This window comes from Meles meles, chromosome 14 (genome assembly GCF_922984935.1).
Source record: "Meles meles chromosome 14, mMelMel3.1 paternal haplotype, whole genome shotgun sequence".
In the NCBI taxonomy this organism is placed as follows: Eukaryota; Metazoa; Chordata; class Mammalia; order Carnivora; family Mustelidae; genus Meles; species Meles meles.
Window position 1 is genome coordinate 9,635,900 of NC_060079.1, and position 144,179 is coordinate 9,780,078.

The 144,179-nt window shown below is 48.4% G+C and overlaps 1 protein-coding gene and 1 pseudogene across 1 annotated transcript; one reads left to right on the forward strand and one right to left on the reverse strand.

Moving 5' to 3' along the window:
• The first annotated feature begins 39,331 nt into the window (after window positions 1-39,331).
• LOC123925277 (ral guanine nucleotide dissociation stimulator-like) lies at window positions 39,332-111,116 on the forward strand. Its single transcript, XM_045978531.1, has 5 exons — window positions 39,332-39,340; window positions 40,830-40,937; window positions 42,311-42,504; window positions 109,915-109,974; window positions 110,903-111,116. Exons 1-5 carry the CDS (start codon window positions 39,332-39,334, stop codon window positions 111,114-111,116), a joined length of 585 nt encoding a protein of 194 aa, XP_045834487.1.
• LOC123925016 lies at window positions 54,932-57,401 on the reverse strand (annotated as a pseudogene).
• Window positions 111,117-144,179: the final 33,063 nt, after the last annotated feature.

Below are 144,179 nucleotides of genomic sequence, written 5' to 3' on the forward strand. Positions count from 1 at the left end.
CCCACCCAACTGTCCCTACTGGGGTGTGTGTGTTTGTTGCACAAGCACACTCGCTCCCGAGTGCATACATGTGTTCATCAGTGCTCACGTTCTGGAGTCCCAGAAGATGACACCCCCACCTACAGAGGGCTGGGAAATAGCTTCCCAAGATCTTAGGCTTTGAATTTTCAATACAAACCCTAAAGAAGGGACTGGAGGCTTAGGACTGGATGGTCAGAATGTACCAGGCCCCTAGAGAACGCCAGTCCTGGGATGCAGGCCATTCCCTCCTTTCCAAAGGGTGTGTAGTAGATAGGGGTCCACCCAGTGGGTCGCCATGACCTGGGATTCTCCTCAGACAAGAAAATTTGGCAATGTCTCCTATCTAGGATCACCCTCAGCCCGATACAATTTCCATGTCAACAGCCACTTCCTTCTAGACAACCTTTTCCAGAGCCCCCAGTGAATGTCAAGGTGCATCCAGGACCCAAACGTTGAGGACTCTCAAAGAGCTGGGTTCATGCCTGCTAAGCCTCCCTACCCGTCTGATTCTGGGCAAGGCCCGGACCCTACAGGGATCTTCACAGTTTCCCCTCAGGGGCTCCATTGGTTCCCCAACTCCTCTGTATAAATCCTTGTGTGACCCCCTCCCCTGAGTGTGGTCTGGCCTTCGTGGTTCATTTCCATGTCACAGAACGTGGCATCTTGACCCAAATGCCCTTCTGAGATTGAGTTATCAAAGCTCACTGCCCAGCCCCATGTTGACTCTGACCCATGTGCTCTCAGATCCTCACACTGGAGCACAAGCCCCTAGGTTGAACCAGGACACCCACATACGCACGTGGCCCAGCCCTGTGGGTCAACAGCACACAGAAGAACTCAGGTCTTTGCGATGGGCCGTATCTGGCCCCTGCCCCTAAGTGAGCTCAGGTTCTCGGTGAAGCAGGTCCTCCCTTGGTGGTGTCAGCAGCCCCAACGGAAGGAGAGACTCTGGAAGGAGCCCCCAGCTGAGCACTGCTGGATTCCTGATCCCCTGACACCATGAGGCAGCGTTTGTGGGTTCAGCCACTGAGTGCCGGGAAGTGGGGTCACACAGCACTGGGAGAAGGATACTGATACTCTCCAGCTACCCGGGCCCTGGCCCCCCTCCCCTGCCTCTCTGCTCCTTCCTCAGCTTCCTCTGGCCACCCTGGCCCCCTTTCTAACCTCCAATCCTCTCTTCCATGGTGCCCTCTGCCAGGCGGAATGCACTCGTATTTGTGCAGGGTTGTCTCCTTCTTTTCGTCCCGCAGGAATTCTCCATGTCATCTCAGCACAGCCTTGTCATACCCCTCACCTGGTGGAGTATGGGCCTTGGTTGTCGTCCCTTGCTCTTTTCCTGTGGAGCCATCGCTCCTTTCATTCACAATTTGGTTTCTCGTTTGTCCATCTTCTCCTCTAGACCCTGAGCTCTTACAGGGAGAACCCGCTGGGCTGAGAAGCACTGGCCCCATCTGCGTGTGCAGTGCCCAGTGGCTGAATGAACGAGTGACGGGATCCATCCAGCGCAGACGAGCTCCGTTGTTTGAGCCTCACTGATTTTAGTCCCGTGCAATCCTTTTTTTTTTTTTTTAAGTTAACTGTGCCTGATGTGGGCCTCGAACTCAAAGCCCTGAGATCAAGGATCCTAGTGCCTGAGGAAGCCAGGTGCCTCTTTGGTCCTTTTTAAAGGTTTTAGGCTGATCACTATTGAAGTGAACTTGGTGATTTCAGCATGTCATAAGGAGGTACATTACATTATGCTGAATGACCAGGTAACTCCCCAAATTTGGGTAGCATATCACCACAGAGATCTCCCCATGACAGTGCTGAGTGGCTCTGCAGATTGGAGACCAAAATCCTTAATGTGATCTTCCAGGAGTCCAGAGTCCCTCCACCGTCCGTCTTCTCTCTCCCTGGGATGTCATGCACCCCTGATGCCATCAGCACGAGAGGAAGGATGACAAGGAAATACACGCAGGAAGGTGTTTCCAGCCAGGCATTGAAGACTTCAAAATACACTTTGATGCTCAATCTTTTATGTATTTTTTTAGGATTTCATTTCTTCATTAGAGGAAAATGAGCACAAGCAGGAAGGGAGGGGCCGAGGGCCGAGAACCAGAGAGATGCTGAGCTGAGGACAGGGGGTGGCTGACATAGACCTGTGCAGGGAACAGTTCAGGACACACAGCAAGCCTCCATCACCTGGTAGGCCGGGAGTAAGGAGGACTCTCAGATCCCTGTGCCCATGACCTGCCATCAGGCGAGACCCTCTAGGGATTGCTTCCTGGACTCAGAGAACATTGATCGGTGGCAACATTCTCCTTGATTTCGGAGGGACGTGAAAAGTCAATCATGGGGATGATACTTTCATCCCAGGCCCCAGAAGAAGATGCTGAAGCACCTCAGGAGCTACCTGGAGCACCCACTGTGGGGCCTGCGGCAGCTGCAGAGCCCGACTGGCCTGGGTGGGGACAAGTTGTTCGCGGGATAGGGCTGTGGGTCCAGCCAAGGGGAGGCACCTACCTGAAGGAGCCTACTGCAAAGTTTCTATCGACAACCAGGTGCATGATTGAAACACTTCGAGGTCTACCCCTGTGGGGTACATTCCTGGCTTAAAAGTGTTCAAGGGGTGAAGCGGGGTGATATCCCAGGTGTGACAGCATGATCTCAGGGTCCCGGGGGTCCCCAGAAGAACAGGTGGGGCCTGTTTTTTCTTTTTTACGACTCTCTCATTACTATTTTTCACTAAGATTTGCTATTCCCAAAACAGAAAAATAGCTATATCACCTGAGAAAAGAATCAATAATTGTTTCTGACATAGTGTAAACTCCAGAACCAGCACGAAGGTGAGGCCAATGATGCATCCAGAGCACCCGATGTCGGGAGACATTCACGCCTAGGTTTGCGCAAGCCTCACCCATGAACCTTCATGACCCTGCAAGCGAGTGGCTCCTTAAATTTTGTACCCTAGGGTCCTCCCTTGCTCATTCTGGTACCTCTGTTAACTTATCTATTATTTGTTCTTTCTATAAACTTATCCTTGGAAGCGAAAAGAGTGCATTTCCAGGCTATGTCAGCTTGCCAACAGTAGGGTCATGAATGTCCTTCTTTTCCTACACAGTTTTCTTTCCATCTCTTGACTGCCTGCCAGACCCACATAACAAAACCTCCAGGTTGGTTAAAACTGTCTCTTTCCTTTCCTCCAATCCCATCCTGCTAATTGTGACCAAGCTGCCTGGCTGCACTGAACATCTTTGTTGTCCAGCCTTAGCTGGTGTGTAATGAGACTTGTTACTCTTTTCTTCTTCATCAATCTGTGCAGGCCGGAGTTTACAAATGAGGAGCTGGGTCTCAGTGCATAGACACCTTTCTTTGCCTTCAGCATACTGAATGTTAACTACTTCCCGACATTTAAAATTGTCAATTTTCCATGAAAACCCAGACGTACAAAATCTCAAAAATGAAAAAAAACCCACATTTTTAAAAGATTGTCTTTTACGAATTTGAGAGAAAGAGAGAGGATGTGCATGTGCATGAATTGGAGGAGGGGCAGAGGCAGAGGGAGAGGAACAGACAGCTGAACAGACCCCATGCTGAGCAGGGAGCCCCCCGCTCCAGATAATAAAGGGTAACAAAAGAAACAAAAGCGATGCAGGAATGTCTGCTCTTCTTGGTTCCTGTTCACATAAGGCTTGATCTCACCAGCCTGAGATCATGACCTGAGCCAAAACCAAGAGCTGGATGCTTAGTCAACTGAGCTGCCCGGCTGCCCCAAATGACACATTTAAAAATAAAAAATAAAATCTGACAAGGTTTTTCTCAGTGTCTGTTTGTTAGGAAAACGATTTCCACCCCCCTCACAAATGAGAGAGCTGGTTCAACATGCAGCTCCTGGAGACTTTCTTTCTTCGGTTGCTGACCTTCCTTCGGGGTGAATTCCAGCACTTTGCTTCCACACAGCCTCTCTCCTGGCTGAATGCGCATCAGCAAATGCCTTCCGTGTACAGTAAGGCTATCCCCCAATACTTCCTCCCCATCTACACACAGGATACGAATGGTATATCTGACTTTGTTTGGACAGATGGGGCCATGGAATTAATTTCAGCAATGAGTGACGAATAGAATTTTTAAGTTTCTTATGGCTGAGCATTTAATTGCTAGTGTGAGCCTTTAGAGATCTCATTTTCCCTCTTTCGTGACAGGAACGTGAAAGGTACGAGAAGCTTTCCAGCCTGTGTTCCTCAGTGGCTTTAATGAACAGAATTCCCTGTCATTTTGCCATGGACATGTAGTAAGAGCAAGAAATATACTTTTGGGGACACCTGGGTGGCTCAGTCGGTTAAACCGCTGCCTTCGGCTTGGGTCATGATTCTAGGGTCCTGGGATCGAGTTCCGCATTGGGGGGCTCCTTGCTCAGTGGGGAGCCTGCTTCTCCCCCTGCCTGCTGTTCCCCCTACTTGTGTTTTCTTTCTGTCTGACAAATCAATAAAATCTTAAAAAAAAAAAAGAGAGAGAAACTTTTGTTGGAGCTGTTTGTTGTCACCGCTAAACCTAGTCTATCTTGACTGAAAGGATGTTCTTGGTCACATCTGTAGTTTTGTTTCTCCTTTCAGATTTAATCAAGCCCAATGTTTTAAGAAAATGAAAGGTAATTATGTCACAGATTGGCTTCTCAGAGTTCTAAGATCTGAGCAACAGAGAGAAAAAATAGCACTTGATGCTGCTCTGTGGTTTGAGAAAAGAATTTACGAAAATTGACTTTCCATTCCAGAATGTTCTTTGCAATGATCATTGTTTTTCCTTTTGTAGACTATTGGGCAATTGTGTGAAACATGAAAATACACTCAGAGGTTTTTGTTTATATTGTGTAAGTGATTTGCAGTATCATTATTAGGATCTTATAGAAATACTTTTGTGATATGTGTGGTTCCTCTATTTCTTCATGGAATTGTATTGAAATCCAGTGTTTTCCGGGTCACTGTTAAAGGCATACATCTATCCCAAAGGAGGGGATGCAGTTCTAGTTCACATAGCCTCAGAAGTAATTGGATACCACCACTAGTATTACTAATGCTACAACTACTAACGGGCGAAGATCAACAAACCCAGTCACACCTAGTTGAGGTGCTTTGGAATCAGAGGCAGAAGAGGGAGCAAGATTCCATGGGTCCCTGTTCTCTCTGCATCCTTCCAGAGGAAGGCCTGCTGGACAGGGGCCAAGAATGGACTCGACCATAGGGTTGGGTTCCTTCATAGAGGCTGGGTTCCCATGCCATGGGAGGGAACATGACAGCAGGCTTTCTCAAGGTCTCACGTGCCAATCAGAGCAAGCTTGGGTGCCAGGTATTCAGAGGACTGCTGGTTCCTGAGGAACTTGGGGGCCCCAGTGCAACTGGGAATTGACAGTGGGTGCAGCTTCACCCGCTGGGAGAGGGGTGGCCATGAGAGGACACTCGTGCAACAACCTGACTGCCCGGATCCACACTGCCATGTAGTAAGCACCCACCACAGGCTAGCCAGAAATCGAGGTGCTTTATACTTGCTAGCTCTTACCTTCACTATCACCCTTTCAGATGGGTATAATTATTTCTCATTTTACAGATGAGGGGGATGAGGCTCCAGGGAAGTTAGGTTACTTATCTAAAGTTAGCTGACTTGTAAATGGCAGAATCAGGATTTAAACCGGGTTGTGCTCTTTTCCTCTGTGTTTACTGATATGATATTACCTGATATGATATTGATATCATTAAATATTAAATACAATACAAATATATATGCAATAATTAAATACAAAATTAAATATAAATAAATATAATACAAACATTAAATTTATTTACATAATAAATTTGATTAACTAAATTTATAATAAATTTATATAATAAATGTGATTAATGGAATTTATTTATTTATTAAAATAATTATTTGTTATTTATATAATTAATAAATAAACTCATTTATATATTTAATTGAAATATTAATACAAATATTAAATACAAATATTATATATAATAATTAAATACAAAAATTAAATATAAATAATTAAATACAATACAAATAATAAATTTAATTACATAACAAATTTGCTTAATTAAATTTATTAATAAATTTATATAATAAATTTGATTAATGAAATTTATTTATTAAAATAATTATTTATTATTTTTATTTATATAATAAATAAATAAATTTTTTATATAATATTCATTTGAAATATTAATACGAATATTAAAGACAAATATTATATACAATAATTAAATATAAATAATTAAATACAATGCAAATATTACATTTATTTATATAATTAATTTGATTAATTAAATTTATTTATTTATTAAAATAATAATTCATTATTTTTTATTTATATAATAAATAAATAATTATTTTATATAATACTTATTTGAAACATTAATGTGAATATTAAATACAAATCTTATATACAATAATAAAATACAAAAATTAAATATAAATAAATACAATACAAATATTATATGCATTTATATAATAAATAAATTTAATTTATTTATTAATTAAATTAAGTTAATTAAATAATACTTTATTATTTATTTATTAATAATTATTTATTATGATTTATATAATAAAACAAAAATTTATTTATATATTATTGAAAATATTAGTACAAATATTAAACACAAATATTATATACAATAGTTAAATACAAAAATTAAATATAAATAAGTCAATTCAATACAAATATTAAATACAATAGGAAAAGGGCTACTGAAATACAACTCACAGTACTTTAAAGATACATAACTTTTATAATAATCACTATATTGATTAAACTACGTCTTCAAAACGGACCCTCCCTTCCTCTAGCCAAGACACCAACAATGGTGACACTCTATTCCTTTTTTGCTAAAGAGTGGCGCGTGAAACATTGGAGAGAACCTAGTGCTTGCCGGAAGTCAAGGCCTTGCACTGGTTCTGGAAAGATCTCAAAAATGTGAGAATGTGGAGGTGGGGTGTGTGTGTGTGTGTGTGTGTGTGTGTGTTGTACGGAGGGATTGCTGGAATCGTGTTTACAGTGAATAGTGAATGGTCTTGACTACTTTGGGGCCTGCGATAACTCCAAATCCAGGGGTCCCCTCAGAAAATCCAGGGCCATTCAGATGGCCTTAAATATTTTGAAATGAAGGAGAGTACCCAAGACAAAGAGAGAAATCACTGGAAGCTCCTGTACTGACCTATCAGGTCTTCTAAGACACTTGTAGCCAGTAACTACGCATAGTGTGAATTCTGACTCCCTCAGATTTTGGGGATGCTAGCTGAGGTTCAGTGACCTCTAAGAGCTGAGGCTCCAGCCAGGTGGGACATCTCCCCACCCACCACAGGCAACTGTGTTCTTTAGGAAGGAGCAAGGGGCAGGAGCTCCAGACACCTGTAAATTACATCCTGTTCTTCTCCTGCCTCAGAACTCCACACATGAGAAAAATAAACTGGGTCATTGCTGCTGGTGTAGGGACTTTGTGTCAGGTTTCAGGGGAAAAAGATAGGCTTTAATGTAGCAGGATGATCTGTCATCATTTTCTGGAAGCTAATATAAGCCTGAAACCAGAACATCGCCAATTTTGGAATCTCCTCAGAGGATAACAGAAAGCTGACAAAGGCTAGCTTTCAGCTGAACCTTGGGCAAATGGTCCAACAAGCTGTGGCCTACACTCCTCAAGTACAAAATAAGAATATCCGTCGACTTGTTTGAAACTGGGCCACAATAACATTTTGAAAGGTGCCGTATAAACACGGGGCTGTAGAATCATGGACTCTCAGAAGGCCGACAAGAGCATTTCGTTCACCCTCCATTTACAGATAAGCACATGCTTATGTGGTCCAAGCAGATGAGGGGCTATTCTCGTTTTATAGTGCTTCCTGCAGAATTCACACTGCTATTAGTCTATTTTGATAGTCCGCAGCTTAAGAAATGCCTCCCGATGTTGTCTTCATTTCCATAGACTGCATCCCTTGAACAACCTCTTCTAGCGTGCTTGGGCATCCCTGGTACCCTTGTTGGACTCACTGTGCTGAGTTAGGATATCCCTCATGTTGCTGCCCCAGGTAAGGGCCATGCCTCTGAGGCAGGAGGTCAACATCTCTGGAGAGAAGAGATAATCCCAAGATCTTCATCAGGAAAGAAGAACGTGGAGGGAGGGGAGACAGCTCTGGCTCTTGGGGCCACAATCCCTCAGGGATAGACCTCAAATTCTCTACAGATACTTAAAGGACTCCCAGAAGGTAAGAGTTATCCAAAGGCCTCTCTCACGGGGGCAGTCCAAGAGCTAGGTCAAGAGGTGTCCATGCGAAGGACCTCGGGACAAACAGGTGATGGCTGTATGTCATAAACTAGACTAGCGGTGTATATTGCTAAATGGGCTTTATTGTCCCAAGACTTTACTCCAGATCCCTCTGGGACAAGAATTCTCTTCTCTCTTCTCTTGGAAGGGAGATTTGTGGAAATGTTGGGCTGCACCCTATCATAGCATTTCTTCTGTGAGAATATTTGCTGTTTTCCCCATTGATCATGCTGGCGCAGATGCCTCCTTGTCCTTCTCTAAGCTCTTCCTTCATTCACCAAGCAGTTATTGGGCACTTACAATGGGCTAAGTGTTGAGAATGTAGCTGTGAGCACAATACACCTGGTATCTGTCCTCAGGGAGGTTACAGGGGACAGAGATCAGACGCCCCTCTTCCTGAGACTGGAATCCTACTATCTCTTCCTTGTCCCTCCGCAGATTCCACTCCGCCCTCCTGTTGGGACACTAGCTTGCCGACCAGGATAAAGTATCTTCTCGCTGGAGATTTCCTGTTGCCTACACCAGGACCTTCTCATTTTTTGTGCTCTCTTCGTACCTCTGAATGCTGGGGGACTCCCAGTAAGACAACCCTGCGCTTGCTATGTGATGTTAGGAAAGTACATGGTTCATTCAGCAAGTGCCAAACCATTGGCCAGCTGTGTGGCTGCTGGGCTGCTTCTGGACCAGGAATTAATTGCCCCTGTCAAGACTGGCCGGGTTCAAGACAGTCATAATTGATGAAGGAAGCTCACTTGGCTGCTATGAAACTAGCCAGATGCCCACTGCCGTGTCCTCAACGAAGAGTCATGGTCAGTTCCAACTTGCCAGATGCACACTGCCATGCCTCAACAATGAGTCATGGTCAACCCCCGGACGTTAATGAAATCACAAATCTGGATGACGCTCTTGACTCCATGAACGTGAATGCTAAGATAAAGGCCCTTGGTAATAGGACTAGCCTTTCCGGAACACCACTAAGCCCTCACCAGTCAGGCTCCTGCTGCCAAAACAGGGACATCATAACTGTCTTGCTGTCACTCCAGCTCCAGAGCTTAGCATCATCTGGCAGGGGCAGCATGAGAGTTAAACAGACAACATGAGATAAAACAAGGCAGGATGTTCCAGAGGCAGATAATTTACAGGTTCACTATGCACGTTTTGCCTTTTGACTTCTCCCTCTTATCTCCCTCTTGATTTTGCCACTGCTGCCAGGCTGGTTTTCTAGAAGGGAGCAAGAAGACAATTTTATTTTCGAGGAGCACCCCTGGTAAGTGTTTAGAAGAAGTTCAAAGTTAAAACTTGCCTAAATGAGGTTTTGGAACAACCTCTTTGATGATAATGACCCATATTTTCCTGGTTCAATTCCTCTGCAGCCTTTGGCGAAAGCCCTCTGCCTGTGTGAATACAGCCCTGGACAGGTGGGAGCCGGGGGCAGGCAGAGGCTTTAGGAACTCCTGCTTCATTAGAGTATCCTATGATGTAATCTGGGTGTATTCCCAGAAACCGCCCCCCACCGCCCCCGCGTATGTTGTGATACAGTAATCTAATGGAAGAGAAAAAGTACTGGGGAAATCAAACTACCTGGCGAGGAAAGCTGGTGGTTTTCTTTCCTTTGATCTGTTTCTTAGGAAAAAGAATTCTAAAAAAAAAAAAAAAAAATCCCAGAACGTCCAGTATGATAAGGCTGGTGAACTATAGTATTACACGCTCACTAACGAGCCTCAGGCAAAGTAGCAGCGTTGAGCACCTGAGACTTTCTCCCAGAACCTCTCCAATCCCAGCATCTGTTGTGTTTGCCGGCACCGCTGGGTAACTCGGCATTTTCACCTCCTCGGGTTCTGAACCCGTCCCTCCCACGTGGAGCTCCAGGCCGCTGGTAGAGTGCAAGCCAGGGCACGAGGAGCAACATTATTTCAGATGGAACAAATGTCTGCTGGAAAGCTCACACAACTGCAGAACGTCCTGGAAATCGACCTGCTCGGTTCACCCCCAGCCAGGTGGGCGTTCCCGAAGCAGCCGGCACCTTACACAGGAACCGCGCAAGGGCATGAAATTGCGTCTCCTGATTGGATTCCCACCTAAGCATCGCTTGCTCATCACACCAGTGACGGTGGACAGACCTGGTTGGTGCCTCCCACCCCACCTTCAGCTTAGTCACCCCAAGTGATTTATACATGCGAGACCACCCTTGTCTGCAGATAAAATAAGGAAGGGAATCTGAAGGGTGTTGTGGTGCCGTCTGCTCGCTGCCACACCCCTTCCTGTTCCTTTTCCCTTCACTAATGAATTGTTTGTCCTTCTTTTCCGCCCACTCAAAAGTGCTCATGCTTATGTGTGTGGGGTGTGTGTGTGTGTGTGTGTGTGTGTGTGTGTTTTATAGTTTCCAATAGAAACCATACTCATTTTCCAGGACGTTTCTCCAAAATTTTTCGGCCCTAAGGCCTGACTTTTTAATCAAGTCAGAAGTGGTTCTCGTTTTAAAAACAGAGGTTTCTGGTTTTCATGGGCATTCAAAGCTAAATCCTTCACTAGATCTTAATGAGATTCTGAATCGTAGTTTTCACTTTGCTTGTGTAACCACTTGTGTTGTTTTGTTACTGCTCTAAGAGTTTTTACATACGTTCAAAGGAGGGTAACCAGAAACAGTCCATGTAGGAGACAGTCCATGCAGGAGACAGGGTAAGTCAAGCAGAGACTATCCGAACCAAACAGCAAATAGCACTGAAGAGCCAGGCAAAAGTGCGGCTCTAGGGGTGTGTGGGTGACTCAGTTGGTTAAGCATCGGCTCTTGATTTCCACTCAGGTCCTGATCTCAGGGTCTTGGGATTGGTCTCAGGCTCTGTGGGGAGTTGGCTTGGGATTATCTCTCTCCCTCTCCTTCTGCCCCTCCCCTGCTCACAACACATAAATAAACAAACAAATAATAAAGTTTTTTTAAAGTGTGGCTACTACAAATTATTAAAATTTTTAAAAAACAAAATTAGGTAACCTGACCTCTCTGTTGTAGGTATATAGGTAATGGATATAAAAATGTGCTTAAAATGCAAAGACAGGGAGCCTGGGGAATTGCTCAGGAGTGACTGACACTAGTAAGAGATTGGAAGCCAGTGTGGGGCAGGAACAAAAAGAGAGTCATGTTCCTCTAAAAAAATAAAAATAAAATAAATATACCATATGATCCAGTAATTGCAGTATAGGGTATTTACCCAAAGAAAACAAAAATACGAATTCAAAAACATGTATGCCCCCTTATGCCTATGACAGCATTATTTACAATAGCCATAACGTGGGAGCAACCTAAGTGTCCGTTGATAGATGAACGGATAAAGAAGCAGTCGCACATTAAGTGCTATATATCAGCCATTTAAAAAATGAGATCTTGCCATTTACAACAACAGTGTCGGACCTAGAGGGCATTATGCTGAGTGCAATAAGTCAGACAGAGAAAGATAAATACCATATGATTTTATTTATGTATAGAACCTAAAAAGCAAAGCAAGTTAACAAACAAAAAGAGCAGGAACAGACCCATAAATATAGAGAATGAGCTGGTGGTTGTCTCCATGGCGGCGGGGTGGGGGGGTGAGAGGAGGGCAAAATAAGTGAAGGGGAGTGGGAGATGCAGGCTTCTAGTTACGGAGGGAGTAAGTCACGAGGATGAACTGTACAACATAGGGAATAGAGTCAACAATACTGTCATCGTGTTGTATGGGGACGGATGGGACCTCTGCTTATGGTGAGCATGGTGCGATGTACATCGAATCACTATGTTGAAACTAACATAACATTCTGCGTCAACTACACATCAGTAAAAAAGACGAAGAAGCAATAAAAAGGAGGGAACCTGCACACAGAGGCAGGCACCGAAGGTCCTGGGGGAGGGAGGTCCAGGGGAAGACACCGAAAGAGCCTGCTACAAGCCAGGAAAAGCTGAGGCCACTGAAGCCAGGAGAGAAACAAGGAGGAGATTCTCCTCCACAGCCCTCAGAAGGAACCAATCCTGCCATCACCTTGAACACAGACTTACACCTACCAAAATGGGAAGACAGTACACTTTTGTTGTTTAAGCTGGAAGAAAATAAGGTGGCGGGGAAGTGAGCGAGATTTTACTTTGATGACTGCTATGTCCCTGGATCTGTCATAAGAAGAATGCAACACTCATGTAATCTACATGTGTACCCATTCTGACACACATCGGCAAACATGTATACATATGCGTATAAAGAGAACAGTAACTTTAAACTTTATTATGCTTCCGCAAAAGTCCTATAGTAGTATAATCACCCCTAGAAGCTGAAAATTCTTAATATGCTTATATTGTGGGCTTCAGAACGCTTTGTCTTTCCTTATTGCAATGGTTCTCAGCCTTGGATGCTCGCTAGAATCAATGGGGACATTCAAATCTCAATGCCAATGTCATATCCTAGACTAATGAAGTCAGAATCTCTGTAAGGGAAACTGGCTCCAGCCTTTTTTAAAGCTCCCCAGGTGATTTCAGTATGTGACCAAAGTTGAGAACAAGTTTTACTCTGTAACCCCTCAAAGGGAGGGTCAGTGTCTGGTTTGTCTTTATGTCTTCACAGCACCTAAGTTAGTGACTTACATCAATATAATGAGGAGATCCGGAGCCTCCAATATTCTCAGAGGGAGAAAAAAGTCATAATAACCAGAAGTTAGTAATGTGTTAGGACTAATGCACCCAGATTAATAAGTCCCAACACCGCTTCTCCCTCTGTCCCTCCCTCCCCACTTGTCCTCTCTCTTGCTCTTGCCCTCTCTTGCAAAAATAAATAAAAATATGCAATGGAATATTACTCAGCCAACATTTGCATCAGCGTGAATGGAACTGGAGGAAATTATGCTCGGTGAAATAAGTCAAACAGAGAAAGACAATTATCATGTAGTTTCATTTATTTGTGGAACATAAGGCATAGCATGGAGGACATTAGGAGAAGGAAGGGGAAAATGAAAGGGGGGGGAATCAGAGGGGAAGACGAACCATGAGAGACTATGGGATCTGAGAAACAAACCAAGGGTTTTAGAGGGGAGAGGGTGGGGGGATGGGTTTGCCCAGTGATGGGTATTAAGGAGGGCACATATTGCAAGGAGCACTGGGTGTTATATGCAAACAATGAATCATGGAACACTGCATCAAAAACCGATGACATACTGTATGGTGACTAACATAACATAATTAAAAATCATAAAAAAACAAATAAATTAAATTTTAAAATAAAGCAATAAACCTTAAGTGTCTGCCTTCAGCTCAGGTCATGATCGCAGGGTCCTAAGATCAAGACACGTATCGGGCTCCCTGCTCAACGGGGAGTCTGCGTCTCCCTCTGTCCCTCCCCCAACTTGTGTGCTCTCTCACTCTTGCTCTCTCTTGCAAATATAAATAAATAAAATTATGAGTTCCAACAGACAGCATCATGCCCTTTTGATGCCTTCAGGATCTGCACCTTTTCACTCACTCTCACACACACACATACACACACACACACACACATCTGTGCACACACAGTCTTTTGCTGAGTATCTCCACAGAGTCTGAGAATTTGGTGGTGGCGGTGGGGGGCAGGGATTCTTTGGTCAAGTGAATTCCCAGTAGAGCAAGGTGAAAGCCTTCAACCAGCTGTGCCTCTCACTGATGTCAAAGAAAAGATTGTAAAATGAATTTCTAAGTCACTGTTGAGCAGAAGGTCTCTTTGGAAGGACCCTTCACCTTCCTCATGATTGCTTCCCAAAACTGATTACATTATTCCTGAGACATTTCCCAATCTTATTTGGGACAGTGAGTTCCTCCGGATTTATCAATAAGTCCTTCTGAAAAGAGAATTTGGAAATTTGAAGTTCTTCAGATATATTTTGGTTTTTTTCTTGAAAATGGTGCCAATGGTTTCCTCTATTCCCAGCACAGCTGGTGTTGATGGTTCTGGTGGCTTCGTCTAAAATTTTGTGCTGTAAATGTTATTGATCCTTGGGCATATCAAACCTGTTATAAAGGAGTTCATACTGGGAGCAGAGGGTCCATGTTCATTAAGCAGTTGGGATTACTCATGCTTAATATGGCCCTCTGAGCAGCTCAGGTGGTTATATTAATTGCTTAGCTGTTGATCTCTTGAAGACAAGATTTCAGCGTCAGAATTTCTGGTGTTTGAGTAGATTATAATTCCATTAGAAATACCCTTGTAATATATTAGTAAGGTACTTTTAAAAATAAACTACATAGCATTCTACCTTGTGTCTTTCCTTAATTGGTATGAGATCAATGCAACATTATAGCAGTTCAAATAACTTGGGGTGTTATTTTATAAATCCCATTAGGTCATAGCTTCACAACAGATTTTGTGAAATCCTATTACTTACAGAACCTCTAAAATCAACGTTCCTATGTATTTTAAAAATCAAGAAACCCCTAATTATTTGAAAGAGTATCCGCATTTTATATCACTTAGGGGCACGTATATGTTATGAATTTATAATTACAAACATAGAATAAATAATTATATTAAATCCCAGAATTTTGGAGGAAAACAACATTAATCAGCTCTATAAATTGTGGCATTATGAGTCAGATGGTTCCCTGTGTAACAGTGTAAAAGTTGCAAACTTTTCATCAAGACAGAAACAGAAGCAGAGAGAGAGAGAGAAATTGAGATGGGGGAAAAACTCTGACCTCTTTGGCATGTCTCTTTTCAGGATGACATTTCAGAGCCCATCTCTGCTGGGCTGGTGTCTGCCCACCTGGCCACACAGTCGGGTTTGTTCTTGTCAACTCTAGCCCAGATCTGCGTCATGCCATGCACACATTTTCTGCTTCATTCATCCATTTGATATGTCATTCATGGTTAGAGTGGTTCTTTCATAGTAATTGCTTATGGAGGTTGTGCTAAGCCAAGCCTTCCTTTCCCTCCTAGTTCTGTCCATTGAAGTCCAGCGCACTTGCCCCCTCCCTCCCCCCACCGCTTTCTTTCCCTGGCTTCAGACATCCTGGGACAGACTGAACGGGAATTTGCACCAGAGTCCCAGGATAGGAGAAACACCTGTGCCCAAGGATAGGTTAGGTTAGCACCACGGTCAGCAACGGACACTTGGGTTGCCTCATGAACTGCTTAGTCTCTAGCATGCTTCCTTCAATAAAGACACCATTCCACAAACACTGGATAACTAAATGAAGGAAGAATAAGCCAGCAGCGATTTGTGGCTTTGTGTTCATGGGCACAATTATGAGTATCTGAACAGCCCCGATTCTCTGTTGGCTCTGAAAGTTCAGGCAACTCCTCTTCCTGTGGCCTTACTTCTCCATCGGAACTGAAAAGATCCAAGGTAGGGATCAGTGCCTCACCCTGGGACAGAAATTTCACATATGGTACCTCTGTTCATTCTCAACATGACTCTCCCTTCAGAGAAAAGAGCCAAGGCTCAAAGAGGTTAAATCCACTCAGCAAGCAAGGGGCAGAGCCAGACTCAGCCCAGAGCCACCTGATTCCAAAGTCCATGTCCCTCCCTCCCATCACCCATGTCACTAGAGAGGGAAATGTAGTGTGTATGTGCCGGCCTTATCCCTGCACATTAAATGAACGTTTAAATGATAAGGAGCCCGACAAATGAATTACCAGTACCATTACAACACCTTGCATTAAGTCATCTTTTACGCTTTTATTACATACCCCAAAATAAAATTAATCAGGAAGAGTTTTATTTGTTCAGTATTTCACTTTCAGTTATGGTTTGTTTCCTTCCTTCCTTTACGTTTTTCCTTCTCTCCTTTCTTTCTTTCTTCCTTCCTTCCTTCCCTCCCTCCCTTCCTCCCTTCCTTCTTTCCTTCCCTCACAATCAAATTTTCCCTAATTGTAATTAAGGGTAAAGAAATCAGGGTTTACTCTGCCTGTTTAGGAGATGCAGTCCCTGGTTCATGAAAGAGAAGTCTTCTTCAAGACAACTGGGTGGCTCAGTCAGTTATGTGTCTGCGTTCAACTCAGGTCACGATCCCAGGGTCCTGGGATGGAGCCTCACATCAGGTTCCCGGAGCAGTGGGGAGCCTGCTTCCCCCCTCCCTCTACTGCACCCATGTTTATGCTCTCTCTCTCTGTGTGTGTGTGTGTGTGTCAAATAAATAAATTCCTTTTTTAAAAAACAGTCTTCTTTACCAAAGAATGACAGCTTCCAAAGATAGAAGAAATGGTAGAATTAGGAAGTCACATTTTGCAACTCCCCATGGAAAAACTGATTCAGGTAAGAGCCATCAATGAATGCTACCAGCATTGGGTAGAAGATTGCGGGGAGTGGGATCTTTGGACACTACCAAAGTATCGCCCCACTGGTGACTTGCCAATTTTAAGAGAACAATTTAACATCGCACAGGCCAGTACTGGTGGCTGACAACTCAACCAAGGAAGAAAACTCAATAGTATGCACACCCTGGTGTTGTACCCCTGACTCGAAGCAGCAGGAAGTATCCAGTATCACCCCTATTATTTTTTCCTGATATGCTTAACCTGCACTGAACCAAGGGTTTAGACCCAACGTCCAGTGTATGGGGAAGTCGATAGCTGGAATGTGGAGGGAATGACGCTACAAGGAAACAATTAGACTGTGGGACATTTGACAAGTCAAACTGGCCTCGTCTCTCCAGAAACTCAATATGATAATGGAAAGCAGATCAATGCTTGCCTGGAACAAGGGGCAGAGGGCATATGACTGCAGAGAGGCACAAAGGATCTTGCTGGGGCACCAGAAATCTGCATTTCGATTGTTTTTTTATTTGATTTGATGTGACGGCTACACTGGCGTGTACATCGTCAAAATGAATGAACAGAACACTTACGACCGAATTCCTTAGGTCAAGGGACACTTTGATGCAGCTGATTTTTAAAACAAAACAAATGATCGGTGTCACAGAAAAAAGTGAAGCCACCGGTCCATATTTAAATTGTCTAAAGACCCATTACAACCAGACATAATAAGAGAAGTTCAGTTAGATCTGGGCTTGAAGAAAAAGGGGACAACTAAGAAAGACATTTTGGGGATAATGAGGAGAATTGAAGCAAACTGGATGCTAGATCATCCTGAGACATTTAAAATTTTTTCTTCTGCTTTCTGGTAGGATAATGTTGTATAATGTTGTACTAATATTGTTAGAAGATGCTTGTTGAATTATTTAGGAGAGAAGGGTCATGATGTCTGTAATGTAATTGCTATACTCGAAGATATATGAGGACGTGTAGAGAGAGAAAGCAAAGATAGCATAAAGTTATCAATGGTTTAATTCTGCAGAAAGAAGTCACTGGTATTTATTATGCTAAGCTTTCAACAATTGTGTACTTTTGAAATTTCCAAGAATTAAAATGTGGAAAACAGTGAATGCCATGTGAGTGGTAATGGCTCTTCTGGTTTGGAGGCAGTCTTCAGAAAGTCTTCTGGCTTTATCTCTGGATAATCTCTGGGTTATCTCTTATGGCAAGGAGCCACCCCTTTCCATGGCTTCTCCTTCAGGGGAAAGGACACTTGCACATCCCTAGAGAGGCCTTTGTATCCTACTCTGTGACCTAAAGGGCTTTGGGCTCCTCCCACCATCCTTCACTTCTCCCCACCACAATGCTGTTGAGCAAATAACATGTGAATGGTTCTGTTAATGGCTTGAATGAATACTGCAGCTTGACTAAAAAGAAAAGATAAATTCACTCCTGGAATCTCTCCATGAGACAAGAGAGGATAGAAAAACATAGGTCAAGAAGCTTTTAGCACTTGCTTAACGTTGAATGGAAACCTACATAATATGTACTTTGAAGGTAGCAGTTCTTTTTCAATGTCAGCTAAATGTGGTCACTAAGGCTCTGGGTGGGGAAGATCAGACTTATTTAATGTGATGATGTCTAGGGTGTTATTGAGCTAAGGGAAGTGATAAATTCTCCTCCTCTGGAAGGTCTAGCTCAAATTGCTTCTCTTGTCCAAAATCTTTCCAAACTAATCCAACCCATAACAATCACTCCCTCTCCCAGGTTCCACCTGTTCTTGTTATCTGTTTCAGCCTGTCTGATCCTAAGTCACCTGCTAGATTATTTAAAAATAGCTTACATTTTCACATCTTCTCCCCCCAAAGCCAGGATAGGGTTTGATGGGGATACCGAGCCCTGATTCTCCCAAAATGTCTATCTTCACCAGCACATACCCACCCATACTGTGAGTGCTTGGACAGCAGGGGCCATGGCTAAGCCCCTTTGTGTTCCCAATGGCCTGCACAGGGCCTGGTCCAAAAATTCGTGAGCATTACAAATGGTTTGTTAAATGACATGGCATGCTGGAAAAATAGGTTACATAGTCACACTAAATGGAACATCCTCTTTGCTCCTTATCCTTCTCTACATCTATCTAAACATGGAAGTCGTATCCTAGGTAGGATTGTCAAATTAAATGGGATGTCCAATTAAATCTGAATTTCAGATAAATAACAAATGATTCTTTTGGCATAAGTATGTCCCCAGTATTTCATGGAACATATCCTTTAAAAATATTTATTGTAGGTGCCAACAGTGATGATATTGGGTACTGGGATGACCATAGAGCATGGAAGAGCCTGCCTACAGCCCCCCTCAAATGTCCTCTCCCAGAAGCTTCCTGCCTTGTGTCCTGCAACACACCTCACCCATGCCCTGTCTGGTGACCCGCTCTAGTCCATCCAGCCCCCCATGCTCTATCACTCAGACACTAACTGGAGCATCCAGACCCTGCTCCAGGCCAGCAGAGGGATGCAGGCCAGGCCACTCCTCTCAGCTTGCTCTCTGTCCTTCCTGGCTGAACCCCATCCTCTCAGGGAGGAACCTCTAAGGACAGTGCCGGTCAGTGGGTTACAGACAAGTGTTCATCCTGATGGAGTTTTAGCGGCAACAGCAAGAACCACTTGAACTGTGTGAGCAAGAGAGGCCTTTGCAATGCACATTGACTGCTCATGGAAGCTGCAGGATGGACAGAGCCTCCACCAGGGGCTTTGGCACTGGACAGAGCTCATCCTCTAGCTATGACCCCCTGACCCTGCCAAGCCCAACCTTGGTATCCCTCAAGTTAAGCTTGTCTGAGAGAGGGGCCGTGCTTCCTGCGGACACCCCTCTCCTCCCACATAGTCGAGTAACGGGGAGTCCACTTGATCGGACGCTCTCATAGAGGCCATTGTCAGTAACTCCTGTCTTCTCTGCCAGAAGATGGAGCGAACCAGGCACAGAAGATAGATCCTCAGAGGGAGGACAGCTGGGGCTCTCCCTGCAGGAAGAGAGAGAAACACCAGCGAGTGGGACTCAGTGAGAAAGGAGAGCTCTGAGCACTCGGGGAGGGGCTGCCATGGGCTGGGCGCTGCCATACTGCTCAGTGGCACAGGCTCTGTGCTGGCTTGCAGGGAGAGCCCAGGCTTCATCCCACCAAGAGGTCCATCAAACACCAAACTGACCTGCATTAAACACTTTCAAGTCCAGCCACGAAAAGGCTCTGGGGCCCTGGCAGCCGAGGAGGCCTAAGATGCTATGTACCAATGATTCCACGGTGGGGGAAAAGTGGGACAGGCGTGATAGAACTGGGGGCAGCTCATTTCCCTGCGTTGGGGAGAAAGACCCCCATCACAAGGCACCCCAATATTTGTTCTACAAACAGGTGGCAGTCCAGGGGGCTCCAGCCTGCCAGTCTCCACACTGAGGATTGTCCATGTCCAGGACACAAGCTCTGGGGGACATCCTGTCCCGGGGCCTGCCTGGGTCTGATGGATGAGCACCGGCATTGTGGGATCCCATCCTGGAGGGCAGGAAGGCTTTCTGGAAGGACAACTGGGTCAGGGGGATCAGGATTGGCAGGCTGAAGGGACACAGTAGGGCAGAGGCCCAGAGCCCATGACAGCAGCGTGCTCCCAGTGGGCTACTTTTAGTACGTAAAGCTGAGGATTACTGAGTATCTTTTGAGATCATGAATCACGACAGTCAATCCCGCTAGCAATTCCAGGAGGAAGGGAGAAATGCTGTCTCTGTTTGACTCCTAAGGAAACCAAGGCTTTAAGAAACTGCCCCTTTCCATGCTCCACATTGAGTCACGGGCAGGATTTGAACCCAGGGCTTCCCAGGCTTGTGGGCCCGACCTCATGAGAAGGTTGTGTCCAGATGCTCAGAAGGGACTTGTCAACTCTGAGGTTCCATGAGCCTTTGTAGCCAGGGAGAAGCCTTCTCCTGCCCAGACGCGGGCTGGCTGGGACGGCGAGAGTCCTCAGTGCCGAGGCACAGCATCGTCAGACAACAGACCCAGGCCCAGCCGCAGTCAGGGGCGGCGCCACTGCCCCTTGAGCTCAGGGAGGTCTCCAGGCCTGGGGGTTGGATGTGGAGCTTTGTTTCCAGCAAAACTGACTGCCCGACAACGGGGACGTTTTTTCCAGCTGAAAACATCTCCCTGTTGAGAGAACATTCCTGGGGAGGTGACTGGCTGTAAACGCATCCCTCCGTCGGTCCGCGTCACGGGACCTGGGGACCCGAGAAGCAGGCCCGGCAAGGCCAGGAGCAGCGCAAAACGGCACAGACTCTGTGTGTGGGTCTCACACCCCCGCCTGGGTTCAGCCCCTGGCGGGCCTTGGGTGGGCCGTGGGGCTCCTGGCGCAGACTAGACCAGAGGTGACTCTAGCAAGGGTTTGACAGCCAGCTTTCCGCGGGGGCCGCCCGGGCTCTGGTCCCACCCCCTCCCCACCGCACCCCTCTACTGGGAAGGGGCTGACCTCCAGCCGCTCCGACTTCTGGTCGCCTCCACGGTTCCTACTGGGTTTCTTGGGCCTCCCGTCACTTGTACTGAATTCCTGCCCCGAATTCAGGGTTGGAGGGGGTGATGGACGGCACGGCTGGATGCGGAATTGTGCACCTAGAGATTTTTACCTGTCTGGGTCGCCTGTGAGGACCAAGAATGCGCCAAATAGGCCACTGAGAGAAACAGACTCAGGACTGAGGCAGCAGAAGAGGATTCTTACGCTGCCACGTCAGCGGGGAGTCAACCGGAAGTGGGCAGGGGGCAGGTTCCCTGGTCTGTCTGGTTCTCTGAGCCTCTGGGCGAAGTGGCCCCAGTGGCCTGGGAGACAAACTCTCGGAAAAGAGCCAGAGACTGGAATGACACCAGATGGGTGGGAAGCTCCTAGAAACAGTCAAACGATCAGGGATCAGAAATCTGCACTCTGACCCAGCCTTTGCCTTTGTCTTCCTGTCTGACGTCTGCCTCCCCATTTGGCACATTTCCCTTGTCACCATCCAACGTCTGACATGGCTGGGCAGCAAGGAGAAGACTGAACCAGCAGCCTGGCGGGCCAGACCCTGAGGTGCCTCAGCCCGTCCCCGGACGGTTCCAGGCGCTGGAAAGAAGGTCCGATCTGTCCCAGCCACTTGACAATGAGAACTATCCTCCAGGCATGGTTATTTTCATGTAATCTCAGAGATGGGATTTCCTGCGGTCAAGAAGTAAATGTGGAAAAGGGCTTCCTAGAAACATCACGTATCGTTGACAAAAATGCCTGTTTTCCAAAAGTGCGACCGGCTGGAGCCCCCCTCCTGTGCGTCAGATGACACGGGGCGTGGGGTCCTCAGGGGCGAGGAGCAGGCACAAGTCTATCCCCCTCAAGTGTCGTGGCTATTCCGCCAGAAGCCAGCCGACCCTCTCCTTAGCCCATGTGTGTGTAAACTCCATGCGGTCACAGCGTCAGGGCCTGCCTTGGTCAAAACCTTGCCCAGGGTGGTTTGTGGACACATGGTGGGCAGTGGGGAGCCAGGAAGGACTGACAAAGCTCAGTGTAGGTAAAACCCCAAAAGAAAACAAATGGGAAACAAAACCCAAGATCATGAGAGAATCCTCAGCCACGGTTTCCTGCCTGCCGGCCCCCAGCCTTCCTGTCTCCGTTTCGTGTCCATCCCTCGTTTCCTTCACTTTGGTCCTTGCATTCTTGGCTGTTTCTTTTTTGCTTCCCCAGCCTGAAAACGACCTGGAACCATGCCTTCTTCCTATCTTGGATCTCCTTCCCACAACTCTTTTCTGCTGCATTTTGGCCAGAGTTGCAAGGTGTCCGTGGCTGAATTTCAAAGGTCTGATTGCGTACTTCCCCCCCAGGGGGGCAGGGGAGCCCCTGGTCCTTCATTTCCATCCTTCTCTCTTCCCTTTCATATCTGAGCCCCCCAACACCAGCCCCGTGGGGCCGCTCACTTTACCCCCAATGCTCCTCTTACTCCTCCCCCAGCGCCCCTGCCCAGATCTCGGGCTCCTCAGAACCCCCCCAACATACCCCAGGGAAGGTCCACATTAGTCCCACCTGAGCTTTGTTCTCTTTTAATGTTTGTTTGCTTGTTTGTTTGTTTGTTTTTATACCTTCTCACCTGGGTGAAAGTTCTCTGGGTAATTTGAGGCCAGGCACCAGGACTTTGTTGTTTGGAAGGTGGAGATCAGGGCTCAGCCTCCGTGGGGGTCGCACCCCCTGAGAGCGGCTCACGGTCCAGGTCCCCATCTGCAGCCTCTGCCTTCCTGCCCTTCCAGCACCTGCTCCCATGGGCTCCACCCATCTTTCTCTGATGGGCTGAATGCCGGACTGGTCCCTCAGGCTCATCCTTCGGTGCCCTGTGTATCCCACTCAACTTCACGCCTCTTCCCGGTCCATCTTTATGCCCAGGACAGCCCTCTCCGTTCTAAGATTTCCACGAGCCTCCCCAGCTGAGAGCCCTCCTCACTGACCCCATGCAGGCACCCAGGGTTCTTCCCACCAAGAACACAAGGAGGGAAGGCGGGGCGGCGGGCAGGAGTGGCCATGCCCTGGGGGATCGGGTGGGCCTGCCAGGGGAGAGATGAGAAGGGACGCAGACCACGCTTCCTCATCAAGGCAGGTCTCTTCAGACTTTTAAGATCGTGTACCCCTCAATAAAGAATTAGGAGCACTCGCCCCTCAATACCTATACATAAATCTATAAATTACACATATGACTCAACAAATGTAGAGATTCATTATAAGACAAAATGTGCAAATAGAAGAAAAAGATTAAATAAATAGCGACATGGTTTTAGTTTATTAAAAGTTTTAATTGTTTTTCTCTCTAATGTATTTATTTTTTAATTTAATTATTTTTAAGTCCTCTCTACGCCCAGCGTGGGGCTCAAACTCACGACCCCAAGATCGAGAGTCACAGGCTCCACCGACTGAGCCAAAGTATTTATTAATAAGTCTCAGTGAAAGCAATCTGACTGGCTATACACCATTCTTTGTACAAACCCCACTTTTGTGTCTGGTGACACAGTGTCTAGAAGTGGCTCTGGAATCTCGTTGTGCTGGTACTTGGCTGTCACGCGTCCCTGTGTCACTTCCGCGTCCGTCCACCAGCTACAGTTTGTTGTTTGGGCTCAGCTACGGGAATTCCATCTCCTCTGACGCCCGTCTATCTTTCATGCCGATTCAAAGCTCTTGCAATTTTACCTGTTGGACACATGGTTTCAAAACACTGTGCCGGAGATTGCCTTGTAATAAGAAACTGTTTCAACCTGAAGGGTGCACGCATGCGAGTACTGAAGGGCTGCAACTACAAACCCAACCTTTTCGACAACAACAATGCCATAATGGGAAGACATTTCCAAGCATCTCATTTCCCAGATGCTATCCCATATGTTTTCTCTAGGGGAAAAGTTAAAAAAGAAAGAAAGAAAGAAAGAAAGAAAGAAAGAAAGAAAGAAAGAAAGAAAGAAAGAAGGAAAGAAGGAAAGAATTTGCTTCCACTTACCATCAAAGCACCTTTTTCTGCAAATGACGGATTCGTTGGCTTTTTTAAAATAAACACTGGTGTCCTGAGCCAGCCGGATGGGCTGAGGCCCTCCCTGCTTTCCTTGCCGGGTGGTTGACGAGGGCTCTTGTGGGCAAAGCACACAGAATGAGACATCTGACCATGTCGCTCTCTGGAACCACTGCCGGTTTCTCGTGGCTAAATGAACAGAACCTGGAGTCCTCAGTCTGTCTTACGACTTACAGGACCCGCCACCCACTGTCCCCACCTGCCTCTGAGGCTTCACCCCACCCACCTGCCCCACCCCCAGACTTGTCCTCCTTCTTCCCTTTGTTCCTGCCCTTCCCTGAAGCCCTGCACCCCGTACCTCTTCTCTGCCAGAGCGAGTTCAAGTTCTCACTGCCTCCCGCGACCTTTCCTGATGGCCTGTGTCCCTCATCCCTGTTTCTGCAACACATTAAACATCAGTCCATGAAGATGTCCGTGAAGACCTGAAACAGGGCTCATGTGCCTCCCTCTTTTCTGCACTCCCCTTACTGAGCTGAGCAGCGTGGGCTGGCGGGTGTGTCTGTAAACGGACTTCGGTTTTGAATGAAAGGGACATCTCTCCTGCACCTGCTCTCCCAGACTTCTGGCGCCTGTCATGGTGGTGAGGATGTTTAAGCTGCCTGCGGGGGAGGGGGTGAGGTGGCTCGGGTTGGCTGCTTGGGGTCACTCCCCTTCCTTCTGTTACTGTCCCTCTCCTTTGGGGTGGGGAGGAGGACGAGGACGAGGAAGAGGTGCGGGGCTCCATCCTTATGGGATTTCGACCCATGGGATGACAGCCCTGACCCAAAGCTTGTGACTTCTGAGTAGTCTGGAGGAAGGCAGCAAGCAGAGGAACCTGTTAGCTTTTTCTGCCAACTGGAGCAGCCGAACATCAGACTCCCAGGGGCTCTGTGCATGCCAAATGCTATCCGGGGAGCCATGGTTCACTGTGTCTCCTTCTCACGCCCTCTAGCGGCTGGAGGGAGCGCCCTCTCACTTGTGCCTGGTGTTTGCAGCCCCCTGCCCTGTGCAGGCTCTCCAGAGGGGCAAACATCTTCCAGCGTGGAAGGGATATGCACCATATCCCCACCCGTGTGGTGCAGAGAGCTCGCGTAGCCTGAATAACCTGGAAAAGCAAGGTGGGCAAACATTGTCGACCTTCCCCGCGGGCATTTCTCCAAGAGTAGCTAAGACGCGAATCCGGCTTGCTCACTGCGCTGAGTTTAGCATCCATGCTATAGGGCTCTTTGAATGTCAATGTTATTGAGGTTTTCATCATTATGTACCTTCAAAAGATGTTCAATGTGATTCTGATCATACTCCTCTAAAAATGCCTCAGATTAAAAGCTTTTGCTGGCTCTTTAGACCGCGGGCCTGCAATTATAGAAAATGAACTGCATTTTAGCTTTCCACTGAAATTAGTAACAACGGTTCCCCAGTTGACTCTGTGAATAGTTAATGGAACAAACAGGATACTTCAGTACAATATGGGTTGGAAAGCCATTTGAGCAAGATTCCGGGTTTCAAATGGGAAAATAATTCATATAATGCAAACCTTTCTCATGCACACAGTGTAGAAGGTGTTTCTCCGAAATAAACACTGAACTATTTAGCGAATGATGAACTGTACCTCAGTGTGCCTGCTACTCTGATGAAAACGGAATCCAGGTAAGTCAGCTAGCACCCGGTACTGAGTACTGCCAGAGAGCTCCTCGTTTGACAAGGAAGAAACACATTCGGGCAGCCTGCTGGCGTGTTCCTTATGGACACTAAGCTGGGAAGCGGGGAGGGAAAAAAGTGGGGTCTGGCCTACTGGCCCAGAGCAAAGCAAACCCTGCCAAGTGAGTATTATCTTTCCCGTTTTATGGACGTAAAATTCAGCAAAGTATCTTGCCCAGCAGACCTCCCCCACTGGCCAGGCAGCTCCTCCCTGTTGAAGACACCTGGAGGGAGGTCAGTTTCAGGAGAGGGTGTCTCCTTCCTTTCCCCCATTAGCTGCCGCTTCCCACTCCTGCTCTTACCTCTGTGCCTGGTCTTGTATAGCTGGGAAGGGACTTGAGGGACACTTCAGCTCAGAACATTTAATTTTGACTCCTTCCCCACCAAATTCAAATTGCCTGCTTTTGTGGGTAGGGGAGGAGAAAAATGGGCACAGACCTCATCTTTGTAAGGTGTAGGCATTGGGAGAAATTCCAAAATTCGGTTGGTCAAGGCACTGGTGGTGAAAAGAAAACTAAGAAGGAGAAAGATGCAAAGAGTTTAAGTAATGCTAAGAAAGACGCCTCAGAGAAGACTTCCCGGCCTCTCCTCACGCAGGAATCCACTGTGGAAGGCACAATTCTGTCTGCGGGCCGCGTGCCATACGCCTCTGTTCACAATCACTGTCTCGGTCACCCACCAAACACCAGAGAGTGAGCGGCACAGAAACATCGCACCTAGAGCTCCAGTAGAAGATTCTGGAAAAACTACTGAGAGATGACTATGGACATCCCACATAATGAGCATTAGGTTCAGGGCAAACACTTTAGTAAGAACCACCCCCCGACCCCCCACCTGTCTGAGCTGGGGATGATACGGCCTCCAAGCCCAATCTGCATGACTAATGTGATTTTAAAAAACCCAAGTTTTCTGAGATGGGGAATAAATGTCATTGACCTCAGAGCTGTCAAGATGTGACATTCACACTTTTCAGGGCTTCAGGGTCCACTGAGAAGAGACCGTAACGTCCCGAGGGGTAATGTTTTTGGGGCAACCCCATGTGACTTATTACATCAAAATGGCACAAAGCTACGTGGGGGACCACAGAGGTTAGATGACCGAGTATCGGGACAAGAAAAAGATCCCGATAAGCTGATAGGGAAAGGATAAGCTTTTAAAAGGTAAATGGCCTCATTTCAGTTCCAATAATTAACTGAGTAAAGACAAGGTAGGGGTCAAGTTGGAAATTCTAGACAGCCACAGATCTCATGTGAATTCACGTGTCACTCGCGGCTTGTGCAGTTTTCAGCTCTATGAACCCAGCTGGAGCAGAGTCTACATAAAGGGAGGGAGGGGCCCCCGTGGTTCTAGGCACATGGCATCTCGCTCTTGTGGGATCTGGACCGTGTCCAGCAGGGAGCTCAGAGAGCCTTGTCGCCTGAGGTACGCTTGAGGAAACCGTAGATGTTTACCCTGGAATAAGCCAGACACACACCCTCTGTCTTCATAAATTGGCAAGGCTGCGGTCTGGACGAGAGCGGACATAGTCTACGTCTCTCCGGAGGGCTGAGCTGGTGTTCGTGTCGGCAATCCCAGGGAGGCGGACTGGGACTCAGGGTGAGGGGAATGCCTCACAATTCCAGGTGGGTAGCCAGGTTTCTGGAAAGTTTCGTCTGGAGACCAGCTGGATGTAGGGAAGCCGTCCCCCACTAGGGGCCAACCTGGACCAGGTGGCCTCTGAGGACCCTTTCAACTCCGAGGTTCTGGCTGGGGCCGCTGGGACTGAGCGGACTTTGTCAGGGACCGAGCCTCACGGCCCATGCTCCTTGGGTAGCATTTGGGGCTCGCAGAGGGGTTTCTGGTGGGAATATTTGAGGAAAGAGTGTGGAGTGCCATTTGTGCTTAAGGAAGGTCATATCAACGAAGGTAAAGGCAAAGGCTTCTCCTCCCACCTCCCATAGAAGGAGGGTAGCATTGTCTGAGAAAAGCATGTATAAGACTGAGTTTGTTGTTGTGGGGCCCTTCTGGCAGTCAGCTCCAAGCACTGTTACTAGGGACTGTTTTAGGGACAAGAGAATAGCTCGATTCTACAGAGCATTGTGTTGTACTGATGGTCCCTACAGTGGGGTCCCTCTGCACTTTGTGGGCTGGAGTTGCCTGGATTAGTGGAACTCGGCTAATAGTAAGGGAACCTTGGGCTGGAAGTTCTGCTCCCCAGGGAGGGAGGGCAGGCAGGATAGGAAGGAGTGGGGAGTTGTGGATCACCGAGGCATCTGAATAGGAGGTGGAGACCAACCTTGAGTTTAGAGGTGAGTGACTTCCCAGAGCTGGGCAGAGTCAGGACCAGGATCCTGTCTCCCGATCCCGATCTGATATTGTCCCCACGTCCTCACCGCACCCACCACACAGACTGACAGATAAGAAACGGGGTGCTGAGGCCTAGGGGAAGGGTGATCCCAATGAAGATGACTTAAAAAAAAAAAGAAAAGAAGAAGGGGAAGGAAGTCAAGTGCACTTCCTTCCTTCGTGGGGGGTTTTCCCTCCAGTCAGAGCCCTTATGTTGGCTGCTGCAGCCTGTGAGCACTGCTGGGCTTTCAGAGGGACAGCCACCATTCTGGTCATTCGCATCACTGTCCCCTCCCCATAGGGCTAGTTACCGCCCTCCTTTCCCAACACTGGGCTCGCTCCCATGGTGTAAGCATTGCAGCCGCTCAGGAGGGAACAGGAGCAGAAGCCGCAGCTGGGATGGACACACTGTAGAGCTGGAAAAAGGGACTCTGGAGCCAGACGTGACCCGTGGCAGCTGTTTCCTATGCTCAGCCTCAGTTTCCTTGCCTGGTAAGGGCACCTGCTTGACAGGTCCTGTGTAAGAATCCCATGAGCCAAAGCGCTTCATGGCCCAAGGCATAAAGGGATTTCCTCCTGGTAGAGGGTCACGGGCTTGGCCTCCTGACAAAGGTCAGCAAGCGACACCCACCAGCGCTCCAGGGATGCCGGGTCGTCCTGGGGAGTCTGCCTTGCTGTCTCCCCACAGCAACGCTCCCCTCCCTGGCCTGGGGCTCTGGGGAGTCCGCAGCCTGTGCCCGCACGCGTGAACAAAGAGTCTCTGGTTACAGCCTGCAAATTACCCTCCCCTTCTGAGCCAGCACGCCTTCTGTCACTTAGCTGAAACAGACACCGGGGAGAACACCGCCTTGGAGCGCGCCAAGAGCACACCTCCGTGCCCACAGCGCGCTGAGCCACACCTTGATTTAAAACACACCAAGATGTTACTTCACAACCTTGTTCTGAGAGTCACCCCACGGGTGTGCCACCAAGGGTAATTGATTTCTGACTCACGTATGCAGCTCGAATTGTCAGTGGGGTGCTGGTACCCAGCGCCTGGCGGGGGGCGCGGCCAGGAGCAGCCCTGATGGGGAGTGTCTGCTGCTGCCCAGGGGGAAATACTCCCACTGCAGGCTGTCGGGGTGTCCCCGAATGCAGAGTGGACTGTTGGGGGCCAGTAGGACCCAGCTGCAGCTCAACAGTGCTTGAGGTTAATGGCGAGGTTCAGAATGGTTTCTCAAACAAGGTGCTCTCCAAGGAACCACGCAGCTCTGACACTCTCTCCTTCTCTGATTTTAAGGCATCTTAAGCATGGTGGCTCAGCTCAGTGGTGTGCAGGAAAATGGTCCCAACGACTAGAGGGAGCTCCGAGACAACGTGCATCTTGGTGGTACCTGGGTGCGTGAACAGACAGGCGGTCCATGTGCAGGGACCTCCTTACTCACTTTGCCCGACAGTGGATGCTTTCCAAAGCTTTACAGAGCAGATCCTGGAGGAGGACATGTGGGAAAGGGCTTCTGGGTCCCTGTTTGCATTTTGTTTCTCCGCTCCATGGCCCGACAGAAACATGCCAAACCTCTTTGCTTTTGCCACTGACCGGAGAGCGTGCCCCTCCCCGAGCGGGGGTGCGTCTCAGGGCAGTGAGCAAGGAAGGTGCCAGCCGCCGGCTCAACCCGGGGAGCCCATCAGCAGTCGGTGTCAGTGAAGTTAGGACTTTCAGCCAGACCATCCCCCCACCCCGGATCCAACCTCTTAAACATATTTCAAGTTAGAAAGGGGATGGACAACCGAGGATGACGTTTTTCTAACCTTTAAAAAATGTAAACGGTAAACAGAACATTGATGAATAAAAACGTCCAGACCAGAGATGTGCGACTTGCTGGATTCCCGCAGACCACACCTGAAGGCAGTGCCGCAACCGATCTTTCTCTTGTTCTCACAGATGCTGAGTCCCAAGCTCATGTGCTTTCTGAGCACGTATGCCCTTTCCTTCCTGCGCACACACGTTTCTGAACCAGATGGGACTTGCTGTCGTGGACACGCCAGGCCTGAGTGGGCGGCGAAGGGAAAGTCTCTCTCTGGGTCGGGTATGACAGAGCGTTGCTGGAACCCAAGGTGGCCAAGGGGCCTTCCAGATTGACGCAGAGCTTCTTGCAGACTGGAAGACCCCTGGGACATGGAGACTTGGCGCTAGAAGCAGGAATAGATGGAGCATGTGTGGCAGAGGACAGCTCCCACCTTCCAGAGTCCCAGAGAGGGAGCTAGTGACCTGGGGCTGGAGAGAAAGCTCATTGCTCCCAGCACCACTGCCGCCACAGGAGATACAGCCCACCCACGGAGGACAACCTGCAGCATGGCCAAAGCTCGGTACCCGGGAGCCGATGCAAGTCACGGACATGTCCCTACATCCCACGCTATTTCCTCCTGGAAGCCCTCCACCTCCGCCCTCCGCACACCGTGACTGCTTCCTCCTCTGTGTTCTGGATGGAATGCTAGCGATAAATGCAATTAATCCAGCACACACTGATCAGCCACTGCTGGGGTCCCCACAGTGAATGAGGCTGGTGTTTCCCCCTGGAGCCGGCAGGGGCACGATGAGCCCACGGGTGCACGCTGCCATGGGTTATCGGGGTCCAGTGTTCACAGAACCCTTCTTTGAGGAGACCGTGTAAGTCAGTAGGACTCAGTGGGATAAAACAAATGGCAGGAGCCAGTCTGGACAGAGTGTGGAAAAGCCCAGGGAGGGGAGGGCGTGGGCACGTTCCAGGGACAAAGGGATTTCAGGCAGAGTCTCAGGGAGACCTGAGCGAGCGTGGCTACCCCGTCCTGGGGCTGCAGAGGGCTTGACCACAGAAGGGGGCCCTTGCCCGGAGCTGGATTGAGCTTTATCCCCAGGCCAAGGGAAAGCCCTCAGAGTCAGGTAGGCAAAGGGATGGCCCATTTGTGGGGAAGGCCCAGAGCCCCAACGGGACAGCACGCACCAAACTTTGGAGGTAGAGGTCTGCTGGGGGGCCGGGCAGCATTGCATGTGTAATCCACCCACAAACCACTCTAGACAAACTAAGGTCAGCAGGCCTTGCCCCATGTTTGGCATAAATTCCAGCTGAGAAAGCATGTGGATGCTTCCATTGTCTCTTGCAAACCTTAAAGGATTCCATTTTCCGGGGCGCCTGGGTGGCTCAGTGGATTAAGCCGCTGCCTTCGGCTCAGGTCATGATCTCAGGGTCTTGGGAGCGAGCCCCGCATCGGGCTCTCTGCTCCGCGGGGAGCCTGCTTCCTCCTCTCTCTCTCTGCCTGCCTCTCTGCTTACTTGTGATCTCTCTCTCTGTCAAATAAATAAATAAAATCTTAAAAAAAAAAAAAGGATTCCATTTTCCTCTCTAAAGATTAGAGTTAGAAAAAGAGTTCCTGTAGATTTTGGAAATGTACCAGTTCTGCCCATCACTTTTAAAAATAACTTATCTCTCAATTTTTAAAGATTCTGTAACATTTAACAGATACAAAATAACACATATAAGATTGAGGCATCATAATAAAATGAACACCATGAACCCACCACTGGGCCTCAGAACAAGAATGTCATCAAGGTCACCAAGATGGTCACCAAGGTCCAAGAACAAGAGTGTGCCTCCCTGAATCCAACCCCTTGCCCCATCCATAACCCTGGGGAAACCAGGCTCCTAAATTTTCTTGGTATCAGCTCCTTGGTTGTTTTTTTTAACTTTAGTTTTCTAACAGGAAGTCTAATTTTGAATGATTTGAACTTCATAAAATATCATACTCTATGTTGGCTTTTCTGAGACTTTTTGGATTCAATATTTCTTCTAAGATTCATCCTTACTTTTGCATGTGGTGGATAAACATCGTTTTCACCGCTGCATAATATTCCATTGGGTGGTCTCATCTTGATTTACTTCTCCATTCCCCTGTGATGGATGCATTTCAGTTGTTACTAGTTTTTGTCTCTTCCAAACAGTGCTGCTGTGAACATTCTCCCAGATGCCCCTTGGCATTTTGGTGCAAGAGCAAGAGTGACCTTAGAACATGAACCTAAGAAAAAACTTGCTGAATTTCAACCATTTAATTGTTGGGTGATATGATTAGTTCTTATTGATCTCCTATTGTTCTCTAAAATTAATCCTTTATTGATTATATATATTTTAAAAACAATTCTCAGCTTGTGGATAAATTCTCGATTTTGGAATGATATAGAATTACAAAGTTGCAAAGATAGCACAGGGAATTACTATCTACTCTTCACTTGGTTTTCCCTAATGCTTACCTCTTATATCACCAAGGGCACAACAAAGAAACCAGCATTGGTATTTGCCACTATTCATTAAACTCTAGACTTTCTTTGGATTCCACCAGTTTTCCCAGCAATGTCTTTTTGCTGCTTCAGGGGCCAGTCTGGGCGGGATGCATGTCGTGTATACTGTCTTAATTCCCTTTATGTTGTCTTTTGGTGAATGGAGGCCTTAATTTTAAAGGAGTTGCACTTTTCATTCATAATTAGTATTTTGGGGAACTTGTTTAAGTTCTTCCTTGTGCCTATGCCACGAGGGTGCTCTCCGATATTTAGGTTTTGTCTTTCACATTACAGCCTTTCTTCCACGAGGACTGAACTTTGTGCCTGGTGTCGGGTGGAGATCCGGTTTCATTTTTCACTTGTAATAATAGCTGCATAATGAGACCTTAGATTTCATAGGAAAGTCCCTCTGCTTTTTTTCTTCAAGAATTCTTTGTCTGCCCTTGGTTCTTAACCCTTATGTAAGATTTTAGATTCAACTTGCTAAATTGCTTGAAGAAGCCTGCTGGGATTCGGCTTGCCACTGCCTGGAGATTCTTCATGAGAATTCTTCACGCTCATGAAGAGCATGAAGAGAACTGACATCTTCACAGTATTGCATGCACAATGTCAATATCTGTTATCCATGAACTTCACGTTCTCTACATTGATTGTGGTCTTTTAAAATACGTCTCAAGTCTTCCATTTTGCTACCACTGCTAAAGCACCCGTGGCCAAAATGAAGTTCAATTCCTTTGTGACTTCCGACCAGTGTAAGAACCATAAAGGGCATTGTAATGCCCCTTCCACATTTGCAGCAAGATTATGTCTCTCCTCTGCCCAAAGATCTGAAACAGAAGCGCAGTGTTCATCCACGCCCATCCGAAAGGATGATGACATTCTAGTTCTTGCAGGACAGCACAAAGGTCAGCAAATTGGTAACACAGTCCGGGCTTGAAAGAGCTCCGCCGTCTACACTGAACAGGTGCAACTGGTGCAGGCTAATGGCACGCCGTCTGCGCAGCATGCACCCTCGCAAGGCTGTTAACGCTAGACCAGAACCGGACAGAGATCCCCCCAAAGAGCCTTGAACATCAAGTCAAATCTCGTCAAGAGGAAATGAAAAGAGCAGATATAAGGAAGAAAAAAATGGAGAAGATGCATGGATAAAGTAATCCTCAATTTCATTAAAAATCGCTGACGTGGAGGCACCTGGGTGGCTCAGTGGTTCAGCGTCTGCCTTCGGCTCAGGTCATGACCCAAGGGTCCTGAGATCGAGCCCCACATGGGCTCCCTGCTCGGCGGGAAGCCTGCGTCCCTCTCTTCCACTTCCCCTGCTTGTGTTCCCTCTCTCACTATGTTTCTCTGTCAAATAAATAAATAAAATATTTTGAGAAAAATTGCTCATATGAGGGCTGCCTGGGTGACTCAGCCGGTTAAGTGTCCGACTCTTGGTTTCGGCTCAGGTCGAGATTCCAGGGTCATGAGATGGAGACCCAAGACAGGCACCCTGCTCAGAAGGGAGTCTGCTTCTCTCCCCCTTTGCCCCTTCCCCCACTTGCACATACTCTTTCTATATATAATAAATAAATCTAAAAAAATCGCTGAAATGAATAAATAAAATAAATGTTTCAATGCCTTTTAATTTTTTCTCTAAAGAGAAAAAATTTTGTTTTTGTTAGAGTTATTCTGACGTATTAGATGTTTTTGCTGATATTGTAAATAACATACATTTTTAAAGATTTTATTTATTTGAGAGAGAGAGAGGATGAGAGAGAGAGAGAGAGCATGAGCAGGGGGAGGAGCATGGAGAGGGGCAGAGGGAGAAGCAGACCCCTGCTGAGCAGGGAGTCCAGTGCGGGACGCTATCCCAGGACTCCAGGATCATGACCTGAGCTGAAGGTCATTGCTCAACCAACTGAGCCACCCAATATTATATTTTCTTATTTCGTTGACGGCTAATGCATAGAAATCCAATTGGCTTTTTAAATTCTTTAAGTTGGGAAAATTCACAAATCACAGAAGTTGTTCTTTTAAACTGTACGATCTCGTGCGTTCACACAGTTGTGTGACCATCGGCATCTCTAATTCCAGAACCTTTCATCCCCCCAGAAAGCACCCCTGTACCTGTTAACAATCAATCCTCAGTTCTCCTTCCCTAGATAACAGCTAAGTTATTTTTTTCTATGTGGACGTGCCGATCCTGGACACTCTGTATAAATAGAACCATACGATGGGGAGTCTCCTATGACTGTCTCCTTGCACTTCATATAATATTTTCAAGGTTCATCTCCATGCAGCACGTATCATTCCTTTTACAGCTGAATGATATTCCATTGTATGGGTGTCCCACGCTTCGTTTATCCATTCCTCAGCTGATGCGCATGTAGATGGTTTCCCTTCGGCTATCACGGATAACGCTGTTGTGAATTTTCACGAACAGATTTTTGGGTAGACACGTGTATTCAGTTCTTCTGGATGAATACTCAGGAATGAAACTGTCGGGTCATATGGTAACTCCACATTTAACTCTTAGAGGAACTGTCAAACTGGTTTTCAAAACAGTGGCACCATTTTGCATTCCCACAAGCAACGTAGGACGGTTCCAATTTCTCCCATCTTTGCCAACATTTGTTGTTGTCTGTCTCTTTTGTTAGAGCCATTCTAGTGGGACGTGCTCTCGTTGTAGTTTTGATCCACATTGCTCTAATGACTAGGAACGTTGGGCACCTTTTCACGTGTTTATTGGCCATTTGTATCTCCTTTCCAGAAAAATGTGTATACATATCCTTCGCCCATTTTTAAATTAGGTTAGGCGTCTTTTTATTGTTGTGTTGTGAGAGTTCTTTATATATTCTGGGTATAAGTCTCTTGTCAGATGTACAATTTGCAAATATCTGTCTTCTAGTCTGTGGGTTGTCTTTTTTCTTTTTTAATAGCAAGGCACAGAAGTTTCCAATCGTGATGTAGTTCAGTTTATCTGTTTTTTTTTCTTTTGTCCCCTGAGCTTTTTAATGGTGATAGAACAGACGCATCTCCCTTAAAATCAGGAACAAAACAACAGTGTGTGTGTTTGATTTAAGGGTTTCCTCTCTCACTGAACCAATCAATCATATTGCTCCCCTTCCACGGACTGTAGTCATCGCTTCAGGAAAGGACAGGTGACCAAGCCAGGTCCACCAGCCTTCTTCAGTGGGATCGGTCCAACTGAACCTGGGACAGAGTAACCTATTCTCTCCTCTTTGATTGGAAAGATACAAAAAATCACCCAGAAGTAACAACCTCAGTTCCCCTGCAGAGTGAAGAAGTCTATTTGCAGGAATGACAAAATATACTGCTTCTCGTCTCTTCCCTGACCTCCCGAAAATTCAGTTTTCATGTTGGGAAAATTGGAATAATTCCTACCTCATGGGTTGCTACAAATACAAATAAATACACAAATAATATACAAATACAAATAAAATAACGATTACAAAATGTTTTAGCACGAAGACTCACTGCTCCCTGTCCACTTTGGCATTATTACTGTTGCAGATGAGCTCATTCCGCACTTGCAGCCTGGCCTTCCTTCTCCCTCCTGGCATTGCCACCTCTCCCCCCACCAGGACCCCCAGCCCCACCCGTGGAGACGGCAGAGGGATTGATTTCCCCGCTAATATAGCACATGTTAGCACAGCACATGGTTCATTGCACTGATAATTCCCGTCCGCTAAGGATGTGTTTCCAGAATGCCAACTCCATCTTGTACGTTTTTAAAATATTCTTTTCTAAATGTGATAAAAATATACACAAAATCTACCATCTTGGTCATTTTTAAGTGCAACATTTCCACCGGTGGTGAACATATGCACATGGTTGTGCAACCATCACCACCGTCCAGAACTCTCCATCTCGCCAAACTGAAACTATGTCCCCATTAAGCAATACCTCCTCGTGACCCCCTCCAGACCCAGCTCCTGGCCACCACCATTCTGCTTTTCGTCTTTATGAATCTGACTACTGTAGGTACCTCATGTAAGTGGAATCATCTAGTATTTCTCTTCGGCTGATTGGCTTATTTCCCTTAGTGTGAAGTCCTCAAGTTTCATCCCTGTTGTAGAACATGTCCGAACTTTGCTCCTTTTTAAGGCTGAATAACATTCCATTGTATGGGTAGACCACGTTTGCTCGCCCATTCATCCGTGGACACTTGGGTTGTCTTCATCTCTTGGCTATTGTAAGTAAGGTTTCTGTGAAGTGGGTCTACAGATATTTCTTTGTGACTCTGCTTTCAGTCTTTCGAGCATACACTCAATGGCTCATATGACTTCTGAGAAAGAAAGAAGCTCTGGAGTTTCAGCACAAATCCTCTCTGGTGTTCTTACCCCATGTTATCATCCTCACTGGCAAAGACTCTGTGGCTCCGGGAAGATGGTTGCTTGCCTAACGTGTCCCACACAGGCCGTGAGAGAAGATGAACCTGTACCGTGGCCCACCAGCTCCAGCGCCCAAACTCTCCCCATCTCCCTCCCCAAACAGAATATTATTGGGGATAATCGATGGGCTCCCCAAAACAATGTGTTAGAACATGAATCCACGAGACCCAACACTTTCTAATGCATGAAGGCTAAACAGAAAACATAGTGAAGGAGGAATTTCCATTCCCAGAAGCTATGAAGTTGCTTGGAAATTAACTTGTTGTAAATTTCAGGATTTGCTGAAGAAGATAAAAATTCTTGAGGGAGAAATAAAGGAAGAATTGAAAATTGGGGTTTGTTTCAGGCTAGGAAGATTCAGAATGATAAAGATTGAGAAGCTCCTGTAGTTCATTACAGATAGAGCTCAAAAATGAACTAAAATGGTGCCTGGGTGGTTCAGCCGTTAAGCGACTGCCTTCAGCGCACATCATGATCCAAGGGTCCTGGGATTGAGCCTCCATTGGTCTCCCTGTTAAGGAGGGAGCCTGCTTCCTCATCTATCTCTCTCTCTGCCTACTTGTGATCTCTGTCTAAAAAATAAATAAAACTCTTTTAAAACAATAAATAAAATTAAAAAATAAAAATACATAAATAAATAAATAAATAGGTCATGAGCACAGGAATCTGAGAGTCCTCCTTACTCCCGGCCTACCAGGTGATGGAGGCTTGCTCTGTGTGGCCTGAACTGTTCCCTGCACAGGTCTATATCAGCCACCCGCTGGCCTCAGCTCAGCATCTCTCTGGTTCTCGTCCCTCGGCCCCTCCCTCCTGCTTGTGCTCGTTTATTCTAATAAAGAAATAAAATCCGAAAATAATACATAAAAGGATGAGTGTCAAAGTGTACATCGAGGCCTTCAAGGCCTGGCTGGAAACACCTTCCTGCGTGTATTTCCTTGTCATCCTTCCTCTCGTGCTGATGGCATCAGAGGTGCATGACATCCCAGGGAGAGAGAAGATGGACAGTGGAGGGACTCTGGAGTCCTGAAAGACCACATTAAGGATTTCGGTCTCCAATCTGCAGAGCCACTCAGCACTGTCATGGGGGGATCTCTGTGGTGACATGCTACCCAAATTTGAAGAGTTACCTGGTCATTCAGCATAATGTAATGTACCTCCTTATGACATGTTGAAATCACCAAGTCCACTTCAATAGTGATCAGCCTAAAACCTTTAAAAAGGACCAAAGAGGCACCTGGCTTCCTCAGGCACTAGGATCCTTGATCTCAGGGTTATGAGTTTGAGGCCCACATCAGGCAGAGTTAACTTAAAAAAAAACAAAAACAAAAGGCTTCCACGAGACTAAAATCAGTGAGGCTCAAACAACGGAGCTGGTCAGCACTGGGATGGATCCTGTCACCCGTTCATTCAGCCACTGGGCACTGCACACGCAGATGGGGCCAGTGCTTCTCATCCCAGTGGGTTTTCCCTGTACGAGTTCAGTGTCTAGAGGAGAAGATGGACAAATGAGAAACCAAAATGTGAATGAAAGGAACAATTGCTCCACAGGAAAAGAGCAAGGGACTACAAATAAGGCCTAAACTCCACCAGGTGAGGGGTATGACAAGGCTGTGCTGAGATGACATGGAGAATTCCTGCGGGACGAAAAGAAGGAGACAGCCCTGCACAAATCCGAGTGCATTCTGCCTGGCAGAGAGCACCATGGCAGAGAGGATTGGAGGTTAGAAAGGGGGCCAGGGTGGCCAGAGGAAGCTGAGGAAGGAGCAGAGAGGCAGGGGAGGGGGGCCAGGGCCCGGGTAGCTGGAGAGTATCAGTATCCTTCTCCCAGTGCTGTGTGACCCCACTTCCCGGCACTCAGTGGCTGAACCCACAAACGCTGCCTCATGGTGTCAGGGGATCAGGAATCCAGCAGTGCTCAGCTGGGGGCTCCTTCCAGAGTCTCTCCTTCCGTTGGGGCTGCTGACACCACCAAGGGAGGACCTGCTTCACCAAGAACCTGAGCTCACTTAGGGGCATGGGCCAGATACAGCCCATCGCAAAGACCTGAGTTCTTCTGTGTGCTCTTGACCCACAGGGCTGGGCCACGTGCGTATGTGGGTGTCCTGGTTCAACCTAGGGGCTTGTGCTCGAGTGTGAGGATCTGAGAGCACATGGGTCAGAGTCAACATGGGGCTGGGCAGTGAGCTTTGATAACGAAATCTCAGAAGGGCATTTGGGTCAAGATGCCACGTTCTGTGACATGGAAATGAACCACGAAGGCCAGACCACACTCAGGGGAGGGGGTCACACAAGGATTTATACAGAGGAGTTGGGGAACCAATGGAGCCCCTGAGGGGAGACTGTGAAGATCCCTGTAGGGTCCGGGCCTTGCCCAGAATCAGACGGGTAGGGAGGCTTAGCAGGCATGAACCCAGCTCTTTGAGGGTCCTCAAATTTGGGGTCCTGGATGCACCTTGACATTCACTGGGGGCTCTGGAAAAGGTTGACTAGAAGGAAGTGGCTGTCGACATGGAAATGGTATTGGGCTGAGGGTGATCATTGATATCCTAGCTAGGAGACATTGCCCCACGTCTTGCCTGAGGAGAATCCCAGGTCATGGCGACCCACTGGGTGGACCCCTATCTACTACACACCCTTTGGAAAGGAGGGAATGGCCTGCATACCAGGACTGGTGGTCTCTAGGGGTCAGGGTACATTCTGACCATCCAGGGCCAAGCCTCCTTCTTTAGGGTTTGTATTGAAAATTCAAAGCCTAAGATCTTGGGAAGCTATTTCCCAGCCCTCTGTAGGTGGGGGTGTCATCTTCTGGGACTCCAGAACATGAGCACTGATGAACACATGTGTGCACTCGGGAGCGAGTGTGCTTGTGCAACAAACACACACACCCCAGTAGGGACAGTTGGGTGGGATCCTGATTAGTAGCAGATCCAAGAAGTTGATAGGAGGGAGGAAATTTGGTTGCAAGTATTTCCTACATGGGACACCACTCCTCTAACATCACAGCTATTATCCAACCTGTGCCTGTGGACATTCGATAGAAAGACATACTAGGATCATCCACATTTTGCAGAGAAAACCATCCCTGACCATCCCTGTCAGGCACAATGACAGTTATGTAGGGTCAAAACCAGGTAAGAATAGAGAGTTGTCTATGAAACCAGGTGTGTCTGCATGCTGGGGCCCTGGCTGCTTCCATACCTTCCCTGCGGGCCTGTGGAGAGGTCTGTATTGGGGTCACTGTGTACAGATAAGATGTGGCCTTGCCTGCAGAAGGGGGATGAGGACATGGCAGACCGGACCACTGTTGGTGTTAGGTGTCCAACCAGGAGTGGACCCCGGAGGGGATCTCAGGCAGTGATGTCACTTCCTTGACCACCAACCCCCACAACTTGGAACCCCTGCAACCAGGCACCCACATTCTACTGTAGTCCGGTATCAGGGTAACTTGGCTAGAAGCATCGGACACAGAAGGATGTTTTCCTGCTGTCTGCCTGCTTTGCGGCGCTCTGGGCACCAGAAACCCCAGGAAAACGGCTTGTTCCCATGCTGCAGACATTGGCTCAAACATCGCCCCCAATGCCTCAGGGCATTTCGAGGGAGATGCCATAAGGTACTTACTACTGAGCAGACTAGGCGATGCCCAACCCTCTGAACCGTCCTAGGGAAGCCCCATCCTTCCTCTGGAGTTTGAGGGGAGGAGGGATATGTCGGGGTTCCCTCCCTTGGGCTGGAGGAAGGTGAACACAGTGGATACCCTGGTGATCCCTTCTTATTCACACCAATGTCATGGTGGGCCGGGTGGAAAGGGGATTCCGGAGGTGCCTCTCAGCTGAGCAGAGCACATCCAAGGCCCTGAAGCTGTGCCACGTTTCTCTCCTTGGGCGAGGGGTCCGCATACTGGGCTGTGGTGTGTCTGGAATGGAGCGCCCTGGGTCTGAAGACCAGCAAAGGCCTCCAGACAGGGCTCTAAGGCCTCCTGCCTGGCTGCCGGGTACTGTCTTTACAGAAGGCTACAGAGGAGATGGTGCAGGAGGTGAATGTCGACATCCCCTGCTGTCCTTCCTCGAAGGACAAGAAGCCCCACGCTACCAACAGAGTCTGGCGCTGGCTCAGGGTGAGTGCAGGTGCTGGGGAGACCCGACCCCCAGGGCGCCGATGAGCACCAAGGGCCCCGCTTCCTAGAAGCCAGCCTGGCCTCCTAGAGTCCTGGACTCCCATGAATCTGCATCCCATCTCTTGCCCAAACTTGCCCTCATGGTCCTGCCCACGCCTGGGACAGAAGCAGAGGCCTTGACCACAGACATATAGGAATATCAGTAAAGAGACTTTAAGCCTCGTCTCATCCTGTTTCTCTAGATCCTTTTGCCCCGTGCTAGGCATTTTCCTAACTCGTGCTCCCAGGTGTCCCCCTTGGCCCAACTGTCCTTCCTCAAGTTCTGCAAGACTTGTAAGTGATCATTTGCAAGTGTGAGTTGGGAGACTTTTATCCCAAGGGACATGGGGCCCATGGTACAATGTCTCTTGCTCTGCCCTTTTGTTTGGATGGAACACATCTTTGGGGCCCCTCCAGGGTCAGGAACAGGGGCCTCACTGCATCGCACTGCCCAGCAGTCCGGAAGGCCCGTCATTTGTCACAGCCATGGAGCCCTTTACTGGTGCAGGACTGGATGGAATCCCCTTCTGTTGCCAATGCACAGTGCTGCATCCCACAGCCTACATGCCCTCCTCTCCGACGCCCTGTCACCTAAAACATCTCTGTGTTCTCGCCTCAAGAGTGGGATATGTTGGGCACCAGGGTGGCTCAGTGGGTTCAGCCTCTGCCTTCAGCTCAGGTCATGATCTCAGGGTCCTGGAATGGAGGCCCACGTCAGGTTCTCTGATCAGCGGGGAGCCTGCTTCCCCCTCTCTGTCTGGCTGCCTCCCTGCCTACTTGTTACTCTCTCTCTGTCAAATAAATGAATAAAAAGTCTTTAGAGAAAATAAAAAGAATGGGCTATGTTATCAGAAATCATAGGATCCATGCCATTCCTGCAGGGAGGTGGTATCAATACTCAGCTCACAAAGGGACCTGAGACTCTAGCATGTTCTCACATCATTTCTTTCAATTCTTGTATGGATGCCAAGAACATTTCCTCGTTTCCTTAAAATTTCTTAATTGATTGGTTGATTGATGGATTTGAGAGAGAGCAAGGGGGAGAGTGGGGAGAAGCAGAGGGAGAGACAGAATCCTCAAGCAGACACTGCCCTATGGACACAGCCCTACAAGGAGCGCAGTCTCAGGACACGGAGACCATGACCTGAAGCAAAACCAAGAGCCTTAGGATCAACCAATGAAACACTGAGTCCCCTGTTTCTTTTCCGGACTGTGTGCTCTCTTGTCCCACCTCCTGCATAAGTCACTGAGATCTCGGTGCTCCTTCTGCCCTCCAACCCCCAGCCCTCCTGGTGGCCACAGCACTGACTCAAGTCTCCTCTGATTCACCTCAGGGGGAAAATGCTTCAACCAGGAAGAGGAATAAGACCTCGGTGCTATGGGGCAACCGGATCAACAGGCTGAAGGCCGCAATAAATCACCTGGTGCCTGCCCTCATAAGACAAGATCTACACTATGTCCACATCTTTCTGAACAAGTACCGGGCCTTTGCCACCACCCAAGAGGTACTGGACCTCCTCTTTGCAAGGTAAGCACCCTCCCCTGCCCCTCACTGCTCTTGTGATTTGGCCAATGCCTGGTTGTGAGACTTTGGCAGGGCCTCAAGCTTCCCTTTGCTCCTAACTGGGGCCAAGGTATTATAGGGACTCCGTGGGCTCTCGTAGGGAGAGCACATACACTTGGGCGCCAGCGCCGGTGGAAATTCGGCCGGAGGGCCTGTGGGCATGCTCTTTGAACATGCTTGTGCCCCTCATGATGAAGCCTCTGCCTCTTCCCTCACTCACACTATGGTCTTGAGTTGGGCTCTTTTGCCATTGAAAGGGAGATCTGAGACTCCTCCTGGGGTCTGTGACTGGGTGAATCCAGAGAAGGCATGCCTGGGTGTGAGCAGGGGGCCAGGCCCACTCAGATGTCTGTGATGGGCTGCTTGGGGCCCTTTCATTCAGCAAGCATTCAGGAAGCCCCCGTCAGTGGAGGCGATTATCTAGGAGCTGAATGAGATCCCGGCACAGAACAGACAGCACCCTAGGGCTGCAGGCTAGTCGGGGTTGGACGAGGAGAGCTAACATCCACAGACATCTCATGGGATGCCCCCTGGCCTCCTCTAGATTCGGATGCGTTTACTCCACCAATGAAGAAGTCGGCAGACCCCAGGAGCAGCGGAACACGTGAGTAAGCTTTGGCTGCTCCAGGAGGGCCTTCCCTCTCCACCAGGGCAGTGAGGGTACTGTGAGTTCGAGGGGCTGCTGGACCTTCAGGCACACCTCTGTTATTCCTGCTGTAGGGTAAAGGAGTGAGAGCTTCTTCTGGAAACTGGGACGGTGTCCTGGGGAGATGGGGTTTGTGTGTGAGCACTGTGGGAGAGCACAGGGGGATGGAGGACAGCTTCAACCCTTAAGAGGGTCATGCTCCATCCCTGCCCATCCCAGCCCTCTCTCTACCCCAATGCCAGGACAGAACTGAGGATGTAGGGACCATGGCACAGCAGTCTGTTGGAACCTGCACACTGGGCGCTCAGCGGGGGCTCAGGGAGAGTGGTGACCCAGTGAGCGCTCAGGGAGCAGATATCCCACACCCTGTGGGAGGTGAGAGTCAGGGGAAGCAGTCCCACTCATGGCACCTACTGAATGGGCAAAGGAGGTAATGTTTGAGGTATGGGGAGGGTCCTGGGAAGGCCTGGCTAGAGACAGCGTCCCCTTGTTCCCTTGTCGGTTGCATCTTCACGGAGCAGTGGCGAGTGCAGTGAGGGTAAGGAAGAGGCCAGACACCACCCCTCCCTGGGCACATGCAGTTGAATTCAAGTGGCACGTGGGCAAGGAGACAGACTGAGGAGTGTGTCCAGCTCCCCTCAGAAGGACAGAAATGCTCACACCATTGATCAAGCACTCCCACTCCTAGCGGCTTTTGGCCAGCCTGCCATCTGGGAGCAGGCCTGTCTCAGGCAGGACTGCCAGATTGCAGGTGGACAAGGTGTACGACTGGTCTGGGACAGGAGCTGGAAGTCCAGGGGCCCAGTTTCCCCCAGGGGTTCCCTGGGATATTGGTTTGGATGGGTGCCCTGTCCTCTGACTTCTCTGCCTCCATGTCTGTCCCCAGGGCCGTGTATACCATCCTGAACACGTGGCTAGAAAACTATCCTGGGGATTTTGTGCAGCCTCCAGACTTGGACAGCTTGCACATGCTGCTGGCTTACCTGCAGGTCAATGTGCCGGGCTCGGACCTGGAGCGCCGTGCCCAGCTTCTGCTGTCAGGTAGGCAACACGTGGAGCCCACAGAGCCAGAGGCTGGGGGTGAGGAGGACTGGGGGTGACTGATGTGGGCATGAGGAGGAGGTGGGGGGGCCACCCTGAGGAAGCCTCTGTAGAGTGTAGCTGGGCCGAGAAGACTGAGTCGTCGCAGATCCCTGTCCCCAAGAGCTTCTGCTGGGGACGCCTTCCAGGGACTGAGGGGTGGGAAAAGTGAAAGGCAACAAGGAAGTCAAGCAAGCTGATGATGCTTTCTCTTCTTGGAGTTCCAGCACCAGCCCCAGAGCAAGATCAGGATGTGCCTCGGGAACTCGCCCCAGCAGCCACTCTGGCTCCCGCTGCATCTCTGGGGCCTCAGCTGGCCCCCAGCATCCCTACTGCGGTGGCTCACCACGGCTCAGGAAGAGCAGGGACACCACCTGCCCCGTTAGGGCCAGGGCAGGAGGTCGTCAGGGCCCTCGTTCACGTCTCTGCGACGGAAGAGCCATCGGGCCCTTTGCCCGACCCGGATGTCCAGCAGGGTCCTGCCCCTGCTCCTGGGGCTCCTGAAGAGCCTGAACCACCACCTGCCTCGGTGGAGCAACCAGGCTCGGCCCCCGAGCAGCAGCTTGTACTGGCTGCTGCCCCAGAGCCTGTCTCCCCCTCCCCCGTCATTTCCTTCTTTGCTGTATTTGTGTTTTGTCTTCACCTCTGTTCTTACATCATAGATTATCTTTATTAAATAAAGTAGAATTTGAGTTTACATAAAATTTTCCTCGGATCCTTTTCCGTGGGATATGGACGTCTCATTCGGTCCATTCAGAGTGTTGCACAACCGTGTCCTTCTACAACGTTGCCATCGCAGAGACACCTGTGCTCCTCATCGCTCATGGCCCTGTCCCTCCCCCAGTCCCTGCAACCACTGCTCTTCTCTCTGTCTCTGCCGCTTTACCTCGCCTTGCATTTTCCTGTGCCTGCAATCCTACCGAAGGCACGTTCCTTCTACCAAGAAATAATCCCCCATGACACACAGCGTCCTGCTTCCCTGCCTTTCATTCTCCATGTAGTGTGTGTGTGTCTGTGGTGATTTCTCCATTCCCGTGTGGAACGGATTTTAAAAGACAAGACATGTGAAGTCCACGAGGAGTGACAGTACCATACAAACCATAGGACTGTAGGATTTCAGGTCTATGTGGAATCTGCAAAACAAAAACCAAGCAGACTCTACATGCAGAGGACAAACTGCTGGTTGTCAAAGGGAAAATGGGTAGGAGAATGGGCTAACTAGATAAAAGGAAAAAGAGATAAAATGTTTTCAGTCAAAATAAATCAGTTACAGAAAAGTAAAGTAGAGCCTGGGGAATATGGTCAATAATACCGTACCAATGCAGTGTGGTGACAGATGGTGACTGCGTTGATCTCGGTAAGCACCAAGTCGTGGACGGAATCATCAAGTCACTCTATTGTACACCTGAAACTAATATAACAGAGTATGTTAATCATACCACAACGTTTTTATGAAATAAAAATGAAATACAAAGAACAATACCACTGCTAAGGGTGATTGGAATGTGAGAGGGACATTTCTTAGGCTGAGGAGTTTGTGTCTATAAACATGACGTGGAAAGGTTTGGGATCTTGTGCTTTGGGGAGTGAGTTGAGCAGTAACTTACAGTTGCTAGAAAGGGGTGGGGGATCTCCCCATCCCACCGTCAATGGAGTTTTCATCTAGGAGGGCTGGGTATCATTGGAAGATGCGGATGTTGAAATGAATTGAAAATGGAGAAGAAACATTTGATCTGTGGTAAGGTCCTGGGCAGCTTCTGAGAAAGGCATTTATTTCAGCTGAATGTAAAGAAATGTCCAGCTGACTGGAGCCATGTGAGAAAAGACTCTTGTTAGATTTTCTGTTTTTAAAAATTGTGTCGTATGGGGCAGCTGGTGGCTCAGTTGACTAAGCATCCAACTCTTGTGTTGGCCATCACTCATCTGGGACAGCTTGCCCACGTCCACGAGAATCGCTGGGAGTGAGGGAGTCGTCTGCTTTCAGAGCTTCCTCTCAACTCAAACTTCTGTTTGCCCTCCGTATTGCACAGGCTTTCCCAGAAGCACGGTACCCTCACCAGAAGATAATGTCATGCGCCTTCATCATCTACGTGACTCACTTTCCCCAGACACGGTCCAAAGCTTTCCCAAGGCCAGGCCTCTGAGCATGCTGTTCCACCCCTCCAGCAATGCCGGGTCCCAGCCTGGTGGCGCCGCTCATCCTTCTGAGCCCAGCCCAAATGCCAGCTTCTGCGGAGCTCTCCAGTCCTGCTCATCCAAGATTTAACCTCCCCACAAGCACCACTCCTGGCCCCGTCTGCCTCTCTCTGCCCCTCCACTGCACCTGCCTTCCTGAGGCTGCGCACCCCCCTCCCTGTCCCTTGGCTGACACTGCAGTCCCCGAGGGTTGTAAGCCCCCCCCCCGCACCCCACAGCTTCCCGCTCCTGCAGGCTCTGGCAGTCAGCCTCCCACACACCTAACAGCATCTGGCACAGGGTATTGTGCAGCGCTCAGTGATGTAAGAGCCGCGGAGAAGCGGAGGACCAGAGTTGAGGAACATCTCTGGGTTGCACCATGGCTGACTTTTAAGAGAATGGACTCTGCTGCGGGTAGGGCTTCGAAGACCAGAGGCCGAGGGGTACGGAGTAGATGCTGGGCAGCTGGGGTGTCCCCGGGCTGCTCAGTTGGAAGATGTCGCTCACGTAGCTGCTGGCATCTGTCCTTGCTGATAAGTCTGCTGTCGGTCAAAGTGCTTTTCCGTCTTTCTAGTTGTTTTGAAGTTTCTCTCTGTGCTTGGGACGTTCCGTCATCAAGCTCTGCTACGTTCACGTGTGGACTTTTTTGTATCTGTCCTGCTTAAGATTTGGTGTGTCCCTTCAGTCTAAATGCTCATCTTTGCTTTCTCTTTGCTTTGCTTTTCATCACTCTAACTATATCTTACATTAAAAGAAAAACTGCATAGACTATATGAGTAATGAAATCATTATTTACATTTGTACTGATTAAGTTTGATTATAATAAAATACAGAAACCCTAAATCACACCTCATTGCCAGAGTTAGCTGGGTGCATTACCTTGATAGTCGCTATCCTGAAAACGAAGGAAACGTTTTGGTCTAGGACCTGTGTGATCAGATAAAACCAGACACTTTGAAATTAACTGGACATTTGAGACATTTGACAGTGTCAAATGACCAGCTGAAGAACTAGTTAATCGGAAGGCATGGGTCAATTGGTGCTCTAGTTAGAAACATAACCAGAAAATCTTGGAAAAAAGGAAACACTGGAATATTAAGAGCTATTGCAAAGCTATAGCAAGGAAGTCCTTTACTAGTTATTTATTGATTTATAAAGATTTTATATATTTAATTTAGAGAGAGAGTTGCACTAATGCGGGAATGGCAGGTAGAGGGAGAAGTAGGCTCCCCACTGAGCAAGGAGCCTGATGCCGAACTTGATCCCACGACCCCAGGGTCATAACGTGAGCCGAAGGCAGAGACTTAACCCATCGAGCCACATAGACATCCCAGTCTTTTTTTAATCAAATGATGCTAGATCATAGGGAAAAGGGATCTTGACCCCCATTTCACACTCTAATACAGAGCCACTTGTAAAAGGTAAAAACAAAAAACTTCTGGAGGAAAACATCTTCATGATTTTGAAGAAGACCAAGAATTTCTTAAACAGGGCACAAAAACAATAATTATAAAAGAAAAAGATGAGTTGTACTACGTGACAATAATGAATTCCATCCATCAAAAGACACTATGAACAGAAAAGAAGTAAATCTATGCATTGGGAGAAGATATTTGCCATACAGGCTCAACAAAGGACTCACATTTGAACAGAAAAACTACTCCTTCAAAGTGATAAGAAAAAGAGAGAATATTCAATAGAATATATGGAAAAAAAAAGGTTTGAAGAGAAACTTGACGAAAGAATATATTCAAATGGACAATAAACATACGAAAAGTGTTCACCTTTGGGTGGCTCAGTCAGTTAAGCGTCTGACTTCGGCTAAGGTCATGATCCCAGGGTCCTGGGATGGAGCCCCCCCCTCTCTGCTCAGCAGGAAGCCTGCTTCTCGCTCACCCTCTGCCTGCTGATTCTCCTCCTTGTATAGTCACATGCTCTCTCGCTCTCTCTGTCAAATAAATAAATAAATAAATAAATAAATAAATAAATATCTTTTTAAAAAAAAGAAAGGAAGGAAGAAAAGTGCTCAACTTCAATTCTCACCAGGAAAACACCAACTGAAATGATAATGTGATGTCATTTTACACTTGCTGAAGTAGCTCAAGGGAAAACACTAAATATTGCCAGGATTCAGAACAACTACAACTCCCACATACTTCTGCTAGGGGTGTACATTTGCAAGACCATTTTTGAAAACTGAACATAAACCCCATCAAACCGAACATATGTTTACTCTACAATCGACTCCTCCTCCTCCTCTACAATTCTACTCGTAGGTAGAGATACAACAAAAATGCATACTTATTGCATTCAGTGCACTCTCACGCAAAATCCCACAAGATTATTTGTGGCTATCACGAGCTGGTTCTAAACTTTATATGGAGAGACAAAAGACCTAGAATAGGCAGCACAATGTTTAAAGAGAACAACAAGTTTGGAGGACGACATCACCACCTTCAAGAGTTACCATAAGTAACTACTAACTGTAATTAGTAATCAAAACCGTGTGGTATTAGACAAATAGAAAAACAGTAGAGAATGGACAGGCCAGAAACAGACTCACACAAATAAAGTCAACTCTTCTTTGAAAAACTGGCAAAGGCAATTCAGCATAGAAATGACAGTCTTTCCAACAAATGGTGCCGGGAGGTGGGGAGGAGAAGGAATCTAAACACAGACCTTAAACCCTTAACAAAAGTTAACGCAAAATGGATCGTACACCTAAATGTAAAATGCAAAACTATAAAACTCCTAGAAAATAACATAGGAGAGATTCTAGATGACCTTGGGTTTGGCAATGACTTTTCCTTCATTTTAGGTACAACACCAAAGGCACAATCTTTGAAAATACTTGATAAGTTGAATCCCTCGTTAAAATTAAAAATTTCTGCTCTGTCAAAGACACTGTCAAGAGAATGAGAAAATAAGTCGCAGACTTAGAGAAAGTTAGAGAAAATAATCGCAAAATACATATCAGATCCCCACTGATATCCAAAATATACAAAGAACTCTTAAAACTCAACAATGGGAAAACAAAAACCCCAACTTTAAAGTGGGCTAAAGATCTGAACAAACACTTTACCAAAGATATGATCATATAATATTATATAACATAATATATTTCTATAATATTATATATTATATTGTTTTATAACATAATAATTCTACATTATATAACAATTATTATATAACATGATAACATCATGAGTCAGTAAGGAGATACAAATGAAAAAAGTGCAATGTCACTGCACACCATCAGAATGGCTAAAATTGAAATCACTGACACCACCAAATGCTGACGAGCGTGTGGAACATCCAGAACTCTGACTCATCACAGAAAGGTGGGAATGCAAAATGGTACGGCCACTTGGAAGACACTTTGGAGACTTCTCATAAAACTAAACATGCTGTACTGTATGTTCCGATTGCTCCCCTTGGTATTTACCCAAAGGAGTTGAAAACTTCTGTCCACACAAAAGCCTGCACACAGACGTTTATAGCAGATTCATTCACAGCTGCGGAAACTTGGAAGCCATCAAGATGTCCTTCCACGAGTGAATGAGGAAACAAACTGTGGTACATCCCCACCGTGGAATATTATTCAGCAGTGGAAAGAAAAGCGCTATCAAGCCATGAAAAGACACAAGGGAACCTGAAATACGTAATACTACGTGAGAGAAGCCAGTGTAAAAGGCTATGTGCTGTAGGATTCCAGCCATATGAGATTTTGGGAAAGGGAAACCTATAGAGACTGTAGAAAGGTTGGTGTAGGAGGGAGAGAGGGATGAACGGGCGGAGCACAGGGGATTATTAAAGGCGGTGAAACTATGCCGTATGATCCTACAATGGGGGATACATGTCGTTATACACTTGTTAAAACCCAGCGAATGTACAGCACCAAGAGTGAACCCTAATGTCAACTAAGGACTGGTCGATAACGATCCTGTGTAATGCAGGTTCATTAATTGTACCAAATGCGTCCTTCTGTGCAAGAGGCTGATAGTCCGGGGAAGGAGGCTATGTGTGTTGGGGGCCAAGGAGTCTACGAGATTCTCTACACTTTCTGCTCAAGTTTGCTGTAAATTTGATAGCTGCTATAAAAAATAAAGTCAATCAGAACATTGTTTAAGTAGATGAACCTGTAAAATTTCATTGGTTTAAATCATCATAGGACAGCATCCTTACTCCAGGATTGGCCTGGAGAATCGTCCTAAATTAGTGCTATCCTCATACAAACCTCCAAAAAGACCCCATAAAATGCAACTTGATGTGAGTGACAGATGGGAAAAGATGGAACCTCCTGCCTCGCCCGTATTTCAGATGAACAATGAATGATAAAAAATGACAATCTGGAATGCTAAAAAGGGAAATCATTTTGTTAAGGAAAACCTGGGGCAGAGTAGATGATTTGGCAGCAAGAACTGTTGCTATGTGATCTTGCCATTCAGTTCTCATTCATTTCAAAATTTCTTACCCTTTTGTCTTCCCTCCCCCCCCCCCCCCCGGAAGATGTTTACAAGTGCTCTAATGGCAACAGAGAGTTGCTTAAATAATCCAAGTGGATCACACGTGTGCCACCTGGAGACTGAACCCATTGTCTTGGGTACCTGTCTGCTCTGCCTCTGGAAAGACAAACACCACTGGGAGAGGAGGCCCAGGCTGAGTAAGCTCCAAAGAGGAACACCCACATGCCTGAAGCTATCAAAGGAAGAAATGCAGAGAGGGGGCCTACCAAGGGCCACCCAAAGCATAAATTTGAGGTTTTTTGTTTTTTGTGTGTGTTTTGATTTGTTTTTAGATTTGGGTTGTGAGTCCACAACTCACTTCTCCCGTGTTTCCTGAAGCTCAGAGTCCTCTGGGGAAATGGAAAGTACGGCCTGGTAAGAAGCAGCCACTTGCTGCGCATGCCCAGGGGCCTCCAAAGACTCGTAAACATTGGTAACTGAGAGATGAGTGGAGCATCCTTTCTGATTGGAGTTACTTCTTTTCCTCTTTAAGATTTTAGTTATTTATTTGAGAGAGAGAGAGAGAGACATGTGTACGAGCAGGGAGGAGGAGCAGAGGGAAAGGGAGAAGCTGACTCCGCACTGAGCAGGGAGCCTGATATGGGGCTCTGAGATCACAACCAGACTCTTAATCCACTGAGCCCCTCAGGCTCCCCTGGAGATATTTTTTAACCACGAAAAAATATAATCCTAGAGTCAGCTTGCCTAGTATGGATACTTTTACTATGTCTTTAAAAGCTGGGGCACCTGGGTGGCTAAGTGGTAAAGCCTCTGTCTTTGGCTCTGGTCATGATCCCAGGGTCCTGGGATCGAGCCCCTCCTCGGGCTCTCTCTCTGCTCGGGAGGGAGCCTGCTTCCCTTCCTCTCTCTCTCTCTGTCTGCCTCTCTGCCTACTTGTGATCTCTGCCTGTCAAATAAATGAATAAAATATTTTTTTAAAGTTATTTATGATTTAGAGCTAATTATAACACAAGACTTGTCCACATAACCAACTTCCTCTGCTCTCCTGTGATTTCCAAATCTTGGGCTGTGGCTGTGACCACCAATCTTCTGAGAGGCTCTCGCCCTACCCTGTTAACTAACATAATATTTAAGCAGGTTCTGAAGAAAGTGCTTTCTTCACACACACAGAGAAAAGAAATGTTTGACCTTATTTACCTGGGCTCTGGCTCCTGTGGTCAGGTCAGCCAAGGGGCCTGGGGCAAAGAAGTAGGCTTCCCATTTATAGGACAATTCTGTTGCAGTCATGGGCCAACCACCTAAGTGTGCCCCCATGGGCCATGTGGCTGGTATTTCAGAGGTCCTGCTGGCTCCAACATTGACAGGCTGTTCGTGGATAGTTATAGAGGGTTATAGCCCCATTAACAGGCTGAAAGAAAGATGTAATGTCCGTGTCATGGGTTTACTCAGACCCAGTGTCTCAGTGACCCCCACACACTCTTTCTCTGTCATAGTCCACCTGCTTCTCTGCCCTCCACTGCTGGGTGATCAATTAAAGCAATTAACAGAGCATCTGACGCACCCGAATGTCACGGTGAGTGTGGTCAGATGGAAAACCCATCAGCCGTGCCAGTCAGCTCCCACCCTCTGCTGGGGGACCTGTGCTTCATCGTCTCGCAGGGAAGGTGCCCAGCCTGGGAGTTCACGGGATCACTCCTTGGAAGCTTGGGTTTCCCACTGAGCAGAAAACAGGTAGTTGTATCCTGCTACCCCTGGGCTCTCGAGCCCCACCTGGCACAGAAGCAAGGTTTTCCCTCCATTAGAAGAGGAGGCCTGTGCGTCACCAACACATTAATGCTACTACACAAGTCCTTGCTTGGCGAGTCCCACTTCTCCCCTTGGCGTGAGTGGTGTACAAACAGGGATCCAGGGGGCCGGCCAGGGACTCTTCATTTGAAGATGGACGGAGCAGGCAGTATTCCTTCTCAGCCCTTCTCATAGTAGAGCAGTCCTCCCCACCCCGTCAGGGATTCCTTCTGGAATCCCTCTGGGCTGAGAATGACCCAGCAGTGTCCCCCCAAGCAGACTCACTGAAAAGCTGCTGGGCTTCCTTAAAAGGACAAACCCTAAGCTCCCCCAGAACGGTGGTGCCTTCCTTGAGCAGAGACAGTAAATTGCTCTCCAATACCCATCCTTTCATCCTTCCTTAGTGACAGAACTCCGGTATCACGAGGGCCCTCAGTGCTCCCAGAGCGGAGACTACATTTCCCAGCTTTCTCTGCAGCTGCATGACCCTGTGACTAATGAGCTATAAGTGTACGTGTTGGGCTGGACTTGGAGAAAGACGAATTAATGAAAGCTAGGCCATCTGGGATGCTCCTTCCCACTGCCTGGAGCTTAGATGGCTGGTGCTTTGGTAGCCATCCTGGACCATGAGGTTGAAGGCTACATACCCAAGAAAAGCTGAGTAGGAAGGACAGAAGTTCCCACATACCCTTTTATCCTCCCCCACCAAACACACATACACAGTTTCTCCTATAATCAACATCTCACGTTCATGTAGTACATTTGTTACAATGGGTGAGCCAATACTGAGGCATTAAGATTAACGGAGGTCCATCATGTACATTAGGGGGTCACTATGTTGTACATGCTATAGGTTTTGACAGTGACAGGAACAGGTATCCCCCAGTAGAGTAAGAAACATAAGAGTTTCCCAGCCCTAAAACTGTCCTGTACTCCACCTGGTCACGCCTCCCTCCCTTCCCTGTAATTCCAGATCTTTTCCCTGCCTCCATGGTTTCTCCTTTTCCAGAACGCCGTATGCTTGGAAGCACATCGCTTGCAGCCTTTCCAGATGGGCCTCTTTCACTTAGCAGCGTGCACGCACGTTTCTTCCATGTCTTTTTATGGCTTGAGAGCTCGTTCCTTTTGTATTGCTGAATAATATTTTACAGCCTGGATGTACCACGTTTTAATTTTAGAGCATCCTTAGTTTTATGCATTCACCTACTGAAGGATATCTGGGCTGTACCTGCCTCTCTAGTCTGCTGGCTTGCCCTGCAGATTTTGGCCTGGTCCCTCACTCCAGAGGGTTCATCTCTCCTTCACGGTGAGGGGGGGTGGAGGTGAGCGTCTACTGGCATCTTTACAGTCCAACAACAGCAGCAGGTGCTGGGAGATGAGGCAGGTAGGAGGGCTCCGCGCACATACACACATACGCACACTTGTTCCTATTTCTGTGGGGTGCTGCTGGCCTCAGAATCTGCCAGTTGTTTGCGTTGCCCTTCCACATGATTTCCAACACAGCAGGCTCAATCCTTTCTCTCCCGCAGTCCATGACCTTCACTGCGATGAGACAGTGCTTAGCAAGGAAGGGGCATTGTCACTGATTAAAAGCCATTTTTCTTTCCTGCTAGGTTCGGAGCACATTTTGTGTAATACTGTATCTTACATATTACTGCTACTTTCCCAATCATGATTAGCGCCACTGTAATTCTTCCTTGGTGAAAATCAGCAGCCCAGCGGGGACATTATGCTTCACAAATAGGACAAAGACATTCGGTATTCCTCTCTAGAAGAAAGACAACGGTATAACCAAATCCCGCCTCCTTTAAAAAAATAAAACTTCTGCTATTCACCCCCTTTCCCAAGAGATTAATATTTGCAAAGCTTTTTTTTTTCAGAGTTTCTTTTTCTTTATTTGTCTACATTCAGCTTAATTCAGATGTACTGCCTGAATGATCCAGACATACCGAAAAACCCCCACTCTTTCCCACTGTTTTTAAAATAAAATCTTCACTTATAAAACCAAAACACTAAAGCATTAAAATACAGAAAGCTCGTTTAACCTACTTCACAAAAGCATTAACAGATGATGTATCCCTTCTGTAGTTATTTAAAGACAAACCGAGTTAACACGAACACCAATCGTAAATAGACAGAGGGATACGGAACTGCAAGAACTCAAAAAACTACTCGGACAAAGTTGTGACGGCAACTAACAAACCACTGAAGACACGGAAGTCCCAAACACGGCAAATATGGGTCACAGGACGGGCCACAGGGGTGACCAGCTGCACCTCACGACACGGCAACGTGGACAGGTTGGGGCGGAGGGGGCCTGGAGGGGCCAGCTGACATGTTAACTGTGATGCATAAAACTGAATCTTACAACGAGGGGTAAGTGCAGAAGGTACAAATCTTCACCCCTCGGGGGGCTTTATCTATACTGGTAGTTCATGCTGTGGTCTGCGTTCCTGCCGTAGCCGCCCTGTGAGGACTGGTAGGAGCTGGGAGGGCCGCTGTAATTCTGGCTGGACCCCGGGGAGTTGTAGTTTGGTTGTGACGAGTGGCCTCCTTGTTTGCCTTGGTATGAGGAGCCGCCCCCAGAACCGCCGCCGTAGCCCCCGTGTGACCCTGGGTTGTAGGATGACCCGCCTGTCCTCTCCCTCGACCTCGGATGTTCCCTCCTCTTCCCCGCCCTCGAAGGTTCGGGGGCGGGGGCACTTCGTTGTGCATGGGGCCTCCCACGCCAAACCCAGGGTTATGTGGTTTAGCAGCAAATTTCGGTCCCCCCCTGACGGGCACAGGGGCTCTCTTCTTCTTGTTGGCTTCCAGGGCGAAGGAGCATCAGGGAAGAGCTTTTCTAGTGCAGCAAGAGCGGCATATGCTTTTGCCACCTTTTTGTTCGAGCCAGCACCCTGAAATTTCTGTCCATCCACCTCGACCTCCATGACAAAGCGCTTGTCGTGGCTGCCCCCGGTCTCGGAGATGAGCTCGTACTTGAGGCCATGCCTCTTTTCGTTAAGTTCCATAACACGGTTCTTGCCATGCTTGGTCAGGATTGGCCCCTGCTGGCGGTAGGATCGGAGGGGAAGGCAGTACTGGGGGTCGAAGCAGCTTCCACCAAAAGTGGAGGGGCCACCACGGCCGGCTTTGCTTCCGCCTCCTCAGCGGAGTCCTCCCCTTTGCTAGAGTCTCTGCCTTCCGCGCCGGTAGGCAGACCCATGTCCTGTAACACCTTAACGGCCACGTGCAGCTTGGCAGTCTTCAAATGAGTTGCCATCCACCTCAACAGACATGGTAAAGATGGGGGCGTGGACTGGACCGGTCTGGGAAACCAGCTTACACTGCAATCCCGGCTTCAGCTGGTTGAGTCTCATGAGTGCGTTCATAGCTTGGGGAGGCTCTGCCTTCTCGTCTTTCTTCTGAATCTTCTTCTTCTTTTTGCTCGGAGACTTTTCCTCCCCATCTTCTTCCATCGGGCGTTTCATGGGCATAACGGCATAGGTGGTGCTGGGGGGGGATTTGAACTGCGTAGTCCACTGAGTTTTCATTCTTTGGTTTCTTGGGCATCTTAGAAGGCAGAGGGTCCATACCCAGAACTTTATGGAGCTGGCCAAACGCAGCAAGTCGCAGAGTGTGCTCCGCACTCTGTGTGGTATCTTCCCGTTGCTGTCTGTCTAGATGCCCAATAGCTTCAGTGGCTGCTTTTTCACAAGGGTCATAAATGCCAGAACCATCTGGCCTCACGATCCCTGACGCCAGGCACTCGAGCACTCTCCGCAGGGCCTCGCCGGCACCCACTGGTCTGTTGGCTGTGCCAATGGATTTCTCACAGAGAAGCTCAAGGGGCCATCCTCCGAGGGGACCCCAGGTGGGCACGCGGGTACACAGGTCCCTCAGGACCCGGATGACAATGACACATGACTTCAGCCCGTTGCTCTGGCCTGGAACCACTTGGCGTGTCGGAGGGACAGCAAGGCAGCAAGGCATTTCTGCCTGTCCAGAGCGTTCGGGGGATCGTTGACTGAGAGCGGTTCTCCGGCTAATACTTTCTCCATTTCTTCTCTGACAACAGGGGATGGCAGGTGGATGGTCAGGGACAATGGAGGCTCTTTTGTGTTTTTTATCACAACGGCAGCATCGTCAGCAGACTGGAGTATTTCGTACTTGTCTTCTGTGACCGCAGCGAGCTGGATGGCCAGGTTGTCAGCCACCTTGTCCAGGAGGGCGGTCGTGGGCTTCTCCTTACAGAGCAGCACCAGCTCTAAATCCAAGTCCCCCTTGAGCAGCAGGCCCTTTGCCACGAGGCCCACGCGCATCAGGCCACGCAGGGTTCTGGTCATGTGCTCGGTCTTCTGCTCCCCAGCCCCTTCTTTGGCCTCATCCTCCGGGGGCACGTCCACATTCTCAGACTCCGCATGCTCACTGCTGCCTCTCTCCTGTGCGTCCATCCAGTCGGACACGGCCTTGAGCGCCCTCTCTGTGGGCGACACCATGCTCTGGACCGCCTCCAGTTCCTCTTGGGTCGGATAAACAGAAGAATGCTTTGCCATCACGTGGCGATCGTCATTCACAAAAATTCGCATTGGACGCATCTTTCCTTCTTTTTTCTGGAGTGTCTGGAAACCAAGTGTTTGCTTATCTTTTCAAACTGTGACAGATTTCCTTGGTGTTATCAATACTTCAACTATCTTGTCCGCGTTCCCTTCCCCGACCACAACCGCCGCCGCCGCCCTCCTGCCACAGCCCGCGGGGGTCTTCCCCAAAAGCCACGCAGTGCGCACCGGGCTGCTGAGTCCAACTGCAATGGCGAGAAGAGGAGGAGGAGGAGCCGAGGCCGGGGGCGAGCGGGCGGGAGCGCGCCGGGGAGGTCTGTAACAGCTTTTTTAAAAGATTTTATTTTTTATTGGTGAGACAGGACACAAGCAGGGGAAACAGCAGACAAAGGGAGAAGCAGATTCCCCACTGAGCAAGGATCCCGATGCAGGACTCGATCCCAGGACTCTGGGATCTTGACCTGAGCCCAAAGCAGATGCTTGATGGATTGAGCAGCAGGTGTCCCTGTCACAGTTTTATATTGGAGGGTCTTCGGAGAAGTCCACCATCAATAAGATAGCAACTCAGAACTAGAAAAAGTGTTATCGCCCATGTAGAGTGTGATCGCTTAGGCCCAGGAGGGTGAATTCTGCATGACCTCAGGGGGCCAGCTGGGTGTCCCCACTTCTCCTCCATGTGTCATGTGTAAGCCAACACCAGCTCCCTCCTACTCCTTTCATGAGAACTTGGGCATTTTAAGAGGTATGCATATCCTTAGGTCCATAATAAGTCTTCAAACTTCTCAGAAAAGATTTATCCAAATCAACCTCATAAAGAAAAACTTTTCCAAATATCCTTCAGTACTTTTTCCGATTTGAGCCAGAATGATCACTTCTGTTTTAGTCACTATGGTTTTGCTATTTTAAGACCTTTTGCCATAAATAGCAATAACTATCCCATAGAAATTCCTAGGACTTCAGTATTATAAAGGAAAGCCACAGAAACCAGGACGCTTTCTCATGGAAAGATTTTTGAATTCAATTAAATGGAGTCACTAAAAAAGAAGGGGAAAAAACTCTTCTCATAAAAAAATCAGTTGAGGGATACCTGGGTGGCTCGGTGGGTTAAGGCCTCTGCCTTTGGCTCAGGTCATGACCTCCAGGTCCTGGGATGGAGCTCCATGTCCCGCTCTCTGCTTAGCAGGGAGCCTGCTTCCTCCTCTTTCTCTCTCTCTCTCTCTGCCTGCCTCTCTGCCAACTTGTGATCTTTGTCTGTCAAATAAATAAATACAATCTTTTAAATAAATCAGCTTAGAGTTGATATGAAAAGTTGAAATCAAATACAAAGTAACATCTGACTAGCAGAGGTTCCTCACTCCAAAAACTTCCCAAAACACAAACAGACCCAGGGACCAAGATGTAACAATAGCTCCAGGTGCCGAACAAGTCAATCATTTCACGCCAGAAGAAACACTCGGGTTCCATTCTCAGCCTAATAATTTCTTTCAAAACACCTCTTTAAAAACACCTTCAGAAATCGGGTGCCTGTGTAGTTCAGTCGGTTAAGTGACTGACTCTTGGTTTCAGCTGAGGTCGTGTTCTCAGGGTGGTGGGAGTCTGCTTCCCTTTCCCTTCTCCCTCTGACCCGCCCCCTGCTTGCACATGGACACTTTTTCTCAAATAAATAAATGTCTTAAAAAAAGAAAAAAGCACCTTTAGAAAGAATGGCATTTTCTAAGTTCCTGGTGCATTTCAAGCAACCACTCAGAAGGGTAGACAAGGTAGACAAGACAGAATTGGTGTCAGAATTGTAAGTCTTGGGATGCCTGGGTGGCTCAGTGGGTTAAGCCTCTGACTTCAGCTCAGGTCATGATCTCAGGGTCCTGGGATCAAGCCCCGCATCGGGCTCTCTGCTCAGCGAGGAACCTCTTTCTCTGCCTGCCTCTCTGCCCACTTGTGATCTCTCTCTCTCTCTGTCAAATAAATAAATACAATCTTTTTATAAAAAGAATTGTAAGTCTTTTTTGATTTCATTTTATTTATTTATTTGACAGAGAGAGAGAGAGAGATCACAAGTAGGCAGAGAGGCGGGGTGGCAGGGGGAGCAGGCTTGATACCAGGACCCTGAGACCATGACCTGAGCTGAAGGCAGAGACTCAACCCACTGAGCCACCCATGTGCCCCAAGAAGTCCAAGTCTTGTGACACAGGGCTGCTATCATTTCTCTGTTTTTGACCATGTGTGTTAGTCCCTTCTTTTACATCTTCCATGTTGTGATGGCAAATTTTTTGTGTCAGCTTGGCTGGGCTATGGTAGCAAGTTGCTCGCTCAAACACTAGTCTAGACGTTGCCGTGGAAGTCTATTGTTGGGGCCCCTGGGTGGCTCATTTGGTTGGGCATCTGCCATTGGCTCAGGCCATGATCCCAGGGTCCTGAGATTGAGCCCACATCGGGTTCCTTGCTCAGCAGGGAGCCTGCTTCCATCCCCTCTCCCTCTGCTTCTCCCCCCATTTCTGGGCTCTCTCTGTCAAACAAATAAATAGCCTTTAAAAAAAATGGTATTGTTTTTGTTTTTTGAATAATCTGTGTGAATGCAAATGAAAGTGTATTTTTTTAGTATATGTGCTGCCGAAGCGAGCACTGAAAGTGTATTTTTAGGGGCACCTGGGTGACTCAGTGGGTTAAAGCCTCTGCCTTCGGCTCAGGTCACGATCCCAGGGTCCTGGGATCGAGCCCCACATCGGGCTGTCTGCTCAGCAGGGAGCCTGCTTCCTCCTCTCTCTGCCTGCTTCTCTGCCTACTTGAGAACCCTGTCTGTCAAATAAATAAATAAAATCATTTTAAAAAGGTGTATTTTTAGGTGTGGTTAGTATTTAAATCAGTAGACTTTGAGTAGAATAGATTATCCTCCAGCAGTGGGTGGGCCTCACCTAATCAGCTGAAGGTCTTAAGAGCAAAACTGAGGATCCCCAAAGGAAAAAACTGTCCTCAAGACTGCAATATGGAAACTCCCCGTGAGTTTCCAGCCTTATGACTCAGGGCTAAAACCAACTCTCACCTGACTCTCTAGACTGTTGCCTGCCTTATAGATTTTGGACTTGGACTTTAAGATCCCCACAATCACATGAGCCAATTCCTTAAATAAATCTCATGCTTTTTCTCTCTCTCTTTCACACACACACACACACACACACACACACACACACACACGATATATATCATTATGTGCATACATACTATGTCTATAATGTATGTGTATGTATATGTAATATTATGTGTATGTATATCTTCTCTGGGTTGTGTTAGAGAATTCTGACTGAATCATGTTTTATGTCATACTTAGAAAGACCTTTCTTATTCTGAAATTATTCAAACAATTTTCTGTCTATTGAACTCTACCTCTGAAACTAATAATATGCTATACGTTAATTAATTGAATTTAAATAAAATTAAATTGAAAAACAAAAACAAAAAAATAATTTTCTGTCATTTCTTTGAAACCCTTTAATAGTTTCTTTTTTAAAAAAATGTTTAACGTTTGGGGCGCCTGGGTGGCTCAGTGGGTTAGAGCCTCTGCCTTTCGCTCAGGTCGTGATCCCAGGGTCCTGGGATCGAGCACCACATCGGGCTCTCTGCTCTGCGGGGAGCCTGCTTCCTCCTCTCTCTCTACCTGCCTCTCTGCCTAGTTGTGATTTCTCTCTGTCAAATAAATAAAAATATTTTAAAAATACACTTAAAAATGTTTAACGTTTTACCCATTTGTTGTTTATTTTGGTGTAAGCTATGACTAAGGGTGGAACTTTATTTTATTCCCCAGATAAGGAAATGCCATTTTGATATGTAAATGTGGCATAGATATAAAGTAACAAGACTGATTTCATCATGCATTTTAGAAACTGGCTCAGAGAGCAACTACAAAAGAAGAGTTTTAAAACATTTTAGAGAATTCAAGCATCTTTGGGAAAGATGTATTATTTTTTAAAAACTACTCTTGAAGGACAGAACTCACTCAGATATAGGAATCTTGAAGCGTTTACTTAAAAAAAAAGCCAGTAACTCAAGAGTAATGCCTCCTACCTTAACCTTTATTACCAAAATTAAAGTACTTGAGGGGCTGCTGCCCGAGGCATTGATTGGGGGCTAAGGAAGGTATTTTGCCCACAAGCCTTAATATCATTTTGCCTTGTTTCTTTGGTTTTGCTCAGGAACAGTGACACCCTGACTCAAAGCACCAGGGAACTCACACACAATATCTCCTTCTGCCCTTTATTGAATCCTAACATGCACTGTGAAATGCCCTTTAGCAAAAGACAACTTGTATCCAATGGGAAGATTATTTATTGGGTCAAAATCCTCAAGGTGCTGATTCAGGGGGTAGGACTATTCCTTGGGTGAATTTAATTTGTTCAGAAGGTGGTTTGAACATTGTAAACACTTGAACACTTGGGAACTGCTCTCCCACCAAGGTAAAAAGGAGAAAACAATTCTATAACTATACAAAAAGGTACTACTCATGGGGTTTACAATAAGACCTTTGGTTTCAATTGGAAGTCAAAAGTTAGTCCCAACAGGTACATTCTTCTCACTAAACTGTTTGATATTTTCAAATGAATCCACATTTCAGGAGGAAAAAAAAGACTCAAATCAAGCATGATCTGAATGCAATACACAGGAAATAAGTGGAAACTAATACAAGCAGTTAAGGAACATACTCTTTTAAACCAGCAAACCTACTCTAGGTTGAAAATCGTACAACCTTGCAATATTTTAAACAGTACATGAAGAAAAGATGCAAAAATGACAAAAACTAGCATTGGGGGCACTTATATGGTAATGGGACTTGAACACAATCCAGTCAGGCAGGTGAATTGGTACATAAGTTGACAATTTTGTTAATTTCTTCAAAGAAATTAACTGGAGAGAACATCTCTGGAAGGATATACAAGGAACGGCTAAAGGGGGTAGGCTTCAGTGGAATGGGTTCCATGGCTAGAGAGAGCTAGGAGGGAGATTTACCTTTCACTTTGTCGCAAAAACAAAAGCAATTTTGAAGGAACTAGGAGGAGCAACGAGCAAATAGAAACAACAACCAAAAAGAAATGTTGCTGAAGAACAGCTGGATGGCAGCTGACAGGTGACTCCACTGACCACACCCTATGACTTGGTGCTCCAGCCTTCCTTGGCTTCCAGGACAGTGCACTTCTCTGGCTCTCCCGCTACCTCTTGAATGTTCCTCCTTGGCCTTGTCATGGGCTACTCTTTACCCACCCATTGATTCCCGGAGCCCTGCCACCATCCTTGGTTGTTCTCCCATTGCACACTCCATTCTGGGGAAAGGCATTCACTCCCAAATCTCTCCCCAAGCTTCAAAAGGAGTAACCAAGAGCCCCAATAGCTCAGCCCATGCGCCCTGCAGGCTTCTCAGTCTCAACATGCCCACCTCTAAATGCACCTAAAAGGCAAGTGACGACTTTTGGGGGCCTCGCAGAGGACGCTCTCTGTGTGGGGTCCTGCTGGGACTGGCTTAAATGACTTGGAATAGTAAAGCAGGAGTCTATTCAATGCTGCATCTCCAGAAGTTTCTAAAGCACTCAACACCTTATCAGATGCTATAAACATTTGCTGGGAGAAAAAAAGAGAAGGAAGTGGAGGTGGGAAGAGAGCCCAGGAAAGAAAGAACAGAGACAGGAACTACCTTGACTCAAAACCCAGCTATTTATTAAACTTAGGACTTTGAACAAATGACTCAGCCTCCCTGATTCTCAGGCTCACTGTTCCCATCTGTAAAATGAGGCAGCCACTCAAGATTGTTGTGAGGATTAAATGAGATAGTATATGTAAAATGCTTAGCATAAGGCCTGATGTGTAATGAGTGACCCGTAAATGCTACTGTTATTCCTCTTGACAAGGGTCATAGAGCCGGTAAGGACCAAGGGCTTGAAAGATGCCTGTTACCTTGATATCCATACCCCTTCTCTCTGCTATGACCTCTACCTACAGTCATTTGTTTAATAGATACTTTCCTGGCATAACCCACGTTCCCACTCTCCTCATTAGAGTCCCGTCTAGAGACTCTAGCCACACAGAGACCTGTCCTCTCTGCTGAGTGCAAATCTGCGGAGAAAACCAGGGAACTACTAGCAACTGTTTCTGCAAGCTCTACAACAAAACCTCTTCAACAGATCAGCTGTCTCTCACACACAAAAAGAAGGATCAGGCAGAACCATTAGGATGTGCTTCAGCCTGTTCTAAAGCTCAAGGAAAGCGGCCTGAATCACCATCCTTGTCAACTGAGCCTCTCAGCCATGTCGGAAGATTCTGTTCTCAGCACAGAACCAGATTGTTCAGGAGCAAGAGGAAACAAGAAACCCGGGCCACTCCCCCTCACTATTGCTGACCATCTGGCCACTGCTGGGGACAAAACCACAACCCCGACAGATGGGACAGCACCCCAGGAGTCTGATTCGAGACAGAAAGCCCCCATTCCTTCCCCCAATGCCTTGAGACGCTCTCTCCCATCCAACAAGTAGAGACGGGTGGTAAGCAGAGACCTTCCTGGTCCACATAATTGTCTGATCACAGACAGGGGCTAATCATAAGAAATGGGGTCACTTGGCAGTAAGGGAGGAGTCTAGAGCAGGACAACCTAGGTTTGAATTCTGAGTCTGCCTCTTACCATGCAACCTTGGCAAGTTATTTAACTTCTCTCTACCTCAGTCTTCTCATCTCTAAAATGGGGTGATAGTAGTAGAATTCAGCTCATAAGGGTGTGAGGTGTGGCTCCATGTAAAGAGTTTCTCCCAGGAGTGTCTGGTCTGTACAACATATGTGTATACTATATGTAAGTACAATTTTCATATTTTATCACCAGGTGAGCCAATTTAACACTGTTGACAAAGCAGCTAATGGCACAAAGTTCTTGGTGTTTGCCCAAGGCAGCAAGGTGGCGTGGATAGAGCAGAAGAGTTGTAATGAAAATGGTGTTCTGGTCCCTGTGGTACCATATCTGATTTATGCAACCTTGGGCAAAGCAAGTAATCTTGCTGAGTTTCCTCCTAAAACTGCAAACAGTAGCTTCACTCTGCCTAAGTCCCAGAGCTCCTTTGATGACTGAGTGAGGTAATATCCATGAAAAATATTTGGAAGGCCTAGAAAGCCATACCTTTACCAAGGACAATTACTGATATGAAACTCCTTCTGCTTCTAGAAGAGGGTCAATGACCCAGAGCCCAGCTCCATCAATCTGGAGGTTCCCCGGCCCCATGCCCATGGAAGTACTCATGTTGGGATGATGAAACAAGCTGGTCAAGACTATGGATGGCAGAGAGTGTGTAATCAGCTAGAGGGTCAGGCATTGATCATTTTCAGCTGAGTAAAATTAAAAGCAAATACAAAAAGGTGTAAGAAAACCACATGACCATTATTAAAAGTTTAATGGCTAAATGTCACATTCAGCTCCTCTCTTTCAAAACACAAACAGTCCTTTGGGCTGAACATAGGCATCCTTCCCATAAGGAAAGTGTGTAGACATCCTGTTCTCCTCTGCATCCCTTCATTGTTTCACGGAACATTTACTCAATAATTGCTCTAGGTTGGGGGCTGTGTTAGGACTATGTCCGTGAATAGGGAAATACTCATTTTTCTTTTTTAATTAGGCCCCATGTCCAGCATGAAGTCCAACACAGGGCCTGAACTCACAACGCTGAGATCAAGAGCTGACCTGAGATCCAGAGTCGGAGTCTTTAACCAACTGAGCCACCCAGGCACCCTGGGAAAGAAGCTATAGGGCATAGAGACAATAAGCAACAGGCATAATCAGTGAGTGAATTATATAGCCTGCTAGAAGGCAAAGAGTTATGAAAAAAGAATAAGACAGAAGTAGGGATAGCAGGAGTGTCAGGGAAGAAGGTTACACTGGTAAATAAGAGTACTCCTCTCATTGAGAAGGTGACTTTTGAGAGTTAACCAAAGAAACTACCAGGAAGAACACTTGGGCCATGGGAAGAGCTAAGGCAAAGGCCCTGAGGCGAGAGTTTGTCTGGCACGTGCCAAGAACAGCAAGGAGAACATGGCGCCACATGGAGAGGAGAGTGGCAGGACAGAAAGTCAGGAAAGTGGCCCAGCCAGGCTTTCTCTACAACATGAACCCTCAAAGTTGTGTCAGAGCTAGAGGAGCTGAAGCCCATGGTCTTCGGCCTAGATGGACTCTGATTAATGACCCCAGGAGACTATACTTCTGGACTACTTAAAGAGCAAGCAGTGGGAGCGCACCCATATTCACAACAACCCACTCAGTCAAGTCCATCAGCAAAGACACCCCTTGACATTTCACATGGATCAGAGATTGGTATGTGTCCTCCACTGTCCAAATCAGGCTAAGAAAAAGTATATTCCATGGTATAGTAAAGATGTTCACTCTTTCTTGACTGATGTGAACTCCCAAGAACCTTGGGCTGCCATCATCTTGCCACCAAGAAGAGAACCAGCGCTGATACTGTTGAAGTTGATACTGAGGACAGATGAAGAAATGGCAGGACCCTCTGGGCTTGCTATTATATGAGATGGTGAGTGTTTCCCTGCCCAAAGGCAGCTGGAATCAAGTTTATAGCCAAATGCATGCTAACTGACACAAGGAGAGAAGCATCAATTCTAGTGCTGGAAGAAATTGTAGAAGACAGCTAATAAAACATCCTCATTTTGTGGGTGAGGACACAGGTTATTCAGGCTGAGTGCTTTGTCCCCAGAAATGCAGTGACTGAACATCAGCTCTCTTCCTTGGTCTGCTGGAGCTATGACATGAATGAAGTGGAATTCTCTTCAGGGATCCTCTGGAGACAGACTCCGGTCTAAGACTCCAGTGAAGGAATGTGTCCGTTGGTCACACCCAGGAAGGAAGTGGATTGTCCTATACAACCCAAAGCTCCCAAGGCAGTACAGAACATTAGTGGTGAACATTCCACCTATTGTTAATCACTTTTCAGTTGGCCAACTAGAATTTCTCCAGCCTCCACATTGAGCCTCACCCTCTGGGACAAGCATAGGGTATTGCAAAGAAGGGTATTATTTCCTGATCTCTACAGGTGTAGAAACTGGGTTTGTATAACCCTTCACAGGCAGTGAGATGTTTTCACACACATGAAATCTTCCTGATTGCTCCTCAGGCAAAGGAAGATGGAATGTTGTCATATTGAGAAGATCATCATGTATGTGACTATCCACCGTAGACCTACTAGGGGTGCATTAGTTGGCTTGGGCTGCCATAACAAAGCACCATGGACTGGGAGGCTTAAATAACAAATTTATTTTCTCATAGTTCTGGAGGCTAAAAGTTTGAGATCCAAGTGTTGGCTGGGTTAGTGTCTGCTGAGGCCTCTCCCTTTGGCTTGTAGATGGCCATTTTCTCCCTATATCCTCACATGGCTCTTCCTCTGTACATGTTTCTGTCCAGATTTCCTCTTCTTTCAAGGAAATCAGTCGATTGGATTAGGACCCACTCACGTGACCTCATTTAACTTAAATACCTCTTTAAAGACCTTATCTTTAAAAACGGCATATTCTGAGGTACTGGGGGTTAAGACTTCCACATATGAATCTGGAGGGGACATAATTCAGTTCATAACAGAAGGTATCTTTTTTTAATGGGTTTTACTTATTTACTTGAGAGAGTGAGAAAGAGCCTGTGCACACATGCATGAGCAGGGGGAAGGGCAGTGGGAGAGGGAGCAGTAGACTCCCCACTGAGCAGGGAGCCCTATGTGGGTCTCTATCCCAGGACCACGGGATCATGACCTGAGCCGAAGGTGGGTGCTTAACTGACTGAGCCACCCAGGCATCCCAGAAGGCATCATTACTGAAGAACCTGACTATCACTCTCTAGGCACCCAGTACAATTACCTACAGCTACAGAAACTTAGCACAACCCTGGGCAGTGCAGCTTCTCTGAGCCATCCAAATCAATGTGGTGGCTGGGGCAGGGGTGTGGGGGGTGGGAGCAGGAGGTGTGCATGGCTGCCAGTGACATTGACCATGAAAGGTGGGGGTCTTAATGGATTTGAGAAGTTTGGTTTTGCCCTTTGCCACAGTCATGTGATACTCAGGCTCTCAACACTCTTCAGGAAAAATTTAAGAGTCTCTACAACTGATGCTTCCATTCCAAAGAATATTTATAAACATCACATTTCTGATTCCTGAACAAACCCAGTGTCAGCAAGACTACATCCTTGTCTGCATAAAACTGAAGAATCAGGGCCAAGCGGCCTCATTCAGCAAATCTGTCCCCAAGCTTCCTGGCACAAATAGAATAAGAGTGTGTAGAATTAATTTAGCCCAACACCTGACAACCATCAACATCCTAGAGACTGGATATCCCCAAGACCACTGTGCTCGAATCTTCTGTCACTCCAAGCAGTGTCTCCAAGCAACAGAGGCAATGAACATTTTGTTCCTTCCTTCACTTTCTCACTCAACACGTACTGATCACCATCTACTATGTGCTTGGTGCCCACGGTGGAGGGCTAAAAGGTCTACAGAGGGTCCATGGAGGAAGTGACATTTCGGTTTGTCCTTTCAAACAGGCTAAGATCTGGATGAGCAGAAGGGATTCCAGGTGGAAGGAACATGTGCACTGAAGCTGGGGAAGAGGAAAGATGAACCATATTTATGGTCAATGAGTAGATAAGGTCTTGTAGGAACTGAGGGAGGATTGTCACAGGGGAGCATGTGTTGTCAGTCTGGATGGGTAGGGAAGATCTGATCGTGCCTGAGAGAGGTTACCCCGCCTCAACATCTGTCCTTCCCCTCCCACAGGCTTGCAGTCAACCTGCAGAGTTCAAGGGAAAGGGGTAGGAGGATGGGAGGCAGACAGGTCCTTTTGCTTCCGGGAAAGGGTGCAGAGAGGAGGGAAATGGTGACCATACCAGCTCCTCTGACTATAAACAGCCAAGTATTCTGCCAGCTGGAATGTCTAATGCCTCGATTCTGACCATTCTAGTGGGCATTCAGATTGGCATGGCAGTATGGGGAAAGTGACTTGACCACCTGTCTTTGAGAATCTAAATCTCTCCCCAGTTGAATGATCTTATCCGTGTACCATTCACAGAATGGTATACAAGTACATGCAGAGACCTCCTTTCAAAGCACAGACAGGGTGATGGCCCAGAGAAGCTTACACTTGGATTGGCCCCTGAGATGGGAGTTAGTTCCTACTGCAACCCAGCCCCGTCCCAAATACCCCTTGAAAGCATCATGGGTGGACAGGTCAGCTTTCTGACGTAGGCTGAGGGGCAGGACAATGAATAAAGGGCTCTCTAGCCTGTACAATGGTCCCTTCTGTGGGGAATTTGAGAGGACGTATGAGGCTCCGCCGAAGCCTGTCCTAACTCTTCAGTGCAGCTGGGTTGTTCAGGATGCAAGGACTTCCTGTCCAAAACTGTCAATCAGGCTGCTCCTTCTTTCTTGCTCGTAAGATCCAGCTTTCGGTGCACCCAAGGTACACTCACGAGAAACTTGTAGAATATTTTGGTTTCCCTTCTGGCATATGAGAAATGAAACAAAACAAAAAACGTGTTGTCTGCTTTGTGTTAATGTGAGACACTACCGTGTGGGAACGATCCAGTAATGCTGTTCAGGTAGGTTCTGTTAAAAATTCAAAATGCTACTTGAAGTAGATTATTTTCTTTAAAAAAATGCCTTCATCAGTAAACGTTGGGCTTGGGAAGAAAGGAATCCAAGAATATTAGCGCTAGAGTAAGGGAGGCTAAGACATGATCATTGAATACATTATGTGATTGGGTCTCCTGCTAGAGAGAAACAAAATGCCATAAAAAACGTTACTGGATACTAGACCCTTATCAAAATCAGTGATAAACCACTTCATACCCACTAGAATGGCTCTAACCAAGGATCTAGCCAAGATCACATGTGTTGGAAAGGATGGGGATAAAATGGAGCCCTCACGCATTGCTGGTGGGAAGGCAAAATGGCACCCCTGCTCTGGAGAACAGTCTGGCGGTTCCTCTGAGGGCTAAACAGAGGCACCATGTGACTCAGAAATGGCACTCCTAGGAATATACCCAAGAGGCATGAAAACATATGTCCAGACAAAAACATATACGTGTCTGTTCATAGCAGCATATTTGTAAGAGCCCCAAAGTGGAAACAAACCCAGGCCCATTCATTGCCAGACACCTAAATAAAATGTGGTACATCCAGGCAGCACTAAAACAAAATGAGCTAACAGGCCATGAAAAGACACAGAGGAACCTTAAGTGCATATGACTGAGTGAAGGAAGCCAATCTAGAAAAGTTCCATATTATAGGATTCCAACTCTATGATGTTTGTGAATAAGAAAACTTTCCGAGGGGCACCTGGGTGGTTCAGTTCGTTAAGTGTCTCTGCCTTCAGCTCAGGTCATGATCCCAGGGTCCTAAGATGGAACCCCATGTCAGGCTCTCTGCTCTGCTGAGTGGGGAGTCTGTTTCTCCCTCTCCATCTCCCTCTGTCTCTCCTTCTGCTCCTGCTCACTTGCTCTCTCCAATAAACAAATAAACTCTTCAAAAGAAAAAAAAAACTTACAGAGACAGTAAAAAGATCAGAGGTTGCCAGGGGTTAACAGAGCAGGAGGGATGGGTGGGAGAAGACCAGAATTTTTTAGGGCAGTGAAACTGTTCTGTTGTGATCCTGCAATAATGGATACACATCACAAGCATTTGCCAAAGCTTTGGACGGCATGACACCAAGAGCGAGCCCAGCGTAGCCTATGGACTGGAGTGACACACCTGTGCAGGGTTTTCGGTTGCAATAAATGTGCCCTTTTGGTGCCAGATGTTGATAGAGGGGGAGACTGGCCATGTGGGGCGACGGGAGGCTGATGGGAGTGTCTGTACTTTCCAATCAATTTTGTGATGAACCTCAGGTTTCCCCAGGGCGCCTGGGTGGCTCGGTTGGTTGGGCGGCTGCCTTCGGCTCGGATCCTGATCCCAGCGGCCTGGGATTGAGTCCCACATCGGACTCCTTGCTCAGCAGGGAGCCTGCATCTCCTTCTGCCTCTGCCTGTCTCTCTGTCTGCCAGTGTTCACTCTCTCTGACAAATAAATAAATGAAATCTGTTTAAAAAAAAATGGAAGGAGACCCTAAGCCAAGGAACCCAGACAGCCTTGAGTAGGTGGAAGAGACAAATGGATTCTCCCCAGAGCCCCCAAAAGGAACACAGCCCTGCTAACACCTCGACCTGAGCCCACTGAGGCGATTCAGGAGCTACGAGGCCACAGTTCTGACCTCCAGAACTGTAGCAGAATGCATCTGGTTGTAGCCAAGCTCCACCTTCGGGTGACTTGTTACAGGAGCTACCGGAAGCTCATACATCTGCATTGTTTGAAAATGCACCGCGGCAGGCACCTGACAGGATAGCAATAGACAAGGACACCAGGGCAGCATCTACACCATCTTCACAATACTTCTGTAAATCCCAAATTATCTTTTAAGTTTTTCTTAGAAAGAGGCTAAGAGTGGTCCATATACACGATGGAGTATTATGCCTCCCTCAGAAAGGATGAATACCCAACTTTTGTAGCAACATGGATGGGACTGGAAGAAATTATGCTGAGCGAAATAAAGTCAAGCAGAGAGAGTCAAGTATCATATGGTCTCACTTATTTGTGGAGCATAACAAATGACATGGAGGACATGGGGAGATGGAGAGGAGAAGGGAGTTGAGGGAAACTGGAAGGGGAGATGAACCATGAGAGACTATGGACTCTGAAAAACAACCAAAGGGTTTTGAAGGGTCCGGGGTGGGAGGTTGGGGGAACCAGGTGGTGGGTAATAGGGAGGGCACGTACTGCATGGAGCACTGGGTGTGGTGCAAAAACAATGAACACCGTTAGGCTGAAAATAAACGAATAAAAAAAAATGAAATTAAATTAAAAAAAAAGAAAGAGGCTAAGAGTTGCCCAAAACCAGCAGGCAAGGCCACTTGTACACAGACCCGATGTGCCCGGGCCCTTGCTGGCTTCTTGTTCCCAGTCCACCCCATCTCCCCACAAGGAGCCCGGACAGAAAAACCAAAGAGGAAGAAAACCACCAGTTTCCTGAAGGCGCTGCCCAGAAGGAACCCAAACAACTCATTTTAAAGCACCCTTCTAAAGAAGAGGCAAGCCACCCGTAGCCGTGACCTACAAGCCCCGTGCAAGAGAGAAATGTGGTAATTATTCAAAGGTCCCCCTTCTTGGCAGTCTTAGTAGATTATCATAAAATCAAGTGACTTTACAAGAAAAAAATTAACATGAAATTCTCAGCGAAGGCACCTGACAATCTTCTCGGACAAGACCACCCCCCACTCCAGGGCTGTGGAAGTGCCCGCTCCCCAAGGACGCACACCTTCCCAAGGCCACTCCTCTCATGGGTCCTGCCTCGTCTTCTGAACGGAGGGCATCTTCGTAACTCCTCACCTCCACTGCTCGCTCTACCCAGCCCCGTTGGGTGCCCTCGCTGGTAAAGAATGTTTCTTTTTCTCCAGTTGCCCCATGCTAAACAGGCTGGTCACCTGTCAGGAGCCTGTCTCCCTCACTCTAAACCTCCAGGCATCCTCTTTCCTGTGAACTCTGCCTTTGAGCCTCCCGCCACCTGCTGCTCACTCTTCCTGCCACCCCTGATTAGGGACAGTGGAGATGGCACTTTATTTATTTATTGAAATACAGTCGACATAAAATGTGATGTTACATTCAGGCGCACAACAGAGTGATTGGACACCTCTGCGTGCTATGCCGGGCTCCCCGCCAGCGGAGCTCCCCTCTGTCACCACACAGCACCATCAGCACCACTGACTGTATTCCCTGCGCGGTGCCTTTCATGCCCCTCACTTACTCATTGCACAACCAGAAGCCTGTGTCTCCCGCTCTCCTGCACCCGTTTTGCCCATCCCTCCTCCCCTTTGGCAACCCTCAGTGTGTTCTCTGGAGTTTTTGGTCTGATTCTGCTTTTCCTTTGTTTGTTCATTTGTGGGTTTTTTTTTTTCTTTTTTCATTTTCTTTCGTTCTTCTTTTTTTTTTTTTTAAGGTTCTACGTATGGATAAGCTTCTACTCCAAATGCCTCCTTCTCTCTGAACTTTGTTTGAATCCCTGCCAATGGAAAGAAGGAAACCCCCTCACTGGCCATCCTATTTGCTCCCAGAGCCCATGATTCATCCCTTTCTGGTAGCTTCTGCCTGAGTTTGCTCTGAACTCTGTGAGATGCTTGTCTATCTTGTCTTCTTGACAAAAGTACGAGTCCTCTCAGGGAGACTGTTTATTTAAGCCGTCAGCAGAATGGCTGGGTCATGGCTGATGACAGCCTCTTGGCAAAGTCCTAGCAGAGAGCCAGGGACCCACAGCCAAGGTCAGCTGGGCCTGGATCACAGCTCTGTCTCTCCAACTGCTCGACCTGGGAAAAGCCTTGCAGCAGTGGTGGGCCTGTTTGCACTCTGGCACGGTCAATAGTACCTGCTGTTAATGATGTACTGGGAACACTATCAGGACCAGTGTACTGATAATAGGACATGGCCCAGGATCCTTGCGGGATAAATTAGTTAATCCACGAAAAACTCTTCGGAACAGCGTTTGGCAGGTGCCAAGCCCTCAATAGGTTTTACGCATTTTTCTTGGTGATTTCCTTGTCCGTGTGTCTGGGAACAGGCCCAGGAGACTGCATTTTCAGTGCACATCTCGAGGTAAGCCTCCCGCAGGCTGGAACTTTTGGACCACTAGCGAAATGCAGACCTCTCGATTTATAACCGAGGAGTTTAAGGGCCAGGGAGGGGACAGTGAGTCACCCAGGGTGGGCCAGGACCTGCACAAGCCACTGTCTAGTCTATCCTTCTTCATTCAGGAGCTTGAACAAGACCAAGGAGACAACTAGTGTTGGTTTTCAGATGCATTCCCCACCCAGGGGTGCTTTTAATCTCGTGGGCAGCCCCAAGGAGCCCAGAGGCTCTAGAACCAGCCTAGATGAGAAGACCCATTCAGGGACAACCTTGCCCTTCCTTCCTCAGCCAGACATGAAGGAAACTCTTCTCTTCCTTGTCCTTTATTAACTTGTGAAAACCCAGACAATGAATCTCTCTAGACATGGGTTCGGAGCCAGTGACCGCTGGTTGTCTCCAATATCCATTCTCTTGCCCCTTAATAATACACGGCAGTAGAAGTTTTAGCAGGGAGCAAGCTGCCCAGTGGCAGACAGCATCCCTCAGTCCCAGCACGGAAGGTGAGCCGAGGGGAAGGCTCAACTTTTGGGTCTCCATCTTAAAGGGAAGGAGCCTCCCCTTGTCTCGTGCTTCCCAGTGCTTTGTGCTCTCCAGCTGCAAACTGGCTGAGAGCTATCTTAGACCCTAGAAAGAGGGTGACCCCAGAAAAGACAGAGTGACAGAGTGGGGAGCCCAGGCCCCCAACAGAACCGCAGAGCAGAACCGCACACCCAGCTTGAACCACATATTTGGGGAAGCAAATTCTCTCACACTGGGCCATTTAGACTTCATGTTGGATGAGCCCACATCCTGATACAGAGGTCAAGAATGGAAGACAGGGTCACATTTCCTCCGCTCTGGGCTGCCATGCCTGGGGCAAGGTGTGCAGTGGGTAGAGCTCTGGCTTTAGGTTCAGACTCAAATTCGGGCCCCGTCCTTTTTATAACCAGACTAGTCAGTTCGGGCTGCCATAGCCAAGCGCCCCAGCCAGGAGGCTTAAACCACCGAGACGGACTGTCTCCTGCTTCTGGACGCTAGAAGGAGCAGATCAAGCTGTCGATGGAGCCACACCCGTCAGATTCTAAGGAGACATCTGTCCCTGGCCACTCTCCAGCTTCTGGCAGTTCCTTGGCATGTGGTACATCACCCCAGTGTCTGCCTTTGTCCTCATGTGGCCTTCTCCCTGCCTCTCTTCTTGTCTGTACCTTCCCTCAGCACATATCTGTCTCTGTGCCCAAATATCCCCCATTTTTAACTATTTTTTTTTTCTAAAGTAAACTCTATACCCAATGTGGGGTTGTACTCACAACCCTGAGATTGAGAGTTCTGTGCTCTAGTGACGGAGCCAGCCAGGCTCCAAATTTCCCCCTTTCGTAAGGACACCAGCCATACTGATTTACGGTTCATCCTAAATGGGATTTGATGTGATTATCTCTGTAAAGACCCTATTTCCTAATGAGGTCACATTCTGAGCTACCAGGAGTCCAACATATGCTTTTTGGGAGGAACATGTTCCCACCCTTAATACTAACTCTCTTTGCTAATAGAATTTGGGAGTTCAACGAATGTCTGAGAACCTCAGTTTCCCCAATGTCAGATTTACATGTGTTCTCAGGGTCTAGTATTTAGCAAGTCCCTGGGACATGCCTTAGATCTGGCCTTTGCCGGTGTCACACCTGCCGTGGAGGACAGGCACCCCTGCCCGTCATCCTGGCATCGTAGGATGGGTGCAGTGGCCTTTGCCACCTTCTCTGTGGAGTGGTGGTTGTGGTGGTTGTGGGGAGCTGAGATCTTCGATGAGCAGGACTGGGGAGCTCTGCGGCAGCTGGCATTTGGGCTGGGCTCAGAAGGATGAGCGGCGCCACCAGGCTGGGACCCGGCATTGCTGGAGGGGTGGGACAGCATGCTCAGAGGCCTGGCCTTGGGAAAGCTTCGGACTGTGTCCGGGGAAAGTGTGTCACGTAGATGATGAAGGCGCATGACAGAATCTCCTGGCGAGGATACCGTGCATCTGGGAAAGCCTGTGCAATACGCAGGGCATCAGAAGTTTGAGTTGAGAAGAAGCTCTGAAAGCAGACGACTCCCTCACTCCCAGCGATTCTCGGTCCCGCCTCCAGATGTGGCTGTGGCATCTCGTGTCTACGCATTATCCACAGCCTGTTTTGCACAACATGTCAGCCCCGTTACACACACTCTCTCAGACCTGTAGCTCCCCAGGGGGGCAAGCTCATTTTTCTCATTTGCTAGGTGAGAGCACAGAAGGGCTGAGATGAAATGAGATGTTCCAGGTCTTCCTGGCTGGTGAGTGGTAAGCACTAGACCTTGGCCTGGTTGGGTCCGCCCACTGTGCCCCATAGGGGCCCTTCCCCTCAATTAGCATCCCATGCACCCCAGCACACATCACTGCATCTGTCTCAAAGCTGCGGGAAAGGAAGAGCGGAGGTCTTGCCAGTGTGCCCAGGGCCCATCACGTGGATGTGGGCACAGCTGTCCGAGAGGTGTGATGGCCACCAGGTGATCCAGGGCTCTCTAAACAACCAGCAGGTGCACAGCCCAACTCACAGCAGCCGGGAGCCTGTATCCTGCCTGGGATGCTTTCCCTGACCACCTCTCTAAGCCCCCTTCCCCCTCATGGCCTCTGTCCACCTGGATCTTTGTTCCTTCCTTGCATGCATCACCACTTAAAAGAAAATGATTTCTTCCTTTGGTTGTTTATGCTTCCCCTCCCTAGAATGGAAGCTAAGAGATGGCTGGAGACTCTGTCTTGGGAACTGATGGATTCTGAACTGCTAGCAGAGTGCCTGGCACGGAAGCAGATGCTAACGACATCTGTGTTGGGTGAAAGGAAAAAATAAAGCATCAGTATTTTGTGTATTGTGCCTACCTAATGTTCATTTCAGTATTAAAGATAACGAATGAAGAGGCATCCCCCTCTCCTGAGTGTCTCCACTCCAGATGGGGAGAAAGGCAGGGGCAATCCTTGACAATGACAAATGGAGTCGTGAGGTCCCTGTCATGGAAGCATTCAAGCAGAGGCTAGATGCCCATGTTAGAGAAGCGATTCCTGCATCAGAAAAACATGGATAAGGACTTCACAGCTAAGGTCCAGTGATTTGGAGTCAATGAAAGGGGAGAATATCTAGAGTATGGGGACTTGCATGACACAAGGTCATCACATCCTTAGGAATGACTCACAGGTGAGAGGAGACGAGCACTAGTTTTCTTCAAACATCCACTAACTCTCCACAGGGTGAGTTTTGCTGCCGTGAGCACCCACAGCTCCACAGGGTGCTCGTCTTCGTTAGCTCAGGCTAGGACCACAGGAGCAGGAGGAGAGCCCGAGCCGGCAAGAGGGTAGGCACTACCCAGAGGCTTGCTTCCACCATCGAGGAAGGAAAGTGGCACAGAAGGGAGGGGGCAGATCTGCAAAACTGCTCTGGGCCGTCGAGACCCTGGGAGGGTCTCGGGCATGAGTATGGGACTCAACTCTTCCTGTGACCTTGGACATTCTCACAGAGCTGTGGGTGAGACAAGATTTCCTAATAAAACCTTGGTGCCGTAAGGATGTCCTTTATTTATCTATTTATTTATTTTAATTTTATATATGGTTTAATTTCTATTTTTTATGTATTCATTTTTTATTTTTTTAACACTTTTATTTATTTATTTGACAGAGATCACAAGCAGGCAGAGAGAGAGAGAGGAGGAAGCAGGCTCCCTCCTTAACAGAGAGCCCAACGCAGGGCTCGATCCCAAGATGCTGGGATCATGTCCTGAGCTGAAGGCAGAGGCTTTAACCCACTGAGCCACCCAGGTGCAAATAACCATATTTTTCAAAAGATAGTCTTTTCTGAATTTGAGAGAAAGAGAGAGAGGAGGTGCAGGTGCATGAGTTGGAGGAGGGGCAGGGACAGAGGGAGAGGAACAGACATGTGAACAGACCCGATGCTGAGTGGGAGCCCCACATAAGGCTTGAACTCACCACCTTGAGATCATGACATGAACCAAAACCAAGAGTTGGATGCTTAGTCAACTGAGCCACCCAGCCGCTGATTTTCTAAAAACAGAAAATCTAACAAAAGTCTTTTCACACATGGCTCCAGTAGGCTGGACATTTCTTTACATTCGGCTGAAAGAAACGCCTTTCTCAGAAGCTGCCCAGGACCTTACCACAGATCAAATGTTTCTTCTCTGTTTTCAATTCATTTCGACATCCGCATCTTCCAATGATACCCAGCCCTCCTAGATGAAAACGCCATTGACGGTGGGATGCGGAGATCCCCCACCCCTTTCTAGCAACTGTAAGTTACTGCTCAACTCACTCCCGAAAGCACAAGATCCCAAACCTTTCCACGTCATGTTTATAGACGCAAACTCCTCAGCCTAAGAAATGTCCCTCTCACATTCCAATCACCCTTAGCACTGGTATTGTTCTTTGTATTTCATTTTTATTTTATAAAAACGTTGTGGTGTGATTAACATACTACGTTATATTAGTTCCAGGTGTACAATAGAGTGACTTGATGATTCTGTCCACGACTTGGTGCTTACCGAGATCAACGCAGTCACCATCTGTCACCTCACTGCATTGGTACGGTATTATTGACCATATTCCCCAGGCTCTACTTTACTTTTCTGTAACTGATTTATTTTGTGACTGAAAACATTTTGCCTCTTTTTCCTTTTATCTAGTTAGCCCATTCTCCTACCCATTTTCCCTTTGACAACCAGCAGTTTGTTCTCTGCATGTAAGAGGCTGTTTGGTTTTTGTTTTGCAGATTCCACATAGAACTGAAATCCTACAGTACTATGGTTTGTATGGTACTGTCACTCCTCGTGGACGTCACATGTCTTGTCTTTTAAAATCTGTTCCACATGGGGATGGAGAAATCACCACACACACACAAACACTAAACTTAGAGGGAAAGGCAGGGAAGAAGGACGCCGTGAGTTATGGGGGATTATTTCTTGGTAGAAGGAACGTGCCTACTTTTTTTCATGTTTCAATCATTATGGACTAAATAAACATAGTCTGGATGAAGCCTAAAGAACTCTTTATGATGTAACTGTTTAGCAAAAAGGAGAATATTTAAGGTATGATTTCACCTTTGGTCATATGCCCATTGAAATAGTTGAAACGGAGACTATCCGGGAAAATGAAAGCATGTAAAGGTGTCTCATGGACCCAGATGTTTCTCTCGCGGTTTCTGCTTTTCAAGGCAGGCTTCTAAAAGGGAAACCTAGCACAGATCATGAAAATAGTTCATGTGGAGGCTTCCGGAGATCTTTCTTCTTTCAGGAACATTCCTATGTAATAAAATGTTATTTGTATAAAAATCTTTGAAAAGAGGGGAATCACTCTTATGTTCTGCAGACAGACACAGAAGGCCATACGGTAGGATTGCAGGCACAGGAAAATGCAAGGCGAGGTAAAGCGGCAGAGACAGAGAGAAGAGCAGTGGTTGCAGGGACTGGGGGAGGGACAGAGCCGTGAGCGATGAGGAGCACAGGTGTCTCTGCGATGGCAACGTTGTAGAAGGACACGGTTGTGCAACACTCTGAATGGACCGAATGAGACGTCCATATCCCCCGGAAAAGGATCCGAGGAAAATTTTATGTAAACTCAAATTCTACTTTATTTAATAAATAAAATCTATGATGTAAGAACAGAGGTGAAGACAAAACACAAATACAGCAAAGAAGGAAATGACAGGGGAGGGGGAGACAGGCTCTGGGGCAGCAGCCAGTACAAGCTGCTACTCCGGGGCCGAGCCTGGTTGCTCCACCGAGGCAGGTGGTGGTTCAGGCTCTTCAGGAGCCCCAGGAGCAGGGGCAGGACCCTGCTGGACATCCGGGTCGGGCAAAGGGCCCAATGGCTCTTCTGTCGCAGAGACGTGAACGAGGGCCCTGACGACCACCTGCCCTGGCCCCAGAGGTGCAGCGGGAGCCAGAGTGGCTGCTGGGACGAGTTCCCGAGGCACAACCTGATCTTGCTCTGGGGCTGGTGCTGTAGCTCCAAGAAGAGAAAGCATCATCAGCTTGATTGACTTCCCTGTGGCCTTTCCCTTTTCCCACCCTCAGTGTGTTCTGCGGTCAAGACTCCGACCCTGGAAGGAGTCTCCAACGGAAGCCCATGGGGACAGGGATCTTGGACGACTCACTCCACTCGGCCCAACTACACTCTACGGAGGCTTCCGCAGGGTGCCCCCCGCCCCGTCTCCTCCTCAGTCCCACATCAGTCACCCCCAGTCCTCCTCACCCCCAGCCTCTGGCTCCGAGGGCTCCACGTGTTGCCTACCTGACAGCAGAAGCTGGGCACGGCGCTCCAGGTCCGAGCCCGACACATTGACCTGCAGGTAAGCCAGCAGCTCCTGCAAGCTGTCCAAGTCTGGAGGCCACACAAAATCCCCGGGATACTTTTCTAGCCACGTGGTCAGGATAGTATACACGGCCCTAGGGACAGACATGGAGGCAGAGAAGTCAGAGGACAGGGCACCCACCCAAACCAATATCCCAGGGAACCCCTGGGGGAAACTGGGCCCCTGGACTTCCAGCTCCTGTCCCAGACCAGTCGTACACCTTGTCCATCTGCAATCTGGCAGTCCTGCCTGAGAAAGGCCTGCTCCCCGACGGCAGGCTGGCCAAAAGCCGCTAGGAGTGGGAGTGCTTGATCAATGGTGTGAGCATTTCTGTCCTTCTGAGGGGAGCTGGACACACTCCTCAGTCTGTCTCCTTGCCCACGTGCCACTTGAATTCAACTGCATGTGCCCAGGGAGGGGTGGTGTCTGGCCTCTTCCTTACCCTCACTGCACTCGCCACTGCTCCGTGAAGATGCAACCGACGAGGGAACAAGGGGACTCTGTCTCTAGCCAGGCCTTCCCAGGACCTTCCCCATACCTCAAACATTACCTCCTTTGCCGATTCACTAGGTGCCATGAGTGGGTCTGCTTCCCCTGACTCTCACTTCCCACAGGGTGTGGGATGTCTGCTTCCTAAGCTCTCAATGGGTCACCACTCTCCTTGGCCCCCGCTGAGCACCCAGTGTGCATGTTCCAACAGACTGTTGTGCGATGGTACCTAAATCCTCAGTTCTGGGTCCCAGCATTGGGGTAGAGAGAGGGCTGGGAGGGGGCAGGGATGGAGCAAGACCCTCTTAGGGGTTGAAGCTGTCCTCCATCCCCCTGTGCTCTCCCACAGTGCTCACACACCAACTGCATCTCCCCAGGATACCTTCACAGTTTCCAGAAGAAGGTCTTACAGCCTTATTCTACAGCAGGAATAACAGAGGTGTGCGGGAATGTCCAGCAGCCCCTCGATCTCACAGTACCCTCACTGCCCTGGTGGAGAGGGAAGGTCCTCCTGGAGCAGCCAAAGCTTACTCACATGTACCACTGCTCCTGGGTTCCGCCGATCTCGTCATAGGTGGAGTAACCGCATCCGAATCTAGAGGAGGCCAGGGGGCATCCCATGAGATGTCTGTGGATGTTAGCTCTCCTCGTCCGACCCCGACTAGCCTGCAGCCCTGGGATGCTGTCTGTTCGGTGCCGGGATCTCATTCAGCTCCTAGATAATCGCCTCCACTGACGGGGGCTTCCTGAATGTTTGCTGAATGAAAGGGCCCCAACCAGGCCATCACAGACATTTGAGTGGGCCTGGCCCCCTGCTCACACCCAGGATTGTCTTCTCTGGATTCACCCAGTCACAGGCCCCAGGAGGAGTCTCAGATCTCCCTTTCAATGGCAGAAGTGCCCAGCTCAAGACCATAGTGCGAGTGAGGGAAGAGGCAGAGGCTTCATCATGAGGGGCACGAGCATGTTCAAAGAGCATGCCCACAGGCCCTCCGGCCGAATTTCCACCAGCGCAGGTGCCCAGGTGTATGTGCTCCCCCTACGAGAGCCCACGGAGTCCCTATAATACCTTGGCCCCAGTTAGGAGCAAAGGGAAGCTTGGGGAAGCTTGGGGCCCTGCCAAAGTCTCACAACCAGGCATTGGCCAAAACACATGGAGCAATGAGGGGCAGGGGAGGGTGCTCACCTTGCAAAGAGGACGTCCAGCACCTCTTGCGTGGTGGCAAAGGTGCGGTACGTGTCCAGAAAGATGTGGACATAGTGTAGATCTTGTCTTATGACGGCAGGCACCAGGTGATCCATTGCGGCCTCCAGCTTCTTGGCCCGGTTGGCCAATAGCACGGAAGTCCTAGTCCGCTTCCTGGTGGAACCATTTTTCCCCTGAGGTGAATCAGAGCAGGCATGAGTCAGTGCTTTAGACCAGGAGGGTTGGGGGTTGGAGGGCAGAAGGAGCCCCCAGATCTCAGTGACTTATGTAGGAGGTGGGACAAGAGAACACACAGTCCGGAAAAGAATCAAGGGACTCAGTGTTTCATTGGTTCATCCTAAGGCTCTTGGTTTTGCTTCAGGTCATGGTCTCCGTGTCCTCAGACTGCGCTCCTTGTAGGGCTGTGTCCATAGGGCAGTATCTGCTTGAGGATTCTGTCTCTCCCTCTACTTCTCCCCCCTCTCCCCCTGTCTCTCTCTCAAATCCATCAATCAACCCCTCCATCAAGAAATTTTAAGGAAAAGAGGAAATGTTCTTTGCATCCATACAATGTAATGAAAGAAATGATGTGAGGACTTGCTAGTGTCTCAGGTCCCTTTGTGAGCGGAGTATTTATAACACCTCCCTGCGTGAATGACACGGATCCTGTGATTTCTGATAACATAGCCCATTCTTTACACTTTCTCTAAAGACTTTGTATTTATTTAGTTGACAGAGAGAGGTCACAAGTAGGCAGAGAGGCAGAGGACAGAGAGGAGGAAGCAGGTTCCCCGCTGAGCAGAGAACCCGTCGTGGGTCTCCATCTCAGGACCCTGAGATCATGACCTGAGCTGAAGGCAGAGGCTGAACCCACTGAGCCACCCCGGCACCGAACATATCCCACTCTTGAGGCGAGAACACAGAGATGTTTTAGGTGACAGGGCGTCGGATATGAGGGCACGTAGACTGTGGGATGCAGCACTGTGCATTGGCAACAGAAGGGGATTCCATCCAGTCCTGCACCAGTAAAGGGCTCCATGGCTGTGACAAATGACGGGCCTTCTGGACTGCTGGGCAGTGCGGTGCAGTGAGGCCCTGTTCCTGACCCTGGAGGGGCCCCAAAGATGTGTTCCATCCAAACAAAAGGGCAGAGCAAGAGACATTGTACCATGGGCCCCATGTCCCTTGGGATAAAAGTCTCCCAACTGACACTTGCAAATGATCACTTACAAGACATGCAGAACTTGAGGAAGGACGGTTGGGCCAAGGGGGACACCTGGGAGCACGAGTTAGGAAAATGCTTAGCACGGGTCAAAAGGAGTGTAGAGAAACGAGATGAGATGAGGCTTAAAATCTCTTTACTGATATTCCTATAAGTGTGTGGTCAAGGCTTCTGCTTCTGTCCCAGGCGTGGGCAGGACCATGAGGGCAAGTTTGGGGAAGAGATGGGATGCAGATTCATGGGAGTCCAGGACTCTAGGAGGCCAGGCTGGCTTCTAGGAAGCCGGGCCCTTGGTGCTCATCGGCGCCCTGGGGGTCGGGTCTCCCCAGCACCTGCACTCACCCTGAGCCAGCGCCAGACTCTGTTGGTGGCGTGGGGCTTCTTGTCCTTTGAGGAAGGACAGTAGGGGATGTCGACATTCACCTCCTGCACCATCTCCTCTATAGCGTTCTGTAAAGACAGTGCCCGGCAGCCAGGCAGGAGGCCTTAGAGCCCTGTCTGGAGGCCTTTGCTGGTCTTCAGACCCAGGGCGCTCCATTGCACACACACCACCGCCCAGTATGCGGACCCCTCGCCCAAGGAGAGAAACGTGGCACAGCTTCAGGGCCTTGGATGTGCTCTGCTCAGCTGAGAGGCACCTCCGGAATCCCCTTTCCACCCGGCCCACCATGACATTGGTGTGAACAAGAAGGGATCACCAGGGTATCCACTGTGCTCGCCCTCCTCCAGCCTTTGGGCGGGAACCCCGACATATCCCTCGTCCCCTCAAACTGCAGAGGAAGGGATGGGGCTTCCCTAGGATGGTTTAGAAGGGTGGGCATCGCCTAGTCTGCTCAGTAGTAAGTACCTTATGGCATCTCCCTCGAAATGCCCTGAGGCATTGGGGGCGAAGTTTCAGCCAATGTCTGCAGCATGGGAACAAGCCATTTTCCTGGGGTTTCTGGTGCCCAGAGCCCCGTGAAGCAGGCAGAAAGCAGGAAAACATCCTTCTGTGTCAGATGTCTCTAGCCAACTAACCCTGATACTGGACTACAGTAGAATGTGGGTGCCTGGTTGCAGGGGTTCCAAGTTCTGGGGGGTTGGTGGTCAAGGAAGTGACATCACTGCCTGAGATCCCCTACCGGGGTCCACTCCTGGTTGGACGCCTACATCAACAGTGGTCCGGTCTGCCATGTCCTCATCCCCCTTCTGCAGGCAAGGCCACATCTTATCGGTACACAGTGCCCCAAGCTTTGCAAGATCTTAGGCTTTGAATATTCAATATGAACCCTGAAGAAGGGACTGGAGAGTGGCCCTGGATGGTCAGAATATACCCTGAGCCTTAGTGACTGCCAGTCCTGGGATTCAAGCCCTTCCCTCCTTTCCAAAGGGTGTGTAGTAGACAGGGGTCCACCCCGTGGGTCGCCATGACCTGGGATTCTCCTCAGGCAAGAACGTGGGGCAATGTCTCTTAGCTAGGATATCAGTGATCACCCTCAGCCCGATACCATTTCCATGTCGACAGCCACTTCCTTCTAGTCAACATTTTCCAGAGCCCCCAGTGAATGTCAAGGTGCATCCAGGACCTCAACGTTGAGGACACTCAAAGAGCTGGGTTCATGCCTGCTAAGCCTCCCTACCAGTGTGATTCTGGGCAAGGCCCGGACCCTACAGGGAACTTCACAGTCTCCCCTCAGGGGCTCCATTGGTTCCCCAACTCCTCTGTACCCATCCTGTGTGACCCCCTCCCCTGAGTGTTGTCTGGACTTCCTGATTCAATTCTGTATCACAGAACCTGGCAACATGACCCAAATGCCCTTCTGAGATTTTGTGATCAAAGCTCACAGCCCAGCCCCATGTTGACTCTGACCCATGTGCTCTCTCAGATCCTCACACTTGAGCACAAGCCCCTAGGTTGAACCAGGACACCCACATATGCATGTGGCCCAGCCCTGTGGGTCAACAGCACACAGAAGAACTCAGGTCTTTGCGATGGGCCGTATCTGGCCCATGCCCCTAAGTGAGCTCAGGTTCTCGGTGAAGCAGGTCCTCCCTTGGTGGTGTCAGCAGCCCCAACGGAAGGAGAGACTCTGGAAGGAGCCCCCAGCTGACCACTGCTGGATTCCTGATCCCCTGACACCATGAGGCAGCGTTTGTGGGTTCAGCCACTGAGTGCCGGGAAGTGGGGTCACACAGCACTGGGAGAAGGATACTGATACTCTCCAACTACCCGGGCCCTGGCCCCCCTCCCCTGCCTCTCTGCTCCTTCCTCAGCTTCCTCTGGCCACCCTGGCCCCCTTTCTAACCTCCAATCCTATCTTCTATGGTGCCCTCTGCCAGGCGGAATGCACTCGGATTTGTGCAGGGCTGTCTCCTTCATTTCGTCCCGCAGGAATTCTCCATGTCATCTCAGCACAGCCTTGTCATACCCCTCACCTGGTGGAGTTTGGGCCTTGCTTGTAGTCCCTTGGTCTTTTCCTGTGGAGCCATCGCTCCTTCATTCACATTTTGGATTCTCGTTTGTCCATCTTCTCCTCTAGACCCTGAGCTCTTACAGGGAGAACCCGTTGGGCTGAGAAGCACTGGCCCCATCTGCGTGTGCAGTGCTCAGTGGCTGAATGAACGGAAGACGGGATCCATCCCAGTGCTGACCAGCTCCATTGTTTGAGCCTCAAGGATTTTAGTCCCGTGGAAGCCTTTTGTTTTGTTTTTTAAGTTAACTGTGCCTGATGTGGGCCTCGAACTCATAACCCTGAAATCAAGGATCCTAGTGCCTGAGGAAACCAGGTGCCTCTTTGATTCTTTTTAAAGGTTTTAGGCTGATCACTATTGAAGTGAACTTGGTGATTTCAACATGTCGTGCAGATTTACATTACATTATGCTGAATGACCAGGTAACTCCCCAAATTTGGGTAGCATGTCACCACAGAGATCCCCCCATGACAGTGCTGAGTGGCTCTGCAAATTGGAGACCGAAATCCTTAATGTGGTCTTTCAGGAGTCCAGAGTCCCTCCACCATCCGTTTTCTCCCTCCCTGGGATGTCGTGAACCTCTGATGCCATCAGCACGATTGGAAAGATGACAAGGAAATAGACGCAGGAAGGTGTTTCCAGCCAGGCCTTGAAGGCCTCAATGTACACTTTGATGCTCAATCTTTTATGTATTTTTTTTGGATTTCATTTCTTTATTAGAGGGAACCGAGCACAAGCAGGAAGGGAGGGGCCGAGGGCCGAGAACCAGAGAGATGCTGAGCTGAGGACAGCGGGTGGCTGATATAGACCTGTGCAGGGAACAGTTCAGGACACACAGAGCAAGCCTCCATCACCTGGTAGGCCGGGAGTAAGAAGGACTCTCAGATCCCTGTGCCCATGACCTGCCATCAGGGGAGACCCTCTAAGGATTGCTTCCTGGACTCAGAGAACATTGAACGGTGGGGACATTCTCCTTGATTTCGGAGGGACATGAAAAGTCAATCATGGGGATGATACTTTCATCCCAGGCCCCAGAAGAAGATGCTGAAGCACCTCAGGAGCTACCTGCATCTCCCACTGTGGGGCCTGCGGCAGCTTCGGAGCCCAAGTGGCCTGGGTGGGACAAGTTGTGTGGGGGATATGGCTGTGGCTCCAGCCGAGGGGAGGCACCTACCTGAAGGAGCCTACTGCAAAGTTTCTATCGACGACCAGGTGCATGATTGAAACACTTCGGCGTCTATCCCCCACAGGGGTAGACTTCCTGGCTTTAAAGTGTTCAAGCGGTGAAGCGGGGTGATATCCCAGGTGTGACAGCATGATCGCAGGGTCCCTGGGGTCCCCAGAAGACCAGATGAGTCCGAATGCTTCAGAGTTCCCAGGCATCAGTTAGGGAAAATGGCTGAAAACCATGAAGTTTGGTCCTGGCTTTCTGCTCTGTGAAGCAAGCTGGACCCAGGCTCCACGTTATTTCATCCACAAAGTCTCACGCATTTCGCCATACCGGTTGCAACGAAGAGAAGGACTGCACACCAGAATTTCTTACCTGTGGATTATGCCCAGGATTTAAGGTGCAAGAGAAACCTTTTTAGACATACGCATCGAGAGATGGTTCCTCTCACAACCCCTCACTGGAAGGAAAACTGAAGGGTGTTTTCAACACAAGAAGATTGGACCTAACGGAATGAATGGGAAACAAAGAGCTGGGTGGGTAAGTAGCTTCCCAACATGTCGGGCAATCTGAATTACCATTAGCTGTAAAACACAAGAAAAAGCGATTTCAGGAGATTTTAATGACAAGTTGGAATGAAATGATAATGCACATTGTTAGCACAACGGGAGGTCCTTAGCATTAAAGGATACCGAGATTCTCATTTTGTGCTCTCAGAGGAGTAATAGACTCAGTTCAGACGTAAGTTACACGTGCTTAAGAGTTTTGGTTTTTTAAGGATACTTCTTTATTTATTTATCAGCAAGAGTGTGAGAGCGCACAAGCAGGGGGAGCAGCAGGCAGAGGAAGAATTGGCTCTGGGCTGAGCGAGCAGCTTGATGCAGGACTCAATCCCAGGACCCCAGGATCATGACCTGAGCTGAAGGCAGATCCCTAACCGACTGAGCTACCCAGTCATCCCTACATGGGCTTCAGAGTTTTAAAGGTGGGGCACCTGGGTGTCTCAGTTGGTTAAGCAACTGCCTTTGGCTCAAGTCATGATCCTGGAGTCCCAGTCCCACTTTGGGCTTCTGCTCGGTAGGGAGTCTGCTGCTCCCTCTGACCCTCCCCTCTCAAACTCTCTCTCTCTCTCTCTCTCTCTCTCTCATTCTGTCTCTCACTCTCTCTCAAATAAACAAATAAAATCTTTTTTTTAAAAAAGAGTTTCACAGGTAACCCTAAAATCATAGAAATCGAGTATATGGTTTTTCAAACTAAAAGATGAAAATAAGAGACTAAAGAAAGTATATCAACTCCTGAACAGGGAGGAAATGAGAAGCAAGAAACATAAAAAAATGCATGATAAATCAAAAAGTAAAAATCATATGGTAGAAATAAGTCCACCTATATACGCCATCACAACAAATGTGGGCAGTGAAACCATAAGTTAAATCATATATGAATGGACAGAACTCTTCAATTGAATTAGGAAATTAACAAAATCTGTTTCTCTGTTGTTTTCAAAAAAAGATCAAATGCCAGAGGACAGAAACCAGTGCACAGGCCCAATCTAAAACCAAAGCAGATGCAGTGGGTTTGGCCTGGAGGTGGAAATACCCCGGGCTGATGGCCTTGGGAGACATGAAGGGGGGGGGCCGGGGGCCAGGTAAGGGAGGCCTAAATGGAAGAAGTGATGTGAGATTTGAGGCAGAAATGGTAAGAATGATCCACCTGGCTGCCGTACTTCAGGCAGAACATCCTAAGGTCCTAAGGGACCTTGGGATGTTTGAGGAGCAGAAAGGTTGGTGGCCTGTTGACAGAGTGGTACAGGAAATAGATCATGCAGGATCTCGAAGGATATTTGCATTTTATTTTTAGTGCAGTGAGGAACCATCGGAGCGTTTGTTGCGGACGAGTTACATGATATGTCTTTAAAAAGATCCTTCCAGCTACTGCGGGGAGAATGCAGTATGGAAGGTTACAGAGAAGCAAGAGGGGAAGCAGGAAATCCATTTGGTGACCAGTACAGTCGTTCCAGTGAGAGGAGAGTGTGCCTTGATCCAGAGGGGTTGTAGGGGACACAATGAGGTAGCGATGGTCTGGAAATATGTGTTGGCTGTTGAGCCAAAGGGACATGTTGATTGACTGGACACAGAGTACGGGACGGGGAGGAATCAGGGCGGAGGCTCTCCTTGGGGCTTGAGCAACTGGGTAGATGTAGTGCCATTCACGGAGATGGGGAAGGTTGAGGAGCAACAGCTTGGGTGGGTGGCTAGGGGTTGCAAATCAACCATTCCGTTTGGGTCTGAGATGACTCTCAGCTATAAAAGGGAATTACCAAGTAGGTAGTCCAGTGTTTTGGTGTGGAGATTGGTGGAGATTTCTGAACTGGAGATAAAAATTTCAGAGTTGTCAGGATAAAGTTTGGGCTGGATTGAGTCCCCTAAGTCGTGCGTGTGGGTAGAGAAAAGGTCCAGGGTGGAAACTCGAGGTAAGGGTTCCTAGAATTAGCAAATAAGAAAAAAGGAGTGCCAACTGAATTTGAACTTCAGATAAACAAATATTTTTATGAGACTGATCTGATGCGCTGCCTACTGCGCTAAGGAGGCACCTACAATAAATATTTTTAAAGGATATGTTCCATGCAATACTGGGGACATACTTATGCCAAAAGAATCATTTGTTACTTATCTGAAATTCAGATTTAATTGGACATCCCATTTAATTTGACAATCCTACCCAAGATACGACTTCCTTGTTTAGATGAGATGTAGAGAAGGATAAGGAGCAAAGAGGATGTTCCATTTACTGTGACTATGTAACCTATTTTTCCAGCATGCCATGTCATTTAACAAACCATTTGTAATGCTCACGAATTCCATGGGTCAGGGATTTGGACAGGGGATAGTGGGCATGGCTTTCCTCTACTCCTTACTCTAATCCCAGGATTCTTGCCAGCATGGTGTCTGGGTTCCAATGATGAGAAAGAAAATGGATGTGCATGTAAGCAAAAGAGAAAGAGAGATTCAGATAGAGAGAGAGAAAGAGAGAGACTTTATCACTCCAATTTCCTGATTCCAGGTAACTTTGATTCATTCTACCAGAAGCTCCCCCATGCCTTGCCCTATGTTCTGGACTATACAGTAAGGACAGGAGGAAAACCCTTGTTCATTTTTCAAACATTTATGGGCCAGGCCCTGTGCAGGCCATTGGGAACACAAAGGGGCTTAGCCATGGCCCCTGCGGTCCAAGCACTCACAGTATGGGTGGGTATGTGCTGGTGAAGACAGGATATTGGGAGAATCAGGGTTTGGTATCCCCATCAAACCCTATCCTGGCTTTGGGGGGAGAAGATGTGAAAATGTAAGCTATTTTTAAATAATCTAGCAGGTGACTTAGGATCAGACAGGCTGAAACAGATAACAAGAACAGGTGGAACCTGGGAGAGGGAGTGATTGTTTTGGGTTGGATTAGTTTGGAAAGATTTTGGACAAGAGAAGCAATTTGAGCTAGACCTTCCAGAGGAGGAGAATTTATCACTTCCCTTAGCTCAATAACACCCTAGACATCATCACATTAAATAAGTCTGATCTTCCCCACCCAGAGCCTTAGTGACCACATTTAGCTGACATTGAAAAAGAACTGCTACCTTCAAAGTACATATTATGTAGGTTTCCATTCAACGTTAAGCAAGTGCTAAAAGCTTCTTGACCTATGTTTTTCTATCCTCTCTTGTCTCATGGAGAGATTCCAGGAGTGAATTTATCTTTTCTTTTTAGTCGAGCTGCAATATTCATTCAAGCAATTAACAGAACCATTCACATGTTATTTGCTCAACAGCATTGTGGTGGGGAGAAGTGAAGGATGGTGGGAAGAGCCCAAAGCCCTTTAGGTCACAGAGTAGGATACAAAGGCCTCTCTAGGGATGTGCAAGTGTCCTTTCCCCTGAAGGAGAAGCCATGGAAAGGGGTGGCTCCTTGCCATAAGAGATAACCCAGAGATTATCCAGAGATAAAGCCAGAAGACTTTCTGAAGACTGCCTCCAAACCAGAAGAGCCATCACCACTCACATGGCATTCACTGTTTTCCACATTTTAATTCTTGGAAATTTCAAAAGTACACAATTGTTGAAAGCTTAGCATAATAAATACCAGTGACTTCTTTCTGCAGAATTAAACCATTGATAACTTTATGCTGTCTTTGCTTTCTCTCTCTACATGTCCTCATATATCTTCGAGTATAGCAATTACGTTACAGACATCATGACCCTTCTCTCCTAAATAATTCAACAAGCATCTTCTAACAATATTAGTACAACATTATACAACATTATCCTACCAGAAAGCAGAAGAAAAATTTTTAAATGTCTCAGGATGATCTAGCATCCAGTTTGCTTCAATTCTCCTCATTATCCCCAAAATGTCTTTCTTAGTTGTCCCCTTTTTCTTCAAGCCCAGATCTAACTGAACTTCTCTTATTATATCTGGTTGTAATGGGTCTTGAGACAATTTAAATATGGACCGGTGGCTTCACTTTTTTCTGTGACACCGATCATTTGTTTTGTTTTAAAAATCAGCTGCATCAAAGTGTCCCTTGACCTAAGGAATTCGGTCGTAAGTGTTCTGTTCATTCATTTTGACGATGTACACGCCAGTGTAGCCGTCACATCAAATCAAATAAAAAAACAATCGAAATGCAGATTTCTGGTGCCCCAGCAAGATCCTTTGTGCCTCTCTGCAGTCATATGTCCTCTGCCCCTTGTTCCAGGCAAGCACTGATCTGCTTTCCATTATCATATTGAGTTTCTGGAGAGACGAGGCCAGTTTGACTTGTCAAATGTCCCACAGTCTAATTGTTTCCTTGTAGCGTCATTCCCTCCACATTCCAGCTATCGACTTCCCCATGCACTGGACGTTGGGTCTAAACCCTTGGTTCAGTGCAGGTTAAGCATATCAGGAAAAAATACTAGGGGTGATACTGGATACTTCCTGCTGCTTCGAGTCAGGGGTACAACACCAGGGTGTGCATACTATTGAGTTTTCTTCCTTGGTTGAGTTGTCAGCCACCAGTACTGGCCTGTGCGATATTAAATTGTTCTCTTAAAATTGGCAAGTCACCAGTGGGGCGATACTTTGGTAGTGTCCAAAGATCCCACTCCCCGCAATCTTCTACCCAATGCTGGTAGCATTCATTGATGGCTCTTACCTGAATCAGTTTTTCCATGGGGAGTTGCAAAATGTGACTTCCTAATTCTACCATTTCTTCTATCTTTGGAAGCTGTCATTCTTTGGTAAAGAAGACTTTTTTTTTTAAGCAATTTATTTATTTGACACAGAGAGAGAGAGAGAGAGAGAGAGAGCATAAACATGGGAGCAGTAGAGGGAGGGGGGAAGCAGGCTCCCCACTGAGCAGGGAACCTGATGTGAGGCTCCATCCCAGGACCCTGGGATCGTGACCTGAGTTGAACTCAGACACATAACTGACTGAGCCACCCAGTTGTTTTGAAGAAGACTTCTGTTTCATGAACCAGGGACTGCATCTCCTAAACAGGCAGAGTAAACCCTGATTTCTTTACCCTTAATTACAATTAGGGAAAATTTGATTGTGAGGGAAGGAAAGAAGGAAGGGAGGAAGGGAGGGAGGGAAGGAAGGAAGAAAGAAAGAAAGGAGAGAAGGAAAAACGTAAAGGAAGGAAGGAAACAAACCATAACTGAAAGTGAAATACTGAACAAATAAAACTCTTCCTGATTAATTTTATTTTGGGGTATGTAATAAAAGCGTAAAAGATGACTTAATGCAAGGTGTTGTAATGGTACTGGTAATTCATTTGTCGGGCTCCTTATCATTTAAACGTTCATTTAATGTGCAGGGATAAGGCCGGCACATACACACTACATTTCCCTCTCTAGTGACATGGGTGATGGGAGGGAGGGACATGGACTTTGGAATCAGGTGGCTCTGGGCTGAGTCTGGCTCTGCTCCTTGCTTGCTGAGTGGATTTAACCTCTTTGAGCCTTGGTTCTTTTCTCTGAGGGGAGAGTCATGTTGAGAATGAACAGAGGTACCACATGTGAAATTTCTGTCCCAGGGTGAGGCACTGATCCCTCCCTTGGATCTTTTCAGTTCCGATGGAGAAGTAAGGCCACAGGAAGAGGAGTTGCCTGAACTTTCAGAGCCAACAGAGAATCGGGGCTGTTCAGACCCTCATAATTGTGCCCATGAACACAAAGCCACAAATCGCTGCTGGCTTATTCTTCCTTCATTTACTTATCCAGTGTTTGTGGAATGGTGTCTTTATTGAAGGAAGCATGCTAGATACTAAGCAGTTCATGAGGCAACCCAAGTGTCCGTTGCTGACCGTGGTGCTAACCTAACCTATCCCTGGGCACAGGTGTTTGTCCTATCCTGGGACTCTGGTGCAAATTCCCGTTCAGTCTGTCCCAGGATGTCTGAAGCCAGGGAAAGAAAGCGGTGGGGGGCGGGAGGGGGCAAGTGCGCTGGACTTCAATGGACAGAACTAGGAGGGAAAGGAAGGCTTGGCTTAGCACAACCTCCATAAGCAATTACTATGAAAGAACCACTCTAACCATGGATGACATATCAAATGGATGAATGAAGCAGAAAATGTGTGCATGGCATGATGCAGATCTGGGCTAGAGTTGACAAGAACAAACCCGACTGTGTGGCCAGGTGGGCAGACACCAGCCCAGCAGAGATGGGCTCTGAAATGTCATCCTGAAAAGAGACATGCCAAAGAGGTCAGAGTTTTTCCCCCATCTCAATTTCTCTCTCTCTCTCTGCCTCTGTTTCTGTCTTGATGAAAAGTTTGCAACTTTTACACTGTTACACACGGAACCATCTGACTCATAATGCCACAGTTTATAGAGCTGATGAATGTTGTTTTCCTCCAAAATACTGGGATGTAATATAATTTTTTATTCTATGTTTGGAATTATAAACTCATAACATATACGTGCCCCTAAGTGATGTAAAATGCGGATACTCTTTCAAATAATTAGGGGTTTCTTGATTTTTAAAATACATAGGAACATTGATTTTAGAGTTTCTGTAAGTAATAGGATTTCACAAAATCTGTTGTGAAGCTATGACCTAATGGGATTTATAAAATAACATCCCAAGATATTTGAACTGATATAATGTTGCATTGATCTCATACCAATTAAGGAAAGACACAATGTAGAATGCTAGGTAGTTTATTTTTAAAAGTACCTTACTAATATATTACAAGGGTATTTCTAATGGAATTATAATCGACTCAAACACCAGAAATTCTGACGCTGAAATCTTGTCTTCAAGAGATCAACAGCTAAGCAATTAATATAACCACCTGAGCTGCTCAGAGGGCCATATTAAGCATGGGTAATCCCAACTGCTTAATGAACATGGACCCTCTGCTCCCAATATGAACTCCTTTATAACAGGTTTGATATGCCCAAGGATCAATAACATTTACAGCACAAAATTTTAGACGAAGCCACCAGAACCATCAACACCAGCTGTGCCGGGAGTAGAGGAAACCATTGGCACCATTTTCAAGAAAAAAAAAATATATATATATATATCTGAAGAACTTCAAATTTCCAAATTCTCTTTTCAGAGGACTTATTGATAAATCCGGAGGAACTCACTGTCCCAAATAAGATTGGGAAATGTCTCAGGAATAATGTAATCAGTTTTGGGAAGCAATCATGAGGAAGGTGAAGGGTCCTTCCAAAGAGACCTTCTGCTCAACAGTGACTTAGAAATTCATTTTACAATCTTTCCTTTGACATCAGTGAGAGGCACAGCTGGTTGACGGCTTTCACCTTGCTCTACTGGGAATTCACTTGACCAAAGAATCCCCGCCCCCCGCCACCACCACCAAATTCTCAGACTCTGTGGAGATACCCAGCAAAAGACTGTGTGTGCACAGATGTGTGTATGTGTGTGTGTGAGAGAGTGAGTGAAAAGCTGCAGATCCTGAAGGCATCAAAAGGGCATGATGCTGTCTATTGGAACTCATACTTTTATTTATTTATATTTGCAAGAGAGAACAAGAGTGAGAGAGCACACAAGTTGGAGGAGAGACAGAGGGTAAAGTAGACTCCCCATTCAGCAGGGAGCCCGATACGTGTCTTGATCTTAGGACCCTGCGATCATGACCTGAGCTGAAGGCAGACACTTAAGGTTTATTGATTTATTTTAAAATTTAATTTATTTGTTTTTTTATGATTTTCAGTGTTCCATGATTCATTGTTTGCGTATAGCACCCAGTGCTCCTTGCAATATGTGCCCTCCTTAATACCCATCACCACGCAAACCCATCCCCCCACCCTCTCCCCTCTAAAACCCTTGGTTTGTTTCTCACATCCCATAGTCTCTCATGGTTCCTCTTCACCTCTGATTCCCCCCCCCTTTCATTTTTCCCTTCCTTCTCCAAATGTCCTCCATGCTATGCCTTATGTTCCACAAATAAGCTTATGTTCCACAAATAAAGCTCCTGGGGAGCTTTAAAAAAGGCTGGAGCCAGTTTCCCTTTAGAGATTCTGACTTCATTAGTCTAGGATATGGCGTTAGCATTGAGATTTGAATGTCCCCATTGATTCTAGCGAGCATCCAAGGCTGAGAACCATTGCAATAAGGAAAGACAAAGCCTTCTGAAGCCCACAATATAAGCATATTAAGAATTTTCAGCTTCTAGGGGTGATTATACTACTATAGGACTTTTGAGGAAGCATAATAAAGTTTAAAGTTACTGTTCTCTTTATACACATATGTATACATGTTTGCCGATGTGTGTCAGAATGGGTACACATGTAGATTACATGAGTGTTGCATTCTTCTTATGACAGATCCAGGGACATAGCAGTCATCAAAGTAAAATCTCACTCACTTTCCCACCACCTTATTTTCTTCCAGCTTAAACAACAGAAGTGTACTGTCTTCCCAATTTGGTAGGTGTAAGTGTGTGTTCAAGGTGATGGCAGGATTGGTTCCTTCTGAGGGCTGTGGAGGAGAATCTCCTCCTTGTTTCTCTCCTGGCTTCCGTGGCCTCAGCTGTTCCTGGCTTGTAGCAGGCTCTTTCAGTGTCTTCCCCTGGACCTCCCTCTGTGCCTGCCTCTGTGTGCAGGTTCCCTCCTTTTTATTGCTTCTTCGTCTTTTTTACTGATGTGTAGTTGACGCAGAATGTTATGTTAGTTTCAACATAGTGATTCGATGTACATCGCACCATGCTCACCATAAGCAGAGGTCCCATCCATCCACATACAACACGATGACAGTATTGTTGACTCTATTCCCTATGTTGTACAGTTCATCCTCGTGACTTACTCCCTCCGTAACTAGAAGCCTGCATCTCCCACTCCCCTTCACTTATTTTGCCCTCCTCTCACCCCCCCCCCCGCTGCCGCCGTGGAGACAACCACCAGCTCATTCTCTATATTTATGGGTCTGTTCCTGCTCTTTTTGTTTGTTAACTTGCTTTGCTTTTTAGGTGCTATACAAAGATACAATCATATGGTATTTATCTTTCTCTGTCTGACTTATTTCACTCAGCATAATGCCCTCTAGGTCCGACACTGTTGTTGTAAATGGCAAGATCTCATTTTTTAAATGGCTGATATATAGCACTTAATGTGCGACTTCTTCTTTATCCGTTCATCTATCAACGGACACTGAGGTTGCTCCCACGTTGTGGCTATTGTAAATAATGCTGTCATAGGCATAAGGGGGCATACATGTTTTTGAATTCGTATTTTTGTTTTCTTTGGGTAAATACCCCATACTGCAATTACTGGACCATGTGGTATGTTTATTTTTAATTTTTAGAGGAACATGACTCCCTTTTAGTTCCTGCCCCACACTGGCTTCCAATCTCTTACTAGTGTCAGTCGCTCCTGAGCAAACCCCCAGGCCCCCTTTCTTTGCATTTTAAGCACATTTTCATATCCATGACCTATATACCTACAACAGAGAGGTCAGGTTACCTAATTTAGTTTTTTAAAAATTTTAATAATTTGTAGTAGCCACACTTTAAAAAAACCCTTTATTTATTATTTGTTTATTTATGTGTTGTGAGCAGGGGGAGGGGCAGAGAGGGTGAGGGAGAGAGAGAATCCCAAGCCAACTCCCCACAGAGCCTGAGACCAATCCCAAGACCCTGAGATCAGGACCTGAGTGGAAATCAAGAGCCGATGCTTAACCAACTGAGTCACCCACACACCCCTAGAGCCGCACTTTTGCCTGGCTCTTCAGTGCTATTTGCTGTTTGGTTCGGATAGTCTCTGCTTGACTTACCCTGTCTCCTACATGGACTGTCTCCTACATGGACTGTTTCTGGTTATCCTCCTTTGAACGTATGTAAAAACTCTTAGAGCAGTAACAAAACAACACAAGTGGTTAGAGAAGCAAAGTGAAAACTACGATTCAGAATCTCATTAAGATCTAGTGAAGGATTTAGCTTTGAATGCCCATGAAAACCAGAAACCTCTGGGTTTTTTTTTTTGTTTTTGTTTTTGTTTTTTAAGATTTATTTATTTGACAGATAGAGATTACAAGTAGGCAGAGAGGCAGGCAGAGAGAGAGAGAGGAGGAAGCAGGCTCCCAGCCAAGCAGAGAGCCCGACGCGGGGCTCGATCCCAGAACCCTGGGATCATGACCTGAGCTGAAGGCAGAGGCTTTAACCCGCTGAGCCACCCAGGCGCCCCGAAACCTCTGTTTTTAAAACGAGAACCACTTCTGACTCGATTAAAAAGTCAAGCCTTAGGGCCAAAAAAATTTGGAGAAACATCCTGGAAAATGAGTATGGTTTCTATTGGAAACTATAAAACACACACACACACACACACACACACCCCACACACATAAGCATGAGCACTTTTGAGTGGGCGGAAAAGAAAGACAAACAATTCATTAGACTGAAGGGAAAAGGAACAGGAAGGGGTGTGGCAGCGAGCAGACGGCACCACAACACCCTTCAGATTCCCTTCCTTATTTTATCTGCAGACAAGGGTGGTCTCGCATGCATAAATCACTTGGGGTGACTAAGCTGAAGGTGGGGTGGGAGGCACCAACCAGGTCTGTCCACCGTCACTGGTGTGATGAGCAAGCGATGCTTAGGTGGGAATCCAATCAGGAGACGCAATTTCATGCCCTTGCGCGGTTCCTGTGTAAGGTGCCGGCTGCTTCGGGAACGCCCACCTGGCTGGGGGTGATCCGAGCAGGTCGATTTCCAGGACGTTCTGCAGTTGTGTGAGCTTTCCAGCAGACATTTGTTCCATCTGAAATAATGTTGCTCCTCGTGCCCTGGCTTGCACTCTACCAGCGGCCTGGAGCTCCACGTGGGAGGGACGGGTTCAGAACCCGAGGAGGTGAAAATGCCGAGTTACCCAGCGGTGCCGGCAAACACAACAGATGCTGGGATTGGAGAGGTTCTGGGAGAAAGTCTCAGGTGCTCAACGCTGCTACTTTGCCTGAGGCTCGTTAGTGAGCGTGTAATACTATAGTTCACCAGCCTTATCATACTGGACGTTCTGGGATTTTTTTTTTTTTTTTTTTTTTTTTTTTTTTTTAGAATTCTTTTTCCTAAGAAACAGATCAAAGGAAAGAAAACCACCAGCTTTCCTCGCCAGGTAGTTTGATTTCCCCAGTACTTTTTCTCTTCCATTAGATTACTGTATCACAACATACGCGGGGGCGGTGGGGGGCGGTTTCTGGGAATACACCCAGATTACATCATAGGATACTCTAATGAAGCAGGAGTTCCTAAAGCCTCTGCCTGCCCCCGGCTCCCACCTGTCCAGGGCTGTATTCACACAGGCAGAGGGCTTTCGCCAAAGGCTGCAGAGGAATTGAACCAGGAAAATATGGGTCATTATCAGGAAAGAGGTTGTTCCAAAACCTCATTTAGTCAAGTTTTAACTTTGAACTTCTTCTAAACACTTACCAGGGGTACTCCTCGAAAATAAAATTGTCTTCTTGCTCCCTTCTAGAAAACCAGCCTGGCAGCAGTGGCAAAATCAAGAGGGAGATAAGAGGGAGAAGTCAAAAGGCAAAACGTGCACAGTTGACCTGTAAATTTTCGGAACATCCTGCCTTGTTTTATCTCATGTTGTCTGTTTAACTCTCATGCTGCCCCTGCCAGATGATGCTAAGCTCTGGAGCTGGAGTGACAGCAAGACAGTTATGATGTCCCTGTTTTGGCAGCAGGAGCCTGACTGGTGAGGGCTTAGTGGTGTTCCGGAAAGGCCAGTCCTATTACCAAGGGCCTTTATCTTAGCATTCACGTTCATGGAGTCAAGAGCGTCATCCAGATTTGTGATTTCATTAACGTCCGGGGGTTGACCATGACTCATTGTTGAGGCATGGCAGTGTGCATCTGGCAAGTTGGAACTGACCATGACTCTTCGTTGAGGACACGGCAGTGGGCATCTGGCTAGTTTCATAGCAGCCAAGTGAGCTTCCTTCATCAATTATGACTGTCTTGAACCCGGCCAGTCTTGACAGGGGCAATTAATTCCTGGTCCAGAAGCAGCCCAGCAGCCACCCAGCTGGCCAATGGTTTGGCACTTGCTGAATGAACCATGTACTTTCCTAACATCACATAGCAAGCGCAGGGTTGTCTTACTGGGAGTCCCCCAGCATTCAGAGGTACGAAAAGAGCACAAAAAATGAGAAGGTCCTGGTGTAGGCAACAGGAAATCTCCAGCGAGAAGATACTTTATCCTGGTCGGCAAGCTAGTGTCCCAACAGGAGGGCGGAGTGGAATCTGCGGAGGGACAATGAAGAGATAGTAGGATCCCAGTCTCAGGAAGAGGGGCGTCTGATCTCTGTCCACTGTAACCTCCCTGACAACAGATACCAGGTGTATGTGCTCACAGGTATATTCTCAACACTTAGCCCATTGTAAGTGCCCAATAACTGCTTGGTGAATGAAGGAAGAGCTTAGAGAAGGACAAGGAGGCATCTGCGCCAGCATGATCAATGGGGAAAACAGCAAATATTCTCACAGAAGAAATGCTATGATAGGGTGCAGCCCAACATTTCCACAAATCTCCCTTCCAAGAGAAGAGAGAAGAGAATTCTTGTCCCAGAGGGATCTGGAGTAAAGTCTTGGGACAATAAAGCACATTTAGCCATATACACCGCTAGTCTAGTTTATGACATACAGCCATCACCTGTTTGTCCCGAGGTCCTTCGCATGGACACCTCTTGACCTAGCTCTTGGACTGCCCCCGTGAGAGAGGCCTTTGGATAACTCTTACCTTCTGGGAGTCCTTTAAGTATCTGTAGAGAATTTGAGGTCTATCCCTGAGGGATTGTGGCCCCAAGAGCCAGAGCTGTCTCCCCTCCCTCCACGTTCTTCTTTCCTGATGAAGATCTTGGGATTATCTCTTCTCTCCAGAGATGTTGACCTCCTGCCTCAGAGGCATGGCCCTTACCTGGGGCAGCAACATGAGGGATATCCTAACTCAGCACAGTGAGTCCAACAAGGGTACCAGGGATGCCCAAGCACGCTAGAAGAGGTTGTTCAAGGGATGCAGTCTATGGAAATGAAGACAACATCGGGAGGCATTTCTTAAGCTGCGGACTATCAAAATAGACTAATAGCAGTGTGAATTCTGCAGGAAGCACTATAAAACGAGAATAGCCCCTCATCTGCTTGGACCACATAAGCATGTGCTTATCTGTAAATGGAGGGTGAACGAATTGCTCTTGTCGGCCTTCTGAGAGTCCATGATTCTACAGCCCCGTGTTTATACGGCACCTTTCAAAATGTTATTGTGGCCCAGTTTCAAACAAGTCGACGGATATTCTTATTTTGTACCTGAGGAGTGTAGGCCACAGCTTGTTGGACCATTTGCCCAAGGTTCAGCTGAAAGCTAGCCTTTGTCAGCTTTCTGTTATCCTCTGAGGAGATTCCAAAATTGGCGATGTTCTGGTTTCAGGCTTATATTAGCTTCCAGAAAATGATGACAGATCATCCTGCTACATTAAAGCCTATCTTTTTCCCCTGAAACCTGACACAAAGTCCCTACACCAGCAGCAATGACCCAGTTTATTTTTCTCATGTGTGGAGTTCTGAGGCAGGAGAAGAACAGGATGTAATTTACAGGTGTCTGGAGCTCCTGCCCCTTGCTCCTTCCTAAAGAACACAGTTGCCTGTGGTGGGTGGGGAGATGTCCCACCTGGCTGGAGCCTCAGCTCTTAGAGGTCACTGAACCTCAGCTAGCATCCCCAAAATCTGAGGGAGTCAGAATTCACACTATGCGTAGTTACTGGCTACAAGTGTCTTAGAAGACCTGATAGGTCAGTACAGGAGCTTCCAGTGATTTCTCTCTTTGTCTTGGGTACTCTCCCTCATTTCAAAATATTTAAGGCCATCTGAATGGCCCTGGATTTTCTGAGGGGACCCCTGGATTTGGAGTTATCGCAGGCCCCAAAGTAGTCAAGACCATTCACTATTCACTGTAAACCCGATTCCAGCAATCCCTCCGTACAACACACACACACACACACACACACACACACACACACACACACACACCCCACCTCCACATTCTCACATTTTTGAGATCTTTCCAGAACCAGTGCAAGGCCTTGACTTCCGGCAAGCACTAGGTTCTCTCCAATGTTTCACGCGCCACTCTTTAGCAAAAAAGGAATAGAGTGTCACCATTGTTGGTGTCTTGGCTACAGGAAGGGAGGGTCCGTTTTGAAGACGTAGTTTGATCAATATAGTGATTATTATAAAAGTTATGTATCTTTAAAGTACTGTGAGTTGTATTTCAGTAGCCCTTTTCCTATTGTATTTAATATTTGTATTGAATTGACTTATTTATATTTAATTTTTGTATTTAACTATTGTATATAATATTTGTGTTTAATATTTGTACTAATATTTTCAATAATATATAAATAAATTTTTGTTTTATTATATAAATAATAATAAATAATTATTAATAAATAAATAATAAAGTATTATTTAATTAACTTAATTTAATTAATAAATAAATTAAATTTATTTATTATATAAATGCATATAATATTTGTATTGTATTTATTTATATTTAGTTTTTGTATTTAATTATTGTATATAATCTTTGTATTTAATATTTGTATTAATATTTCAATTAAATATATAAATGAGTTTATTTATTAATTATATAAATAACAAATAATTATTTTAATAAATAAATAAATTCCATTAATCACATTTATTATATAAATTTATTATAAATTTAGTTAATCAAATTTATTATGTAAATAAATTTAATGTTTGTATTATATTTATTTATATTTAATTTTGTATTTAATTATTGCATATATATTTGTATTGTATTTAATATTTAATGATATCAATATCATATCAGGTAATATCATATCAGTAAACACAGAGGAAAAGAGCACAACCCGGTTTAAATCCTGATTCTGCCATTTACAAGTCAGCTAACTTTAGATAAGTAACCTAACTTCCCTGGAGCCTCATCCCCCTCATCTGTAAAATGAGAAATAATTATACCCATCTGAAAGGGTGATAGTGAAGGTAAGAGCTAGCAAGTATAAAGCACCTCGATTTCTGGCTAGCCTGTGGTGGGTGCTTACTACATGGCAGTGTGGATCCGGGCAGTCAGGTTGTTGCACGAGTGTCCTCTCATGGCCACCCCTCTCCCAGCGGGTGAAGCTGCACCCACTGTCAATTCCCAGTTGCACTGGGGCCCCCAAGTTCCTCAGGAACCAGCAGTCCTCTGAATACCTGGCACCCAAGCTTGCTCTGATTGGCACGTGAGACCTTGAGAAAGCCTGCTGTCATGTTCCCTCCCATGGCATGGGAACCCAGCCTCTATGAAGGAACCCAACCCTATGGTCGAGTCCATTCTTGGCCCCTGTCCAGCAGGCCTTCCTCTGAAGGATGCAGAGAGAACAGGGACCCATGGAATCTTGCTCCCTCTTCTGCCTCAGATTCCAAAGCACCTCAACTAGGTGTGACTGGGTTTGTTGATCTTCGCCCGTTAGTAGTTGTAGCATTAGTAATACTAGTGGTGGTATCCAATTACTTCTGAGGCTATGTGAACTAGAACTGCATCCCCTCCTTTGGGATAGATGTATGCCTTTAACAGTGACCCGGAAAACACTGGATTTCAATACAATTCCATGAAGAAATAGAGGAACCACACATATCACGAAAGTATTTCTATAAGATCCTAATAATGATACTGCAAATCACTTACACAATATAAACAAAAACCTCTGAGTGTATTTTCATGTTTCACACAATTGCCCAATAGTCTACAAAAGGAAAAACAATGATCATTGCAAAGAACATTCTGGAATGGAAAGTCAATTTTCGTAAATTCTTTTCTCAAACCACAGAGCAGCATCAAGTGCTATTTTTTCTCTCTGTTGCTCAGATCTTAGAACTCTGAGAAGCCAATCTGTGACATAATTACCTTTCATTTTCTTAAAACATTCGGCTTGATTAAATCTGAAAGGAGAAACAAAACTACAGATGTGACCAAGAACATCCTTTCAGTCAAGATAGACTAGGTTTAGCGGTGACAACAAACAGCTCCAACAAAAGTTTCTCTCTCTTTTTTTTTTTTAAGATTTTATTGATTTGTCAGACAGAAAGAAAACACAAGTAGGGGGAACAGCAGGCAGGGGGAGAAGCAGGCTCCCCACTGAGCAAGGAGCCCCCCAATGCGGAACTCGATCCCAGGACCCTGGAATCATGACCCAAGCCGAAGGCAGCGGTTTAACCGACTGAGCCACCCAGGTGTCCCCAAAAGTATATTTCTTGCTCTTACTACATGTCCATGGCAAAATGACAGGGAATTCTGTTCATTAAAGCCACTGAGGAACACAGGCTGGAAAGCTTCTCGTACCTTCCACGTTCCTGTCACGAAAGAGGGAAAATGAGATCTCTAAAGGCTCACACTAGCAATTAAATGCTCAGCCATAAGAAACTTAAAAATTCTATTCGTCACTCATTGCTGAAATTAATTCCATGGCCCCATCCGTCCAAACAAAGTCAGATATACCATCCGTATCCTGTGTGTAGATGGGGAGGAAGTATTGGGGGATAGCCTTACTGTACACGGAAGGGATTTGCTGATGCGCATTCAGCCAGGAGAGAGGCTGTGTGGAAGCAAAGTGCTGGAATTCACCCCGAAGGAAGGTCAGCAACCAAGAAAGAAAGTCTCCAGGAGCTGCATGTTGAACCAGCTCTCTCATTTGTGAGGGGGGTGGAAATCGTTTTCCTAACAAACAGACACTGAGAAAAACCTTGTCAGATTTTATTTTTTATTTTTAAATGTGTCATTTGGGGCAGCTGGGCAGCTCAGTTGACTAAGCATCCAGCTCTTGGTTCTGGCTCAGGTCATGATCTCAGGCTGGTGAGATCAAGCCTTATGTGAACAGGAACCAAGAAGAGCAGACATTCCTGCATCGCTTTTGTTTCTTTTGTTACCCTTTATTATCTGGAGCGGGGGCTCCCTGCTCAGCATGGGGTCTGTTCAGCTGTCTGTTCCTCTCCCTCTGCCTCTGCCCCTCCTCCAATTCATGCACATGCACATCCTCTCTCTTTCTCTCAAATTCGTAAAAGACAATCTTTTAAAAATGTGGGTTTTTTTTCATTTTTGAGATTTTGTACGTCTGGGTTTTCATGTAAAATTGACAATTTTAAATGTCGGGAAGTAGTTAACATTCAGTATGCTGAAGGCAAAGAAAGGTGTCTATGCACTGAGACCCAGCTCCTCATTTGTAAACTCCGGCCTGCACAGATTGATGAAGAAGAAAAGAGTAACAAGTCTCATTACACACCAGCTAAGGCTGGACAACAAAGATGTTCAGTGCAGCCAGGCAGCTTGGTCACAATTAGCAGGATGGGATTGGAGGAAAGGAAAGAGACAGTTTTAACCAACCTGGAGGTTTTGTTATGTGGGTCTGGCAGGCAGTCAAGAGATGGAAAGAAAACTGTAGGAAAAGAAGGACATTCATGACCCTACTGTTGGCAAGCTGACATAGCCTGGAAATGCACTCTTTTCGCTTCCAAAGATAAGTTTATAGAAAGAACAAATAATAGATAAGTTAACAGAGGTACCAGAATGAGCAAGGGAGGACCCTAGGGTACAAAATTTAAGGAGCCACTCGCTTGAAGGGTCATGAAAGTTCATGGGTGAGGCTTGCGCAAACCTAGGCGTGAATGTCTCCCGACATCGGGTGCTCTGGATGCATCATTGGCCTCACCTTCGTGCTGGTTCTGGAGTTTACACTATGTCAGAAACAATTATTGATTCTTTTCTCAGGTGATATAGCTATTTTTCTGTTTTGGGAATAGCAAATCTTAGTGAAAAATAGTAATGAGAGAGTCGTAAAAAAGAAAAAACAGGCCCCACCTGTTCTTCTGGGGACCCCCGGGACCCTGAGATCATGCTGTCACACCTGGGATATCACCCCGCTTCACCCCTTGAACACTTTTAAGCCAGGAATGTACCCCACAGGGGTAGACCCCGAAGTGTTTCAATCATGCACCTGGTTGTCGATAGAAACTTTGCAGTAGGCTCCTTCAGGTAGGTGCCTCCCCTTGGCTGGACCCACAGCCCTATCCCGCGAACAACTTGTCCCCACCCAGGCCAGTCGGGCTCTGCAGCTGCCGCAGGCCCCACAGTGGGTGCTCCAGGTAGCTCCTGAGGTGCTTCAGCATCTTCTTCTGGGGCCTGGGATGAAAGTATCATCCCCATGATTGACTTTTCACGTCCCTCCGAAATCAAGGAGAATGTTGCCACCGATCAATGTTCTCTGAGTCCAGGAAGCAATCCCTAGAGGGTCTCGCCTGATGGCAGGTCATGGGCACAGGGATCTGAGAGTCCTCCTTACTCCCGGCCTACCAGGTGATGGAGGCTTGCTGTGTGTCCTGAACTGTTCCCTGCACAGGTCTATGTCAGCCACCCCCTGTCCTCAGCTCAGCATCTCTCTGGTTCTCGGCCCTCGGCCCCTCCCTTCCTGCTTGTGCTCATTTTCGTCTAATGAAGAAATGAAATCCTAAAAAAATACATAAAAGATTGAGCATCAAAGTGTATTTTGAAGTCTTCAATGCCTGGCTGGAAACACCTTCCTGCGTGTATTTCCTTGTCATCCTTCCTCTCATGCTGATGGCATCAGGGGTGCATGACATCCCAGGGAGAGAGAAGACGGACGGTGGAGGGACTCTGGACTCCTGGAAGATCACATTAAGGATTTCGGTCTCCAATCTGCAGAGCCACTCAGCACTGTCATGGGGGGATCTCTGTGGTGATATGCTACCCAAATTTGGGGAGTTACCTGGTCATTCAGCATAATGTAATGTACCTCCTTATGACATGTTGAAATCACCAAGTTCACTTCAATAGTGATCAGCCTAAAACCTTTAAAAAGGACCAAAGAGGCACCTGGCTTCCTCAGGCACTAGGATCCTTGATCTCAGGGCTTTGAGTTCGAGGCCCACATCAGGCACAGTTAACTTAAAAAAAAAAAAAAAAAGGCTTGCACGGGACTAAAATCAGTGAGGCTCAAACAACGGAGCTCGTCTGCGCTGGGATGGATCCCGTCACTCGTTCATTCAGCCACTGGGCACTGCACACGCAGATGGGGCCAGTGCTTCTCAGCCCAGCGGGTTCTCCCTGTAAGAGCTTAGGGTCTAGAGGAGAAGATGGACAAACGAGAAACCAAATTGTGAATGAAAGGAGCGATGGCTCCACAGGAAAAGAGCAAGGGACGACAACCAAGGCCCATACTCCACCAGGTGAGGGGTACGACAAGGCTGTGCTGAGATGACATGGAGAATTCCTGCGGGACGAAAAGAAGGAGACAGCCCTGCACAAATCCGAGTGCATTCTGCCTGGCAGAGGGCACCATGGCAGAGAGGATTGGAGGTTAGAAAGGGGGCCAGGGTGGCCAGAGGAAGCTGAGGAAGGAGCAGAGAGGCAGGGGAGGGGGGCCAGGGCCCGGGTAGCTGGAGAGTATCAGTATCCTTCTCCCAGTGCTGTGTGACCCCACTTCCCGGCACTCAGTGGCTGAACCCACAAACGCTGCCTCATGGTGTCAGGGGATCAGGAATCCAGCAGTGCTCAGCTGGGGGCTCCTTCCAGAGTCTCTCCTTCCGTTGGGGCTGCTGACACCACCAAGGGAGGACCTGCTTCACCGAGAACCTGAGCTCACTTAGGGGCATGGGCCAGATACGGCCCATCGCAAAGACCTGAGTTCTTTTGTCTGCTGTTGACCCACAGGGCTGGGCCACATGCGTATGTGGGTGTCCTGGTTCAACCTAGGGGCTTGTGCTCCAGTGTGAGGATCTGAGAGAACACATGGGTCAGAGTCAACATGGGGCTGGGCAGTGAGCTTTGATAACTTAATCTCAGAAGGGCATTTGGGTCAAGATGCCACGTTCTGTGACATGGAAATGAACCACGAAGGCCAGACCACACTCAGGGGAGGGGGTCACACAAGGATTTATACAGAGGAGTTGGGGAACCAATGGAGCCCCTGAGGGGAAACTGTGAAGATCCCTGTAGGGTCCGGGCCTTGCCCAGAATCAGACGGGTAGGGAGGCTTAGCAGGCATGAACCCAGCTCTTTGAGAGTCCTCAACGTTTGGGTCCTGGATGCACCTTGACATTCACTGGGGGCTCTGAAAAAGGTTGACTAGAAGGAAGTGGCTGTTGACATGGAAATTGTATCGGGCTGAGGGTGATCCTAGATAGGAGACATTGCCAAATTTTCTTGTCTGAGGAGAATCCCAGGTCATGGCGACCCACTGGGTGGACCCATATCTACTACACACACTTTGGAAAGGAGGGAATGGCCTGCATCCCAGAACTGGCATTCTCTAGGGGCCAGGTACATTCTGACCATCCAGTCCTAAGCCTCCAGTCCCTTCTTTAGGGTTTGTATTGAAATTTCAAAGCCTAAGATCTTGGGAAGCTATTTCCCAGCCCTCTGTAGGTGGGGGTGTCATCTTCTGGGACTCCAGAACATGAGCACTGATGAACACATGTGTGCACTCGGGAGCGAGTGTGCTTGTGCAACAAATACACACACCCCAGTAGGGACAGTTGGGTGGGATCTGATTAGTAGCAGATCCAAGAAGTTGATAGGAGGGAGGAAATTTGGTTGCAGGTATTTCCTACATGGGACACCACTCCTCTAACATCACAGCTATTATCCAACCTGTGCCTGTGGACATTCGATAGAAAGACATACTAGGATCATCCACATTTTGCAGAGAAAACCATCCCTGACCATCCCTGTCAGGCACAATGACAGTTATGTAGGGTCAAAACCAGGTAAGAATAGAGAGTTGTCTATGAAACCAGGTGTGTCTGCATGCTGGGGCCCTGGCTGCTATCAGACCTTCCCTGGGGGCCTGTGGAGAGGTCTGTATTGGGGTCACTGTGTACAGATAAGATGTGGCCTTGCCTGCAGAAGGGGGATGAGGACATGGCAGACCGGACCACTGTTGGTGTAGGCGTCCAACCAGGAGTGGACCCCGGTAGGGGATCTCAGGCAGTGATGTCACTTCCTTGACTACCAACCCCCAGAACTTGGAACCCCTGCAACCAGGCACCCACATTCTACTGTAGTCCGGTATCAGGGTTAGTTGGCTAGAGACATCTGACACAGAAAGATGTTTTCCTGCTGTCTGCCTGCTTCACGGGGCTCTGGGCACCAGAAACCCCAGGAAAATGGCTTGTTCCCATGCTGCAGACATTGGCTCAAACATCGCCCCCAATGCCTCAGGGCATTTCGAGGGAGATGCCATAAGGTACTTCCTACTGAGCAGACTAGGCGATGCCCAACCCTCTGAACCGTCCTAGGGAAGCCCCATCCCTTCCTCTGGAGTTTGAGGGGACGAGGGATATGTGGGTGTTCCCACCCTTGGGCTGGAGGAGGGCGAGCACAGTGGATACCCTGGTGATCCCTTCTTGTTCACGCCAATGTCATGGTGGGCCGGGTGGAAAGGGGATTCCGGAGGTGCCTCTCAGCTGAGCAGAGCACATCCAAGGCCCTGAAGCTGTGCCACATTTCTCTCCTTGGGCGAGGGGTCCGCATACTGGGCTGTGGTGTGTGTGCAATGGAGCGCCCTGGGTCTGAAGACCAGCAAAGGCCTCCAGACAGGGCTCTAAGGCCTCCTGCCTGGCTGACGGGCACTGTCTTTACAGAAGGCTACAGAGGAGATGGTGCAGGAGGTGAATGTTGACATCCCCTGCTGTCCTTCCTTGAAGGACAAGAAGCCCCACGACACCAACAGAGTCTGGCGCTGGCTCAGGGTGAGTGCAGGTGCTGGGGAGACCCGACCCCCAGGGCGCCAATGCAGCACCAAGGGCCCGGCTTCCTAGAAGCCAGCCTGGCCTCCTAGAGTCCTGGACTCCCATGAATCTGCATCCCATCTCTTCCCCAAACTTGCCCTCATGGTCCTGCCCACGCCTGGGACAGAAGCAGAGGCCTTGTCCACACACTTATAGGAATAGCAGTAAAGAGACTTTCAGCCTCGTCTCATCCCATTTATCTAGACTCCTTTTGCCCTGTGCTAAGCATTTTCCTAACTCGTGCTCCCAGGTGTCCCCCTTGGCCCAACCGTCCTTCCTCAAGTTCTGCAAGACTTGTAAGTGATCATTTGCAAGTGTGAGTTGGGAGACTTTTATCCCAAGGGACATGGGGCCCATGGTACAATGTCTCTTGCTCTGCCCTTTTGTTTGGATGGAACACATCTTTGGGGCCCCCCCAGGGTCAGGAACAGGGGCCTCACTGCACCGCACTGCCCAGCAGTCCGGAAGGCCCATCATTTGTCACAGCCATGGAGCCCTTTACTGGTGCAGGACTGGATGGAATCCCCTTCTGTTGCCAATGCACAGTGCTGCATCCCACAGCCTACGTGCCCTCCTATCTGAAGTCCTCTCACCTAAAACATCTCTGCGTTCTCGTCTCAAGAATGGGATATGTCGGGTACCGGGGTGGCTCAGTAGGTTAAGCCTCTGCCTTCAGCTCAGGTCATGATGTCAGGGTTCTGGGATGGAGGCCCACGAAGGGTTCGCTGCTCAGCGGGGAACCTGCTTCCCCCTCTTGGTCTGGCTGCCTCTACGCCTACTTGTGACCTCTCTCTCTGTCAAATAAATAAATAGAAAATCTTTAGAATAAATAAAAACAATGGGCTATGTTATCAGAAGTCACAGGATCCATGCCATTCATGCTGTGAATGTGTGCTCTCTTGTGGGCTCTCTTGTCACCTCCTACATAAGTCACTGAGATCTGGGGGCTGCTTCTGGCTTCCAACCCCCAACCCTCCTGGTCTACAGCACTGACTCACGTCTGCTCTGATTCACCTCAGGGGAAAAATGGTTCAACCAGGAGGAGGAATAGGACTTCCGTGCTGTGGGCCAACCGGGCCAAGAAGCTGGAGGCTGCGATAGATAACCTGGTGTCTGCTGTCCTAAGACAAGATCTACACTATGTCCACATTTTTCTGGACACGTACCGCACCTTTGCGACCACCCAAGCGGTACTGGACCTCCTCTTTGCAAGGTGAGCACCCTCCCCTGTCCCTAAGTGCTTCGTGTGTATTGGCCAATGCCTGTTTGTGAGACTAGGCAGGGCCCCAAGCTCCCCTTTGCTCCTAACTGGGGCCAAGTTATATAGGGACTCCGTGGGCTCTCGTAGGGAGAGCACATACACCTGGGCGCCTGCGCCGGTGGAAAAGTCTGCCGGAGGGCCAGTGGTCATGCTCTTTGAACATGCTCGTGCCCCTCATGATGAAGCCTCTGCCTCTTCCCTCACTCGCACTATGGTCTTGAGTTGGGCTCTTTTGCCATTGAAAGGGAGATCTGAGACTCCTCCTGGGGTCTGTGTCTGGGTGAATCCAGAGCAGCATGCCTGGGTTTGAGCAGGGGGCCAGGCCCACTCAGATGTCTGTGATGGGCTGGTTGGGGCCCTTTCATTCAGCAAGCATTCAGGAAGCCCCCGTCAGTGGAGGCGATTATCTAGGAGCTGAATGAGATCCCGGCACAGAACAGACAGCATCCCAGGGCTGCAGGCTAGTCGGGGTCGGACGAGGAGAGCTAACATCCACAGACATCACATGGGATGCCCCCTGGCCTCCTCTAGATTCGGATGCGTTTACTCCACCTATGACGAGGTCGACAGACCCCAGGAGCAGCGGCACACGTGAGTAAGATTTGGCTGCTCCAGGAGGACCTTCCCTCTCCACCAGGGCAGTGAGGGTACTGTGAGTTCGAGGGGCTGCTGGACATTCCCGCACACCTCTGTTATTCCTGCTGTAGGGTAAAGGTGTGAGAGCTGCTTCTGGAAACTGGGAAGGTGTCCTGGGGAGATGGGGTTGGTGTGTGAGCACTGTGGGAGAGCAGGTGGATGGAGGACAGCTTCAACCCCTAAGAGGGTCTTGCTCCATCCCTGCCCCCTCCCAGCCCTCTCTCTACCCCAATGCTGGGACCCAGAACTGAGGATTTAGGTACCATCGCACAACAGTCTGTTGGAACATGCACACTGGGTGCTCAGCGGGGGCCAAGGAGAGTGGTAACCCATTGAGAGCTTAGGGAGCAGACATCCCACACCCTGTGGGAGGTGAGTGTCAGGGGAAGCAGACCCACTCATGGCACCTAGTGAATGGGCAAAGGAGGTAATGTTTGAGGTATGGGGAGGGTCCTGGGAAGGCCTGGCTAGAGACAGAGTCCCCTTGTTCCCTCGTCGGTTGCATCTTCACGGAGCAGTGGCGAGTGCAGTGAGGGTAAGGAAGAGGCCAGACACCACCCCTCCCTGGGCACATGCAGTTGAATTCAAGTGGCACGTGGGCAAGGAGACAGACTGAGGAGTGTGTCCAGCTCCCCTCAGAAGGACAGAAATGCTCACACCATTGATCAAGCACTCCCACTCCTAGTGGCTTTTGGCCAGCCTGCCGTCGGGGAGCAGGCCTGTCTCAGGCAGGACTGCCAGATTGCAGGTGGACAAGGTGTACGACTGGTCCCAGATAGGAGCTGGAAGCCTGGGGGCCCAGTTTCCCAGAGGGGTTCCCTGGGATATTGGTTTGGATGGGTGCCCTGTCCTCTGACTTCTCTGCCTCCATGTCTGTCCCCAGGGCCGTGTATACCATCCTGACCACGTGGCTAGAAAAGTATCCCGGGGATTTTGTGCAGCCTCCAGACTTTGCCAGCTTGCACATGCTGCTGGCTTACCTGCAGGTCAATGTGCCGGGCTCGGACCTGGAGCGCCGTGCCCAGCTTCTGCTTTCAGGAAGGCAACACGTGGAGCCCACGGAGCCAGAGGCTGGGGGTGAGGAGGACTGGGGGTGACTGATGTGGGACTGAGGAGGAGACGGGGGGCCACCCTGAGGAAGAGTCCGTAGAGTGTAGTTGGGCTGAGAAGAGTGAGTCGTCTCAGATCCCTGTCCCTATGGGCTTCTGCTGGGGACACCTTCTTGAACGCAGACCACACTGAGTGGTGGGAAAAGGGAAAGGCCACAGGGAAGTCAATCAAGCTGATGATGCTTTCTCTTCTTGGAGTTCCAGCACCAGCCCCAGAGCAAGATCAGGATGTGCCTCGGGAACTCGCCCCAGCAGCCACTCTCGCTCCCGCTGCATCTCTGGGACCTGAGCTGGCCCCCGCCATCCCTGCTGTGGAGGCTCAGCATGGGTCAGGAAGAGCAGGGACCCCACCTGCCCCATTGAGGCCAGGGCAGGTGGTCGTCAGGGCCCTCGTTCACGTCTCTGCGACGGAAGAGCCATCGGGCCCTTTGCCTGACCCGGATGTCCAGCAGGGTCCTGCCCCTGCTCCTGGGGCTCCTGAAGAGCCTGAACCACCACCTGCCTCGGTGGAGCAACCAGGCTCGGCCCCCGAGCAGCAGCTTGTACTGGCTGCTGCCCCAGAGCCTGTCTCCCCCTCCCCCGTCATTTCCTTCTTTGTCGTATTTGTGTTTTGTGTATACGTATATAATTACATAATAGATTTTATTTATAAATAAAGTAGAATTTGAGTTTACATAAAATTTTCCTCGGATCCTTTTCCGGGGGATATGGACGTCTCATTCGGTCCATTCAGAGTGTTGCACAACCGTGTCCTTCTACAACGTTGCCATCGCAGAGACACCTGTGCTCCTCATCGCTCCCGGCTCTGTCCCTCCCCCAGTCCCTGCAACCACTGCTCTTCTCTCTGTCTCTGCCGCTTTACCTCATCTTGCATTTTCCTGTGCCTGCAATCCTACCGTATGGCCTTCTGTGTCTGTCTGCAGAACGTGAGAGTGATTCCCCTCTTTTCAAAGTGTTTTATACAAAACACAGTGTTTTATACAACACACAGGCCAGCAGAGGGATGCAGGCCAGGCCACTCCTCTCAGCTTGCTCCCTGTCCTTCCTGGCTGAACCCCATCCTCTCAGGGAGGAACCTCTAAGGACAGTGCCGGTCAGTGGGTTACAGACAAGTGTTCATCCTGATGGAGTTTCAGCGGCAACAGCAAGAACCACTTGAACTGTGTGAGCAAGAGAGGCCTTTGCAATGCACATTGGCTGCTCATGGAAGCTGCAGGATGGACAGAGCCTCCACCAGGGGCTTTGGCACTGGACAGAGCTCATCCTCTAGCTATGACCCCCTGACCCTGCCAAGCCCAACCTTGGTATCCCTCAAGTTAAGCTTGTCTGAGAGAGGGGCCGTGCTTCCTGCGGACACCCCTCTCCTCCCACATAGTCGAGTAACGGGGAGTCCACTTGATCGGACGCTCTCATAGAGGCCATTGTCAGTAACTCCTGTCTTCTCTGCCAGAAGATGGAGCGAACCAGGCACAGAAGATAGATCCTCAGAGGGAGGACAGCTGGGGCTCTCCCTGCAGGAAGAGAGAGAAACACCAGCGAGTGGGACTCAGTGAGAAAGGAGAGCTCTGAGCACTCGGGGAGGGGCTGCCATGGGCTGGGCGCTGCCATACTGCTCAGTGGCACAGGCTCTGTGCTGGCTTGCAGGGAGAGCCCAGGCTTCATCCCACCAAGAGGTCCATCAAACACCAAACTGACCTGCATTAAACACTTTCAAGTCCAGCCACGAAAAGGCTCTGGGGCCCTGGCAGCCGAGGAGGCCTAAGATGCTATGTACCAATGATTCCACGGTGGGGGAAAAGTGGGACAGGCGTGATGGAACTGGGGGCAGCTCATTTCCCTGCGTTGGGGAGAAAGACCCCCATCACAAGGCACCCCAATATTTGTTCTACAAACAGGTGGCAGTCCAGGGGGCTCCAGCCTGCCAGTCTCCACACTGAGGATTGTCCATGTCCAGGACACAAGCTCTGGGGGACATCCTGTCCCAGGGCTGGCCTGGGTCTGATGGATGAGCACCGGCATTGTGGGATCCCATATTGGAGGGCAGGAAGGCTTTCTGGAAGGACAACTGGCTTAGAGGGATCAGGATTGGCAGGCTGAAGGGACACAGTAGGGCAGAGGCCCAGAGCCCATGACAGCAGCGTGCTCCCAGTGGGCTACTTTTAGGAGGTAAAGCTGAGGATTACTGAGTATCTTTTGAGATCAGGAATCACGACAGTCAATCCCGCTAGCAATTCCATGAGGAAGGGAGAAATGCTGTCTCTCTTTGACTCCTAAGGAAACCAAGGCTTTAAGAAACTGCCCCTTTTGGGGCACCAGGGTGGCTCAGTGGGTTAAAGCCTCTGCCTTCGGCTCGGGTCGTGATCCCGGGGTCCTGGGATCGAGCCCCACATCAGGCTCTCTGCTCCGCAGGGAGCCTGCTTCCTCCTCTCTCTCTGCCTGCCTCTCTGCCTAGTTGTGATCTCTCTCTCTCTGTCAAATAAATAAAATATTAAAAAAAAAAAAAAAAGAAAGAAACTGCCCCTTTCCATGCTCCACATTGAGTCACAGGCAGGATTTGAACCCAGGGCTTCCCAGGCTTGTGGGCCCGACCTCATGAGAAGGTTGTGTCCAGATGCTCAGAAGGGACTTGTCAACTCTGAGGTTCCATGAGCCTTTGTAGCCAGGGAGAAGCCTCCTCCTGCCCAGACGCGGGCTGGCTGGGACGGCGAGAGTCCTCAGTGCCGAGGCACAGCATCGTCAGACAACAGACCCAGGCCCAGCAGCAGTCAGAGGCGGCGCCACTGCCCCTTGAGCTCAGGGAGGTCTCCAGGCCTGGGGGTTGGATGTGGAGCTTTGTTTCCAGCGAAACTGACTGCCCGACAACGGGGACGTTTTTTCCAGCTGAAAACATCTCCCTGTTGAGAGAACATTCCTGGGGAGGTGACTGGCTGTAAACGCATCCCTCCGTCGGTCCGCGTCACGGGACCTGGGGACCCGAGAAGCAGGCCCGGCAAGGCCAGGAGCAGCGCAAAACGGCACAGACTCTGTGTGTGGGTCTCACACCCCCGCCTGGGTTCAGCCCCTGGCGGGCCTTGGGTGGGCCGTGGGGCTCCTGGCGCAGACTAGACCAGAGGTGACTCTAGCAAGGGTTTGACAGCCAGCTTTCCGCGGGGGCCGCCCGGGCTCTGGTCCCACCCCCTCCCCACCGCACCCCTCTACTGGGAAGGGGCTGACCTCCAGCCGCTCCGACTTCTGGTCGCCTCCACGGTTCCTACTGGGTTTCTTGGGCCTCCCGTCACTTGTACTGAATTCCTGCCCCGAATTCCAGGGTTGCAGGGGGTGATGGACGGCACGGCTGGATGCGGAATTGTGCACCTAGAGATTTTTACCTGTTTGGGTCGCCTGTGAGGACCAAGAATGCGCCAAATAGGCCACTGAGAGAAACAGACTCAGGACTGAGGCAGCAGAAGAGGATTCTTACGCTGCCACGTCAGCGGGGAGTCAACTGGAAGTGGGCAGGGGGCAGGTTCCCTGGTCTGTCTGGTTCTCTGAGCCTCTGGGCGAAGTGGCCCCAGTGGCCTGGGAGACAAACTCTAGGAAAAGAGCCAGAGACTGGAATGACACCAGATGGGTGGGAAGCTCCTAGAAACAGTAAAAAGAGATCCAAAGGCTGTGTTTGGGAAGGTGTAGGATCACTCTGTGCTCAGAAGAGAAATCTCCATGATCTGGCAGAGAAATAATAATTCTAGCCTCAACCAGGATGTAGGGAGCCCCCCTGGAGAGCAGAACAGTATCTGTAAGAGCCAGCTCCGTAGGGGACCCAGAGGAGTGCTCAGAAAAACCCTGTGGAAGCTCAGAAAAACCAGTGTGGGACGCCGAGGTGGCTATACCTCGCTCCCATGCCCCGCCCTGAAGCCGGTCAAATGCTCCGACCTGTCACATATACTAGGACAGTTTCCTCTTAGCTTGTTTGATTGCAGAATCTATTAAAAAAGGAAGACACTTTTGGCAATGCTGTTTGGAAAGCAATGTCGGTTCTACAGAACCCCCATAAATTAAAGGTTTCAAGATCCAAGATCAACATGAAAACAATGACATTTTGATATAATGGCAATGGAGGATGGCATAGAAATACCCAAAATTTAGGAAAAAAAATATAACTAAATGTTGACAAGATTTCTATAGCCTTTGTTGAGAAGCATGAAACAAGTCCCTGAGGGACAGACATTTTAGAACAGGTGTGGATTAGAGACTCGAGGTTTCAAAGATGTCAGTCTTCCCCTGATTAATCTAGAGAGTAAATAAAAATTTCGATTTAAAAAATCCAACCGGATTTGTTCTCTGGAACCCTAGAATCTGATTCTGGAATGTGTCTAGAAATGCAAAAGCCCACTAATAGTCAGAACCGTGGTTCCTTCTCAGGGAGAGGGAGGAGGAATCCTGGGAGGGCCGCATGGACCACTCTAAGGACAGAGCGGTGTTGTCTCTCCTCATCTGTGTAGTTGTGATTCTAGTTGTCTCGGACACAGCTAGGCTGAAGAAGAGGATGAGTAGGGAGGTTCATGGTATGATCCAGGCAAGAGGGGATGAAGGCCAGAACCAGGTGACTGGAGGAAAAGATGGAGAGGCAAGGGCATCGTGAAATGGCCAGGGTGTAGACCTCCGGGCTTCAGCAACAGGGGTTGTGCCGAACGAGCTCAAGGTAATTGTCTGCAACATCTCATCACTTTGTGGTTTCCGCCTGGGAGACAAGATGATCCAGTGGCGGTGAGGGTGGCCAGAGAATGAGTTGTAAGAGATGATGTATCCTGTTTAGGGCAAGTTGAATTGGGGGTGCTTGAGGGAACATCCGAATGGATTGTTCAGTATCAGTCAGATAGAAGGATCGTAGCTCAGCAGAGCAGTAGCCGGCTGCCGAGACAAGATGTCTAAACTTGGGGCGCCTGGGTGGCTCAGTCAGGTTTCTGCCTTCAGCTCCGGTCATGATCCCAGGGTCCTGGGATCGAACCCTGCTTTGGGCTCCCTGCTTGGCGGGAAGCCTGCTTCTCCCTCTCCCACTCCCCCTGCTTGTGTTCCCTCTCCCGCTGTGTCTCTCTCTGTCAAATCAATAAATAAAATCTTTAATTAAAAAAAAAAAAGATGTGCAACACCTAAACATTGCTCCGAGGAACTACTTCCTCTTCCTACCGGACAGGAGGGGCCAGAAATTCCCTCCCATGCTGGTGATTTTGCAGACTGAGTCCCCCAAAGGCCCTCCTCTCGTGGCTCATCTTCCTTTATCCAACCACAGAGCTTAATGATTTTTCAGGCTCTTTTCCCTTCAGTTATAATGTGGAACTGCTCAGCCTGGTGTTTAAGAAGCTCATTTCCCACATAAACCTTATTAGAAATCTAATCTCTCCACAGTGAACGGGATGCAATGACTTCAGCTTCCCATGCTCAGTGGAGGGGAGAGAGAGGCATGGGAGCTACCAGGACCCAGGAGAGGCAGTGAGGGAAGAGGAAAAGCTAAGACTTATTCCAGGCCCTGGGGTTTGGCTCAAGGCTTAAGGGGAGCTCTGTCTGCTCTTTGGGACTCTAACGGGGACTCCCCAGCATTGTCTGCCTGCTCACATGCCGCCCTGGGGCGGACCGACCATGGGATCATTAAGAGGGAGCTGTCCTTCCACCACCTGTCTAGTCCAAGGCCCTGTGGATGAAGAAATGGAGCCTAGCTGGTGAAGTGACTTACTAAGAATCCAAAGCTGGAGGGGGAGTCCGGGAGGGCTGGGAGGTAGGGAAGAGAGGGTCTGGGCCACATGACTTAAGGGGCCTTTCAGCCTACACTTGCGTGATTCTGATGGTGATGTCTCCTTATATTTTGCCCCTTGGGCACATCTCTTGCCTCGACCTAGCCCCCCCACCCCCACCCCACTCCCGCCAGGTGGCATGGTCACAGGCTCAGGACAAAAACCCAAGCATCCTGATGTCCTGGTGTTCGCTCTGCCATAGCACACCCTGTGGGATGGTCTTTCACAACTCAGCTCAAAATTCCTCTTCCATGAGGCTGAGTGCAGTTCACCCAGGTGACCCGGGAGCCTTTCTCTTCTCCCTGGCGCTTTACTCATACTTAAAATAGTGATCATACTAGGGCTTATGTGCCTGTCTCTGCTGACTCCATCCCAGAATAGTCCCTATAGCACAGAGCTTGATGTATAAATAAATTAAAATCTTTAGTTCGATGGTGAATGGATGGGTGGGTGGATGGATGGATGGATGGATGGATGGACGGATGGATGGCTGGATGGACGGACAGACGGATGGCTACCGATCAAGGCTGAGGAGTTTGCCCCCTCTAATGTAGACATGCCATCTGGGCACAAAGCTGGTCACAGGAGTCAAGCCCCCTGATACACGGGTATGCCTCTCCACAGGCATACCTCCAGCCTCTCTGGAATCTTCTCTCAGATGGGCTTTGGTGGGGGAGGGGCCTTGTCTGAGTAGATTGTCATGCCCAGGCCGCTCTCCTCTCTCCTCTTCCCCAGTTAACTGTATCCTTTCCAACCCCTCACAGCCCAGCAAAATTTGCCCACCGAAAGCACATTCCTAACATGTTAACTGGCGAGAGCAGGGATGTTGGGGAGAAGTTCTGGTCTTAGAGGTCAACACTAATCCTCGTTCCTATGCCTCATAGCTGTCTCGTGGGTGAGAGGGTTTGGTTGTTAATCAGAACCTTCATTAATCATATGCCCAGGGACAACCAGTCTGAGGCTTTGTCAAAATAGCCCCAAAGAAGCAGCATTGAAGTGGAGACATATATCAAAGTCCCCTAATTCTGCAGCCTGCCTCGGCAGACCCCCTTCTGGATGGCATTCTGTTGGGTGGTCTTTCTAGTCTTCATAGGAAATGCCAAACCCCGACTCCATCCATCCGTCCATCCAACCATCCATCCAACCATCCACCCATCCGTCCACCCATGGAGACTGCCATGTTTTTATCAATGCATTCAGGCTTCCTTCTAGAGTCAATTAGCCCACGAGAGGGCAAACTGCAAAATCTGAGCCATCCCCTCGCATAGGAGCCCACAACTGCGCCTGATAGAAGAATCCATCTCTCTTTCTCCAGGTGGCCACACTGGTGTGGAAGTTGTTGGCCACTTCTGTTTGCAACTCTGGGGTCTGAGAGATAGAGGAGGTGGATCTGAGAGAGACAGATGAAGCCAATCACAGACAGCAGCTGAGACAAGGACCAGAGGGGCGACAGTCTGGCTCCCGCATGATTCCTTCTCCAGTTTTACTTCCTGGGATCCTCATCAACTCTGCTCTTGGCTTCCATGGATAGCCTAGAATCCACGGGCTTCCCAGGTCATGGTGTGGTTCCGTTCCTTGCAGCTTGAAAAGTCCTAGTGAACTCCGGTCACAGCACAAGGTCTTTTGGTGGCCCCTCTGTGCTGACATTGAGACCCAGCCCTGCAGCAGGGATTGGGGCTCTGTTACGGGGTTCCCAGATGCGCTGAGCTAACGATTTGCCTTTTCCCACCCTAGACATGTGGCTGAGTCTTACCACTTCCAGCTGGCTTCCTTGGGGTGACCCTGGGCCTCCCCTGTTGGGCGCTCAGCCTCTAGGCTCTGCCCACCTGTGGGGACACCAGCTCTTTGTCTAGTCCTACCGCACCTACAGCTGTGTCCCATGAACCTCACACTCTACTGCCTCAAGCCTACTTTTAGCATCTGGTTTTGGATCAGTTTCCCCAGGTGTTTCTGGAAAGTCCACTGTCCAGACCGTGACATAAATCCAGGGGTCAAAGTCTTGTGCAGTCCAAAAATCAACAATTTGCCTCTCTGTGTTTTATGTTTCTTTGAAATTAGGAGGAGGTTTGTCACTCAGTCAAGAGGATCATAGAAGGAGTACTTGAAAAGTACTCCTTGAAAAGGAAATAGAGGATCATAAGGCGTACTAAAGGCCTCGCAGTTTTAAAGAAATGGGTGGAAACACTGAGCTCCCCCCACCGTAGATCCATGGTGGACCCAAGGGGCAGCAGCTCTGCGGAGCTCCATCTAATGCAAAGGCTCCATCCAGTGCACCTGCTGTAGGATCCAGGACAGTGTCTCCCCTTCGGACAGAGGGTGGGAGCAGCGTAAACAAGCCTGGACACTCAGCAAGGCACTGATGGGACAGGAAGGGGGAGGATCCCCGGGTTCCGGCTCTGCCTCGAAGTGGCCGTAGCTCCTCTGTCTCACTGCAACCCAGAGAATTGGAGCCAGCCTGACCCAGAGGAGGCAGGCATCCTAATTTTGGCAAAACCTAACCCACGGAGGTAAAGAAATGGCACTTGTTTTAACTTTTTATTTGGATGTAATGTCGAATTTACAGAAAAATCGCAAACATAAGAATAGAACAAAAAGGGGCACCTGGGTGGCTCAGTGGGTTAAAGTCTCTGCCTTCAGCTCAGATGGTCATCCCAGGGTCCTGGGGTCGAGCCCCGCATCGGGCTCTCTGCTCAGTGGGGAGCCTGCTTCCTCCCCGCCAGCCTACTTGGGATCTCTCTGTCAAATAAATAAATAAAATCTTAAAAAAAAAAAAAAGAACAGAAGAACATTTTATAAACCTATGTAGATTCACCTGTTAACATTTAACCCACCTGTTCTACTGTTTCTTTTCTTTGTGCCCCAGCCCCCTTCTATCGCTTCCTCTCAATTTTTTGCTGAACCACTTGGGAGTAAGTGATAGACATCAAGGAACTTGGCTCCTAGATACTTCCATGTGGTTTTCTAAGAACAAGGATTTTCTTTTACATAAAACCAGAGTCATCAACTTTGTGCATTGATGTTGATTCATACTTTTTTTTTTTTAAATATTTATTTTTTATTTATTTGACAGAGAGAAATCACAACTAGGCAGAGAGGCAGGCAGAGAGAGAGGAGGAAGCAGGCTCCCTGCGGAGCAGAGAGCCCGATGTGGGGCTCGATCCCAGGACCCCGGGATCATGACCTGAGCCGAAGGCAGAGGCTTCAACCCACTGAGCCACCCAGGCGCCCCTGATTCATACTTTTAACTTAATCTACTGTTCATCCCCTAAATTTTGTCCACTGACTGAGTAACGGGCTGTATGGCACTTCTCGCACTCCCGGACAGACTCTAGCTGAGGGACAGATTTTATATTTAGTTGTTGTGTCTCTTTAGCTTCCTTTAATCTAGAATGTCTCCTCAGCCTTTACCTTTTACGACATTTTTAAAAGAACTCAATTTTATTTTTAAAGAACTCAATTCCTCAGGGCACCTGGGTGACTCAAATGGTTAAGAGTCTCCCTTCGGGGGGCGCCTGGGTGGCTCAGTGGGTTAAGCCGCTGCCTTCGGCTCAGGTCATGATCTCGGGGTCCTGGGATCGAGTCCCGCATCGGGCTCTCTGCTCAGCAGGGAGCCTGCTTCCCTCTCTCTCTCTGCCTGCCTCTCTGCCTACTTGTGATCTCTCTCTGTCAAATAAATAAATAAAATCTTTAAAAAAAAAAAAAAAAAGAGTCTCCCTTCGGCTCAGGTCGTGATCCCAGAGTCCTGGGGTCAAGCCCTGCGTCAGACTCCCAGCTCAGCAGGGAGTCTGCTTCTCCCTCTGCCTCCACCTCTCCCCCCTGCTCATACTCTTTCTCTGTCTCTCTCCAACGAATAAATAAAATCTAAAAAAAAAAAAAAATACAATTCCTCATCATCGCCTCCCTCCCCACCTTTTAAATAGAATGCCACTCATTTTGGGTTTGTTTGGTGTTTCTTCATGATTAGATCAAGGTTACATACCCTCCATTGGAGACAGCATAAGTGACAGGAGGTCCTTCCTGAAGTCTCAAGGCTGAAGGCACACGAGGTCTGTCTGCTCCTCTGTAGGGATGCTAATTCTGATCTCTTGGACATGGTGCTGACTGAGTTAGCTACGGTCTAATGACTATCTTTAAGCAGAAAGGCTTTTTGAATGCTTGTATATTTGTGGCGTAACAAGCGATCTTCTAAACTATACACACACACAAACACACACACACACACACACAGAGCACAGTGTACGTTATTCCTTGCCCCCTAAAATTTCTTCTTGGCAACGCCGTGTACCCATGAGCTTTGCGGTTTTCCAATCCTGCATGGTCAGGGGTGACTTGCAGAGGACAGACCCTCTCGAATGAGTTTCTTCATAAAGGGCTGCCATAAAGGATATGAGTTCCGGGGCACCTTGAAAGCAGTGGATTATGAATGGGGTCACAGCCCAGGACTGGTCTTCCAGAGAGCAGGCAGCATCTAGCTTCAAGTTGTGGGTCTAGATCCCATCAGAGAGGCGCCGCTCGTCTGGTTCCTGAATCACCCCGCCCCTGCCCCCGTCACTGCCCAGCGCCCTGTCTCTCGGGACACTCTGAGGCTCAGGACCAGACGCTGGAGCTGCAGCCGCCTCTGCTCACACTGGGGCAGGAAAGCCCAGTCTGTCACGCTCCAGCCTCTGCTGTCCTGGGGGGCACGCTGGCAGGAGGGTGGGGTGGGTGCTGAGCGCTGGTCTATCCCTTCCCCCGACTCCCTGGGCTTCTTAAGTTGCTTATGCAACAACCCTCCAAGAACGCGGATATGCCTCAGTCCCACCGTGCGGCTCTCCTTGAGCAAATCAAAGCAAATCCCTCTTGTAGGGAAATTTCCAAGTATCAGAAGGGAGCTGGCTTTGCAATCTTCCTCACTGCTCAGGCCCTGGGGGGCAGCTTTGCTCTAGATGTTACATATGTAGCTTTGGATTCTGCACTCCTGCTGAGCTCACTGTTGGGGAGGGTAAAGCTAACGGGAAAATCATCTACCAGGCTGGGTAGATGAAAGTATCCCTTGAGATTATGATGGCTGCCCCACAGGTCTGCAGGTGAGGATGGAAAAGTTACAATGTCCATCAACGGTAGACCCAGGGAGGGCGGGAGGCATCTGGCTCTGCATCAAAGCCTGGGATTGGGCTGGGGGTCACAGAGGCAAAGGCATTTCTGGGGCTCTGGAATGGACTGCACAATAGTGCAGGGGGGCGGCAGGGGGGACCATCGGACCACACAGGAATGCCCCTGCTGACAGATTTCTCAGGGGCCAGCCTCTGCCTTTTTGGAATTCTCCAGACCAGCTTCTGTTCTCCGCCCTCCCTCATCTGTCTCCTGCCTCTCACCCTCTGCACCACCATCCTCCTGCATGTTGGTGAGAAAGGGATTCACCCTGGTCACGTCAGTCTGTGCCAGCAGCAGTCCACAGTTCCGGGGTGGCACAGCTCTCGAGGCTCACCGAGGTCGTCGTCGTCACCAAGACAAACGATGCTTCTCCTGGAATGACTTTGACCTTTAGGCAGGCAGCCAATAGGAATTTTTGCAGGGCACAACACACATAGCCCTTGCTGGCCTTCTCTTAGAAGTTCTGTTCCACCAATTTAGTTCCCGTCTTCCTTTCCAGAGTATGATCGGTCACCCCATCTTCCAACTCCGTTGTGCTTGAAGGTGATAAGTATCACCATACAACAGAATCAAGTCGATTTTTACCCTAGGCTAGTTCTCTTCAGGTCATGAACAAGTGGACTTCAGTGAGACAGGAGTGGGTAGAGTTTAATCTTTGCACATTCTTTTCATTACATACCACAGTGTTTGGGGTGGATTCACTGGAGGGTGGTTAATGCCGGGAGAAAGGACCATTGCTCCAGCTCCTTCCTTCCCCGAGCAATCGGGGAGTGGTGACAGAACTCAGCCCTGTAGTTTGGGAGGCTGGTAGGAGGCACAGGTTTTAGTGCGGAAGGTTCTCATATAGCCTCAGAGGGTTGAGTTTGATGTGACGTGGTGACGTCATAGAGCAAAGCCCAAGAAGCTACTATGTCTATAAGTCTGTCGCTTGGGACAGGTCTGACTGGAGACGGTGATTGGCATTAAAAAAATGAGTTGAGGGAAACTGGAAGGGGAGATGAACCATGAGAGACTATGGACTCTGAAAAACAACCAGAGGGTTTTGAAGGGGTGGGGGGGTGGGGGGGGTGGGACGTTGAGGAACCAGGTGTTAGGTAATAGGGAGGGCACGTACTGCATGGAGCACTGGGTGTGGTGCAAAAACAATGAACACTGTTACGCTGAAAATAAACAAACAAAAAAAAATTCTAAAAAAAAAAAAAATGAGGTGGATGGTCATGTCACCATGGCAACAACAAGGAGGGCTCCAGTTTGGGGGGTTGGGTGGGGAAAGTTGGGTGGGGGAAGTCTGTGACTTCCATTCGATGGCAGGTCGGAGCTGCCTTCTCTCCAAGCAGGTTCGAATCCTGACTGGGCTGTTTGAACCAGCCACTTAACTGCACAACCTGTAAACGCAGGGGAAAACCAAACCTTAAACTATAAACTGCAAATAGGAGCCGTTATTGTTATTAGAATTGATTTTGAACTTTTTATGGCTTCACTTAACACCAAATGCACTATAAGTGGGTCATAAATATTAAACAGAAAAACCTTAATGGCATGACAATACATTTTCGGAGGAATATTACTTAATGCATCCGTTGCTAGTCTTCGCTTGGGGTGGAGTGGCCCTCCTCCTCAGGAACTTTAGGGCAAAAATTCAGGGACACTGAGGAGTCTGGAAAAGAGAGCTGAGTCATTGCCAGTCAGTTTCACCCTTTCAAGTTCTTATCCAGGGAGAAATGCTGCCGTTCTGTTCGGAAATGAATAATTACAAGGAATTGAAGAGATGCAAATTTCCCTTTGCTGCCGAGCTGCTGGTAGATCAAGATGTCTCTTTACAGAGGATTTTCATCTGGTTTAATTTGCTTTACTTTCAAGTGAAGAAAGAAGAGGATGTCGGAGCACAGGAAACCATAAAGAGGCAAACCCGAGGAATAAGAGGAAAAGAAAGAAAAACTTCTTGCTACAGAAAATGCAAGTTACTGCTGTTCTATCAGCAAAATGAAACTGCAAGAAATTACCATGGGAAGAAATCCTTTAGGGGAACCCTGGTGGCCACAGGGAAGTGTGTCCTTGGGTCCCCTGTCACATAACTTGTCTCTACCTTTGCACCCCACTTCCCCTATTTTAGGGGAACTGGCAAATGACTACCAACTATCAGATAAGCCCCATATCATTGGCTAAAAGCCCATAAGTAAGAAAAAACAAGTTCCCTTTTCTCTTTCACCGACTCGCTCTGGGCCAGGCCCTGTGCTGGGCTCTTTGCACACGCCCTTTGGGTGTCTGGGTCGAGCCCACCTAGGGCTTCCCCAGGACAGAGGGCTATCTGACTTGCCTGCAGGACCCGTGGAGTGCCCTGCGAAGAGTCTGTTGGTGGGGGTCTCTTGAAGAGGGCCTCCCAGAATGAGAGAGCTGCTGTTCAAGTTTGGAATAGGCTTCCTCTGGGAAGCCTTCCTTGACCTCGCGGTGCCCAGTACCTAAGACAGAGCACCCTATATTTCCTATCAGAGCATTTACCACGCTGGCTGACCACTGTCCCCCAGCAGCCTGTGAGCTCCATAAGGCCAATGACTGCCTTGATTTTGTTCACTATTGTATCCCTGGGGCAGACCCCAATGCCTGCTAAGTAGTTGGGACTGGAGATGTAGCTGCTGGATAAGTGAATGAATGGGTCAGGGTCAGGAGAGGAGGAGCATGTTCTAGAACTACTGAGATCTATCACCTGTCATCTTCCTGCCCCCCTGAACGTAGCCTCAGTAGAAGAGGGTACAATGAAATAACCAATGGGGACAGAAAGAAGTGCCCCTTACAATTCAGAGGATGGTCTCGATAGTATCCATGGGGCCAGCAACTTCAGCAGCCACAGGAAGGGGCACCTGTGTCCTCCTCACCATTGGATCTTTGGGTTTCTTCTGTGGCTTCAGTTTTGTGCATCCCCAAGGCTCTGGGGCAAGGATCAGTGGCCTCATATTCCCATCCCACCGAAGTAGGCCATGGTAGAGGGCAGGAGTTGGCCAACACCAGGCCATAGCTGGGGTGCTATCATGAGCACATGAGGGTCCCTGATGGAGAGGGAAGACCCCCATAGACCATGCCTTGGAAATGCCAAGAGTTGCTGTTTGGGGGAGCTTAACATAAGACTTAGCTGGCATGGCCTGGAGAAACCCAGATCTTACGATTATTTCTAATTTTTCAAGGTAGGCTTTCCCTTATTAACCTCATTCTGTTAGTGAGGAAATGGAGCCGAGAAGGCTAGGTTGCTCGCCCTAGGTCACAGAGGTGATGTCTGACTCAGGGTCTGGTGCTGGGCCCCTCACTGGCTGCCTCTGTCACTGTTGCTGGTGCAGCTGTCCAGGTTCCACTTAGCCTCGTGGCCCCGAAAGAAAACCTGGCCTGGGGGAGACATAGGGGAAATGGGAGAGCCCACCGAGGAGGCAGCTGCATCAGCTGAGGGCTGTGTCCTGGGAAGAGAGGACCATCGTCGCTGAGTGGTGGAATTTGTTCTGGAAAGCAGACGCTGTCGGCTGGCCCTGGCATTGTAACCTGTGGGCAAGGTCTTGGTCAAAGGAGAGTATCTGGCCACTGGGAAGGCAAAATAGGGCACCCATCTCACACGCCAAAGAAATTTGTACCAGCTCTTCCCTTGCGCAGAAACAGGGAAGCAAAGGAACGATTTCAGTAATAAGCATTCGGGCTTCAGGTATTACAAACAGAAGCCATAAAATGGGTGCTTGGATGAGTTATCAGGGCGCAAAGAGGCAAAAATCCAATTTAGGAGATGATGTCAAATGGAATAAATCCAAAGTAATTGGCGTGCTGAGCCTTAACCACTGTAAAGGGAAACCGTAACAGATCTTGGTTGAAAAATATGCGGGAGATAAACAAGCTGACTTACTGGCTGGGGAAATCACGATTACTTTTCCAGAGAGCTGCAGTCAAGGCCTGTGCCTTCAGTGTATTGGATTTAATAAATATTTGCTCAGCGTCCTTAGGTTTTGCGTGTTCCTGATACTCCCGAGCCTGTGGCGGGCTGTGGGCAGGCTCAGCCTCAGGCGTCCCCTTGGCTGGTTAACACCCCGGTCTCATATTCATATCGTTCAGCTTGAAAAACCAAATAAGGTCAGTGGTGTGCAGGAGGAGCAGGGGTGAACGAGACATCTCTCACGGGAAGACGTGGCTTTGGGGGGCATGACTCCAGCCTTTCAAGGACAAGGTCACGGACAGGTCTTCTGGGCCCTGGTAGAATGCTGGGGTGAATGGAGGAAAGCCACTGCCAGAGATTCCCAAACCCCGGATTCATGTTTGGTAACAGTCAGAGAGAAACCACTTTGCATGTCTGCTTAAAACCTCACCATGTTCCATTTAAGAGGTTATGTTCTGGGTTGAAAGAGATTTTGTGATACACCATTCTGTTCAGTCGTTGGTTGGCAGCGTGCAGAACCGTCTCATCCCCGCCGCGGACCCAACACTCAGAGGCAGGAGCTAGCAAGGAAGGTTCACACGGGAGGCAAGAACAGCGCCCTTCTGGAACGCTGTCAAGTGTTCTGTTAAGAGTTTTCGGGACACTGTCCCCTGGGTTGGGGGTGGGGGCGGGGGTGTTAGGATTACCTTAGACTGACAGATGATGATGCCACAGCTCAGAGAGGTTGAGTACCTTGTCCAAAGCGACACAGCCGACAATTAGCAGAGCTGGGGCGGCGCTGATCCCTCCACCCTTCTCCTGAGCAGGGGGCTTCAGAGCCAAGTCACTGGGGAAATGGGTGGTTCTGGAGTTTTCTTCTTCATGGTGCTCTGCTACTTTCCAGAGAAGGAAGCGTTTGGGAGGGGCGCTGCGATTCCCAGGCTCCAAGAGCGTCCCTCGGACATCGGTGTCCCCAGAGGTGTTGATGCGGGCGGCAAGCCGGTGATACACATGTGAAAGTGACGAGTGGGTACGTGATGACCTATCTAAGACGCACAGACGAAACGAGGTGTACAGAGTGATTCATGCTTGTCTCGTGAAGAAAAGCACCAGGCCAGAGCCGGGAAAGTCGCCTGGCCCGTGGCCCTGGCAGGTGGCACAGAGCTGGTGCAGAATTGCCGGTTTCCTCCTGGACCTGCCCTGGCTCCGGGCCCTGCAGAGCGGCCGGCCCCTCCAGCTGCCAGAGGCCACAGCTGGGCTACACAGCCTGCTCCCTTGCCCTGCAGTCTCCCTGTCACCGGGCACCACCTGACCCAAGGAGGGCCATGATGAACTTCTGACGGCGGTCGGAGAGGGGGAAGGGAAGACCTTCTGCGTTCTCGTGCATCCTTAAGTCTCTCTACTGGGCTGTCCCCACAGCGTGTCCTCATTCCTTCATTCTCCAGCCCCTCGCCTCTTCCTTCCTCACATCCGCTCAGCGCTCCGCTCAGCGCGAGCCTGCGGAGGCCCCGCGGAGCCTCAGGGTTACAAAGTGGATACAACACAGCCCCTGCGCCCCAGCTGCTAACTGTCCAGAAAGGAGCTAGACCTGTTGACAAGAAGTAAATGGAGGTCTGTGGGTTAGGCTGGGGTGGGGGGTGCCCTGGGAGCTGCGCTGGGGCTTCTCCAGGGAGAAGAACCTCAGCTGAGTCTTAAGGGTGAACTGGGGTTTGCCAGGGGGGAGGCAGAGGGGCCAGGAAGGGGGCCATTCAGGGTAGGGGAGCAGCTCAATAATTCTTCTGGCAATTCCGTTTCCAGCCTCGCCCCATTGATGATCAATCCGAAACCCACCCACGGACTGTTTCCTGTAGGCTGGATTTGCTTTGTGTCACTCTGCTCCAACCCTTTATGGCTTAGGATGACTGGTGTCCTAGGCCCTCTGCCACCCGAGAACCACCCACGGCTGGGCCGACGTGTTGTCCCTGAGGCCCAGGTAGCCTCTCCTGGAACCAGCGCAGGCCTCTGGGGGCTGACAGCAGGCTGCCGCCCAAAGGCATTTCCACCCCAGGAAGGGAGGCTGTTCCAGGCTTGGTCCTGTTCAGGCAGGACCTCCCTCCCCAAACTCTCTTCTCTCCCATTTCTTCTTACACTTTCTTCAGCATTCACCTCCGGGGGACCTCCTACAATACTTCAGGAAACAAAAACTCCCTTTCTGCCATACAAAAAAAACCACATTTGCCCAAAACCAGATTTGTCTTGCTTTTCCAAATCAGTCCTTCCTTATAATTTTCCTGTCTCCGGGGACGTCCTGGATCCTTCCAGGCACCAAGATCTAAATCATACATTCTTCCAGCCTTGCATCAAACTGCAGATTCTCGTGGTTGGAGGGGACTTTGGATGTATAATCTACTTTCCTACCTCTTCCTTGTAGTAGCTCCCAGCCGTGGTGTTCCAGGTTATTTTCCATTCTCCTCAAACTAATCAAAAATTCTTCTTTATACTGATTAAATAGAAAGCTGCCTTTCTGGACCCTTCCTCTTCCTCCCCTTTTTAGCCACACCCAAGGGGTCTTGTGCTTCTTCTAAGTGCATTCTGATTATCTTCTTCAACTTCCCACTGACCCATCCCTTAAGTATATTTTAGGTGACTCAAGCTGGTTACCTTTCTTAATTTCTATGGCCCTTGCTAAAGTATAAATTTCAATTCAGTTATGTTCTCCTCCAAAAACAGAAGTCTTCTAAGAGAGAGAAGCCATATGGCAGGGTAATGCTGACACGAGCAGGAGTTCTGAGTGAAGCTGCCTATGGCCAAATCCTGCCTCTACCACGTGCTGGCGATACAACCTTGGCCTCCTGTTTTCTCATCTGACACCATGGATCTTGATAGCCCTTACCACGTGGGGCTGTTTGGAGGCTCAAGTCAGCAGGTGGAGGCAAAATCACTTAACATGATTAAAATGTAAAATCTTAAGTTTAAATTTTAAGTTAAAATTAAAAATTGCTTAACACCAAAGAACATTCAATAGATGTTTGCTCTTTAAAAAGAAAAAAGAAGATGGGGCGCCTGTGTGGCTCAGTGGGTTGAGGCCTCTGCTTTCAGCTTGTGTCGTGATCCCAGGCCCTGGAATCGAGCCCTGCATTGGGCTCTCTGCTCAGCGGAGACCCTGCTTCCCCCCTCTCTCTCTGCCTGCCTCTCTGCCTACTTGTGATCTCTGTCTGTCAAATAAATAAACAAAATCTAAAAAAAAAAAAAAAAGAGAGAGAGAGATTTATTTATTTATTTAGAGAGAGGGAGAGCATGAGCCGGTGGGAGGGGCAGATGAGAGAGAAAATTGTCAAGCAGACTCTGGGCTGAGCGTGGAGCCCAATGCAGGGCTGGATCCCAGGACCCTGAGATCCTGACCTGAGCTGAAATCAAGAGTTGGTGGTTTAATTGAGATACCACGTTACACCAGTTAGAATGGCCAAAATTAGCAAGAAAGGAAACAAGGTGTGTTGGAGAGGATGTGGAGAAAGGGGAACCCTCTTACACTGTTGGTGGGAATGCAAGTTGGTGCAGCCAATTTGGAGAACGGTGTGGAGATTCCTCAAGAAATTAAAAATAGAACTTCCCTACGACCCTGCAATTGCACTACTGGGTATTTACCCCAAAGGTACAGATATAGTGAAAAGAAGGGCCATCTGTACCCCAATGTTCATAGCAGCAATGGCCACGGTCGCCAAACTGTTGAAAGAACCAAGATGCCCTTCAACAGACGAATGGATAAGGAAGATGTGGTCCATATACACGAGGGAGTATTATGCCTCCATCAGAAAGGATGAATACCCAACTTTTGTAGCAACATGGACGGGACTGGAAGAAATTATGCTGAGCGAAATAAGTCAAGCACAGAGAGTCAATTATCATATGGTTTAGCTTATTTGTGGAGCATAAGAAATAACATGGAGGACATGGGGAAATGGAGAGGATAGGGGAGTTGAGGGAAATTGGAGGGGGAGACAAACCATGAGACACTATGGACTGAAAAACAATCAGGGTTTTGAAAGGGCGGGGCGGGGGGAGGGTGGGGGAGCCTGGGGTTGAGAACTGTGGAGGGCACTATTACATGGAACACTGGGTGTGGTACATAAACAACGAATTGTTACACTGAAAAGGAACTTAAAAAGAAAAAAAAGAGTAGGTGGTTTAACCCCCCTGAGCCACTCAAGTGCTCTCCTCGTTTATTCTTTTTTGTTGAAAAAATATGTGATATGAAAGGTGATGATTATTGAAACTATAGCACTGATGAGCCTTGAGACATGAAGAAATTGAAGCAAGCCAGTCACAAAAAAGCAAAGATGATATGATTCCACATATATGAGGTATGGAGAGTAGTCAAATTCATTGAGCAGGAAAGTTGGAGGGTGGTTTCGTGGAGGGCTGGGAGCAGGGGAATAGCGAATTGCTGTTTAATGGAGACAGAGTTTCAGTTTTGCAAGATGCAAAGAGCTCCATGCGTGGGTGGTAGCCGTGGGGGTCCAACAACGAAAATATACATGAGGTTACGGGAAGGTGAGTTCACGGAGGCTTAGGATGGTAACCTTTGCATTATGTGCATTTTCCTCAATTCAAAAAATGTGATTTTCTAACTAGTAAACCTAATAAATACAAGAGATTTATTAATTAGGTGGATATCTGTAATCAATACCTGGGGATACAAAAATAAACAAGACCGTTTCCATCATTAAGTAAATAGAGGGGCGCCTGGGTGGCTCAGTGGGTTGAGCCTCTGCCTTCAGCTCAGATCATGGTGTCAGGGTCCTGGGATCCAGCCCTGCATTGGGCTCTCTGCTCAGTGGGGACCCTGCTTCCCCCTCCCTCTCTGCCTGCTTCTCTGTCTACTTGTGATCTCTCTCTCTCAATCTGTGTGAAATAAATAAATAAAATCTTAAAAAAAAAAAAAAAGAAGAAGAAGTAAATAGGGAAGAGACACACGTGAATCAAAGGTTTCAAGGCAGCTTTAGGAATGAGAGGCAGAAATGCACCCAAGCTATGGTGGAAACCTCGTTTGTCCTTATTTTCACATGGGTAGCTGATTTCCTGGGCTTTGGGGTCAGAGTATCCAGGGTCAAATTGGTGGCTTTGGGTGACTTTATCTCTTTGAGCCTTGGATTCCTTAGCTATATGCGGGCTGCTGACAGGACCTAAATTTTGGGGTCACAAAGGTAAAAAGAGGTAATGATTACGAACCATTCGCCATGTGCTGGGCATGTTAACGGCTCAAATCACACCTGCTTCTTCTCCAGGACCTGGATTATTCTTAGAAATAACTGTTTCTCTGTCACCGAGCCTGTGCCCAAAACTCACACCTCTTTAACTCCTACCTCCTAACAAGCACACTCCTTCAAGGCTTTCATCAGGGACTAGAAAGACTGATTTCATTAAACTTCCCATTTTCCCACTCGCTTCCTCTCTTGGGGACACACTGGCTGAGGAAACGTGTGTTGGCCCGGAGGGGACCTCAGGACACAAAGTGATATGAAAGGGGGATAATCAAGAATTGCTGTGCTTTGAAAAAAAAAATCAAAAGCAAGCCTGTGTTAATATTTGAGATGGACACGTTTCTGCAACTCTCCTTCCCTCTGGGGAAAGGAAGCACTTGGCGTCCTCCCTCTATTTCCAAGGGCTTGGGACTCATGCTTTACTTTTGTGAGTCTACAGCTCCACCTGGTGGCGAAATGCTCACGCAAGCCTTGACCTTGTTCTAGCCCAGTCAACGTCCTCTTCTTTAAAGAATCTGCCCCTGCTTTCAAAACTGAACACTATATCGATTTTTCTTTCCCCATCATAAGCCATTTCCACTGAAAAACTATATTGATTCCTGTCTTGAGGAATTTTTCATCTTGGGCAAAGGTTTCTTTTTTTTTTTATAATTTTTTTTTTAATTTTATTTATTTATTTGACAGACAGAGATCACAAGTAGGCAGAGAGGCAGGAGGAGAGAGAGGGAGAGGCAGGCTCCCCGCTGAGCAGAGAGCCTGATGCGGGGCTCGATCCCAGGACCCTGGGATCATGACCCGAGCTGAAGGCAGAGGCTTTAACCCACTGAGCCACCCAGGCGCCCCTTGGGCAAAGGTTTCTTTTCTGAAGGGGAAATTCTCCTTGACCATTGTAAATCCAACCTATCTCCTACTCTTCTATATTGTGGGGAAGTGCCCATTTCTTTTTTATTCAAAAAAAAAAAAAGGGATCACTGGGGCACCTGGGTGGCTCAGTTGGTTAAGCATCTGCCTTCAGCTCAGGTCATGATTCCAGGGTCCTGGGATCAAGTGCTGTGTAGGGCTCCCCTCTCAGTGGGGAGCCTGCTTCTGCCCCTCCCTCTGCTTGTGCTCTCTCTCCCTCTCTCAAATAAATAAAATTTTTTTCTTTTAAAAAGTAAAGCTTTTTAAAAAATCACATTTCAGGATGGTACCTGTACACGTAGGCTTCCGCTTGCAGGTCATCTCCTGCGTCCTCTTCGAGCCCCGGAGCAGACACACTGCAGGTGTGCCCCCCCTCAGCATCTCACCCAGGTCTGTGCACCTGCTGGCTTTCCTGGGAATGGTCTTCCCCTTCCAGCCTGGCTCCTTGGGGTCATTCCGAGCTGTGCCCAAATACTGCCAATCTAAGGGAGTCTTTGCCGTGATAAAATTATCACAAAATATTGAATCTCCCTCCCAACATCAGGAACTACCTTTGTCTACTTATTTACCACGTAAATAAGTAACGAGCCGTAACATGAGCATCGTTCACCGGTCCTGTTCCTGGCTTTACGGGCAGCACATGGCGCCTAAAAGTAGAGGCACTCCACAAGTATTTGCTGAATGAATTTATTAATTTTACTTTTAAAGCTGGACCCCTGGGCGCCTGGGTGCCTCGGTGGGTTGGGCCTCTGATTTCAGCTGAGGTCATGATCCCAGGGTCCTGGGATGGAGCCCCGCATTGGGCTTTATGCTCAGCAGGGCGCCTGCTTTCCCCTCTCGCTCTGCCTACTTGTGATCTCTGTCAAATAAATAAATAAAATCTTTAAAAAATAAATAAATAAAATGAAATGAAACTGGACTCCTCCGCCAGCTTGGCAGCCATTCCTGCCCTGTGCTGGCCCAGGGACCAGGGAACAAGAGGAATGACAAAAATGCATCTGATCTTCTTTATACAGTTATTTTGCAGGAAGCTGTGAGAGCATGAAGCATGTGGATTGGTCTAGCTCTAAAGAGATCACAGAATTCTCTATCAACTCACTGAGTGATCATTCTGGACCAATGAGGCTGGGTCTCGGTTCTGCTGGAAGGAGGTTCGTAACCTTTTTCGATAACCTTTTCCAAGTGTATCAGCCCTCACTGGGCCTTTCTTGTCTCTAATGTGGAGAGGATGTGTGTGTGTGTGTGTGTGTGTGTGTGTGTGTGTGGGTACGGGTGTGTGTTCATAACAAAATGCCAACCCCCCCTCCCCCCGCGTAGAGGTCATGCCAAGTGCTGTCCCCCTAACCCCCTTTTAATTTCAGAGAACTTGCTTCCAGTGACAGCGACTGCCAGCAGATGTCACCATTCCACAAGACATGACGTGTCAGGATCCACTTGGCAAACTTGGGGGTAGGGATGGGGGTGGGGAGGATGCCTGGAAGGGGCTGGTCCTAAGGCAAAGGGCTGAGCAAGGATCATTATCAATGATCTTCAGGGTCATTCATTTCCGGGGCTGGCAGAAGGACATTAACACACATCTAGTCTGCTGACCTCCCGAGAGTCAGGATTCATCTTTCAGTTAGTTAGCTTAGTAAGTCTTATTTTTACTTTATTTTATTTTAATTTTATATTTGAGTGTGCTTGTCTCTGTTTTCTTCACAGTGATGGTACCACCTTCTCTGTGGGGAACCAGCACTGATCGATGTCAGGTGCCGACTTGGGGGCCCTGTGGGGCTCAGAATTTCCCCGAGCCCGTCCAGACAGGCTGCATGGTCACGGGGCCCTTCCTGCCTTGAGGTCTACCCCTGAGCCCTAGGTTCCCCTCTCCCCTGCCCTCCCTGTCACTGCTGCTATCTGGGGACTTGAAGTCCCCTCTGCAGATACAGACGGCCTTGTCTCTGGTCACATGCCAAGTCTTCTCTGAGGAACTCTTTCCTGCCTCTCATAAAGCTGTTCTTTCCTTGGGGCAGGTTCACTGCAGTGGAAAGAAAGCTGTTTGCCAAGGGCAAGGCCTTGTTTATGGCCTGATGGGTCTCCAGACTCTTGTGGCTGACAATTTATAGAACATACAGGTGATGATAAAATATCCTAGGGAGATTTAGGCCTCAGTTCCGGTGGGTGCAGTCTATTCCCAATCCATTCCATGGGCTGGGGAGAGAGGACAGACCTACCCACCCCCAATGTCCGTCCTCAACAGCCCCTGTGTTAAACCATCTCCAAAGTCCCCCAGCACACCCCAAGGATGTCCTGGCTTCCCTCCCCAGCCTGAACAGTAGAGTTGACATCTGTCTCCATCCTGCCTGTGCCGTGAGAAGATTCCCTGCGGGCAGCTGTCTAGGGTCCGATGTTTCTGGGTCCCTGACTCTTCTTATATCCTGGGAGGTCAGATCTTCATGACCCCAGATAAGCTGCATGCTGGGTGGGTAGGAGAGTGCCATTTCACCAAGTTCACCAAAGGTCAGCAGTCCCAAGGTGGCCTCCCCCCGGTGACCCTGCCTTTGGGCCATGACAGGTATGCTGGGCCGGGCTCCCATGGGACAGGCTCAGCTCTCCAACCCTGTCCCTCCCCACCGTCTGGGACGTGGGTGATTGCAGGCCTAACTTAGGGTTTCTCTCACAGTTGTGACCATGTGAAAAGTAGTTTGGTAGTGTCCATTGTACTCTAGCATCCCAAGTTTAATGGGACTTCACTTCACTGGACTAAAATGGGAGCCCGTCACTCCAGTGTTCCTCCGGCTGCCTGCCTCCAGGTCAGGCCGGTCCTGCCTGGCTTCCCACGCCAGCTCTGCTATGTCAGATCTCCGCATTCTGTGCTTCTCTCAACATGGTGTAAAATCGCTTGTGGGTTGTTAGTACGCACGGGATTGTTGTCTTGGCAAATACGAGTAGAATGTGGAATCCGTGCCAGGTGTGGGCTGGTCGGTGGGGCGCAGGTGAGGTCCCTGCCCTCGCGCCGGGGTGTCTGCCCTTTGAGAGCCACAGCAGGGGAATCAGCACCAAAGGGGCGAGGTCCCCTGAAGTGACACTCAGGTCTCCCCTGTGCCAAGTTTCTGAAACTGCTGGGCCCCCAGGAAAGGACTTGAGGGCCTTTCCTTTTTTGCTTCACCCGGTGCTTTCGACAGGTCTCCCTGCTTCGCAGGGCGATCTGGTGTCTGGATCGCTCTTCTGGTCCTGTCAGCTGTTTCTCTCAGCGAAGACACTTCATAACCATGTCTCCACGTCTTTTCTACGTCACTGAAAAGCACGTTAAAGATGCAGGAGCCTATCGGCACATGCCTGGACATGCCGTCCGCATCTTTTTTTCAGCCAAAACTGAATCCGCCTTTCATATTGTCAAACTCTTCATGTTTCTCCACCTTTCTCACAAAGAAATTCTGAAAGAGTTTGAAAATGGTTAAGTTAAAGAGCGGGGCGTCTGGGTGGTTCAGTCAGTTACGCATCTGACTTGATTTCTGCTCAGGTCATGATCTCAGGGTTGCAAGATTGAGCCCCGCGTTGAGCTCTGTGCTCAGCAGAGTCTGCTCAAGGTTCTCTCCTTCTCCCTCTGCTTCTCTCCCTAAAAAATAATAATAATAATAATAATAATAATGATAATGAAAAGCAAAAAAGGACATGATACGTGGTGTTTTTTGCCTACCTCCCCACTTGCTACCATGGATATCAGGCAGATGCTCCCTGCTCTCTGTGTCTGTCTGTTCAGCCAGATTATGGGGTAAGTGATGGGGACTGACTGAGAAAATGCATGAGGCATCTAGAATACAGAAAACACTGGTCAAACTGTCTTCTTTTCCCTGAGGGCCCTGCACTAAGGGAGTAAGGAGCCAAGGTTCCAGAAAAAAAGCTCTGCCCTCCCCAGCTATGACCAGTGTGAATCCCTGTGTCTCTATGGGCCTTGGTCTCACATCCATTCAAGAGGGTAAGGTGCCCGGGGTACCTGGGTGGCTCAGTCAGTTAAGCCTCCCACTCTTAATTTTGGCTTGGGTCTTGATCTCAGGGTCACGAGTTCAAGCCCCACACTAGGTTCCATGCTGGGCATGGAGCCTACATTAAAAAAAAAAAAAAAAAAGAAGAAGTGTAAGTTGACATTTTCTATGAATCTTAGGATTGATTTTATCTACATGTCTTGCTGATTTCCCCATCTGATAACTCTTCAGGAAAGGACCTGAGGTGAGTCTGCCTGACTGGGTCTCCTGACTGTCCCTGAGGTCGAGGCATCTGCTTGTTATGCTTCCTAGGGTTTGGCAAAGATGAAGAAAATGCTACTAGACTATAGTGTACCGAATGCAGAAAACTGAGCAGCATCTGCATTTTCCAGGTCCCCACACATCCCCGCTCCCCCTTACCTGTCAGGATTTCTGACAGGACCTTAATAACCAGAGGGCTCCTGACATAGGGTGGGGTGCGGCTCCTTCCGCTAGAGACGTACTTTGTCTCCGCCCCCCCCACTTTGCTCCAGTTCCTTCTGTGTCTTGTGTACCCCATCCTTGCCCCTTGAGTTCCTTCTCCCCTTGCACAGAGAGAAAGAAGCCAAAGAGCCAAGTAGTTGAGTCTATCTTCTTTCTGAACTTCAGCCACTTCAACATTTCTCCAAAGCTTCACCTTCTTGTTCTGTAGGTTCCTTATGAGTTTCTAATTCTATCTTGGATACCTGGAGGGAGTGAGTATCTCAAAACTCAGCATGAAAGTTAGAATATGAGAGGAGACTGTGATGGTGAATAGGAAGGAGTTTGCAGAGAACACCCCACAGAGAGGACAGGAGCAGGGACCATTCGATTTCAATGGCCGTGATGGGTGCCCAAGGTAGATTCCAAGCTGGCAATGACCTGTGGGGAGAGTGACCCAAAGACAGGAGCAGCCTCAGTGAGCAGCCCCCTGTGGACCTCTGGCCAATGACTTTGTCGAATTAATGGGTCACATAGGCTATGCCCTGCTTGACATGTTGGTGAAGAAGCATGGCTTTGTTCTCGGATGTGTGTATTCTTTTGAAATTCCCTTTAAAAAATTTTTTTAAAGTAATCTCTACACCCAGTGTGGGGCTCAAATTTACAACCCCAAGGTCAAGAGTTGCATGCTCTACCAACTGAGTAAGCCGGGTGCCCCTCTTTTGAAATCTCTGATGTTAGGCCTGCTTACAGAGTTGTAGAATTGGATGTTGTGGACACCTTAGCTCCAATGGGTTCCATGTCCGGAATTTGAGTTCTTTCTTAAATGGACTAGGTCCAGAGAAAATATAGTTTTCTGAAATGGGAAATTGGTCATGATGAAATCCTCAATTCACACTTACCATAATACCATAATACATAATTACCATAATAGTAATATGTAATAGTAATAGTAATATGAATACCACAATTCACAATTCATAATTCATAATTCACAATTACCATAATAGAACCTCTACGAGATTAATTTGTTCCAAGTTTTATCCCAGGAGGCCCCAAAGGTTGAGCTCTTCCCACTGGCCATCTCTCACACGCACCCCCTACAGCTTACCTTACATCCCTTTCCTTGGGATAGTCTAATAATTTTGGAAGGGCTGCCCAGAGGCGAAGAAGTTTTGGAATTCACATTTTTAAACTTGCCCACTTTTTTTCCGGCTCAGAGGTGCTGCACCTGTCTAGCCTCACAAACATTTGTTTGTGACGCCTCCTTCTCTCTCCAGAGGCAGGCCAGGACCACGGTGTATTCAGAATGACAAGCAAATAGTGGTGATATATCAACGTCCCATCTCCAGAATCCATAGATCAGCCCCAGTGGAGGCAAAGCTCTCACACTTCATTGCCAACCCCTCTGGGGCTTTCGTCTCTGCTGCAAAAAAATCTCACGTTTCCCAAAAAGCAAAAATCAATTGGCACGGAGCCGGCTCTGTCCCGAGGATTATTAATGGCCCCGGAGCTGACTAATCATATTTGCATAACCTTTCAATAAGCCGCTTCAACAACAGCTCTGGTGAAAAAGCAAGCACGCAGCAATCAGGGTACTCGAGTATTGATTTCACCCTTCCCCACCCCCACCCCGCCGCTGCTGCCCCGTCGCAGGCTGGAAACAAATTTCAGCTATTACACCGGGGTAGTTGATCATTGCAGAACAGCCGCGTCGCGGGGTCTGGAGGAGGTTTTGCGGGAACCGCACTGGGCCTCCTTTAGTTGAAATGACACTGCGGAGATTTTCTGAGGGCGGGGATGTAAATGGCTGAACCCCGGGGGAAGGGCAGCAATGAAAGGCACCTCTGGTTGGGTCCAGGTAGTCCGGGTAGGTGTCCCTGAGCGACGGCTTCTCCGATCCTTGGGATGGTGTGTTCCCGCGGTCCCCGCAGGAGCGGTGCGGTCACCCCAGAGCGCTGCGAGGCTTCAGAGCCTTTATGAAACTTTTAAGCTCTGCCCTGTGAGTAGGGAAAGGTAAGAACCATGGGAGTTATTTCAGAGGACCCCCGGTTCATCAGCGACACCCCAGCTGCGCTGCTCTGCTGACTCAAACCGTTCACCGTGGGCCTTCCCCAGTGACTGCTTGGTGACACACAGACATGGATTGTATATTTTGTTTCCAAATTTGAACTTTTTTTTTTTTTTAAGATTTTATTTACTTATTTGACAGAGAGAGAGCACAAGCAAGGGGAGCGAGAGCAACAGAGACAGGGAGAAGCAGGCTTCCCACTGAGCAGGGAACGTGAATGCAGGGCTGGATGGCAGGACGCTGGGATCATGACCTGAGCCGAAGGCAGATGCTTAACCCACTGAGTCACCCAGGCGCCCTCAAAATGTGAACCTTCACCCAGCGAATTGTGCAACGCTGCCTCGTCCCCCTCACTTCATCTGCTTGAATGATGAATAAGCCCAGCTTTGCTTATTCTTTTCCTTGTTCAGGTGTCTTTATCTCTAACTACACTGTTGCCCTCTGCTTGGGACTGGGGACGATCTATCTCTATGGTCTACCTGACATCTTCCAAATAATGGCAATCGGTGTGGCAGAGGAGAAAGGGTCGGGATGCTGCTGACAGGTGGATGCTCAGTTTGTTTATTCATTCAACAAACATCCGCTAAACACCAGGCATTGTCCTGCCTACATATCAGCCATGCCACTCACCCAAATTCAACCCCAGCTGAGTCTAGTCTAGCTCCCGAGGGCTCCTGAGCCACAGCTGCCTCTCCTGTCACCATGGAGATAATGATGCCTCTGGATTTCCTTGAAGATTAAAGCGGAAGACGTTGCAAGCCAGCATTTGCCAATAATCGCTTAATAATTTTTTGCTCCTTTTTTTTTTCCTTGAACCCAAACACAAGGGAGGCAGTTTGGAATATAACACGATCTATGAAACCTCAATTTGTTAGTCAAATGAACCCTGCAGAGACATAGTCACTCTCCTATACTTATCACTGTGTAAAAAGCAAGGCCTCTGACCTTGCTCTGTATCTTTTAAAAAGTTTACTTTACTTGGGCAAACACTAGGTATCAAAGAAACAAATAAGAGAAATACAAAAGTTCAGTTATTCCAGGTAGGTGTTCATTAGACTTAACCAAAGTCATCAAATAGAGTCTCAAGGTGTCCAATTTTAGGGTAACACAATGGGGGGAGTCTTGGGTTGGGGACCAGGAGGCCTGGTTCTGCCCCAGCCAGGGTCATTGCTTACCTCACCGAAACATGTGGCTTTGGACTTAACCTCTCTGTCTCGGACCAAGTTTCCCTGCCTGCACCTGACTCCTCCTCGTTTCAGAAACCCTGTTAGTATTTGTCTCATCACCTTCAGTGCAATTCTAGAAAGGCTGATGAAGAGATTGCGCTCACCAGAAGGGGCTTCGTTGGGCAGATGAATCATGACACCAGGATGCTGCTTCCGGGAGAGGTAGTCGGTGCCACAACAGACACACGGTGTGGGAGATATGATTATCCCATCACCCACTTTCTGGTACCAAGTGAGGTTTTTTAAAAATTGGACTCCAAAAGGGACGCCTGGGTGGCTCAGTCAGTTAAGCGTCTGCCTTCGGCTCAGGTCGTGATCCCAGGGTCGTGAGATTGAGTCCCACATTTGGAGAAGCAGGCAGCCTGCTTCTCCCTCTGCCTGCCCTGCCTGCTGCTCCCCCTGCTTGTGCTCTCTCTCTGACAAATAAATAGATAAAATCTTAAAAAAAAAAAAAATTGGTCTCCAAAAAAAATTCTCAAGTAACTTCTTAGTCTTACACGTAAGAAAAAACATCGTTCCATATCCAGAGTGTAGATTTCGACAACAGTCTTATTCTTTTTATTATGATTATTGTGGTGAAATGTACATCAGCGGAAATTTACTATTTTAGTCGCTCTTAAGTGTACAGTTCAGTGGCATCAGGGACATTCCCACTGTTGTGCAGCCGTCACCACTGTCCGTCTCCAGAACTTGATTGTCGTCCCCAATTGAGACTCTGTCCCCATTAAACCAACTCCAGGCCCTGGCAACCCCCATCCTGCTCTCTGTCTCTCTGAATCTGACTGCTCCAGGGGACGCCCATACGCGGAATCGCACAGTATTTGTGCTACGGGGACAACACCTGATTCTTCTCTGTGGCAGTTGGGAAGGAGGGCAGAGGTTCCCTGTGGTCAGAGCCGGGGAAGGAATTCACTGGGCAAGAATCACTGTGTGGCCGTCACCGCACCTACTTTATCCTGACGGAATAGTCCCACTGGACAGTCTCTGGGAGTGCCGGCTCTGTGGCCAGGACCACTCTGCTCAGGGCTCACCTCTGTGCTCCTGGAAGGGAAGGATTATGGGTAACTCTAGAGCTGGCAAATGCTCTCCTTGGTTACTGGGCCACTATTCAAATCTTCAAGCCATTCACGTCTTCACAGCTCCCTCCTTCCCACCCCTGGCCTTTCTCTTTCCAGCACACCCGTCACTACTCCTTTGCCGGGCTCATGCCTAGTGGCCTGCTAAGTCATGGCTTAGGTGTCTCTTCCTCCTGAAAGCCCTTTTCCTGGGGTGGAGGCCTGGCCTACGAGCTCTCATGCTCCCTCAGAGCTAAGTTCTGGGGAATTGCTCACTGTGATTGTCTCTCTGCTGGTCACACCTCTTCCCACAGAATACACACTCCTTTGGGCAGGGACCCCTCCTTCTTCACTGTGGTATCACCTGAGTGTGGCAATCATGGACGCCTAGGGCAGGGCCCGGAGAAGCAGAGTCTGAGGCAAGCAAGCCGCTGATGGAGGAACCACTCTCAGGAGGAATGTGTAGGAAGAGAGGGAGTCTCCGTAGGGTAGATGCTAAGCAAAAATGTGGCTTCAGTTGAAGTCTGGCCTCAGGCTGATCCCACAGAGAGTTCTGGAACATGAACAGCAGCATAAAAGTGTCCAACTGTGCATAAGGGGACCAGGTTCTTGTAGCTGTAGGAGTCAGCCCATGGGGGCAATTTTCCAGTTATTTCCATGTGATGTGGGACCCTTCAGTGGAGGGCAGTTCCCTAGAGGACGGAGCAGCTGTATTAGCCTTCAACACACACCTGGGCACTCGTGGGCACCACAAGATTCTACCACAGAGCTGCGTGTTTGTTGAATGAATACTTGTTGACGCCAATGCAGAAAACAAAATTCGTTGCCTTTCCAAGGACGAATGCCATGTGCCAGGCACTGTGCTCTGCCCTCTACTTACATGACCTCAGTCCGTCTCCACAGCGACCCTGTGAGGCCGGTGCTGATGGTACCAATGGAGAGACTGTCAGCAAGGCAAGGTGGCTTGCCCAAGACGTACAGCTGGGAGGCGGCAACCTCAAGGCTCAAACCTAGATCCGCTGGCCTCTAGGTTGGTGTGCGCATAGCGGTGTAACCTGCAACACTCTGGACTAGACAGTGCGTGTGGAGACTTCGCTCTCTCAACAATTTCTATTTGTGTTCTTTCCTCCCACCAGCTTGCTCTTGTGAGACTTGAGCCCGGGGTGACCTGCAAGGCCGTCAAACTGGTAGAAACACTGAAACAACACCTAGATCAAAGGCCGCTTCCTCCCAAGCAGCCTCCGCCTTCCCTCTCGCAACTCTCTCCCTGGGTCCTGGGGGTGCCGCTGGGTTCAGATCGATTTCCTCTTGGGTCCTCGCGGTTGAGTCCTTGGCAGCAGTGAACTCAGCTTTGGGGCGAGAGGACCCGCGACATTCCTGGGCCGCTCCTCTATTTCCTTACTTCAGCCCATGGAGACATTCATGTCAACACACCCTTGCTGCTTTATCTCGCTCCGGTCCCAGGCCACCACAGTATTTGTCCAAATTAGAGTCCGTTTGCTTTGCAAACCACACTCGAGCTCTCCTAGACACTGAGCAGCTGCTCCCCTGACGTCCCCACCAGAGCCCTTGTTTGCAGTGTGTGTTGTCCGCAAACAGACCGCCCAAGCAAGCCACTGAGGAGCACTTCCCGGCCCGGGACCGGAGCAGCAGGCACGCGGAAGGCTCTCCTGGCTTTTCCTTATCAGACGGCTACCTTGGGGCATCGTTTCAAAAACATGTACCAAGAAATAAAGCTTTCAGACAGAAGTGTCCAAAAACATCTGCCCAGAGTGCAGAGAACAATATGAGATGTGAGAGTCCCTTGTTCTCCCAGACCTCTCTCTCTTTCTTGGTGAAAAGAAGTTAGCAGAGTGGTCGTGAAGGCAGTGTCCAAAGCAAGGCTGACCGTATTTATATCCTGGTTCCCCCTGGACTGGCTTAACCTCTCTGCAACTCAGTTTCCTCACCTGTAAAATGGGACTATGAATCTTGCTGGGAAGATTCCATAAGCTGATAATAGAAGGTACTTAGAACAGAGGCTCATACACAGTAAATCCTCAGGAAATCCTGGCATTTGTCTATCTGCTAGCTAAAAGACCACTGGGTTATGAGGTTTTGGGTGGCGTTGCTGGTGTGTTATTTCCAGCATCAAGGATCCTTCCAGACAGGATACTGAGAACCTGAAATGCTTGTCAGTACCTCGACTTAACTGATGTAGCATTTTACTTGGAACGGCTCTTGACACAAAGGGGCTTAATAAAAACAGCTGGTGGCCGGACTCTGCTTCTGGCCTCATTTCTGTGGCATTTCTCCCTGTTGAGTATCCAACCTTCTCCTAGCCCCACCACATCCTAGGGACCTTTCTGCTTTCTCACCCAAGGGACACCTTGTGGAAATGTAATACTTTCTGGCCCAGTAAGGATAATGTTTGTCTCAATTTCCCAATATTCTTACATTTGGAAGCTCTTCGAGGTTCACAAAGGTTTTGTTATGCTTCATTCTGGTCCATCTTGAAAGTACCAGACAGATATTTTGTGCTAAATGGGGTCTCCTGGGTAGACTTCCAGTGGATCTTGTCATCTAAACAGCAGGCAATGCCTTCTGCAGTTGCAAAGCTCTAACCAGCAGCAAAATAAAATAGAATTTGTTGAACCAGGCCCACAAGCATGGTGAGCTCCCTCTCAGACTTGAACTGCCTGGCATGCCCACACGCTGCCTCTTGCCTGCTCCTCCTCAGACCAAGCCGCCATCTTTCCCTTGGCTACGAAGATCTTCTGTGGGGAGTGCCCCACAAAACCCTGACTTGGCAATGGGGGCAGGCCAAGGAGGGGACTTTGGAAAATCCAAAGAGATTATTCTTTGGAAAGGAATGGAGGATGAGGGAAGTGTCCGTAGACAATAGGCTTGTCACACCCCAGTTCTCAAAACTAGCCCTAGACGTTCTGGTGCCTAGAAGTGTCATTTCCTGGCAAAGGTGAAGAAAGGGGGCAGTTTCTACCTGCTGTTACTGATTCAATCAGCTCTTGACCTAGTGAGCAAACACATGCCCGGCCGGTCTAGTGATAATTAGAGTGTCCCCTCTGACGCTAGCCCAGACTGCGCGCTGTGAAGTCAGCATCTACTATGAGCCTCCCATTTGATCTGATGGCCTCCATGTGGTAGGTTTTTATGGATGCATTCCATTCCTGCAAATATTATGTTCATAAGGTGCGGAAAAAATCATCCAGCGGCATTTACTTCTCTATTTTTCGGAGGTCCAGAAATGAGCACGCTCTTGTCCTTTCTCCGGGCTTTCTGCATTCCTGCAGTGACCAGGAGGGGGCACTGTGTAGCCACTGTCATCTTCCCAGGCACTTCTGTGGTACCGGTTTT

What these genes read in the sequence shown, in the direction of transcription:
- LOC123925277 (XM_045978531.1), top strand. An exon ending in GAGTCTGGCGCTGGCTCAGG is followed by an intron (nt 40,938 to 42,310) that starts GTGAGTGCAGGT and finishes GATTCACCTCAG; the next exon opens with GGGGAAAATGCTTCAACCAG. An exon ending in CCCCAGGAGCAGCGGCACAC is followed by an intron (nt 109,975 to 110,902) that starts GTGAGTAAGATT and finishes GTCTGTCCCCAG; the next exon opens with GGCCGTGTATACCATCCTGA.